Here is a 144,179-nt window from a genome sequence, read left to right as displayed (position 1 = left end):
TAACAGCTTTCTTCTTTAGGGTCTGGTCATTCTTTGTTGGTCACAAGTTGACTGTCATAAAAAGGGCCCACTTCTGACGCCCAGGGCAGGATGGTCTGGTCTGTTCCCTCATCTCTGGTTTCCTGATGCCTCAGCATTTCTGGGATTTCTGTGAGCCTGATCATGTAGCCCCCTCCCTGTCTCTCCTTACCTAGCGCCGCCTGCCCCTAACCCACTGAGTTCTAAGGCTACATCAGAAGAAGCCTTGCACTAGTGCTGGACTCTGTTGAACAGCATGCCCTGGGAGAAGGCACTGCCACTTCTAGAAGTTCTGCTACCTTGGGGTGCCTGGGTGGCTCAGCCTGTTAGAAGTCTGGCTCTGGATTTTGACTCAGGTTGTGATCTCAGGGTCTTGAGCTCAAGCCCCCTGTGGGGCACCTAGCTCAGCATGGAGTCTGCTTGAGATTCTCTCTCTCCCTCCTCTGTACCGCCCCCCACTCACTCTTTCAGTAAATAAATAAATAAATTTTTTATTTTATTAGTTTATTTTTATAATAATTTTATTATTATTATTTATTTTATTTTATTTTAAAATTTTTAAAAAGGGGACACCTGGGTGGCTCAGTAGTTGAGCTTCTGCCTTTGGCTCAGGGCATGATCCCAGTGTTCTGGGATCGAGTTCTGCATCGGGCTCCCTGCATGGAGCCTGTTTCTCCCTCTGCCCTGTATCTCTGCCTCTCTCTCTCTGCCTCTTGTGAATAAATAAATTAAATATAAAAAAAAAGAAGTTCTATTCCCTTCAGATCACTCTGCTGTGAGGAAGCCCAAGCTAGCCAGCTGCATAGGCTTTGGGGAGAGAGAGGTGCCCAGCCAGCCCCATCCAGCCACCCTGGCCTCAGCACACAACACGTGGCTAAAGAATTTTCTTGGAAGATCAGGCAATTGTCTTCAGGTGACTAGCCCAGCCAACATCTGTTTGCGACTATGTGAGAGACCCCAAGCCACTAAGTTTTGGGGTGGTTGGTCACAGTAATAGATACCCAGAACAGAAAACACTCTCAAAGGGTAGCCCTTTCTAGGGTCCATAGTGCAGATTCACCGAAGCTGCCCAGCATAGGTGTGTTCTGCTTAGAAAAACTCCAACATGAGAAATTGTGTTTAAAAGAAATAAATTAAGGCCTTGTAAAAGCATTGTCTTATTACAAGACCAGCTTCCGAGGCACTTGTAAGCATTCATTAAGAGGGTAATAGCTACTTATCAGGAGCCTATGAGCAGAAAAACAGAAAGAGAAATGTCGGAAATAACTACCTTTTAAAGATAAATAGGTGCCAAGGTAAAGTATCTTAAAACTTATAGTATAAGTAAATGAGAAAATTATACAATGACCAAAATTGAATTCACACACAACCTTTCAGGAACCCATCCAGATGTTAGATATCATTAAGTATACTTGTATTTCAAAAGTCAATCTCACAACTACAGAAATCCAGCTCACTTCAATTTCTGGTCTGTGTTAGCCCGTATTACCCAGCCTAGAAATATAACCAGGGAAAAATGGAACTGAACACAGAATTTTCCAGATTGGTGGTCTATACAGCCACAATCCACCAGACGGTTGGCAAACTTGCACTTCATCGACCACCTCAGAAGAGGAGCTTCCACTATTTACTCAAGGTTTAATGATTCAATCGTTCAATGAGAAGGTCCATTCACCCACGAAACGATCAAAAGGTGTTGGGAGTAGAATAAAGTTATACACTTTTAGATATTATGGAAGATAGTTGTCGAGTTAGAAAACATTTACCTTTTCTGTTAGTAAACTAATGTGTGAAGACCAAACTGTTTGCCCAACTTCGTATCGGTCAGCAGAATCAGAATGCTATGTGGTGAGTCCATTGTAGAAAAGCCAGTATCATTCCATTCCAGACCCAAGAAAGGACTCCCTACCCCACCGGGAGGGCTTGGCGGTATGTGGGCAGGAGAGCAGCGAGCCCCTCTAGCAGAACCCAGTTCCAAGGAGCGCGCCTCGAGAATAAATCAGATGGTGTTAGTATTCTGATAAGGAGGTGGGCTGCAAGGTTGGTCTGTCCTACGGCTGGGAAAGAATAAGATAAAGTATTTCTTTGATGTTTTTATTTAAGGCTTCTGCTCAATAGTTCAGTGAGAAGATCCATTAACCCCTAAAACCATCAAAATGTGTCAGGAGTAGGAAAAATTCACATGGTTGTTAGATATTATTGAAGATTTAGGGGATATTTATGCTCCTTTTTTAATTGGCATTTTCCCATCATCAAAGAAGGGGTTGAACGAGCCCTCCAGGCAGTCAGGGCATGAACGAAGAGATATAGGTGAGTAAAATCTGAGGAGTGGGATTTTTCTTCCTTGTTTACATGTCCTTTAAAAAAATAATATTCCCTGGTGAACATCTCTTGGAGATAAAGGAAACCTCTTTCCGACAAAAAGTTCCTCTACTTTGAAAATACTGGCCATGCTTAGATTTTTGAGAACTGATCTGTAAGATCATCTAGGTAAAGGGATTGACTCAGTGGGAAGAAAACGTAAGTGCTTGGCTCAACCCTCAACTCTAAGCAGGATGTGTGGGGAGAAGAGACCCCTGGCTTCTCTGGAAGGCTGAGCAGGAGAGGAAGGGAAAGCGGGTCAGTTACGAATGCTTTGGGGATTTTAAGAAATGTGAGACACTTGAGTCATGAGCATTTCAGAAATGAGACAGATGCGATAAAACAACTGTTGGAGGACAAATGATGGAACTGTGGCCACTGAGGAGACAGAGCTTAGAAGCCCACAGAGAAGATTTGGAAAGAAAACTATAGTCCGAGCAAATGAGGGGAGCCGTGTGATGGGAATCATGGAGGCTTTCAGCTGCTCTTCTGTGAACAGTGACTCCAATACAATGAGGAAAATGAAGCAGAATCCATACAAAATAAGAATCAGCTAGCCAACCCCAACAGAAAGAGATTTCATAGTGCATTTCATTTCAATTTTTTTGTTCTGATTTGTTTTTTTTTAGCACAAGACCAGAAGAAGGCTTTCATTAATAAAATATTTCTAACGGAGTGCCTGGGTGGCTCAGTCGGTTGGGCATCTGCCTTTGGCTCAGGTTGTGATCTTGGGGTCATGGGATCGAGTGCCCGGGGGAATCACTGCTTGGCAGGGAGACTGCTTCTCCCGCTCCCTCTGCCCTTTCTGCTTGTGCATTCTCTTTCTCAAATAAATACATAAAATCATTATTTTATTTTTTTCAAAGATTTAATGTATTTATTTATATTAGAGAGAGAGGGAGAACAGGAACAAGAGAGGGAGAACCAGACTCCCTGCTGAGCAGGGAACCCAATGAGGGGCTCAATCCTAGGACCCCAAGATCATGACCTGAGCCGAAGTCAGATGCTCAAACACTGAGTAACTCTGGTGCCCCTAAATTATATCTTAACAAAATAAAATTAAAAAGAATATTTCTGATAGTTTCCTTCTCTCAACCAATGAAGAGAGAGAAGCCACCACCAATATCAAAAAACACTTTGGGACAACACTTTTGCACAGCTGTGGCCAACTGATGGCTCCCTGACTTTTATAGGTGCTGGTAGGGGTGTTGATGGTAATCATGTGTGCGTGTGTGTGTGTGTGTGTGTGGTAGGATATGCATGGTGTGTTGAGGGTTCTGACACCAGCTAAGATTCTGATCACCAATTATTCCAATGTGTGTTCGGAGTGGGATGGTATTTCCACACTATGAACTCAATTCTCAGACAGCAGCTGAGTGGCTTAGAATTCAACTCAATTCTAACACTATTTACCTGGAAATACCTTCAGATCCAACAGGTAAAGGGCTCCGTCCTACAAGACTGCATTGCCCACCCATTAGATGCCAACCACAAGTCTGGGTTGTCATGGTGCAGTCCCAGCAGAGGGATGGATGAGCACCTGGCTCCAGGAGTTCAAACAGACCAAGTTCAGCCACTTGCTGCTGCCAAAATCAGAGAAACAATTGGTGGTGAAACCAGAAAGGGATTTATTTCAGTGAGGCCAACAGCAGCAAGACAGAAGACTAATATCTTAAAGACTATCTCTCAAGGGCTGAAAATTCGTCCAGGTTTATATAAGGAAAATGTGGGGCACCGGTCAGTGAGGATGTGCAGGTGGGCAGTCAAGGGCAGGTTGCTCCATGTCTTCGGGTCAGTCATGCAGGGTCTTGCTGGTTTGAGACAGTCCTTATTGCTCAAGGGGGTAGTTTCGGTTTCCATCAGAGGATGCTTTACCTACAGGGTCTTTTGCCTGAGCAAAGACATACTGGAATAAAAGTTAATCAATTAGAAAGTTTGAGGTCATGAAACTCACCATAAAAGACTCTTAACTCTAGGAAACTGAGGGTTGCTGGGGGGGAGTGAGGGAGATGGAGTGACTGGGTGACTGGCATTAAGGAGTACACATGATGGGATGAGCACCGGGTGGTATATGCAACTCTACCTCTGAAACTAACGATACACTATATGTTAATTAATTGAATTTAAATTTTAAAAATTTATAAAAAGAAAGTTTGACATCAAAAAGGAGATAACCGAAGTCCTCTTTCACCTGTGCTTCTGACCAACTGGCTACAGGTTGGGGGGTCCAATGGCTCCCCTCCTTAGGTTCAATCAGTTTGCTAGAGGTGTTCACAGAACTCAGAGAAACATTTTACTTCCCAGATTACCAGTTTATTATAAAAGGATATCATCCAGGAACAGCCTTTTATATTATCAAAGATGATACCTCGGGCACTCAGTTCCATTTCCTCTCTGAGCACCCCATTCTTTCCAAATCTCCTCGTGTTCACAAACCTGTAAGCTCTCTGAGCCCTGACTTTTTGGAGGTTTAGGAAGGCTTCATTACAGAGGCATGACTAAATCCCACAACCTCCAGCTGCCTCCCAGGCTGGAAGGGAGACCAGGGGGGTGAGACTAAGTGTTCCAACCCTCCAATCACATTTTGAATTCTCCTGGCCACCAGCGCCGCACCCCGCCCCCGCAACCCCCCCCCCACCCTCCCACCCCCGTCCTTAGGTGGGGGCCAAAAGTCACCTCATCAACAGAGCAAAAGACACTTTTGTCACTCTAATAACTTAGGAAACTGCAAGGGTTTTAGGGGCTCTATGTCAGAACCCAGAACAAAAACCAAATCTATGTTGTCTTATGTTAAATTACAATATCACATGTGTCCACGGGGCCTCTCTTGGTATTGTAACCTAATCCCCAGCCACCGCCTCCTGCTAATAACACAGGTGGCCTCCTGGAAGGGGTGGGTTTTCCGTCCCTGCACGGCTCAGGAGTAATGGGTATCAACATAGGTGCATGGTGCTGGGGAAGCCGATGAAAAAGACTGGAAAGGAAAGAGCCCAGAGGGGCCCCTCTGGGAACAAATCAAGCCCTCTGAGACAGGGAGGCAGAAGTCAAACAACCATGAAGGGTTTACAGGTTCTGGGACCTAAGGAGATACACATTTTGAGCTTAAAAACTTTCAGGGCATGGATGTCTGTGACATTTAGTTACATAAAAATTAAGATGAGTTTGCAAAATGAGTAGAGGGATGTAAAGGTGGGTAGATATCTGACCAAAAAATATGGTAAAATGTTATATAATGATAGAGCCAGGGCAATGGGGATATGTGTGTTTATCTTAAAGTCCTTTCCACTTTTCTGTTGGAAAGTGTTTATAATGAAATGTTGGGGGGAACACTTGACCAGGGGAGCATGATCTTAACTAAACCTGGGAATCAGAGTATCACCCCCTGTGGAGCTGTGTTTCAGCTGTGTTTCAATGCATCCATTCCACATTTACTCATTTCCTTGGGGCAAATTCTCAAGGTCCCACTGAATATACTCAACCTGCAACTGAGAAGAAAGAAATGGTACAATTAACCAGCATGACATTTCAACAAGACAGACTTTCACAGTAAAATATCTTTTTTAACTCTTGCTAGTATACTGCTTCCCAGAAAAACCTTCCCTTCCCTTTATATATAAGGTTATTTTATTATTATTATTATTATTAATTATTTTAGACAATAGCAGTTTCATACACAGTGGATGTTGGGAATATTTGTGGAAGTATTTGTTTCCTAGATGTTGGTTCCCACCTGAGATGATCACTGACCCACCACTCAGAAGGACCAGGACACTGAACAGCCACAGTCATTTTGTCTGAGACATAAGAGACCCCATGCGTGAAATGAAGAATTAGTGCCAGAAATACTGGGGCAAGCAGAGAAGCAAATTAGTATCAACGGAGATAAAATTCAGGATGCTAATTCAGAAGAATCTATTTACACGGTCTTGACACCCGTAGATGATAAGGGGTCAGAACACCTAGTTAGATAAGGAGGTTGGTTTTGTTTTCCACTTGCCAGCTTTGTGATCTTGGGTAATACCTTCATTGACTCTTCTTTGTCTTATCTATAGCATAGAGAGGAAAATGCCTAGTTTGCAGAGCTGTGATAAGGGTCAGATGATATCATGAATGGAACAGAGCCCAAGCATTGTGGGCACTAATTGCTTCCTGATGTTGACCAGAGTCAATCAATAATCCACACTGCACCTCTCTCTCTGGGTAGGGATTTCAGGGAACACCATCCAGGAGAGGCACATTCATAAAATTGGACACCAGGAAGGTAGCTCAGGAGAGAAGGGGAAAGGGGTACCTATGCAGAATGGGGAGCCCAGCCTGACAGAGAAAAAAAATGGAGTAGGGTTTGCAGTATGTCAAGTAAGAGGCACTAAAGGGGCATTTGTTTCCAGTAAAGACTAAGGAAACTCCTAGTAGACCAGCTCTCCCACAGATGACATTGATAAACTATAAATTCTGAACAAAATACAAAAAACAACCCAACAACAACAAAATGCAACTTACAGAGTGCCTAAAACTTAGAGTGACCAACCAGGCCAATATTCCCAGAGATATCCCAGGGTTAGCACTGGAAATTCCATATTCTGCGAAAACTCTCAGTTCTGGGCAAACCAGGATAGTTGGTTACCCTACTAAGAAAATCTGCAGTTTTGGGGCACCTAGGTGGCTCAGTGGTTGAGCATCTGCCTTCAGCTCAGATTGTGATCCCAGGGTCCTGAGATTGAGTCCCCCATCAGGTTCCCCTCAGGGAGACTGCCTCTCCCTCTGCCTGTGTCTCTGCTTCTCTCTGTGTGTCTCTTGTGAATAAATAACAAAATCTTTAAAAGAAAGAAAGAGAGAGAAAGAGAAGAAAGAAAGAAAAGAAAAGAAAGAAAGAAAGAAAGAAAGAAAGAAAGAAAGAAAGAAAGAAAGAAAGAAAGAAAGAAAGTCTGCAGTTTTTCTGAAGAGACAATAGACAGACTTTGGTTTGGGACAAACATAGCCACTGGACAGTGGCAGACGAAGGCAAGAAAGGAGAGTGCCAGGGAAAAGGAGAGTCATGTCTGTGTCTAACACTGCCCAAATCTCTCCTTGACTTCTTATCCATATATGCCAAGACCAGATCGAAGGCAGTCCAGCTAAGGACAGCAGAACTGAACTGAGATTTTAGCTGCTTCCCAAAAAACAGAGTTTGCAGTCTAAATTTAAACAAGATAATTGAAAAAATTAAATTAAATTAAAAAATTAAAAAATAAACAAGATAATTGCCTAGCTATACAACAATAAAATGGAGGAGCCTGGGTGGCTTAATCAGTTAAGTGTCTGGCTTCAGCTCAGGTCCTGATCTCAGGGCCCTGGGATTGAGCCCCATGTTGGGCTCCCACCCAGCAAGGAGTCTGCTTCTCCCTCTTCCTCTGCATCTCCCCCAACTTATGCTCCCTCTGTCTCTCTCAAATAAAACCTTTAAAAATAAATCAATAAAACCAACACTATTCAGAGGTCTGTAACAGAATCCAGAGTCTTCACAATACAATATGCCCTATATCCAAGATATAATCCAATATTATTCAACATACCAAAAGTTCAAGAACATTTGACCCATTTTCAAGATAAAAAAATCTACCTTGAGATAGCCAAGATATTGAAGTTAGCACATAAGGATTTTTTAAAAATATTTTTAGCACATAAGGATTTAAAAGCAGCTGTAATAACTATGCTCACAAACTAAAAGGAGAATATATTCACAATGAATGAAAAGATAGACAGTTTCAGAAAAGAAACAGACACTATATTAGAATTTCCTGAGAAGCAGAACCATTAGGATGTGTATGTGCACATTTACAGAGAGAGAGAGAAAGAGAGGGATTTATAGTAAGGAACTGGCTGATGAGATTATGGAAGTTAACAAGTTCAAAATCAGCAGGGTGAACAAGCAGGCTGGCGACCCAGGGTTGAACTGATGTTACAGGATAAAGTCCAAAGTCAGTCTGCCATAGATCTGAGAAGAGACCACATTGCAGATGAAATCTGAACATTATCTGTTGCAGAATTCTCTCTTGCTTGGGGGGAAGTCAGCCTTTTGTTCTCTTTAGGCTTTCAGTTAATTGGACGCCACCCACCCACATGACATAGAGCAATCTGATTTACTCAAAGCCCATTAATTCAAATGTAAATCTCAGCACAAAACACCTCCAGGGAAACATCAAGAATAACATTTGAACAAATATATGGGCACTCTGACCTAGTCAAGTTAACACATAACACTAGCCATAATAGGAATCAAGCTGAAATTCTTTTAAAAATTATGATATTCAGGGATCCCTGAGTGGCGCAGCGGTTTGGCGCCTGCCTTTGGCCCAGGGCGCGATCCTGGAGACCCGGGATCGAGTCCCACATCGGGCTCCCGGTGCATGGAGCCTGCTTCTCCCTCTGCCTGTGTCTCTGCCTCTCTCTCTCTCTGTGACTATCATAAATAAATTTAAAAAAAAAATTATGATATTCAAAACAAAAGAAGGGAAATGTACTACATGAAACAAAACTGAAATATTTGAAAGATACAAACAAACAAAAATCCATTGGATGGATTTAAAAGCAAAATGTAGATAACAGAGGAATATGTCCAGTGATCAATAGAAGTTAATCAGCAGCTCTTTTTTCAGTGTAACCATTCCACATTTATTCATTTTCTTGGGAGCAAGTTCTCAAGAAAAGAGAGAAAAGTGGTTGAAAAAAATGAATAGACACTCAGAGACCTATGGGACAATATTAAAAGGTTATCACATATATAATTAAAGTCCCAAAAGAAAAGAAAGAAAATGGGGCCAAGCACAATTTGAAGAAATAATGACTGAAAATTTGTGAAAAACATGAATTTCAGGTTCAAGAAAATCAAGGAAATTCACTCAGAATAAATATGAAAAAAATCCATGCATACGGACAATATAGTCAAATGCTTAAAACCAAGATAAGAAGAAAACCTTGAAAGTTGACTGAGAAAAATGACAAAGGGGGAAACGATTGTTCAAGTTATCACTGACTATTCATCAGAAACAATGAGAGGTCAGAAAACAATGGAACAATATATTTAAAGTGCCGGAAAAAAAACTCAACTCAGAATTCTGTATCTAATGAAATATCACTCAAGAACGACAGCAAAATATGTGTTCTCTCATCCTTTCTCTCAAATCAATCAATCTACCAATCAATCAATCAGCAGAATGAATATAAAACAAAGACATCTTGGATAAAAGAAGTCTAAGGGAAATCATTGCCAGTGGACATGTACTACAAGAAATTTTTAAAAGATTTTATTTATTTTAGAGAGATAGAGGCAGACAGAGAGCACAAATGGGGAGGAGCAGAGAGAGGGAGAAGTAGGCTCCCTGCCAAGCAGGGATCATGACCTGAGCTGAAGCCAGATGCTTCACCAACTGAGCCAACCAGGTGCCCCTATATAACTATAACTATAAGAAATTCTAATGTAAGTTCTTCAGGGAAAGGACAATTTTATCACATGGAAATTAAGGAAGGAATGAAAAAATTGGTTAATGTCTGGTTAAATATAAAAGATTACTTTCCATTTCTAGTGTCTCTGAAATACATATGACCATTTAAAGTGAAAATTATAACATTGCCTAAGCCTATTAAGCTAAAAAGCTAGAATAAGCCACTGGAAGTTGAAGGGCTGCACACAGAGGGAAACCTATGTGGTGTCTGTCATCAGGTTGCTCCAGACCAGGAAGGAGATAGAAGTTGCAAGTTTTATGGAGCCCAAGACCTGAACACCCAGAGAGGTAGCAGGTCTGTAATGGGAGAGCATCTGCACAGAATGGTTATGGAAGCCTTGAAGGCCTGAGTGTGAACTAGCCTCTGGTTTAGAAGTGTCAGCAAAGGTTCCTGTAGGCTGCACTTGAGGTGGTGTGGATTATTTGTCTTGCTGTTTCCTGAATAGCAGCCACCATTTACATTTGCAAACAGAGACAATTTTAGTTCTCTTTCTGATCGTCATGTCTTTTATTTCTTTTCTTTGCCTTATTGTAAGAGCTAAGACCTTGAATAGAATAGAAATGGAGAGACTGGATATCCTCTGTTCCTGATCTTAGAAGGGAAACATTGAATACTTTACCATTAAGTATATTAGCTCTAGGGTTTTTGTAGATACTCTTTATCAGGTAGAAAGATTTTCCTTCTCTCCTATTTGGCTGATAGATTTCTTTTTTCTTTGTTTTCTCACAAGCAAGTATTGAATTTTTTCCAAATACTTTTTTTGCATTTGTTGAAATAATTATGTGGTGTCTGTCTTCTATTCCATAAACATGATAAACTACACAGATTGATTTTTTAAAGACTTATTTATTTTAAGGGCACTTAGGGGGCTCAGTCAGTTAAACATCTGCCTTCAGCTCAGGTCGTGATCTCAGGGTCCTGAGATTGAGCCCCACATCACACTCCCTGCTCAGCGGGGAACCTGCTTATCTCTGTCCTGTTCCCCCTGCTTTGCTCTCTCTATCTCTGTCAAATAAATATATTAAAATCTTTTTTAAAAAAGATTTAGGGATGCCTGGGTGGCTCAGTGGTTTAGCACCTGCCTTCAGCCCAGGGTGTGATCCTGGAGACCCAGGATTGAGTCCCGCATTGGGCTCCCTGCATGGAGTCTGCTTCTCCCTCTGCCTATGTCTCTGCCTCTCTCTCTCTTTCTCTCTCTCTCTCTCTTTCTCTCTCCCTGTGTCTCTCACCAATAAATAAATAATCTTTAAAAAATAAAAAAATTTAAAAAGATTTATTTATTTGAGAGAAAGAGCAGGTGCAGGGAAGGACAGAGGGAGATAAAGAATCATAAGCAAGTTCCATTCCCAGCACAGAGGCTGACTTGGGGCTCGATTTCATGACCCTGAAATTATGACCTGAACTGAAATCAAGAGTTAGATGATTAACTGAGCCACCCAGGAGCCCCTACAAAGGTTGATTTTTATGAATGTTAGGCCAACTTTGCAATCCTGGGGTAAAAGTAATTGGTCATGATACTTATCATTTTTATATATTGCTGGATTTGATTAACTAATATTTTGTTGAGGACTCTTGTGTTTATAATCAAGAGAGATATTAGCCTCTAATTTTCTTCTCTTTCTTTCTTTTCTTTCTTTGTAATGTTTGGTCAAGTATTGACATTTGGGTTATGCTAGTCCCCCAACATGAGTTAGAAGTGTTTCCCCCTACTCTGTTTTTTAAAAACATTATTTTTTTCTTAAATATTTGATAGGATTCACTAGTGAAATAATATGAAATTGGAATTTCCTTCCTGAGGTTTTTGATAATAATTTAAATTTCTTTTTTAAAAAAAAGATTTTACTTATTTATTCATAAGAACACAGAGAGGGAGGCAGAGGCAGTAGCAGACTCCCTGCAAGGAGCCTGATGTAGGACTCAATCCCAGGACCTGGGCCAAAAGCAGATGCTCAATCACTGTGTCACCCAGGTGCCCCTAAATTTCTTTAATAGATATCGGGCTATTCAAATTCCCTGTTTCATCCTGTATCAGTTTTTATAAGTTATTTAGAGAGTTTGTCCAACTTCATTTAAACTGCTAGTAACTTGTCAGCTTAAAGTTCTTCATAATAATCTCTATTATTCCTGTAATATTAGTGAGATTCGTAGTGATATCCCCTTCCATTCCTGATGTTGGTGATTTGTATTTATCCACATTTTAATGTGTATCAATTCTTCATCTACTTTTATTACTAGATAACATTTCCTTGTATGGACATACTACATTTTATTCATCCACTCATTAGTTGATGGACATTTGAGTTAACATTTTTTGGCTCTTATGAATAATGAATCTATAAACATTTGTGTACAGTTTCCTGTGTGGATTAGCTTTGAAACCGGTGTACTACTCTGGTCCCAAGAGGCCCTTCCAGTCACCACCTGCTTTCAGTTGCTCATTGCTGTGTAATTAAGTCAGGAAATTCTCTTAATTCTGCTCCCTGAAAGGTAAGCAGATCATGTAGCCTGAGCTGGATTAAGCGAAGGGTGAAATCTTGAGACAACCGAACACCTGGACACTCAGGCAGCCTGACTTGGACTCACCGAGTTGCTGCAGAAGGTGCAGAAAAAGAAACAGCAGGTGCAGAATTTTATGACTTGGTTGAAAATCCTTGCTTAAGAATGCTTGTGCATAAATTTAAAAATAATCTTGAAAAGTATGAATAAAAAAAATCTTGTGCAATATGTAGTTTGTCAATTCATGTTAATGAATGCCCATATTATCAAGCACTATCATTTGCCTTTGAGATTAGCTGTGTTTCTATACACCCTCCTTCACCCCTGAAAATCCTTAGGAAAAGCTTGTTATATTCTGGAGGAAGCTTCACCCCCTGGAATCCACTTCTTCCCCTGCAATTTGTATGCAATCCCAAAAGACAAAATGGTAATTTATTTGTCTTTCACATTTTTATCATTTACCTTACCCAGAACCACTTCTTCTGAAACCCATAAAGGTTCCTAAATGTTAAATGGGAATTTGGCAAGTCCTTCATTTTTAAAGAAATTTTCTATTTTTTAGAAGATTGTATTTATTTAACAGAGAGAGAGAGCAAGCACAAGCAGGGGGAGCAGCAAGCAGAGGGAGAGGGAGAAGCAGGCTCCCCTCTGAGCAGGGAGCCCAAAGCAGAGCTCGATCCCAGGACCCTGAGATCATGACTTGAGCTGAAGGCAGATGCTTAACCGACTGAGCCACCCAGGTGCCCCCTTTTTTAAACTTTCATCTTAAAGGGCTTGCGTGGGAAATAATTGAAAGAACCTTGTATCTAATAATAGTCTAAGTCTTGAATTGACTTAATAAGTAAAGAAAGGAAGGAGCAGATGGAGGTTAACTATGTGTGAATTTATAGATGTTTTGGTGTCTGGGGCCCATGTAAATAATATATTACCTCACTGTAAATATTAACTCTGCTAGAGTCTAGGTCTTTAAACAGAAATTACCAGGAACTCCAGGGAATGAAGAGATGCTCTGCTCTTAATGATCTTTTGAACACCAGTTCCAGGTACTTAGGACCCTGCAGGGAATTCCTGGAATCAGTAGTCTTTAATATGCTGGTTTCCAGTGTTGGAGAGTTCGTAAAAGAAAAAAGAAAAAAGATCTTCTCCATATAAAATAAAAACTAAAACTAAAACACTCTAGAAATTCTTCTTAAAGAACAGTTCCAGAAATTGCTACTCGCCTGCAGAATCCAAGCTTTTAAACGTCCAGTAGGTGATTTTTTAAGTAATAAAAGTGGAAACTTTCATTAAGATTATTAGTAGAGGGAAGGCTTGTGTGGGGACACACGATTCACACGTGTCCTTCCAATGTATATGGGGATTCAGACTTTCTTATCACTACAGACCTCTCCAGAATGACCACAGCAAAAGCTGTGGCAGACACTTGGGCAGACACTTAACCGACTAAGCTACCCAGGCACCTCACAAATAAGCTATTTTTTTTTTGTAAGCATATTTGTCAGCTTCTATTTTTCAAAAAACTGACAACTGCCTGTCTAATTATTCCTTTAGGTATAAATGTACTCTCATAAAGAAGGATTTGAAAGCTGGGCAATCACTTAAAAGATAACCAGTTGCAATAGCTCCATATCCTAGCAGATCCACTGGGCAGATAATGTTATGGTTTCATTCATATTTTTGATGAGTCGAAGGAAAAAAAAAGAACCAAGGCTCTTTGTTGGCAAAGACTGAGCTACTGAACGGTGGCCTGAGACCATGGCTCAAAATGACTCAGTACTTCCAGCAACAGAATTAAAAGATAACGTCTAAAGGAAAAGCTTGTATGAGGACGTTCACTGATAAGGTATATGCCAAATGCCAAAGAGAGCAGAGAAGTTGCCTTTTGGTTGATTTGAGGGTTGTTGTTTTGTTTTTTGTTTTCTTTTTTTTTGAAAATCCGGAAGCTGACTGGTCATATTTCATTCCTCAGAGAAACCGTTCCTGCATTTCACCGCGAAAGGCATGCAGAAACCATGTTGTCCCAGCAAACCTGGGCTCTGGATCCTGCACACCTGCTCTGCGGCCACCAAGGCAATTCCCGGAAGGTTTTCTGAGAGAGGCCTTTAGAAAGATAGATTCTTTGAACTGGGTGCCCTCCAAAAAGCCCACTTTTCCTCAGGGGCTGGAAACACACAAATCTGGTTTCTCAGGAGGCTGAAAGTGTGGTTCGTTCAGTTAATCACTCATCGATTGTTACTAATCCCCTCCAATTAAGTGCAGACCCGGTGGGAGCAGTGGCAAGTCAGCCTGTGAGTAAACACTGTCCCTGCATTTAACCCACGAGTGGAGGGGGCACACGGGGCAAGTCCTACATTAGAATATTGAGTTTCGGGGCACCCGGATGGCTCAGTGGTTGAGTGTCTGCCTTGGGCTCAGGTCATGACCCTGGAGTCCTGGGATCGAGTCTTGCATCAGGGTCCCCGCAAGGAGCCTGCTTCTCATGTGGTTTATGTATACAATGGAATATTACTCAGCTATTAGAAATGACAAATACCCACCATTTGCTTCAACGTGGATGGAACTGGAGGGTATTATGCTGAGTGAAGTAAGTCAGTCGGAGAAGGACAAACATTATATGTTCTCATTCATTTGGGGAATATAAATAATAGTGAAAGGGAATATAAGGGACGGGAGAAGAAATGTGTGGGAAATATCAGAAAGGGAGACAGAACGTAAAGACTGCTAACTCTGGGAAACGAACTAGGGGTGGTGGAAGGGGAGGAGGGCGGGGGGTGGGAGTGAATGGGTGACGGGCACTGGGGGTTATTCTGTATGTTAGTAAATTGAACACCAATAAAAAATAAATTAAAAAAAAAAGGAGCCTGCTTCTCCCTCTGCCTGTGTCTCTGCCTCTTTCTGTGGGTATCTCATGAATAAATAAATAAAATATTTTTAAAAATTAAAAAAATAATAATATTGGGGTTCACCGTCTGGTGGGGGCTGCTGGAGGTCACGTCTCTTGGCTCCTCTTCCTTTGCTCGCACAAGCCCCGGGCGCTGTCCAGCCCGCTTGGGTCCTGCCCGCCCGCACCCCGCAGCGTGGCTGGGCGGCCGTGGAGAAGCTCTTGGGGCCAGCGGCCCCCCAGCCGCACAGCCCCCCTGGCTCCTAGCTTCTGAGAAGGCCTGCCGTGGTCAGCACAGGGTCCGAGGAGCATCTCCCTCGTGTCCCCACGCTGCCTCGGCGACAACAGCTCCACCTCCGTAGGAAGCTGTGGCCGGAGAGAAGGAACCATCTGGAAGCCAGTCATGAGCCTCTGCGTGTGTTGGGCCCCTTTGTGGGGCGCCAGGCACACCTTATTCTTTAGCTCACCCAGCAGGTGAGGTCGGTATTAACACTTCCAATTAGTAAATGAGAAAACCGATACTCCGAGTTTGTGAAAATTTCCCAAGGTCTCACAACTTGCACAAAGTCACCGAGCCAGGACTCAGAGCCAATTTAAAGGAAGTGATCATAAAAACCTAAGTCTAGAGGGGCCTGGGAGCCGTGAGTTAAAAACATGACACGTTTTCCTTTTTCTACAAATATGCGAGCCAACTTCCTATTATTTCACACACCTTAGAGGACCTTCCCAGGAGGACACCTAGAGGAGCCTCTGATCTAAGGGATCAGTGAAAAGGGGCGGTCGTCTGGGGTAGGTACCCTCATCCCACTCTGAGGTGGCCTGCTTGCCTCCACGAGACATTTCCTAGGAATTCACATGTTGCATGCATTCGCCTATGAATGGGTGTGCCTAGGGCATCACACAGAACAGTAGTGTCACCTTTAGGGTTGTGTGGGCTGTCTTTGAATCTTTTCCCCCAAAGTGACCTCTAGCAAAGTCATTAAAATCAATGTAGATATCCTGTCTTGGGTCCTTGTCACTCCAGCTCCAGGAAAGAAGAAGGGCCAAAATTTACTGATCCAAATCCTGGTCACCTGGGAAGGAAGAAGAAAATATAGCTTTCTTTTGTTATCTAACACTCCTGGCTAATTAAAAAGGAATTGCCATTTGGACTGGGGGGGTTGGAGAATAAATGGAAGGGGAGGGGAATGTGTTTTAGGAGCACCTTGTACTTAAAACACAATCCTCCACTCCCTCTACTTTTTCTTTAGAACAAAATGGATTTAATCTTGCCGGATATTTGAGGAAAGTCAGGCCAGGCAGGTCTGAGCCATTTGCAAATGTTATTGTCTCTTGCAGAAAAGTTGAACAAAATGAGAGCATAATCTGCAAATCTGCAAATGAACCCAGGTCACCCAGCTATTCAGCAGAAAGGCAGCTTTGCATAGGTATACCCGTGACTGCCCATGACAATCAGAGTTTATTTTTTGTTTTAAAACTCGCAGTGGCATTAATTCTCTATAAAGCTTTAGCCCTGCCTTGGACTTTTTTCTCATGCTTCTGGATAGAAGTCACGGAGCATGATGTTATGCCCAACACACCACAGTGATCATCCTGGGAAATAAAACTCTTACAATTTACCCATTGGCAAGGAATTAGAACCGCTGGTCTGACTTATAAAGAATGATGGACATTTGGATCCTGGCTGTCCCTTACAGATTTGATCTTGCCTGCACTCAGCAAGATAGCGATCACATTTTCAGGTGAAACCAGGGCTTTGGGGGGTGGGGGCCTGGGAAGCAGCACACTGCATGGACTCAAACCCTACCCCAGCCCTCTGCTCTTTCCAAGTAACTCCCAGATTCCCATATCTCGTGTCTACGCCTCCCCTCATGGCCTCGAGCCTCTCTGGATGCCTCATTTTTTTCACCTGGCCTGACCTGGCCTGGTTCCTGTCTCCTACTTTGGCATATTTATGAGATTTTTCCGTATCTTCAAAGTCTAGCTCTGCTGCCAATAGCCTGGCTCTCTGGCTAAAGCCCAAGAAAGTCTCTCACCCACCCACACAACTGCTCGGTGACCTGAATGCACCCGAGTTTTAGGTGCCAGACATGGAAGGACAAGTAATTAATTGTAAGACTGTATTAATCAGTCTCTCCAAATGCAACAGAGGCAAAAGGCCAAAGGTATTTAGCTCTTTTTGGTTGTTTGCATCTAAATTAAAGTATTCACCACTTTCATCAATAGTAATTAATATTTCCTGAGTGTTTATCAGTAGCATGGCATTGTATTAAGTCTGCCCCGGGCTTTTCACAACATAGAGGATGTGAAATCTGTGGTCTCAATGAGTATATAATAGTGAGCAAGACATGGCAATTAACTAGCAACTACTTATGGAGTGCCCGTGTAGGCTCAGCCTTTTGCTGGACGCTTGTATAACACAATCCAGTAGTCACAGGAGAGACCCTTGACTGGTTGGAGGCTGTCTCCCAAGAGCCCTGAGTTTGGCTTTTGGAGGACTCAGAGGAGGTTGGGGAGTTTGTTTCCTCACCTCCAGCCCCAGGTAAGGTGTGTTATCGTGGCACTACCAATTTTCTGTGGTTTACTAACCAGGGGTCATGCATCCCCATCCCGGCCCCAGGGAGTGTTTGAAAATGTATAGGAACATTCTTTATTTGCTTTGGGTTATTACAAATTAGCATTTAATGTACAGAGGCCGGGGATGCTACTATCCTGCAGTGTGCCAACCACTTCAGTCCTTCCAACCCAAACCTTCCCCAAGCAAAATGCCGATGGAACCCCTCTTGCACGCTGATAGAACAAAAGCTGTGAAAATGCACAGAAGACCGAGGAGTCCTCACCCTATTTCCTTCCCACATGCTTTGGGAAACCCTTGGCAGGGGGATGGCATGGGGAGGGGGCAAGGGCTACATTATCCAAATGCTCCGGAGGCCTGAGAGCCTCTGGCATTTGAGATTAAGCCTCAGAGGTCTGTTCTGCTAACGAGTCCAAAGGAGCTTGTCTTTCCTGGATGTGGCTGAGTCACCTTTCCGGGGAGATGTTAAATGAGAGTCTAAGTTTAGGATATTATTTGGTCCCTGTTTTTAACTTAACAGCTATATCACAATTGTCTTTCAAGATAATTTTTCTTAATAACTGAGACCAATTTAGGAAAGAGGAACATGCAGCATCAAAGGGACGGTCGCAGGCACCTGAGTGGCTCAGTGGTTGAGCATCTGCCTTCAGCTCGGGGTGTGATCCCAAGTCCTCAGATCGAGTCCCACATTGGGCTCCCCACATGGAGCCTGCTTCTCCCTCTGCCTATGTCTCTGCCTCTCACTCTGTGTCTCCAATAAATAAATAAATAAAATCTTTTTAAAAAGGGGGGGACAGTTGCACAACCTGCAGGGATGTGAAAGTTTCATCAGACACCCATCACTGCCCAAGCTCTGGGCACTACCGAGATCCCCTGAGTTCCAGCCAAACTATCTGCAGACTTGCAGCAAGAGGCCAACAAGGAGCAGCCTGAAAGCATAGAAAGAAATGGCCAACCAAGCGGCAGGGAACCCAGGGCCCCGCATGGAAGGAAAGAATGACACGAAGCTGAAGTGGAATGTGCATGAGTCTGGCTGAATCTACAAGACATGGTGCGGTGTGCAAGGAAAGATGTCCAAGTTCAAATCCATTTGGAGCAATGCCCTGCAGGACCAGACACATGACTTTGGAGAGTGACATCTGGCTCTGGAGAAAGCTGAGGGCGTCTTCAGTTGGATGAGCCATTGTGATTCACTTGCAAGAAGGGTTTCTTGGATGATTAGGGCACAATTTCAAAAGGAAAATGTAAAAGTCGGTGAAGAATAGATTGGGAACATTCATGTCGGTGTCTGGGCAGGGGAAACCAATAATGTTGAATTCTAGGTACACTGTGGTCTGCCAGGAAGAGATATGAAGGCTTGGGGAAACCTCGCATGACCTTGGAGCCTCCTAGGTAGGCTGGTGACATTGGCAGAAGGCCTTAAGGTCCAAGTTCTACCATTTCCTCCTATGTGACCCTGGACAACTTATTTCACCTCCCTGAACCCTCATCCTTAAACTCTGGGTTTGTTGTGAAAATTAGGAATAATGTATCATAAGCTCAATGCCCAGCTCCTCATAGGTGGTCAACAGACAATAGGTTTTATTGTTATTTGACCTTTTTCTAAGAACATCCCATAACAGCTTCTTCCTACCTAAACTAAGATTTAACTCCAAAGAGTTCCTACCAAATAGGCGTTTTTGACATATATTTCTTTCAAGGCAATTATAGAATCATTTGACTATAGAATATTTGATATGATCATCAAAAACATTATAGTAAGATGCTTTGCCATAACAACTTCCGTTAGAATTCATGGTGAGAAGTGACAGCAAACCCCCTTCAAATTGGCTTAAGATGAAACATGGATTCCCCTCCCCCCAATCTAAACTGAAAAATGCAGGGATGGATCTACATAGCTTTAGGTTTGGCCCAATCTGTGGCTCAAATTATATTACCAAGGCTTGGTTTCTCTCTTTCTCTTTTGATCTATTAAATAGAAATTCCCCTCATGGTAGCAACATGGTTCCATCATGGAAAGGATCTCTGGAGAGATGCTCAGTTCCAATCCTGACAGTTTCTGTATAAGGCTTGAGACACAATCTGCTTGGACTGTAGTCACACGTCCATCCCCAGTCACCGTGGCTCAGGGGATCCAGTGCTCTGACTGGCCAGGTCTGGTCATGTGTGGCACCCTGGTCTGCAGGATGAGACCTACCTGAAGGGCATGAAGGGAGCAGGGGGATGGACAGTTCTCCAAAAGTTGAAAAGCAGGATGATTGGATGTTGGGCTGAAAAACAAATCCACTCTTAGGTTCTTCATACATTGCTAGACCACAGCTGGTTTTCCTTGGTTGTTGGAATACAGTACTAACTGGGCCATGGATGGACATTTACCAGCCAGGTGAGTCATACTGGTAAACTTGGTTGAGACTTTCTCAAAGAGGGACCCGTGATCCACTGCAATCTGCATATCCTGGATGCTTGCTAAGAAATTAGGTCCTTGGTTTCCACTCCAGACTACTTCAATAGAACTCTGGAGTTGGGCTCCCAAATCAGCCCATTTTTATTTTGTTTTAGTTTTTAAAGATTTTATTTTTAAGTAATCTCTACACCCAACATGGGGCTCAAATTTACAACCCAGAGATCAAGAGCCGCACATTCCACTGATGGAGCCAGCCAGGTGCCCCCACCCCCGCCCCGCCCCACCAGATCAGTGTTTTATTTTATTTTTTTTTTAAGATTTTTTTTTTTATTCATGATATACAGAGAGAGAGAGAGAGACAGAGAGACAGAGAGAGAGAGGCAGACGGAGAAGCAGGCTCCATGCAGGAAGCCCGACGTGGGACTTGATCCCAGGTCTCCAGAATCACATCCTGGGCCAAAGGCAGGCGCTAAACTGCTGAGCCACCCAGGGATCCCCCAGATCAGTGTTTTAAAATAAGGTCTCAGAAGGTTCTAATGGAACAGAGAAGTTTGAGAACAACTGAAATGTAAATCCTGGGCCATATCAATGGGAAGAGCCCGGGAGAAACATTGCTGGATCAGCCCTTGTATTGACTGCAACAAACCTTGACACACCTCCTAGATGGTAATGCCTTACTAATTAACATAAAGGAGCCCCACACAGGTTTTTGGATTTCAACATGTTGATGAGCTATCCTTTGGCCAGGGTACCACATAGAACTGCTCTCTTTACTGATGGGAAATTGAAGCATAATGGCTGGTAAATTAGTGGGATGACATACTACCTCTAGGGTGATGTCTTAATTTGCCCAGACTCCCCAATCCCCACTATTCCAGCACTTTTTTTTTTCTCTACAAATAGCATTGAACTACACACAAAAAATCCCACAGAGCAAGAAAATACCCAAACAGGAAGCAGGTTCCCTGCATCTTTAACTCCGAGTTTATTTATTTTTCATTCTGGCTAAGAACTTGCATTTTGTTGACTGAACACCAGTTTCCGAGGTCAGGGAACCTCCCCTTCTTGAGGATCTAAATAATGCCAGAAATCCAATGAAAATACCACCAAGCACATTTACAGGACATGCCTCTTCCCACAGGGAGACAAATAGAGCAGAGTAAACAACATCAAACCCAATGCCTGCTTTAAATCCCTATCTAGAGAAATGTGGGTCCAACTGGATTTGACGTCTCTAAATAAAAATGGGATCTGACTGAGCCCCTGAAACTCCCACCTCAGTGTATATGCAGGATCCTAGCTATTCTTCTTTCAACATTCAACAGTGTTTTTATGGCCTTTTTATAGCATTCCTTTTGGCAAGTCTGCAGTAGCATTTCACAGGGAAAATAACTGCCAGACAAAGGCCGGATGAAGCAACTTTATTGCCACTTCTGTTTTCTAAGGGATCCTTCTAGACACACAGCCCAAGACAGCATCCGTCATGGTTGTGGCTGTGATATTAAGGATTCATATCTTTGGCAAGTAATTAGTATAACTGCCTGAATTTTTTTCTGCAGTGCTGTTTCCTCAACAGTAGCCTTCTCTTTCCTGTATTTGCTCAATGTTGTTTCTCCCCAGGTGTATTTCCTCACATTTATCTAAATTAAATCTCTTCTCATTTACCTCATTTCCTCACTAAGATTGCCATATCACAATTCCATCTTTTTTCCTTCTCTCTTCCTTCCTCCCTTCCTTCCTTCCTTCCTTTGTCCTTTTCTCTGTCTTTTCTAGTTGAGTGGCGCCATATTGTTTTCCTCCCTCTTATTAGTAAATAAATCAGAATAAAAGTCTTGGCCAAAATAGATCACTGAGATACTTGAGTTTATGCCCTCCCTGTCTGAGAGTGAGCCTTTAATAATGGTTTAGCAGTGTTAATCGGACTAGCAAAAATCATTTTGCTCTTATCATGGGGAATAGCAGCAATGGTTGTGCATTTGGCCATATCAGAGTGGGATTAGTTTCATCTCTTAGACCCTTATCTGGTGCATCGATCTTTTCCCTTTCTGATGGATTTGTTTTTTCCTTTTATAATGATGAATGAAAGAGTAAGCTAGTTTGTATTTTCTTTTCTATTTGAAATAGGCATTGATATAAAGGTGCTTGTATGCACACGCATATTTTCCACATGCCCACACCGGAGTGTTGTCAAATCATTAGTTCCCCAGGCTACATGAAGACGGCTGCTGTGGAGAGCAGCACTCTGTGGTTTGCACTAGATTACGAGTCAAGACTCCTGCCTTCTGTCGCTGGCATAGGACACTTAGTTTCTATGTCTTGGTCTGTTTGTGTCTGTTCTTTGCATCTCTCCATTTGTAAAATGGAGAACAACCAACAAGATGTAGGAAGTATGGGAACTTGCTCATATCCAAAGATATCTATATGAGACTGCGATTAAAAATAAATAAGTAAAGCTTCAAAAGTTAAAGTACTAAAGTATCATAACAAGAAGAGATCATATATAATGGAGCTGCAGGACTTAAAGTAGAGAATACAGGATTTGGGTAGTTAGCTTTCAACCAGAGTTATCCTTGAAGTATGACTGGGTGGGTTCTCAAGTCACTCAAGGGTTGATGCCTGAGTGTGGTGTGGATGTGTGGGTGTAGGTAGCACTATTGCCAACACCTTCTAGTTTTACCTCAAGCCACATTGCACTGATGCATAGTACTTGTGAAAAGTCACTGAGTTCTTAGAGATAGTCCCAGAATCAAGTAATTTTGGGCCACACTGAGCATACAAGTCAGTTTTTTAATCATTCATTTCAGAGAAACTAATGGGACACTGGTTTTCAAAATACAAAGTGACTTCTGCAAGATTGCACAGTTAAGTCACTTCTGGCTCCAGAGCCCAATCCAGGGGGCAAATTCATGTGATGGTAAAGGCCACGGGTTTTGGGGTCTGATAGGTTGGCCTCTACAACCATCAGAAAGCAAGCAACACATTTGCCATCATTTTTAGTCTTTTGGGAAACCCAAGAAAATTGATTAAAAAGAGCTAGCTCTTACTAGTCTTGTTTCAAATGAATGTTATAAAATGTCACAGGGCACCTGGGTGGCTCAGTCAATTAAACGTCTGCCTTTGGCTCAGGTCATGATCCCAGGTCCTGGATCAGTCCCATGCTGGGCTCCCTGCTCCCCAGGGAGTCTGCTTCTCCCTCTCCGTGTGCCCTTCCTGTCTTCTCATGTGCGCTTGTGCATACATGTGTTCTCTTTCATATAAATAAATAAAATATTTTTTAATAAAAGAATATTATAAGATGTCAGTTAACCCTAAATTAATTTTTAGGTTGAATTCTATAGTTAGAACATATACTATCAACTGATACAATTTTAAAAAGGACTAGTGACGGCAGACGTATTAAAAGATATTAAAATATATGTTTATATATGGAACATACTCACACTCACATATGTACACAAATGATCATTTAAAGGTGTTTTACTTGCTCAGGAGTTGACAAACAAGTGGGAAGGACGGTAGATCATCCAATACGTTGTGCTAAGAAAACACTGAAGACCCATTTGGTTCTCTCCATGGGGTTCAGTGTGCCGTGGCTGCAAACAGCAGCCTCCTTGGTAGTGTATACAGCCTGTTGATTGTGTGGGTTGCCCTAAGGGATCTTGAAGACAGCTCTTTCCAGTGGATTTTGAGGTCTACCTCATGTTATCTCCAATCTAGGCTGCAGACGGGTGTGTGGGGTGCCTTTGGAAAGCCCCAGGGTAGAGTAACCAGGGTCCTCATTGGCCAAGCCATCATGTCCATCCGTACCAAACTGCAGAACAAGGAGCATATGATTGAGGCCGTACACAGGGCCAAGTTCAAGTTCCCTGGCCTCCAGAAGATGCACATCTCTAAGAAGTGGGGCTTCACGGAGTTTTACGCAGATGAATTTGAAGACATTATGGCTGAAAGGCAGCTCATCCTAGATGGCTGTGCGGTCACATACATCCCTAATTGTGGCCTCTTAGACAAATGGAAGGCTCTGCACTCATGAGAACCTCGGCACTGCCCCCTTCCTATTCATGCCCACCAGCAAATCCTACTTCCTGTCTGTCAAAAAAGAAAAGACCCATTTGGAAAGAAATTATTTATGGTCACTGTTTCCACCACAGGAGAGAACAAGCTGCAGGTGAATTAAAGTAGTAAATGTTATTTAAAAAAAAAAATCACAATGAGAAAACTAGGGGAAAAAATAACCAGATATTTAGAGGACATATGGCTGAGAAAGGATTTTATAAACATTTTTATTTTAGTTTAGTTTTTTTAAGATTTATTTATTTAACAGAGAGACAAGAAGCACAAGCAAGGAGAGAGGCAGAGGAAGAGGGAGAAGCAGACTCCCCACTGAGCAGGGAGCTTGACATGGGACTCGATCCTAGGACCCTGGGACCATGACCTGAGCTGTAGGCAGACGCTTAACCCACTGAGCCACCCAGGTGCCCCAGGATTTTATAAACATTTTTAATGGAAAAACTATGGAGAAGAAAAAAATCATTGCATATGACTACATAAACATGTAAAATGTAGGCACGCAAGGATGAATTGAAGACACGCTACAGTGAACTAGGAAATGACAGACAAGGAGTTATTGTTCCTTTATTCAGTCATTCGGCAAATATTTATTGAGACTTACTATGCATAAGTGTTTCCTATGTGCTGGGTGTACCAGCAATGAACCCCAGGCAGCGGAAGGGACAAAGGAAAAAGGCAGACAATTCATGTAAGACAAAAATTGAACACCTAAGATGTTGTTCCTACCCAAGGCTGTCTTAAATTCTACAAGCAGGACCTGTGTCAAGTATCGAGTACCACTCGGCTCTCATGGCTGTGGGTCAGACCTTTGCCAATAGCTGGCATCTCCCTCCGCACATCTTCAGCCATGCTTTGCTATTCCAGCCACCCATTCAGGATTCTAGGCTCTGGAGCCAGTATCTGGTTTGGGATCCTGGCCCCTCCACTTAAGATGTCCTCGGGAAAGTTACTTAACCTCTCTGGGTCTCAGTTTCCTTCATTTACAGAGTACAGATCAAAGTAGTACCTACCTCAGTGTTAGGGTGAAGATCAAATGAGCTGAAGTCAGACGCATGTCAAGTGCCTAGAACAGCGCCTGGTGCAGAGAAAGCACTCAATAAATAGCAATTTTTATGTCCTTCTAAAGGACACCCAAAGGAGGACTCTAGTGATGGACAATCATGTGGGACTGGAGGCAAAATCCATTCCCCACAGGCAAGTGGCAGCAGTATCTATGTTCAGCGCCTCCCAGGAGCCAGGTTTTGCAGTAGGTGCCCTCACCCCAGTGGCAAGACTCCCACCATGACACAGCTCCATGGACTTAACTTCATTTTTCGTGTTCAGATGCACTGTATGCAACACCTTCCTGCTGTCTTTTCATGAACTAATTCTTGATGGCTCACCAAGTTCTAGTAAAGCTCCATTTTGCCTGTCTCTGGAACCAATGGGAAGCAATGAAAAAGATTTGACAAAAGTCCTCCAAAATATTGAATGAAAATAAGAAATCTGGGGCACCTAGGTGGCTCAGTTGGTTTGGCCATTTGCCTTTGGCTTGAGTCATAATCCCAGGGTCCTTGGATTGAGCCCCACATCTGGCTCCCTGCTCAGTGGGGAGCCTGCTTCTTCCTCTTCCTCCCCCACTCCCCCTGCTTGTGCTCTCTGTCAAATAAATACATAAAATATTTTTTTAAAAAATAAATAAATAGGGACACTTGGGTGGCTCAGCGATTGAGCCTCTGCCTTTGGCTCAGGTTGTGATCCCGGGGTCCTGGGACCGAATCCCACATCCGGCTCCTCGCATTGAGTCTGCTTCTCCCTCTGCCTGTGTCTCTGCCTCTTTCTGTGTCTCTCATGAATAAATAAATAAAATCTTTAAAATAAATAAGTAGGAAAAAAATTTTTGTTAGTGTTCTTCCTCCTGTCTTGTAGAAAACTACCCCTAACACTGACATGTTGATTTTTCTGACCTGTCCTCTTCAAACATCTCCCCTTATAAAAGCCCAATCCTCAGGTAGTATTTCACCATAACTCAGCCCGGTCTTGGAAGTGGCGGTAGAGAGCAAACCTACTGGTCTCCAAGGTAAAGGGGGGATTTAAGATTCATGTTCCAAATGGCTGGTGTGAAATTTGACGGTCTCTTAGATCCTTGGCTTGAGAGCAAGGCCATGAATAACTAAGACGTTTGAAATGTCTTTATTATATCTACTCTTTTATAAAGCACCTTAGGAAGGACAAAGTAGTACGTGGAGAATTTTGACTCTAGTATAACTCTGATTTTATCCTAGTTCACAAAACCAAGACACATTTCAATATGACAATAAAAATGTAGCTCTTGGCTATAAATATAGATTTTTTTTTTCAAAAACATGGAATATGCCCCAATTTTTGTTTCCAAGTTCGGAAACTCCTTCTCCTAACTCCAGCCCTCCAGAGTCGCAAGTAGAAATACTATAATTCAATAAAAATTCATGCTCAAAGATATTAACAGTTCTAAAACAGGGGAGACATAATAGGCATATAGCATGCATACATGAAATTAATAGACATGTAAGCTTTGAGAAGGACTTCCTATTTCAGATTTCATTTTAATTGTAGCAGAGCCTGGTTTCACCTTTATTTTTCCTTAACCCATGTCCTCTGCTATAGTCCACACTTAAAGGAAGCATTTACATAAGGGCATTTTTGCCTAGTGAAAAGTAGCTAGAGAACTACTGGCTAAATAAAATATCCTTGTGATAACCTACAGGCCAGTTACATAAATGAATGAACAGAATATATTAGACAACAGGACCAGGAGAACCTATAAACTGGAGATAAGCTGCCCTATCTAACAGGGCCTGCCAAGTGATACCATTCAGGATGACGGGGCCACGGTCCCCAAATCTTCCAATTTTCCAACACAAGTCAGAAACCCGGATTTTTATGAGAAATCTGCAAATTGTTAAATTTTGAGAACTACAAAAATCAACATAAAACACTGTATAGCCAACAACAACAAAAAACCCACATCTGTAGGGTGGAACTGCTTCAGAGGGTTCAGTCAGCGAACTCTGCAATTAATCAGGTATTTGATTTTGCTTTGTTCTGGTTTTAGTTATTTTGAGGTGAAAGAACCAAGTCAGTAACAGGATAGCTCAAAGCAGATTTTGCGGATGAGAACGGTCATTAGAAATTAATTTGGGAGGGACGCCTGGGAGGCTCAGCGGCATTTGAGCCACTGACTTGTCTGCCTTTGGCTCAGGGCGTGATCCCGGGGTCCTGGGATCGAGTCCTGCCTCGGGCTCCCCACAGGGAGCCTGCTTCTCCCCCTGCCTATGTCCCTGCCTCTCTCTGTGTGTCTCTCATGATTAAATAAATACAATTTTTTTAAAAAAATAGAAATTAACAGAGAGTATATGATTTTCTGGTGTTTTATGAATCTGGCTTATTGCAGGAGGCAGGCTAGCACAGTACTTGAATAAGAGTTTTCTGCAATCCCATATCCCAGACCCATAAGACAGTGGGGTTTCAAAGGACAAGTGATAGCCTGTAAATCAATATCGAAGTCGATTTTAGCACCCAGTTACCTGAGTCATAGGTTAGATTTGTTCTGAGTAAATTGCTTTAGATTAAATTATCTAACCCGTCCCACTTCCTTCCTGTTTCTCTTTCCACTGTCTGTGTCCCAGCTTTCTTCCAGATGAGTCCATTCTCTCCTCCTGGCCTAGGTTCATTCTATCTAAGGTTCAGGCCATTCTCAATTTCTCAATTTTAGGCTAATATAAATATTCAGTTGTGAAATGCTTTATTCCATTTTCTGTATTTACAACATTATCCTTAGGTGAATATTAAAATTAGTATTAAGGAAACAATGCCCCACCCCACCCCCACCCCCCGCCATTTTCAAACCCAGCAGGGCCTTCCTTTTGTCACAAAACCCCCCACCCCGGCCCACTTCAGTCTTTGTCTGAAGACAATGATAGTCCTAGTTTGCAAGAGCTGAGACCCTTGGAAATTGTTCTCAGGCCACATGGGCTTGGGGGGCTGACCCAGGAATGGGCTTCTGGCCTTCATCCCCATCTACTCTCCCTAAATTTGTTCCTCTTGCCATGTTGAAGAGCTAAACAAGTTCACTCTTATAAGTAAGGAGCCTGCCCTTGAAACGAACAAACCAAACAGCTGGTGAACTTCTGTGGATTCAGCACTTCCAACGTGAATCCTCAAGAAATTTGGTTTTCTCACCAGCGGATATCTAGGAATACGGTGGGTGAGGAAAGGAAGGTTTAAGATATAAGAGGTGAGGGCACCTGCGTGGCTCAGTGGTTGGGTATCTGCCTTTGGCTCTGTGGTGATCCCGGGGTCCTGGGATCGAGTTCCACATGGGGTCCCCCACAGGGAGTCTGCTTCTCCTTCTGCCTGTGTCTCTGCCTCTCTCTCTGTGTCTCTCGAGTAAATAAAATCTTTAAATAAATTTTAAAAAGATTTTAAAAATGAAAGAAAGAAAAGAAAAATATTCTGAAGGTTTAGAGACATGGTCTGAGAATTAGTGATTAATTAATGGTAGACTCATTCAGGGGGAAAAAAAAGGAATCCCAGGTCAGGTACTGTGTTTGGTTCTGAAAATGCAAAGATATGTAAGTTACTACTAACATACCTTATTAAAATAATAAACAAGAGGGATGCCTTGGTGACTCAGAGGTTGAGTGTCTGCCTTTGGCTCAGCGCGTGCTCCTGGATTCCCAGGATCGAGTCCAGCATTGGGCTTCCTGCATGGAGTCTGCTTCTCCTCCCTCTGCCTGTGTCTCTGCCTCTCTGTGTGTGTGTCTCATGAATGAATAAATAAAATCTTTTTTAAAAAATAAAATAAAATAAATAAGAGGTGAGCTCTTCCTTCATGGATCTCCGTGCGGAGAAAACAGAGCAGACATGTAACTCTGCAATTGCCAAGAGGCTTACAGTAGTCGGACAGGAGGAGGTACAGCCTTCAGAGGAAGTGCAGAGAAGCATGAGTGAAGCTCTGAGGCCTTAAGAGGTTTTAAAGAAAGTTTAGCTACTGGAGCAGGGTTTTGAAAAAAGAGTGGACCATGGGCAGCCCCAGTGGCTCAGTGGTTTAATGCCGCCTTCAGCCTAGGGCGTGATCCTGGAGACCCTGGATCGAGTCCCACATCAGCTCCCTGCATGGATCCCGCTTCTCTCTCTGCCTGTGTCTCTGCCACTCTCTCTCTCTCTCTCTCTCTCTCTCTCTCTCTGTCTCTCATAAATAAATAAATAAAATCTTAAAAAAAAAAAAAAAAAAGAGTGGACTAGCTGGGGAAGGATGCTCTGCGCATCATGGGGAAGACAGGTCCTGTTTCCCTGACCATGGAGACTCTTTCCAGCCCTCCCAGGTAGGCCCCTGGGCTGATCGGCTGCTGGGATGATGAAGGTGCTCGGGGCCAAGCAGCCAGACCAGGACCGCTGGTGATGAAGAGTGGGAGCAGGGGAAGCAGGCAGGTTGGCAAAGACGAGAGAGGAGGGCACCGGGGCAGGTGCCAAGGCTGTGGAGGAAGCTGAGCCTGGGTTCCTCCAGGGGCTGGAGCTGAGCTGCTGGGTTGGCAGCGGTGTGAGCCAGCGGGGGATGAGCAGCGAGGGTAAGCAGGGTGTCGTCCCCCCCCCCACCCCACCCCCCCACCCCCGGCAGAGCCTTCCAGCCAGGCTGGCTTCCAGCAGGGTGCCCTTTACCATCCAGCCCGGCAGGGGAAGAGGGGAGAGGGGAAGAGGCAGGGCCAGCCGGCCACGGAGAAGGTAAAGAAGATGAAGTGCTGGCTGTGAAGTCCAGCAAAGTCCAGGACAAAAACTGGCCCAAGGGGGCAGAGCTGTGGGGCCGAAGGGGGAAAGGCTGAGATCTGCGAGCTTACAAACCCAGAGTGGGGCTTCTGGCCCCCGGCTGGCCCGGTGCCCACCCCCCTCGCAGGCGATGCCAGCCGCCAGGCGGGGGGCGGGAGGGGCTCCCTCTGGGGGCTCCCCCCCGCCCAGGTCCCCCGAGCAGCCCACCCCAGAGGCTGTGCACCCGGCCCCGTGCCCTCCAGCGGCCGTTCCCCAGCCCGCCCTTGGGGGATCGCTGGCTTCCACCCCGCCCAGGCCGGGACGTCGCTGTCCTTAAGCCTCGATTTGTTCATTATTTAAAAGCACCGTGTGTGTGTGTCTGCGTGTGTGTGTGTGCGTGTGTGTGTGCGTGTGTGTGTGTGTAATTTCCTTTATTAAAAAAGCGCACCGTCCCTACTGGGACGACAAAGCTGCAAGAGGCCGCAAGGAGCCCAGAGGTTTCATTCCGGGAATCAGCCCGCAAACTGGAGATTCCAGGGGCAACAGAGACTCCTAGCGACCGGCCTGAGCTGCGGCCTCCCGCCGCCTTCTGGAAGCCCTGCCCCCCCCCCCGGCCCCCCCCCGCCCCCCCTCGGGCCCCGCTCCCCCTCCTCCCCGCCCCCCGCGCCGGGCCGAGCTCGAGGCGGCTTCTCGGGCCCTGGGGCAGCCCCCTGGCGCTGGGACGATGCTGGGCGGGGGGGCGGGGGTGCAGACTGAGGCCCGTCATCTTGAAGGTCCTTAAAAGATAGACAGGCATATTTAAGGTTCCCTAAGTATATGTTCTGTGGCACACGCAGGCCTAAATTCTGTATTGCCACAATTACTCCTTCCCCCACAGCTCCGGGCGGGGGGTTTGTTGTTACCCCCAGTTTACAGATGAGAAAGTGGATGCACAGAGAGTGAGAGAACCTGCCCAAGCTCACACAGCGGCTGACGCCAGGGCCCCGCCCCTAGCCTGGCCAGCCCCGCCCACAGCCCGGCTAGCCCCGCCCCTAGCCCGGCCGGCCCCGCCCACAGCCCGGCTAGCCCCGCCCCTAGCCCGGCCGGCCCCGCCCACTCTGCTCCCTTGGGAGGCCTGCAGACCGAGCTGGGGTCCCCAGCTGCCTGAGGTCCCCGGCAGGCCTTCCACCAGAGCTCCCAGCTGGATCAGACTTTTTTTTTTTTTTTTTTAAGATTTTGTTTATTTACTTGAGAGAGAGCACAAGCGGGGAGGAGGGGCAGAGGGAGAGGGAGAAGCAGACTCCTCGCGGAGCAGGGAGCTGGAGGGGAGATTCGATTCCAGGACCCTGGGATCACGATCTGAGGTGAAGGCAGACGCTCAACCCACTGAGCACCCAGGCGCCCGGATCAGACTTTAAATGAGACCAGTGGAATCAGAAACGTGTGTCACAAAAACAGGAGTGCATCCCTTTAGAGAAATGGAGAAGAGAAGGCTGTTTCTAAGCCTGATACAAAACCCAGGAAGCATCTGGGGGAGAGCATTTGACAGGCCCAAATACATAAGATGTTTAAAAGTCTGTTTGGCTATAAAACAACATAGAACTGAAAATCTTGGGAAAATATTCATGTTGCTTGTTAGGAATGAATGGCTACGTTTACAACTATTCCAAAAATTCCTCGTGTCAGAAGATGTCAACAGACACTTCACAGGGAAAAAAGAAACCCTAAAAATGCACGATAAGCAAACAAAAAAGATGTTCAACTTCACTTATCTCTGTTTAAAGGTAAATTTTTCACCTGTGAAGTTTGCAACCATGAGCTCACATCAGTATCTCCATTTTCAAGTCTACACTTCAGGCTTCTGTTCTTGCTTTCAGTAGTTCGTGCTGCTAAGTGCAAAACCAGCCTCTTGGCACCCTGGCTGTATTTACTCGTTTAACCGATTCCCTTTCCTGTATCAAATCTCCCACTGCCCACCCCCCATTCCACCACTGCTTGGTCTCATTCCTTGGGGGCTGGCCATGCCTCCACTGTCCCCTGCAGGGATGTCTCTTTACCCCAGGTGGGTGCTAACACCCTGCCCTCTCCTCCCTCTGCACACACGTGGACACCTTACCTCCCCCAGCTTGGCCTCTGCATTCCTTACCGGGCATAACCCTGTGAGGATGTCCAGCCTCCTTGGCCCCACCTTAACTCAGATATTGTTTGAAAACAAATAGATAAACATCTACTTGTGTGAAATGATTGGCTCAAAGGCTATAGATCTTTGAATAAAATTGCTTTCCTAAAGGGTAGTGCCAACTTATAACACCGTAAGAATCACATTCGAGTGCTATTTATCCGCACCTTTGCTAGTATCGGGTATTACCCATTTTTCCAGTTTATTTTTTTCTATTTATTTTTCTTAAGATTTTATTTATTTATTAATGAGAGACACGGAGAGAGAAGCAGAGACATAGGCAGAGGGAGAAGCAGGCTCCCTGAAGGGAGCCCGATGTGGGACTCTGATGTGGGACTCGATCCCAGGACCCAGGGATCACGACCTGAGCCGAAGGCAGATGCTTAATCACTGAGTCACCCAGGTGCCCCCCATTTTTCCAGTTTCTTTTCCCTTTGGTTCCCTCCCATAACTAATGTGCCAAAGACAGAACTAGAATCCTGTAACTGTTTATGGAGCCATGTCACCTAGCTGCCTCAGTCAGCTAGGTCTGTGCCTAAACACTCTAAGACAGATGGGGTTGGATCTGATTGGTTGGTGCACTGTGTACTACACCATCAGTATAGATACCACATTTCTTTTCTGTCTTTTTTTTTTTTTTTAGAAGTATAGCCATTCTTTTATGATAGTCACAGAGAGAGAGAGAGAGAGGCAGGGACACAGGCAGAGGGAGAAGCAGGCTCCATGCTGGGAGCCTGACGTGAGACTTGATCCCGGGTCTCCAGGATCACACCCTGGGCCGAAGGCAGCACTAAACCTCTGGGCCACTGGGGCTGCCCGATACCACATTTCTTAAATGAGCTCCTGCTCCCCTCATTCAAGAAAATAGGAAGATGCAGCAGCACAAAATCCTGCTGGATTTTGCAGGAGTTTACAAAGATGTATAAATTAGTCTCTGCCTTCATGAGCTTGTTTTTTTTTTTTTTTTTTTAAGTTCTTATTATTTTTCTTAGTGATCTCTACACCCAATTTGGGGTTCGTACTCATGACTTTGAGATCAAGAGTCAGCTGCTCTACCCACTGAACCAGCCCAGTGCCCCAAAGAGCTTCTGTTTTTGAGAAGGCCAATTACTCAGATGGTATCATGAATGCAGCGTTCATGTAACGAGTGACCACCTCTCTGGGGCTCACACTCCTCTGGACGGTGGTATACCCACTCTTCCAGCACCAATATCCTGGGTGACTTCATAATCGCACCCTGTGGTTCACGGTGATCCCTTCCCCCCACCCAACCCCAGCACCAGCCCTGCGCTCCGGGCAGAACGGATCCTGTCCTCCAGGTGCACACATGCAGCCCCTCCGGAGGGTAGGTCTCATCCTCGCTCCCAGGCCTCAGGCAGCCGCCAGACATCTACAATCTCATTCAATCCTCACAATTTACAGTAAGATCATTATTTTAATCTCCACTTTTTAGCTACTGAAATATTTAGAATTCAGATGTTTAGATACCAAGACTTAAAGAGGGTCTTGCCAAAGTCCTAAGTAATGAGAACAAAAGGCGAACCTCAGTCTATGGGACCCTAATGTGTGTACCCTTCGTTGCCATAAGCAACCTCGTCCCACTGCCTCCTTTCTTTTTCTTTTTTTTTTTTTAAGATTTTATTTATTTATTCATGGGAGACACACACAGAGAGAGGCAGAGACAAAGGTAGAGGGAGAAGCAGGCTCCATGCAGGGAGCCCGATGTGGGACTCAATCCCAGGACCCCGGGATCACGCCTTGAGCTAAAAGCAGATGCTCAACCACTGAGCCACCCGGGTGCCCCCTGCCTCCTTTCTTATCTATCCCTGCTCGTCTTCCCTTGGCCACCCCCCTGGCCTTCCTCTTTGATGATCTAAATCCTCTCCCTCCATCAGGGTGCAGCTGAGAGCCCCGTGGAGCCCCCAGTCCACCCAGCCTGAGATGTCTGAGGAAGCAGAACCACAGCCTCGGCTCTGACTTCCAATGACTCTCCTGTCCCTTTGGGTGGAAATTCTTTTACCATAAACGTCCACCTTATTCACGTGCTTTATAAGCCACTCTGAGCTCTTGGTCTGAGGGAGACAGCGGGGGTGCGTGTACATGTGGAAGGGAAATTAATTCAATGCTTGCGAAAGGAAGGAGGCTGCATGAGGGAAATGCGCCTAGTTTGGTGTAAAAAGGCCACGACAGTTGTTGGCACAGGGCCACTGTCACCCTGCCAGCCTCCGAGCCACCGTACTTGGTATCCTTATGTCCTTCAACACCTTCATCATCGGAAGGAGCCACTCCACTGACTTGCTATCATCCTCCGCCTTGCAGATGGCTTGTCACACATGTCGCTCAAGCTCACGAGCTCACAGCTGTGTGGGTCTCCAGTGAGACGGCCGTTACTCTTATAGCTCGTGGCAGCATCCACGAGGTAAATCAGTGGCTTCGGTGGCACAGATGTCTACCTTGGCTGGCACCACATCTCACGTCCTTGTCTCCAACCTCAAAGGAAAATGCCTGGACTGGCTGGGCCTTTAATTTCTACCACTTTTGAAGCTCAATGGAAGACAAGAATAAGAAGCTGAAATTCATTCCACTAATAAAAATCAATGTGCAACATCAGGAATAATAGCAGGATGGGACGCCTGGGTGGCTCAGGGGTTGAGTGTCTGCCTTCGGCCCAGGGTGTGATCCTGGGGTCCCAGGATCGAGTCCCACATCGGGCTCCCTGCATGGAGCCTGCTTCTCCCTCTGCCTGTGTCTCCACCTCTCTCTCTCTCTCTCTCTCTCTCTCTCTCTCTCTCTCTCTCTCTGTGTGTGTGGTGTGTGTGTGTGTGTGTCTATCATGAATAAATAAGTAAATAAATCTTTAAAAAGAAATAAATAAAAATAAAAATAAGAAATAGCAGGAATTGGGGAGCTTGCGGAGCAGGCCGCAAGCTTGGGGCCTCGCAGAAGCACTGACTCCCTGGCTCCGGCACTCTTCCCCTCACTCAGAGAATCCCTCTTGCGTGCAAATGGAGTGCCAGGAGCTCCACCATCTGGTCTTCCTACCCTTCTCTCCGCCCTCCTGCACGAGGCAGGGCTCCAACTATGGACAGCCTCGCTTTCACCCGCAAGTTTGGCCATGGCTGAAGGCATTAGTTCTGATGTTGGCGTGAAGAAAGAAGGGTGGGTGGGAGGCCCTAGTCAGAACTTTCTGGGTTCAACTCTGCTGACCGTCCCCACTTGGCCCTACCCTAAATGGACGGAGGCAGAGCGTAACAAGGAGGACGTGAGAATACGGATAAAGGCAGTGGCCTAGGTGTGCAATTTAAAAACATGGGCCCCAAGTCTTTGCTACTCCTGTCAACAGGCGGGGACTCTTGAACTGGAGCCCTGCAACTGTGTAACCAGTTGAATACAGTGGATGCAAAATACTGCTCTGCTGGGTTCCTAACTCTGGCCCTAAGAAAACGGCCATAGGCACCTCCTGGCTCTTGGGAACCCCAGCACCGGACTGCGAGAATGCCCAGGCAGATCCCGGAGAGGCCCATGGGGACAGAGGCCAAGTACTCTGGCCCTCAACGCGGCCTTACAGCCATTCCGATCCCCAGCTGTGCGAGGAAGCCTCTTGTCCCCAGGTCCCCCGGCCACTCCCCATCCCCAGGGAGTTGTCCCAGCTGACCCCCAGATGGAGCAGAAATGCGCCTTCTCCTATCCTGATCTTGTCAAAGCCGCAGACCCCATCGGCCACCTCGTTAAGCCTCGGATGGCCACTGGTCAGGCCATCCCGGTGTGGGCCTGTGAGATTGGGTCCAGACACTGGTCACTGCTAGCAGGGCGCCGACTGGCTTTCCCATGCATCCCAACCTCTCTCCCTCTATCCCCTATGTGTCCTTTGACCCTGGGAACCTGCCCTATGCTCAGGATCCTGGCCAACTTCACTCTAACTCAGTAAAAACCCACGGAGACCAAGGGACCCAGTCACCTTGCTTCCCAGACTCAAGTCCATACCCCCTGCTGCCCTGGGGCCCTTGGCACCTCCATGCACAGTGCTTTATGGAAAATGGATGCCACTGTGGGGCCAAAAGGGGCGTGGGCTCAACGAGGGGCAGGCCCACGAGCTGACTCAAGGGAAGCAAGTCGCAGGAGTAGAGACAGGACCAGGTTCCAGATTGGGATGGTAGGTACCCGATTTAACAGAAAAAAGGTGAAAGCATCTCCTGGATTTGGGATTATGGGCAAAGCCAGTTTTAGTGGAGCTGAAGGGACAGAAATTAACTCAGGGTGGATCCCAGGAAGTAAGGGGGAACAAGTTGATGCAGTATCACAGGCAAGTCCAGCCCCACGTTTGTTGAGAAGAGGAGGGAAAACCTGGGCAACAAGGGGGCACCTGGGGGGCTCAGGCGGTTAGGCGTCTGCAGCTCGGGCCTGACGACGGGTTCTGGGATCGAGTCCTGCATCAGGCCCCCTGCAGGGAGCCTGCTTCTCCCTCTGCCTGTGTCTCTGCCTCTCTCACAAATAAATAAATAAAATCTTTAAATTAAAAAAGAAGAAAAAGATGGAGATTGCAAAGCGAGGTTATTCAGGAGAGCAGGGGAGGGCAGGGGAAGGCCATCCTGGCGCCCCGCACTAGTGCAGAAGCCAGGCCACCCAGGAAGGAAGCGTGGGCCCGAGTCTCGGTGGGAGGCGGGAGGGCCCAGCAGGCAAGGGCGACACCGAGGTGCACACCCTAATGCCTTTGACCCCTGCATTTTATTTTATTTTATTTTATTTTATTTTATTTTATTTTTTATTTATTTGTTTTTTTTTACCCCTGCATTAAAGTAGCATTTTCCGGGTGGCTCAGCGGTTTAGCGCCGCCTTTGACTCAGGGTGTGACCCCGGGGTTCCAGGATCGAGTCCTGCATGGGAGTCCTCCTTGCATGGGACCTGCTTCTCCCTCTGCCTAGGTCTCTCTTGAATAAGTAAAAAAAATTTTTTTTTAAAAAAGCATCTTCCAAATACAGCCAACCCGTCTGAATACGCTTCCACCCCCTGTTTACATGGGGGGGCTGTGCGCAGCGCAGGTGGCCCCACCGCGCTCCGCTCCGAGGCCGCCGCCGGGAGCTCGGCCGCCAGCGCGGCCCCTGGGCGCCCCCCCGCGGGCGCAGGCGGAACGGCAGGCGGGCGCCCCCGCGGCTCCGGCCGAAAACCCGCTTTGTCTCCGGGAGGCGCTTCTCGGGCCAAAGCAAACCGCCCCGCGGGGCCGCGGCCGCGGGAGCCCGCCTGGGAGACAGAGCCCCGACCTCTCCGCGGCCCCTCCGCGGTGGAGGCCGGGCCCTCGGGCTTCGCTGCGCCGGTGCGGGGGCGCCTCGCAGACCTCACCTGCGCCCCACGCGGGCCGGGCCGGGCCGGGGCTCCCCGGGACTTCCCCGGGCCTCAGGCTCCAGAGGGGATCCACTCCTAACGACTCTCGCGATCGATTTAGGACTGAGGAGGGAGGGAGGGAGGGAGGGTAGGGAGGGAGGGAGGGAGGGAGGGGAGGATGATGAGGGAGGAAGGGGGGGGAGAGAGGGAGGAAGGAGGGGGAAGGGAGGTCAGGGAGGAGGGAGGGAGGGGGAGGGATGGATGGCGGGCGGGAGGGAGGGGTGAGGGAGGAGGGAGGAATAGGGGGAGAGAGGGAGGAAGGAGGGGAGGGAGGTGGAGGGAGGAGGGAGGGAGGGAGGGAGGCTTGAGGGAGGAGGAGGGATGGAGGAGGGAGTAAGTGGGGGAGAGAGGGGGAGGGAGGGAGGGAGGCGAAGGAAGGGAAGGAGGAAGGACAGGAAGGAGGAAGGAACGGAGAGGGGGCGTGGGACGTTTTGGTCGGGCGGTTTTAGGGCCGTCCTTCTGACTTTGCCTTTCTTTCGCGTCCTAAGGCACAGCCCTCACTCCTCCTCCTTTTTCGTCTTATTCTTTCTGTCTTTCTTTCTTTCTTCTTTCTTCTTTCTTTTCTTTCTTCTTTCTTTCTTTCTTTCTTTCTTTCTTTCTCTTTATTTTTCTTTCTTTCTTCTTTCTCTCTCTGTCTTTTAAGTCTCTCAATACCACTTGAGCCGGAATTTCTCTTCCCCTCCCGGGGGAGAGCAGGTGACCCTGGAGACGTGTGATGGGTGACAGGCCCCCAGTGCCCACCTGTAGGGGAAAAGCTTCCCTGCTCACCAAGCAACTTTGCCATCCTGCCCGGTGACCAAATGGATCTACACAGTGGGTGCTGTTAGATTAATTCAATTTCTCGCAAACCAATTCAAAGTAAAGGTTCAGCCAAATTTAAAAATGAAATAGCCACAGCAATTATGATGCAAAGTAGAGGGGGTTTAGGGGGCGGCGAGCGCTACCCTTCCCCCCCAGTAGGAGTGCTTCTGAGCACCAAGCAACAAGCACCGCCTTAAGAGCTGCTAGGAACTGAGCGACTTACCCCTTGAGGGCTGCACATCCTCTGCAAAATGGTGCCTCCTTTGTAGGATTATTGCGAGTTTTGAACGAGGTAAGAGATATTAAATGTTTTATGAATTTTATTCTGAAACATGAGTATTAAAAAAATGCCACATGCTGAAGTCCATCAACCTGCCTAAGTGGTGAGAAACTCAATCTCAGTCATGTTTGGGGTCTCCTTCTCCTCTCCAGGGTCACCCAGGAATGGCTGGCATAGCTGTGGTGTCCAGAAAACCAGGTTTGGGCCTCCCACCTAAGTCCATCACAGTCACTGCCAACGTTCACTGATGCCCAAGCCAGCCTGGTCCCTAAGGACTGTCAGCCCCTGAGTGTGGGCTCTGGCCTGTTCACGGGGCTCCTCTAAAGGGTTAGAAATATGCCCTTTGGCATTAGGATTATTTTTAATTAAAGGTAATTGAGGGACGTCTGGGTGGCTCAGCGGTTGAGCGTCTTCCTTCGGCTCAGGGCGTAAATATCCCCTTCTCTTGTCCCAGGATGACAGCAACCCTTACCACAGCAGGTGAGGCCAACACCAAGATCATCTGCTTAAACAAACCTTATCTTCCATGATTTTCTGCCACGATTTATTAGCCCTCAGAAGCCCAGATCCCCTTCCTCGTCTGGTCGCCTGTCTACAACTTCTGTCCTTGTGCTAACATGGAATCTAAGTCCCCACATCTAACCAGTTCTTTGAGGCTTTTTCCTCTTTCCTGTGAAGCCCTGTGCATGTAACATTTAAAATATATATTTTTAATTTCACATCTTTTCTCCTGTTAACCGCCCTTCATCCGCTTAATTCACAGGCCTCCGTTGCAAAGTCTAAGAGGGTAGAGAAAAACCTTTTTCTCTCCCCTACCCCTGAGTTCTTTCCTCTTCTGCTGGGGGCCTTGTGCAGGGTGATGGGTCAGTGCCCACCTGTAGGACTCGCAGAAACCAGCCTTGAGGGAACCTCTGCAACCTCTGGTCACACTGGCACCTTCACCTCTTCCTCTGCAAAGACCTCAAACTCTGTCCTATGCCCTCAAAAAATATCACCTACAATCTCCAACAGGAAGCAAATTGACCTTTAGTAAAAACAATTTAAAAAATTTAAAAATTGAAAAAAAATTTTTTTTAGAAAGAAAGCAAAAAAGCCAAAATTACAAGATTTCTTCTCCTCCGGGGCCTGGCAGTGTCTGGTTAAGCTACTTGGAAGAGTAAAGAGGTAGACCAGATAGTCGTGGGCAGCTAAGTGAAGTTTATTGAGCGAGAGTCGAGTGAGGAGAGGGGATCCGAGAGGGGTGCCACCGGACTTTCTTTTATTATTGTTATTATTATTATTAAAATTTTTTTATTTAAATTCAATTAATTAAGATATAGTGTATTGTTAGTTTCAGAGGTAGAGGTCCGTGATTCATCCGCTGCATATAACCCCCAGTGCTCATCCCATCACCCAGTGACCCCACCTCCCCTCCAACAGCCCTCAGTTTATTTCCTATGATTGAGAGTGTCTAAGTCTAGGGCTTTTTATGGGCTTGTCGGCCAGCTGTTTTAATCTGATTAACCCTCATGCCTGTCATCCAATCAGGTTTTTGCCGTCTCTCTATCACACGGGAAAGGGTAGAGGGCTCCTTCTGGGGTGGTATAAAATCCCTTTAAGGGTGGTTTCCTCTTAGGCCAGGGTGGGAGGTGGGGGGTGGTGTCCCTTGTCCCTGCCTGCCTTCCTTCCAACTATCCTTCATCGAAACATGGTGGCAAAGGGGAAAAAAATCAAGAACAGCAATGTGAAAAACACAAATTAACCTCTCCGTCCTTCATCCTGTAAGAGCAGCACACGCACAAGGTGAACCTTCAGTGAGTGGCAGTAAGTGTCACTGATGCCAGAGGCTGGCTTTGGGACACCCTCGTCGCTGCCAGGTCTGTGAGTGCTTTGGTGGGGCCCATTCACCTGTCTGTGCCCCGCCTCGGGCCCACCTCTTCCCTGGGGCTTTGAAGGGAGCCATCCTTTGGGTTCTCACCATGACCCAACAGGTTGGGGACGGAGGGGGCAAAAGCGGTGGCAGACATTCAGTGGACACCTTCGGAAAACAGCTCTCCAGAGAGGTCATCTCGTGTGCAAATCCGAAAATGCGGATGTCCCAGGGGGCCTGTGTCACAGAACAGCTCCGTGCCAGCCTGAGGCGGTGGCAGTGGCGGGAACTCAGAGACCGTGCCACTTTCTGCCCTCAGACTGGCCATCTGTCCATCTCTTCCGACCTCTAGCCACTGGCTGGATGGGGGGCGGGGAGGTGGAATCAGTCCTCTGGACCTCTCTGCCCCCCTCTCTGCCACCTGCCCCTCGGCCACCTCCCAGCGGCCCAGCTCCAGCAGGAGGGTAAAGGGGACAGAACAAAGTGACTGGGAAAGAGCTGCCACCTAGTGACACGGTGTGTTACGTGTCGCGCTATCCTGCCAGTCCCTGGGCTGGTAGGACCATCCCTTTGTACAGATGGGGAGACTGAGGCCACGTGCTGCGTGCCAGCGCTATGCCCAAGTTCACACAGCTAAGAAGGCTCGGAACTTGACTGCGCTCTTCTGTCCCCAGAGCCTGGTCTCTGTGAAGCCTGGTGACTCCTCAGCCCAGACGGTTTGCACCCCACCTCCCCGGAGGCCACAGATCCCCAGCCTGGCAGCAGGGCATGGACAGAACAGGGCTGATCATTTAATTTCCTTTGAAGAGTGTCCCCAGCCCAAAAGGAGAGCAGCGGGCTGCAGAGGCTTGCAGGAGTAGCCGGGGTCTGGGGGGCTCAGGGGGTTGAGCATCTGCCTTCAGCTCAGATCACGATCCTGGAATCCAGGGGATTGAGCCCCACATCTGGCTCCCTGCTCAGCGGGGAACCTGCTTCTCCAGCTTCTTTTGCAGCTTCCCTGGCTTGTGCTCTCTGGCTCTCTCTCTCTCTCTCTCTCTCTGTTAAATAAATAAATAAAATCTTAAAAAAAAAAAAGAAAGGAGACAGTAGCCCTAAGAATGTGCTAAGGAGGGGTGAGGGCAGGTCAGCTGGCAGAGAGAATGTATCTGCACCTCCAGGCAGCGGGGCGGCCCAGGAGAGGACAGAGGGCCTCTCAGCCAGGTAGCCAATCTGGCTGCAGTAGGTTGGGCTCAACAGTAGAAATGCAAGCAGCAAAATAACTAACTAACCAAATGCAAACGGCACTAAGATTCTTCGTGGCTTTTTTAAAGGATTTTGTACATTCTCGTTCTTCAGGAGAAAATCCTCTATGAGGACCAGTGCACCCATTGAATCTACCAAAAAAAAAAAAAAGAAGAAGAAGAACGTGCTAAGTATCTTAGGTCACAGTTGAGAGGCCCCAAGATGACTAGGAAAAGATCTGGCATTGACAGGTGGCATCTAGAAATTTCACAAGGCTTCTCAGCCTCCATGAATCTCTCAAATATTAATCTAACCTGCTGAGTAAATGGGTAATAAAATTCTCTTTGTATTAAGGAAGTGGTAAAGTTAATAGGCTGTAAGCCAGAATAATTCTTGGGTGGTTTTATTGCGGAGCATGCTAGCACCTTTAATTGTGAAGGGCTGAGTTTCTTTGCCACCACTCGGGACTAGAGCAGCATTGTTGCTGACTCATGCGGCATTCCCAGCATTGAGGTACAACTTGGCCCAAAGTAGTTGTTCAATAAATCTTATTGTAAAAAGCCTAAAACTAGGGCATCTGGATGACTCAGTCAGTAAGCATCTAACTTTGGCTCAGGTCATGACCTCAGGGTCCTGGGATCAAGCCTGCTCCTTCTCCCTCTCTTCACCATTCCTGCTGTCTCTTGCTATCTCTGTCTCTGTCTCTCTCTCAAATAAATAAATAAATAAAAGCTTTTAAAAAATCTTAAAACTTGGCCAACACAGCACGAAATGAAAACAAAGAGTTTACATTTAAATCTAATCAAAATCATCTAGACTCTGATGAATATTTCCTTAACATCTTAACATCCATGGGCCTGGAATAGGTCTAGAAATTTCTTCCTTGGTGACCTAAAGCAGACATCCAGGAAAGCCTTCCCAAGATGGTTAAGTGTGAGAGATTTCCTGATCTCTTGGGTGATCCAGCTATTACTTGACCTCAGTGCCCAGAACTATAACAAATTCTGAATTCTGTACATTGGTTATGAAAGAAAAAAAAAAGCAAATTTTACCACCAAGAATGCCAACCTCAGTCAAAGGTCTCTCTAGGGATATCTTTCACAAATGCATACTGCTCAGCACCCACACTTCAGGAATCCAAGGTACCAGCTCATCTGGACTCTCGGTTTAGGGTGATGCCTACCATGGCCACCCCCAGACAACCACTCTTGATCATCATCACTACAAAAAGCAGGCTTTCCTCAGGTTTCCATCACTTCCTGCCATAATCAGGCTGAGGAAGACGTCCAGGAGAGACTGATCCCTTTCCTGTGAGACCGCTGGAGAGATCTTTATGTTGTTACCACACCACAAATAAATCCTGATGCCTTCTGCATTGATCCCATTCACCATTTTGTTTCTGTTCTTCTGTCTTAATTCAGGACCCTCTGACCACATCTTGCTTTCATGCGACTCTGATTTAGTAAAATAGAGACAGTTGTGATTTTGGGGTCTGCTCAGTGCACTCAGGGGAGCCTCAGTAGAGCAGCTCCCATGTGTACACACTCACAGGGACAGGGACCAGGGACTCCAGAACATCAGGGGGCATAGGTCATCATGAGGGGCTGTGACAGGTGGATGGGCCAGGGAAGTCCAGTGCCCCATCACTCTGTGACTCAGCCACTTTCTCTAGATGGGTTTCTTCTGTGGGGCTTCTCATTCTCTTGCTCTGGGAGGCCTCTCCACTCTTCCCTCTGCGTGTTCTATTTCCATGCCAAGATTTCTGGCTACTTTGGAACTTCATCCCAACTTGTGGTCCATCATGACCTGCATGTGGTTGACCCCAATGGCCAGTTCTCGGACCTCACTGTCCCTGGCCCACCGTCTGCATTAGATCCAGTTCTTTATCTCTCTTCCTTGAGAAGCATTCTTCCCTTGCCTTCCTGGGTTGCCACATTTCCCTGCTTTTTTTTTCTATGCTTCTGCCCTCTTTCTCAGTTTCTTTTGCTATTAGCATCTCTAAGCTTCAGAGGAAGTGGAATCTCAGAGAAGCAGGTCATTCTTCATTAAGATCCAGGGAAGGTGCCTCTGGACAGCTTGCTGACATTGAATTTGTAGGTCTAATCACGAAACTGTGGGACCACCTGTCAAAAAGCAATTATTTCTATGTCAGTTATTATTCCAGCCACATGATAACCGGATTTTAAATCTTCATCTGGTCATTTAAAACCATGTCAGAATGGCATTTAATTCATAAACCCTGAGGTGAAATTCAGAAGGAAAAACCTTTATGTCATTTAGTTAAAATGTCCATATATTGAAATGAACATTATCTATATTATAAATATATATTGTATATAAACATAAATAGTATGTAAGTATATATTATATAACCATATAATATATATAAATGGGTATTATAAACAAATAGATATTTTATATAAACATATTATATATAGATATTACTTAAGTATGGAATATATAAAGATATATATAACAGATGTAAGTTTAATTTGTGTATATTATTGTTAATATGTTTAATTTATATACAATATACATGATACATATGTATTATATATAAATATAGGTTATCTGGAGGGTCCTACGCTTTCTTCCATTCCTTTTCATCATCCCACAGCACATGATATCTAGTCCAGCTGGCAGGTACAGGTGCACCTCTAAAATAGGAAGAGGTTTTTATGACTTTCCAGGCCTACTCAAAACGGAGCCACAGACTACAGCAGCCTATCACCCTGCTGGTGATAAAACCTTCCAAATGAAACCTCTTCTGGAAAGATAAAGAAAACTAGATCCACAGTCCAATCTCCTTGAGTCTTACAGCCGCCTCTGTCTTCTTCTTCTTTCTTCTTTCTTCTTTCTTCTTTCTTCCTTCTTCTTCTTTTTTCTTTAAAGACCAGCTGTGGGGATCCCTGGGTGGCGCAGCGGTTTAGCGCCTGCCTCTGGCTCAGGGCGCGATCCTGGAGACCCGGGATCGAATCCCACGTCGGGCTCCTGGTGCATGGAGCCTGCTTCTCCCTCTGCCTATGTCTCTGCCTCTCTCTCTCTCTCTCTCTCTCTGTGACTATCATAAATAATAAATAAAAATTAAAATTAAAAATTAAAAAAAAATAAAGACCAGCTGTGCACATCATTTTAAAGCTGATGGTGAAAGCGCACTTGTGCAATACAACCTTCTCTTCCTACACACAGACCCACAGATGCTGCTGCCTCTGACTCATAGGACTGGGGGGCCCGGTCTTCACGGCCCCTCCATGCTCCTCTACGTTCCAGAGCTTAGCACTTGAAAGAGACGGCTCAGGGAGTCGGCCTGGACTTCTCCTGGAGGGTTCTGCAAAATTCTGACAAGTGAGCTGTGAGGTCAGTGGAGGTTACCCTCCAAGCCAGCTGAGGAAGTAGAGACACAATCTGTTCCATTACAGCAAACATCTGGAAACAGGATGATCCATCTGCCAGTCCTGACGACCACCCCCAAGCAGTATTTCTAATTGCTCCTTTTCTGTGCTGTTTTTGCACAAACTCACTAAGGCCAGCTCAAGTGGGTATTGCTAATAAATAATCCATGCTTTATGATTGCTTCAGCTTATAGAAAAAGAAGGTGAAAACTGGTCCAAAAGCACCCTATGCACCTCGATTCTGCAGTGCACCCCACATGCCCTCTCTGGCTAGAGTTCTAAGGGCAGGCAGCAAGTGGGGAGCTTCTTTTGTCCTTGATCTTGAGAGGGAATGGGCCTGACGGGCTCTGGGGAGAAAGAGCCAGGAAGGACAGACAGAGAGCTGAGCTCCAGGGAAGGCTTCCCAAGGAGAAAGAAGATCACGATGGTTCACCCTTTATCCAGGACAAAAGGAGAAGCAATGCTGCCTTGAATGGCAGTGACAAGTCAACTCCAACTCCAAGTCACTGGAGTTTGTATTCTCTCCATGCCTTTTCCCACTAGAAGACAAAATTTTGTGATAGAAATTATATCAATTTTATCCCTGGATAAAATGCCTAGAGAAGGTTCTCTTGGCCACCCAGGGACCAAGCCCCACAGAGAAGCCCACACTTCCTTCTGACTCTTCACTAGACTCGCATTTCTCAAAATGTGATAAATGTACCACCTAAAAGCCTGCTTTGAAATTCAAAATCCAGAGCTCACATCCAGATTTTCTGAATCAGAATCTCTCAGAGTAGGGTCCAGGATGGAGTATACGGAGACATTTTCTCATGTGATCTTTTTATGCATACTCAAGTTTGAAAACCACACATTAATGCCTCTGTGACATCCCTTCTCGGCTCTGAAGTGCTTGATCTAGATTATATTCTTGGTCCCATCACTGTCTGTTGACTGAGCCTCCAACTTCCCCTCTAGAAGATAGAGAAAACCCTTATCTGCTGCAAGGTATTTGTCTAACATTCTACGAAGGCCTGAGATCAGAGGGGCCAGATAAACACAGCACTATTACTCATCCACTATTCACCTGCAAAAGGCCCCCTCAGCGTTTTCTTCAGCACCGCACAGAAACAGGTCAAGGTAGAAAGGACCTGGAAGCCATAGAGAGTGTCTCCCTCTCCCTCCTCATAGACGGGCAGGTTAAAATGATCGGTTTCAAAGAGTTTCAGGTACCCTTTCCCCCCTCTTGGCGATATTCTAAATCAAATCTGCAGACTGCCCTCATCTTCCAAGGTAGGTGGAGTCATTCAGATCTCCAAAGGTGGGGATCCCTGGATGGCTCAGCGGTTTAGTGCTTGCCTTCGGCCCAGGGCATGGTCCTGGAGTCTCGGGATCAAGTCCCACATCGGGCTCCCTGCATGGAGCCTGCTTCTCCCTCTGCCTCTCTCTCTCTCTCTCTCTCTCTCTCTCTCTCTCATAAATAAATAAATAAAATCTATAAAAAAAAAATCTCCAAAGGTCTCCGAGCCAGGATGTGAGGCCGGTTTCCATTCCACAGCCACTTGGGCCGCCTGCAAGCGAGCTTCCCCAGTGTGACTGAGTGTTTGCTCTTACAGAGCCTTAGTTTCATGAATACTCAACAACCCCATGAGCTGGGCTTTATTGTTTTTATTCTAGAGGCAAGACTGATGAGACCCAGAGAGCTTAAGGAGCTGGCCGAAGGTGGCACAGCTGGTGAGAGGCAGCTGTCATTTCACAGAATCCGGCCTGTGCTCTGAGCCGCAGTGGGGAGCACTCACCATGGAGGAGCCTGTGGTGCAGCTGTTCCCCACGGGGAGGCCCTGCCTGCTGTGCTCCACAGACACTGGTGAATACCTAATGCCTACCTGGGCGCGGTTGCCTTCCCCTGAACTTGGGCAGACCTCCCTCATTGTCGGCCTGACGCCAGACTGGATCTCCTGAAGCCATCTGCCCTGGACGCCCACTGCTCTGCCTCACGATCCGATGGCATGTTGGCTGTAATGGAAGCCCGTCCCCTTCCCTCCCAACTGCTTGCCTACTGTGCGCTATGGAATGAATGTGTCACCCCAACATTCATCTGTTGAAACCTAATAGCTAGTGGGATGGTATTTGGCGTTGGGGCCTTGGGGCATGATTAGGTCATGAGTGTGGAGCCCTCACGAATGGGATTAGTGCCCTTCATAAAAGAGACCCCAGAGGGACGTATGGCTGGCTCAGTCCGTAGAGCATGCCACCCTTGATCTCAGAGTTGTAAGTTTGAGCCCCACACTGGGGGTAGAGATTACTTACAAATAAAACCTTTAAAAAAGAGAAAGAGAGAGAGAGAGAGAGAGAGCCCTCCTGCCTCCACTGTATGAGTCACAGCTGGAAGACAGCCATCCATGAACCAGGAGGAGGGTCCTCACCAGACACTGAATCTGCCAGAGCCTGGCCCTTGGACTTCCCAGCCTTCAGAACTGTGAGAAACAGATGTTTGTCGCTTAAGCCCCCAACAGACTAAGTCACTGTGTGCCATTTGCTAGTCAGACTGGCTCCACATATTCTCTTTGCCCCCAGTCTGCTGGACTGACTTTCCCTGTGGCCCCAGTAAGAGAAGATTCACTGTTTTCCTGGGGTCTGACCTGCCTCCATCTCCACGGAGGGCGGGACCTAGCCCTCTCCACCCTCCTTGGCTGTGGCTGCCATTGCATATCTAGGCACACTCAGAGATGTGTGACGAGAGACTGGATTCTCAGCACTTACTCAGAGACACCCTCCCTCACGGGATCTCCAAGCTTCCATGATGCCTTGTTCTTCTCCGCCTGGTGATCTCATTGTTACAAGTCATAAAAAAGCACTAATTTGACAATGTCAAAGGTATAGAGAGGAACCTTCAGCAGACTAGACTTCAACAGATTTACAGAAGGTATAATTATAATTCTAGAGGGTATGACGCAGCGTGGGGGGAGCTGCCATCTGGCGATGTCATGGCCCAGGGGACAGTGGCCCAGGCCTGGCACGACTTGAAGAAGCTCCAGGTGGGGACGCCTGGGTGGCTCCGTGGGTTAAGCATCTGCCTTCAGGTCAGGTCATGAACCCAGGGTCCTAGGATAGAGCCCAACATTGGGCTCCCTGCTCAGTGGGGAGTCTGCTTCTCCCTCTCCCTCGGCCCCTCCCCTCAGCTCGTGCACTCTCTCTTGTGCTCTCTCTCTCTCAAATAGGTAAGTAAAATCTTAAAAAAAAAAAAGAAGAGGAAGAAGCTCCATATGTGCAGAGTTCAGGTGTGACAAGAGAAAGAAGGGGGTAGACTAATGAAATGAAAAATATACCTACATATTTTTTTCTTACAAAAAGTAACATATGCTCCTTGTAAAATTTGATTAATATTGAAATGCCTAAAGTAAAATGAACGGTCCTTTGCCTCCCATCCTCCAGGAGCTGGAATGCGTCCTCTTACCTCCTTGATGTGATTACTGTTAACGAGTTTTGTGTATCTTTTCATGAATTTTCCTTTATTTTTTTGAAACATATGCAAACACACATGCCTTTATCGATTTTTAAAGTGAGATCACACTATACATGTGTTTTTAAGTGTAGGTTTTGGCATTGTGCAGGTATGGGGAGGCTAACAGATGAGAAACTCACCATTGAAAAGATAGTTGCAGGGCTCCTGGGTGGTTGAGAGTCTGACTCTTGATTTCGACTCAGGTCATGATCTCGAGGCCTTAGGATCAAGCCCCACATTGGGCTCAGCTCATGAGTCTGCTCGTCCCTCTGCTCCTCCCCCTGCTCTCTCTCAAATAAATAAATAAAATCTTAAGAAAAAATAAAGAAAGAAAAGAAAAGCTAGTTTGTTTCTCCCAGTTCACACACAGGGGAGGATGCTGCACCACCCAGGGCTACACAAGGAAGGCAGAAGGAGGAAAGGAAAGGAATGGGAAGGAGCCTTTATGGTGGTTTTTGTGGGAAGACATGGGCAGGCAAGATAAGCAGGCTAGGCTAGGCTGGTTTGTTGTGTGTGGTTTTTTTTTTTTTAAGATTTCATTTATTTATTCATGAGAGACACAGAGAGGCAGAGACATAGGCAGAGGGAGAAGCAGGTGCCCTGGGGAGAGCCTGATGCAGGACTTGAACCTGGGGTCCCAGGATCACCACCTGAGCCAAAGGCAGAGGCTCAACCACTGAGCCACCCAGACGTCCTGTAGAATTGGCTAGTTTGAATTAGAGATGTAGCGACTGGCCCTAGATGCCTGGTCCCTGGCCTTGGGGCCAAAAGGACAGGGAGCTAGTGGCTCATTTGTGAGCTCCATCAAGGAGGCAGTGGGCAGTAGAGGCTCTGGACTAGTTGGTTTGCATATGGAAGGTGGAATTGCTAGGAATTAGCTAGCCCTGGGAGGAGCAGTGTCTCCAGGATCAGCAAGACCTCAGATGCCAGAACCACAAAAGCAGAACGTTAGAAAATATAGTTAACACAACATACCTCTAATTTTTAAAACCAAATGATATATTGGGAACAGGAACACACATACAATAGCTTTTCATTTTTAATAGCTCCATAGTATCCCATACTTTGCATGTTCCTTCACTAGAACACAAATTATAAAGTGACAGTTTTGTCTCTTTTATCCACTGCTATGAGCCCAGTGACTAGAATTGTGTCAGACATAGGGTAGATGTCAAAGAGTTAAAAATAGACCTGCCCTACGACCCAGCAATTGCACTGCTGGGGATTTACCCCAAAGATACAGATGCAGTGAAACGCCGGGACACCTGCACCCTGATGTTCATAGCAGCTGTGTCCACAATAGCCAAACTGTGGAAGGAGCCTTGGTGTCCATCAAAAGATGAATGGATAAAGAAGATGTGGCATATGTATACAATGGAATATTACTCAGCCATTAGAAATGACAAATACCCACTATTTGCTTCAATGTGGAGGGACCTGGAGGGTATTATGCTGAGTGAAATAAGTCAATCGGAAAAGGACAAACATTATATGGTCTCATTCATTTGGGGAATATAAAAATTAGTGAAAGGGAATAAAGGGGAAGGAGAGAAAATGAGTGTAAATGTCAGTGAGGGTGACAAAACATGAGAGACACCTAACTCTGGGAAATGGACAAGGGGTAGTGGAAGGGGAAGTGGGCGAGGGGTTGGGGTAACTGGGTGATGGGCACTGAGGGGGGCACTTGGTGGGATGAGCACTGGGTGTTATGCTATATGTTGGCAAATTGAACTCCAATAAAAAAATTTATTTTATTTTATTTTTTATTTTATTTTTTTTATTTATGATAGTCGCACAGAGAGAGAGAGAGGCAGAGACACAGGCAGAGGGAGAAGCAGGCTCCATGCACCAGGAGCCCGACGTGGGATTCGATCCCGGGTCTCCAGGATCGCACCCTGGGCCAAAGGCAGGCGCTAAACCGCTGCGCCACCCAGGGATCCCCCCAAAAAAATTTTTAAAAAGACATAGGGTAGATGTTCAAAAATATCTGGTGAGCGAATGAATAAACAAGTGGACCATAAAATACATTCAACCATTGCCTTATCAACAGATTATTTCTTAGTATTCTAAACAACACTTCAGTAATTACCCTTGTAGATATACCTCTATGCATTTGAATTAGTGAGGATTGAGCTTGGAGAGTAAAATAAAACCTCAAATATTGTGAGTGAACCAAGATGGATATTTAAATTTCTCTCTTATGTTCAAGAAGCCTGGCAGTGGTCCGGTCGAGGCTGGTGTGATCCTCCTGGAGCCCTGGGCCCAGTCTCCTCCTAAACTTGCTGGCTCTGACCTCATTCCCAGGATACCTCAATGTCCATGCTTGTTACCAGAACTCTAGGCAGCAGTCAGCATTCCGGAGAGAAGAAAAAAAGCAGAGCCCCAGAAGTTTTACTCCTGCCTTTGAGCAAACCTCCTAGAAGTTGCTGCTTCTGCATATACACTATCGCCCAGAACTGGAGTGCATGGCCGCAGCTCACGACAAGGACGATGGGAAATGTAGCCATTATTCCTGGGGCCATGTGCCCAGCTCAAGCTCTGAAACTGAGGAAGACAGGATGGTAGGATATTAGGAAACAATTACCTTTTATTTCTGTCAGATACTTTTCCGGAAATAAAATTGTTGTATTGGAAGGTATACGCATTCAAACATTTTTAATAAATACTGACAAATACTTTCTGGAAAGGTTTTGAATTTAATTTCTTCAGTGGTGTATGAGAGAATCCACTTCCCTACTCACTACCATGGATATGGGAAAAACTTTTAAAGAGTGATGACCTGATGAGCAGAAGAACCCACCACTGGTGTGTTCAGTTGTATTTACATGACTACCATCATGCTTTAGCCTCTTTGTATATATTTGCTGGACATTTTCCATTTCTTTTCCATGAACTGCCTGTCCATATCCATTGCTCATATTACTTCTGGGAAGAATTTTTAAAATATTTTTACAAAAATGGAATCATGCTATGCATTTGATTTTGGAACTTGATTTTTTCCAAAGACATCCTTCCCTACTAATACATAAATAACTATCTCATTCTCTCTTTTTTAAGATTTTACTTATTTATTTGAGAAAGAGAGAGAAAGCGTGAGTAGGAGGAGGGGGAAAAGAGGGGAAGAGGGAGAAGCAGGCTCCTCGCTGAGAAGGGAACCCCATGTGGGGCTGAATCCCAGGACCCGGCTCTAGCCCAGGACCCTGGGATCATGACCTGAGCGGAAGGCAGACATTTAACTGACTGAACCACTAGGGCGCCCCTTACTACCTCATTCTTTTCAATAGTATAGATTAACAAAATTATATGACCATACTCTTACTGCTAACTCTAATTTCCACCAATAGCAAAAAAAGAAAGAGAGAGAGAGAGAGAGGAAGGAAGGAAGGAACGAACGAACGAACGAACGAAGAAAGGAAATGCTGCCATGACATCATCATACATACATCCTTGCACACATAAGTGTTGACAGATATGTCTGCGAAGCTATACCCCAGAGTTTCTCAGAACCTTATTCATAATTTACTGAGTCTAGATTAAAACCCAGTTTTAAAATCCTGATTATATAGAGTATATATAAATCAGTAAAGTTGGTATATATAATCATTAATCCTTTGGTTGCAAGTGACAGAAATCCAACCCAAACTGGCTCACTGAAACTGAGCCCATAATCCCAAATTTAGGAGATGCTTTCTTTATTCCTTGTATTAGATACTATAGATTCATCCCTTTCCATCAAAGCCTTCCCTTGTGCATACTGTCATGGCAACCCCAAGATGACTGTCTCAAGGAAATCTAAAAGGTAGCCTATGTCTATTGAAGAAGAGGAAGCCAGAGGCAACTGTGGTCAAAGCCTTCTTATCCCTTGTTGGGCTTTGATGGTGAGAGTGAAGGTTCCCCTTGGGTTTCCATGAGGAGCAAAAGAGTTAAGATGCCTCTGTCTTGGAAGACTTTCTGCACCAGCATGCTGGGAGAAGGGACTCTCAGATCCTAAGACAAACGGGAGTTTGCACTAGAAGAAGTAGCTCTCTCAGCCCCCAGAAACAGGCTTGAGGCTTTATTGACTCCTCAGGGGGGCTCAGGACCAGGTCAGTAGACTTGAGAGCCATCCCCTAAGAATATATAGCTCTTCCCCACTGCCTGTCTTCCCAAGCTGCATCTAGAATTGTGAGAAAACCCGGGAGAGCTGGCATGAGCATATGCTTCAGAGGGAGGTTTCCGTTGGTGTGCTTCCCTGTGCACTCCTGCTCTGCGCTCCCCCACCCCACCCCCTTACGCTGTTTGGGTCCTGGCACTCCTGCCAGGCGGGAATTCACACATCTTCAAAGGAGGCACGAAAGTGGAGTGTTAAGCAGATTGAAGCTAATAAAGAACCAAAGCCTGGAGCAATCAGCAACTTCCCTCAGATTCCTGAGAGCCAGGCAAGCACAAAGGAGGGATGAAAGTCTCTTGCTAACCCGGAGGGAAACTGAAACATCCAAGAGTGGATTCTTACAGACAGTAATGTGACAGGGTTCATAGAAAAATTATATTAACATCTGAAGTTATTGAAGCTTGTTCTCAGCTGGGTTGGGAGAGATATCACCGCACCCGGAAGAAAAAAAAAATGGCCTAACGTGGTAAAAGCTAAGGTAATATCATACATATTATTCTGAAATAAAATAAATAGAATAATACGCTTTATTTTTCTAGAGTGCTTTCATTGTTTGAAGATCTTAATACCAGAGCACTCGGCCTACATTCTCTTATTGCTCTACCATGTTTCCTTTCTACAAATTTCCCTTAATATCTTCAAAACCTACTTCTCGCTGACAGAAACAGTCAAGAATGCCTCGGTAAGAATGAAGTTAGGTTGCTAAATGTAGAAGTCCCCCATAGGGAAGAGACGGAGGACACAACAGACTTCCCAGGCAACACTTCACTCTCCCCACTGCGCTCATAGGGGCTCCATTTTGGAACCTCCAGACAGTGGGGTTCTCGGCGTCAGACTGCTCAGGCAGGCCCAGGAAAAGGAACCGATTACACATCAGGGGACTGTGGTCTCCTCAAAAGGACGCCCTACTCTGGTTACCAAGGCTCCCTGCACTGTGGTGTGCCCGGGTTTGTAATCCATTTTCTCCTTGTCTTTTCCGGCACCACGAATCCCCCCCAACGAGGTTAGCTGTAAATCCACTTGTACCAGGTAGTGGTGGTTTCTCTGCATCTGACTCGGGGAATCCAAGGGGCTAGATGCTAACCTCCTCTCTTCTTGACACCAGGGTGGGTAAAAGGAATGCTGGCCTGGAAATCAAGTGTCAGGCACTGCTCAAGGGCCTCTCTCACCCTCAGTTTCCTAACGGGTCCTAAATTTCTTAAAAATGAGAAAACAGCCTCAATGATCCATCCCTAAGGAGACTGCTCCAGTAATAGAATTCCTTGAATTTCTGATGTCGTAGGAGAATTGAAGTTATTTAGAATGGAAGTAATTCTCTCTCTTATTGTTTCTTTTTTTAAAAACTAAGCTCTTTGTCCAATGTGGGGCTCAAACTCACAAGCAGTGAAATCAGGAGTCACATGTTCTACCAACTGAGCCAGACAGGTGCCCCTCCAACGTTTTGTCAAATGGGTGTATTACGTCCCCTCTCTCGGAACCAGTGGCTAGAACATTATGCTCTCTGACTTTCAAGACAACCAAAAGAGACACTAGGTCCAGAGTCCAATGACCCAGAGTCACTGAGGCAGTGACAAGGCCCACTTTGGGAAGCAGGGTCCCAGCACTTCAAGCTCCTCTTGTGATTGCAAGCTGAAGCCTTCTACTAGTGTCTGATTCCACTTATGTGTTTAGTGAAAAGTGCAATCAGATTTTACCCCATAACAATGAGCAGATTCTTGGCCACGGGGGTAAAGCAACTCTGTTCTTTTCCCTTCCTATTTACTGGTTTTAGTTTCGTGTGGCAGCGATAAAAGGCGCATTCCGATCCTCTTAAGCTTTAGCTTGGAAAAATAAATAAATGTGAATAAAAATTCTCCCCTCTCCTCACTCTGTCAAAGCCCTGTGGAATCAATTTTACGACACCAAGCCCCACTGAAATCAATGGGGGTAAGCTCCTGAATTCATTTCCATGGGACTTGGCATTGTAAAAATAATTGGATTGCACTGCAGACGAACACTCCTTTCAGGAAATAGAGAAAATGTGCCTCTGCTAGTAGGTGGGGGTGAAAACTCGTCTAAGTGCTGCTAGGTTTCACCCTGTGTTTTCGGCATTGTCTTGTCAAGAGGAGCTATTATCAAGTCCCAAATGAGCCTGGCAGTACTACCCTCAATGAGGTGTTTAAAACTGCCTTCCCTAGTGAGAATGAAAACACTTCTTTTGTTCCCATCTTTAAAATTAACTGCATAGTATTACCACTATCAATGAGGTGTTTAACATCAAAATTGCCTTCCCTGGTGAGAAGAAAAACACTTACTTTGTTTCCTTCCTTAAAATTAATTGAGGTTTTTAAAAACTCATCCTTATTCAACCAACAGTTGCGTAGAAAGGGAAGGAGAGAAGATGGGATTTTAAAATGTTGCCTTTGGTAGACCATCAACGGTTTTCAGTGCGTTCTTTCTGTTTAGATCACTGGCAGCAATCCTTTCTGCCCTTCTGCTTTATTATTTCCCAGAAGATTTATAACACCAGTCATCGGTGTGACTGTTGGTAGGGATTAATTGATAGGTACTTGCTAAAATTAATCCACCCAGATATTCCTGATTAGCTTGCAAATTTTCCACAACTCTACTCATCCTTTGGTGTTAAATCGCTTCTGAAAAAATAAAATATCTCTAGTATTAAAATCTGAGCGGGCTTTGGTAGATATGGCTAAAGATGCTCCCTTTCCCCATGTTTCCCTGGAATTCCAGAAGTGGTGCTAACTTTTATAACCCTCTGGCTAGTATTTGAGTTGTGGGGTGTCCTGTGGCCACTGCCTTTTGCAAGATGCAGCAGAATGTTGAAGGCAAAGAGGCAAAGTCCTGACTTTTACAGAAGTCCAGGAAGGGAATAATAGCTATAAGGGAAGAAGAATATTAAAGAACCAGGCTCTGATCCAGATAAGAAATTCTATACGGGAAAGGAGACCTTGAAGGGAAAGGGTTGGAACCAACAGAATGACTACTGGTCTCCACAGCCTGTCCCGCCACTCCCTAGGCTCACCTGCGGAGGAAGGAGCAGAAGGAGCAGATGATGAACAACTCAGTAGGCTTGGGGGGTCCTTGAGCAAAGTGACCCATGTTTCAAGGACCCAGGGATGCTGGAAGACATTCAGAGCACCCCTCCACCCAGCATGCATGGATGAGTGGACTAGAATGTTCCCCCATTGTGTCTGGGCCAGTGGACCTGAGACAGCCTCACAGAGAAAACATGGTACCCTATGCCATGGGATGTTCCCCATGCCTGAGACAGGTGTGAGGAGCATCTCACAGGAGTGAGAAGGATGAAGTAGTGGCCTATATAGACCCACAAGGACAAAAGCTGATAAAAAAGATGAATGTTTTAGAGGGTGCCTGGGAACTCCTCCCCTTGACTCCCTCACCCTGAGCTTCAGTGCCTCCATGCTGTGTAAGCTCCCTGGAATGGACACTCAAAAGCTTGAATGGACTGAAATTTAGTCTCCATTACTTGGTGAAATGGGACCTTAAAATGCAAAATGAATTCAATCATAGAAAAATACATTTGTCACCTTGAGTTTGTGGACTGAGATTTGTACCTGCCTGAATTCGGTTCATTTGCAAATATGTTATTTGTATAAATTTTTAAAAATTATTACAACTGTGTAATGACCAAATAAAACTTGAAACATGTTTCTAAAGAGCATTTATTGAGTGTAAACTCTGTACCAGGTCTGACCTATTTTCCTTCTTTTTTTTTTTATGGTTTTATTTATTATTCATGAGAGACACACAGAGAGAGGCAGACACACAGAGGGAGAAGCAGGTTCCTTGCAAGGAGCCTGATGTGGGACTTGATCCTGAGACTCCAGGATCACACCCTGGACTGAAGGCAGGCGCTCAACAGCTGAGCCACCCAGGCATCCCTGACCTATTCTCTTTATATACACGATCTCATTTATATTCCTTAGAATTCATAGGTGCAAGTATCTCCTTTTTGTGTTTAGAGAAACAAAGATTTAGAGAAGTTAAAAAAAATTTTTTTAAGTAAACCCTACACACAACATGGGGCTTAAACTCACAACTCTAAGATCAAGTAAGTGTCACATGCTCTACCCACTGAGCCAGCCCGGTGCCCCAAGAGAAGTTAAATACTTTGCCCAAGGCCACACGTGATAAATAATGGAGACAGAATTCAAACCCAGGAATACCTGGCTTTTAAATCAATATTCTTTTTTTTAAGATCTTATTTTTAAGTAATCTCTATACCCAATGTGGGGCTTGAACTCACAACACTGTAATCAAGAGTAGCTTGCTTGGGGTGCCTGGGTGGCTCAGTCAGTTCAGCATCTGCTTTGGGCGGGGGTCACGATCCTAGGATCCTGAGATGGAGTCCCCTGTTGGGCTCCTTGCTCAGCAGGGAGACTGCTTCTCCCTCTCCCTCTGCTCCCTGGATCATGTTCTCTCTCTCTCTCTTGCTCTCTCTCTCACTCTCAAATAAAAAAATCTTAAAAAAAAAAAAAAAAAGAGTCGCTTGTCTACAGACTGAGCCAATATTTTTAACCACTAAGTTAAGCTACACACTGGCCCTTTGCTTGGCTTCCTCTATCTCTCCAGGAACGTTCCTTTCTACCCTGCTATTTGTAGCTTCAAGGCAATCACACATTGACGTACTGGAGCCCTGGGTACAAAGCAGCACAAAGTTCATATCCTTCCTGCTCCTAGTTACCAAATTGCTCAATAACTATGTGATTTATTGCTGTCATAATCTAAGTGCCCTGATTTAACAAGTTTTAGCTCACTTTTGCAACTACTACACCTTGCGAGTTCACCAAAATTGCTGATTAATTAAATTTCACCAAGGAGCAAAATGTGACAGACCGAAGTCCTAGACCAGAAGTCAATATACTGCCTATGTTCCTTGGTTTCTCATTCTTGCTCTTCCATTAACCAATTGTTTGATGATCTTGAGCAATCACTTAACCATTCTGACTCCCAGTTTCTTCATCTACAAAATAAACACAATCTTAAAGTTCCCTTCCAGCTCTAACCTTCTATGATTCTGAAGAACCAAGATCAAGTTTATTATTTTATGAGAACTTGAACTGTACTTCTCCAAATATGATCTGTTCTCTATCTGTATCTTGGTTCTATATTTAAATTTCCTACATTTTGGCATAAGGCACAGGTAAAGAGTTTCATTTCACAGAGATGGGAAATTACATATAATAATATCTCATCTTGTTAGCATTAAGAGAAAGAAGACGACTAAAGCTGTAGTGATTACTAAAAATAATAATAACAATAATAATAATAAATACAAACATTTTTAAAATAAATAAAATAGCCATCAGTGGCTGCCAGCATTCCAGATGGTTTCAATAATCCCTACCTCCTCGTATTTATACCCTCTTCCCACTTGGTACTAGCATTGGTCTGTGTGACAAATAGAATACAGCAGAATTATGTCACTTCCAAGACTAGATTATACAAGAGTGTAGCTTGAGTCCCAGGATCTCTTGCTCTCTTTAGACCACTTGTTCGAGGAGAAAACTAGCTGCCATGTCAAGCAGCCCTATGAAGAGGAACTAAGGCCTGCCAACAGCCCAGTGTGTGAGCTTGAAAGCTGATCCTCCCACAGCCCAGTCTTCAGATGACCAAAATCCTGGTCAACACCTTGACTGCTACCTCAGAGGAGACCTGAGGTTAGAACACCTGGCTAAGCTGCTCCTAGATGACACTATAGACACCCACATGCTATTTTCAGGTGCTAAATTTTGGAGTAATCTGTTACACAGCAATAGATAATTACTTCACTATCCTGAGAAGGAAATCAGGAGGTTTAACTTTGGTCTCCATCCTACATGCATGTAGAAACAATTTCTCTGTCTATAAGAAAGCCACACATTATTCATTCAGTCACTCAACAATTATTAAATGTCAGATATGCACAGGGTATTTCCAAGCAACATCAGGAAAGTTTGTTTTCAGGAAGACCCTATATAATAACTCTATAAAGGAACATAAGAATTGCTGTAAAAAGATTTTATCACTTAGGCTAAGATGTGGAGGAAAGAAGTCATCCTGATAACAAGAGCTCACACGGGACTATTGTCTTGTGTCCTGTGAGATTGCTTACGACCATCCGTTCTGTAAAATATTTTCTGGTATTTGGTGATCCCTCTTATATGGCTATTATCTCTATTTCCTTGAGTGTAAATTCTTTGACTTCTTTAGTTTATTTTTCCTTGCATGATACCGATCCTACTCAAGTGTTTTATTATTCTCAGGGTGACCACGTGACTCAGACCTACACAATTGGAATATTTCATACCCCTGGCTAGAGTGTTTATTTAAGGAATAAATGGATTCCCAAAAGAACCTCCAGACATTGGCAGGAACTATCAAGAAAGAGTTCTCATGTTGCTGAGCTAGAGAGGATGTAGATGCTGTGGGCTACCGGAACCATCTTACCTCTATGCAGGGAGAGCTTGCCCAAGATTGAGGCTGACACAGAGAAAGCGATGAAGAGGAATAGGCTTCCCGATTATGTTATTTGAGTACCTGGATCCCATGGTTTATTCCCTAGTCTGTCAAAAATACAGGCAATAAATCCCCTTTGTGTTTAAGCAGAAGCCATTTTAAATCATAATTTGTTTTGTCACTTGCAATGAAAATTAATCAAACTAGAATTTGCGAGCCTAAAGAGAAAGTCCCTAATTCTCCACTTCTCCACATCAGTAGATGCCCAAGGGGTCTTTCTAAAACTGAGGTAATTGCTTTGCCATTGAAAAAAGTAGTAAAATCATATCATCTCCTTCATTTACATATTGATTTGGGAAGCTAACCCCCATGAAAGATGTAACTTCATAATCTTATTTAATTCTCAAAGAAGCAAACAAATTCATTGACATTTATTAATGTTAGGGATTACTGTGAACACAAATGTCACAAATCATGCAGGGAAATAGGAACACTTCAGAATTTTCCACCTTTTGTGAAATTACCACTAGCGACTGCATTTTCTCTGAAAGCCAGACTTTGTGAATGCCCAATTATCTACCTTATGGTCTCTCTTCCAGAATTTTCTTTTTTAAGATTATTTATTTACTTGAGAGAGAGAGAGAAAGAGCACAGGCATGAGTGAGGAGGAGAGGGAGAAGCAGACTCCCCACCGAGCAGGGAGTCCAATGCGGGGGCTACATCCTGTGATCCCAGGACCCTGTGATCATGACCTGAGCCAAAGGCCAGGTCTCAGCCACCCAGGTGCCCAATTTTTCCAGGATTTTCTTACATGATATGGATATCTACAGCTGATTGTCTAAAATTAGGAGACTAAGAAATTAAAGATTAAGTATAATATTTAAATGTATGACAGGTGGCCAACAGAAGAATAATAAAAATAGAACAACAATTGGGAAAAGGAAGGGATAGTATAAGTGATAGGATTTATCACCTTTCACATTCAGAGGAATAAATACTTCTTAAAGTTGAAAAATCAAGAAATAGAAACATTAGCACATAACCTAGTTACAAAAATAACCGCCCAAAGAAGCAAAGATAAAAGAGGACATAAATTTGTAAATAAATGCTGTTATTTTAACAGTGGGACTAGGGATGAGAAGGGGGAGAGATTTTTACTTTCCTTTTATGCCTTTTATTTCCCTTTAACTCTTTCATTTCTGTGAGCATGCATACTTTCTAATTTTTAAAAAATTGGCCAGAACTTAAAAGGATCTGTTCATCTAGGCAGCTTGCTCCCTATCTAGAATGTCCATTTCCAGCATCTTCCACTACATGGGCTCCATCTCAGCTTCTCACCTCCAAACTTACAAGCCCACTTTTTTCCCTTGAAAACCGGGGAGGTGTCTCTCCTTCTACCTGAGGTTAATCTACCTGTGTGTAGGATCCCTCTCCCATCCCTTCAGAAATTGTTACCCCTTTTTCCTTCAAACTCTTGCTCTACTGGCTCCTCCCAGTCACAGATGCAGCTGCTCAAGCCTCTCCCACCTTATTCAAACCTGTATGGATGCCATGACCCTGTCCGGCTTCCCCTCTCTTCTCTCCTTCAAACACCAAGTCAAATATCTCCTTTTCCTCCTCCTGAGCTCCAGTGTTGTGTCTCTATCACTCCACCAAAACTACTTGTGTTAAGCTCACCAGTGGTTCCAACCTCAGTCCATTAACAGCAGTATCCTTCTTCCTTGATTTCTCCCCCAGCTACTAATGTAGGGGACCACTGTCTTCTTAAAACATTCTCTTCTTCGGACACCTGGATGGCTCAATGGTTGAGCATCTGCCTTTCGCCCAAGTCGTGATTCCGGGGTCCTGGGATCGAGTCCTGCATCCAGCTCCCCATGGGGAGCCTGCTTCTCCTGCCCATGTCTCTGACTCTCTCTCTGTGTCTCTCATGAATAAACAAAATCTCTATAGAGGCCAGCCCAAGGTGGCTCAGGGCACTAAATGGGCAGGCTTCTCCCAAAGGTCCAGACAGAGCCAACACTTCCCCCTCACCTTCTCCTCCACTCACATTGATTTTTCTAAATTCTCTTCTTGCCTTTTTTCTCAGAATTTCTTCCACAGCCCCCAAAAAAGAATGTGTCTCCATTGGGTGAGAACGATTTTTCCTTTTTTTAATATTTATATTTTTTAAAAGAATTTGAGAGAGAGCTAGAGAGAATGAGTAGGGGGAGGGGCAGAAGGAGGAGCAGGCTCCCCACTGAGCAGGGAGCCTGATGTGGGGGCCCCAGCCCAGGACCCGGGGATCATGACCTGAAGCCAAAGGCAGATGCTTCACCAGCTGAGCCACCCACGTGTCTTTTTTTTTTTTTTAATATATACCATTCTTTTTTTTTTTTTAAGATTTTTAAAATTTATTCATGAGAGACACAGAGAGAGAGAGAGAGAGAGAGACTCAGGCAGAGGAAGACGCAGGCTCCATCCATGCAGGGAGCTGGATCCCAGGACCCCAGGATCAGGACCTGAGCCCAAGGCAGGGGCTCAACCACTGAGCCACCAAGTGTCCCTTTATGCCATTCTTCTTAACTTTGTGGACCATGGTCTATGCCCTGAATCTCTCTATATATGTAAAGTCAACTTTTTTAAGAATGAAAAATACATTTATCTTTTCTTTCTGGCAAGCACCTGGTTCTTGAAAAGTACTCCAGCTTTCAGACCATATTGCTTTTATTGTAATTCTAAAAAATCATTTTGGAATCCGGGCACTATTTGTTCTCAAGGCAATGAAACCTCATAGGTAGAAGGCTACATGGCAAGAAGGAAATGAGAAAATCCTTCGCTTAAAATGCACACATATGATGGAGGTATGTCATCACCGATTCTTTTACTCACCCTTTTCCCCCCACGGCCAAAGACTTCATGAAAGCAAAACCCATAAAATGTCTTGTCTTTTAAATTGTCAGAGTTCCGCAGCCTTTCACCCCTCTTCAAGACTCAGAAATTTTCAATGAAAAGGGGGAAAGAGGGACGCCTGGGCGGCTCAGTGGTTTGGCGCCTGCCTTCGGCCCAGGGTGTGACCCTGGACACCCGGGATCGAGTCCCGCATCGGGATCCCTGCGTGGAGCCTGCTTCTCCCTCCGCCTGTGTCTCTGCCTCTCTCTCTGTGACTATCATAAATAAATAAAAATCTTTAAAAAAAGAAAAGGAGGAAAGAAGAACCAAATGAGAAGCAACATCCTAAGCTTCAAAACTCCTTTGTGCCCGCCTTTTTACCAAGTTTCACTAGGTGCTAACCGGAGAGTGGGCTGTGTTATTTTCACATGATAGATGGTGATCACTCCTGCATGTATATAAATTACGTTAAAGAAAAAAAAATCTTAATCGAGTTTAAGTGGCTTTTTTTTTTTTTTTTTTGGCTTGATCATCCGGATTCGAGCCATTTTCGAACCAAAGTCCACAAACACTGAACGCAAGGAAAATTTCCTTTGTGCCTCGTAATTTGGGATGATTGCACCGCCCCTTACTAAAAGGGATTCATCCCGAAAGCACGTGTCCCTGAGACTGGACGCGTGGCGCTAAGCAAGCCTCCAGGAAGGTCAAGCGTGGACCTCACGCAGCGGAAACGAACGCAAGGAGGGAGAAGACGCTGCAAAAGCCTCCAGGAATGTTGTTGAGCGTGGACATCATGCAATGCAAACGAACGCAAGAGGGAAGAAAACGCTGCAAAACGCTCCAGGAAGGTCAAGCGTGGACGTCACGCAGCGGAAACGGACGCAAGGGGGGAGAAGACGGGGCACGCGGAGAGGCTCGGGGCCGCCCGGGCCGCGGGGCCGGCGCGCGGGAGCCCACTTGCCCAGACGCCGCCCCCCTCCTGCTATTTACACGCAAACCCTTGCACATTCGTAAAACGCCGCGGCGTCCGGGGCCGCCTCCGAAGGCCTCGCCCGTCTACACCCGGGACGGCGCTCGGACGGGATCGAAGAGACGGGGGGCGGGCTCTCGTGCGTTCGGGCCCCGCTCCGTACGCGCGCCGGGGCCGGCGGGGCGCGGGAGGGAGGGAGGCGGCGGGAGCGCGGCGGCGTCACAAAGCCGAAGCCGGGGCGCCCCGGGCAGAGGCGGGAGCGGGAGGCGGGAGCGGGAGGCGCGAGCGCTCGCCTCCCCCTGCGCTCGCCCGCCCCGCCCCCTCCCCTCCCCTCCCTACCCCCCGCCCGGCCGGGGCGCCGCAAAGCGTCCTGGGAGAGCCGGCCCGCGCCGGAAGGACGCGCGGGCGCTCGGCGGCGGCGAGGTTATAAAAGGGAAGGAGCCGGCGGCGGGCGGAAGTGGGCGGTTCGGCGGCCGCGGGCGCTGTTGTGTGGCGTTCGGGCGTCGCGAGGGGCGTTCTCCGGAGGGCCGCGGTGCAGGCCGCGCTGACAGGGCCGCTCGCCGCCCGCGCGCACCCGCCTCTCTTCCCGGCGCAGCGTCTGCTCGCGGCCTCCGCGCCCCGCAGGCCCAACATGGCGCAGGAGGTGTCGGAGTACCTGAGCCAGAACCCGCGGGCGGCCGCCTGGGTGGAGGCGCTGCGCTGCGACGGCGAGACTGACAAACACTGGCGCCACCGCCGGGAGTTCCTGCTCCGCAACGCCGGGGGCCTGGCCCCGACCGGGCCTGACGCGGAGGCAGCTGCCGACGCCGAGAGCGGGAGCCGCCATCGGCAGCTGCAGCAGCTCGTCTCCTTCTCCATGGCCTGGGCGAACCACGTCTTTCTCGGGTGCCGGTGAGTGAGGAAGCGCCCCTGCCCGGCCCTCCCGGTTGTGTCAGCCGCCGCCAGGCCTCAGCGGCGAGGGGAAGGCGGGAAGCGCGGGAAGCCGCGGGACGGGCCGCCCTCTGAGGCCGAGCGGGGCGCCTCAGCCAGAAGCCGCGGCGGCAACAGCCGGCCCCGCGCTGGGCGGGGGGTGGGGGGCGGGGGGCGGGGGGGAGGCCGCTGGGGGCTCGGCCGGCCGCGCGCTCGGGGAGCACCCCGCCCCCCTGCCCCTGGGGCGTGGGTTTCTGGGGTTGCAGGAAACCGAAAGTTCCTGGCGGCTCGTACACTTTTCTTGATCACAACCAGGAAATGCAGTTCCTGTGGCCTGTTTCTGTTTGTTTGTTTGTTTTTGCACACCCAGAGTGGTAGCTTGGGGAAAAAACACTTTTTAAAAGCGTCTTTTTGTTTTTTTTGTTTTTTGTTTTGTTTTTCCTCCTTCAGGTACCCACAAAAAGTTATGGATAAAATACTTAGTATGGCTGAAGGCATCAAAGTGACAGATGCTCCAATCCATACAACAAGAGACGAACTGGTTGCCAAGGTGAAGAAAAGAGGGATATCGAGTAGCAATGGTTAGCAGATCATAGATGTGAACATACATAGGAGTTTAGAACATAAGTTTGATATAATTAGGAATTGTATAATTAATTTTTTTTAACAAGCTAGAATGTATACGATGTTATTAATCAAGTTGGAATGTTAAAGCCTCAATTGTGTGTGTGTGTGTGTGTGTGTGTGTGTTTCAGGCACTGGTTTTGATAGTTAACTTTGACCGCGTTAGATTTCAAGTGTCGAATGTCTATGCCGTTGATTTTGTTTAATATCAGAAATTAAATTCTATTATTCAACACTGTTGTAAGAAATTAATGAAGTTATTCCGCATTTTCTTTCTTAAAGAAATTACTAGTCCTGATTTTTTTTTTTTTTTTTTTTTTGGACTTCTGTCTTTCTTTTGACAAGTATCTGTCTTGTAAATTTTCAGGTGATGCATACGAGCTAGACTTAGTCACATATCTGTTTTCCTTCTTTTTAGAAGGGGTAGAAGAGCCAGCGAAGAAACGACTCCTAGAAGGAAGAAACAATTCTGCAGTTGAGCAAGAGCATGCAAAACTTTCTGCCAAAACAGAACGTGCATCAGCTCAGCAGGAAAACAGCTCAACATGTACGGGGTCATCTGTGAAGCCAGAAAGTGGGAACGCCACTCGAAGCTCTGGCACCTCGAGTCAGAATAGCTCTACAGGTGATGGAGATCGATCTCTTTCCAGCCAAAATAGTAGCAGCATTTCCTCTCAGGTAACAGCGGCAGGGTCTGGAAAAGCTTTGGAATCAGAAGCTCCAGATAAACATGGTTCAGCCTCCATTGTTTCTTCGTTGTTGAAATCCAGTGTGAATAGTCACATGACCCAATCTACTGATTCCAGACAACAAAGTGGATCACCTAAAAAGAGTGCTTTGGAAGGTTCTTCAGTCTCAGCTTCTCAAAGTATCTCGGAGATTGAGGTGCCCTTGTTGGGCTCCTCTGGAAGCTCAGAAGGAGAGCTGCCACTGTTGTCTTCCAAGCCTAGTTCAGAGACAGCTTCAGGTGGGTTAACTTCCAAAACTAGTTCAGAGGCAAGTGTTTCTTCATCTGTTTCTAAAAATACTTCCTCATCAGGCACATCCCTACTAACTCCCAAGAGCAGCACATCGACAAGTACATCTCTGCTGACTTCCAAAAGCACTTCGCAGGTAGCTGCATCACTGTTAGCTTCCAAGAGCAGCTCCCAGACCAGCGGATCTCTGGTTTCCAAAAGCACTTCCTTAGCAAGTGTGTCCCAGCTGGCTTCTAAGAGTAGTTCTCAGACTAGCACATCACAGTTGCCTTCTAAAAGTACTTCACAGTCAAGTGAGAGTTCTGTCAAATTTTCTTGTTGCAAGTTAACCAATGAAGATGTGAAACAGAAACAGCCGTTTTTCAACAGACTGTATAAGACGGTGGCGTGGAAGTTGGTAGCTGTTGGTGGCTTTAGTCCCAATGTGAATCATGGCGAGCTCCTAAACGCAGCTATTGAAGCTCTGAAGGCAACACTGGATGTGTTTTTTGTTCCGCTAAAAGAACTAGCAGATCTGCCTCAAAATAAAAGCTCTCAAGAAAGTATTGTTTGTGAGTTGAGGTGCAAGTCTGTGTATTTGGGCACTGGCTGTGGAAAAAGCAAAGAAAATGCAAAAGCTGTTGCATCAAGAGAAGCACTGAAGTTATTTCTCAAGAAGAAAGTAGTGGTAAAGATATGTAAAAGGAAATACAGAGGCAGTGAAATAGAAGATCTGGTCCTGCTTGATGAAGAGTCAAGGCCGGTAAACTTACCGCCAGCATTAAAACATCCTCAAGAATTATTATAATTCGTCCAGAATACCACTGCATATAATGTCTGGTATTTGAAGAGAAAAACTGGCTTACTTTTGTATAATATGAAACACAGGCTTTCACAAATTTTGTATTGCTTTTTTCCAGTTTTGCAGAAAATTTACATTCTAGTTCTCTTCACACAGTAGAAGTTGTAAATAATTTATGATTGACAGTACATATTCAAAAGTATGCATTAACAGCATACCATTATGCTGTTTTATTTGCTGAAGAAAATACTGTCTTCTATTTTTAATGATCCATTAGGTACGATGTGTAGTTCTGTAGAATCTTAAAACTTTTGTACTTTGAATTTGGTGAAAATGTATTAAGTTGTCTACCATGCTTTTTTTTTTCCCTAGCTGAATAAACCTTCACATCAAAGAAAAGGGGACCATAGTATTTGAATGTCTGAAAGTCTGTGAAGCTTAAGGTTTTAAGAATGTTGCCCATAATGTTGTCTGTTAAAGAATAAAAGAAAAAATAGTTGCCTCAGACTATTTTTATGAGAAGTTGTAAGCATTTTTTAGATATAAAGCAGTATAAAGTACTTAAGGTAATTTTATTCTGAAGTTGTTTAAAATTCACCATGATTTTGACCGCTGCAGATTCTTTAAGTGGGTTAATTTATGTTTGAGGTAAAATACAATTTACACTTTTTTCTTAAAGACATAAATGTGGGTTTCTATATTAAGCATATTTTGTGACTACTATTAACAGATTGATTTGTTTAGATATTAAATGCTTTAAGCTATTTTACCTTTTCAAGAAGTCGTGTTTTTCTTCTCCCGCTCTAAGTCAGAATGAGTTCCTGCAAATGGGCTTCCCACTACTCGTCAGTAGGAATTACAATCAGGTAATTTTTCAGAGCTGATACACAACTTTGTATGGATAGAGAGGTTATAGTCTGTAAATCTAGAACTAGATGGTTTTTTAATTTACAAGTCTAGAAGAACACTGGGAACGGCCACGCACAGCTCTTAGGAGCTTGTTCAGTTGAATTACGTTTGTTAGTAATGAAATGGAATCTGGTGTCTTTTAGGTGATTCTGTTTATTTTGTATATTCTGTTTAATTTTTCTTAAGACTCGCCCAAAATGTTATCTTTATGGCCTTCTGTCTAGCTGCTGCACCTTGAGCAGTAGTGGCAATAATGTTGAGAGAAAAATCAAAGAAATGCCCTAGTTGTATTGGGATAGGAAAATTGAGCATAAGTAACACAATTTTCAGAAGTTACTTCAATTTTACATTCTAGAAATAGACAAGGATGCTTACATACTTGAAATGATCACTTTTCATTTTACCAGATAATCTTCAGTGATTTCGTTTTGAGGATGTGAAATTAGATCCCAAAGTCTACATTCTGTAAGTGGGCTGCCTTTAGATGCGAGAAGCAATAAGATGAATGTCATGAAAGCACTTCTGATTACTTTCCTCAGTCTTGGAATGTGTATTTCGTGGGACAATTGCCAGAAAAGCGAGCCAAATATTACAAAGGACAAATAAATTTCTGTAATGTATCTAATTATGTGGTTTGGCAATTTTCTAAATCGGCTTATTTCAAGTTAGTATAAACATTACTGAAAATATTTTAAATTGTAGTAACTTTTTGATAGGTAGAACTGGAGGAAGTTGCTTAGTGTAAAAATGTTTATAAACAATTATTTGCTATATAGCCTTTGAAAAGCTTATAAAACACTGAATAAAAATGTAAAGCCTCCCTGATAGAAATGCGTATTTTACAATAGTTCAAGATAGTATAGTGCAGAAGAAAACAAGGTTTGGGTAGCAATCTGTTATTCTTGAGATCGAATCTTGGCTCCTTATGGGAATTAAAACCTTTAAACTTCATCCGTAAAATAGGACTAATAGGACTAACGCCCTATACAAAGAGCTGTGAGGATTAAAGGAGATACGTTTAAACTGTCGGGTACAGTGCAATATACCATAGTTCGTTAATTGCTTATGTATGCTCATTGCCTCACAACTTTAGGAGTAGCTATTATTCGGCCCATTTTTCAATTGAAACAAAGTAATTTGGTGAAGGAATGAATACAAGCCCATATCTGATTGCAGAGCACTAGCTCTTGCTTTGTTGTCTTATCTTTCTCATTTCTCTAAATGCTAAAATTTCTGAAAATCCCCCAGACAGTAGTTTTCTACCAGTTTTATTAAGTGACAAAACATCTTCCCAAAACCTCATTTCCTTGGAGTGAGTCCTATCAGGAGCTCTTCTCCTTAATGAATCCTTCTACTTGGTATTTGCATGTCTTGAATATTCTCACCTAGAGAATTAACCCTTACAGAGTGCAACTGAATTTTTTTTAAAGATTTAATTTATTAGGGAGCCGGGGGAGCGGTGGCCGATTGGGGCATGGGGAGAGAAGCAGGCTCCCTGCAGACCCTGATGTGGGGCTTAATCTCAGGACCCTGGGATGACCTGAGTTTAACCAACTGAGCCACCCAAGTGCCCCTGAAATTAGTTTTTAAAGAAAGCTCTGTAGGGGTGCCTGGGGCTCAGATGGTTAAGATTTGCCTTCATGTTGCCTTCTGCTCAGGTCCTAATACCCGGGTCCTGGGATTGGGTGCCCTGAGAAAGGAACCTGCTTCTGGAGTCTGCTTCTCCCTCTCCTGACCTCCCTACCACCACCACCACCCCGTTCCTCCCCCACTGCTCATGCTCTTGCTCACTTTGCACAGAGTAAATAATCAAGATAGGAAATAACTGAATTTCATTTTTTAATCATTGAGGTGAGATGATGTCTTAAAACTGATTTTTCTTGGTGGTGCTAAAAATCAGGATTTTCTTTTAATGGTAAACTTAATTGACTTTGAAGCATGGTGTTATGAATTTTTATCCTAAACTTTAGGATTTTGGGGGCCTGACACTGCTCCCATTGGCTAGGGTAATTGTCATAAGGATATCTGTAATTCTAAGGCCTTTTATATGTATTCTATACATACACACATGTATACACATGTATATAAAATACATAGAAAAAGCCTCCAATTTATGTGTGAAAGGACCATTGTTTTTCTTACCAAGTGCAGCTTTCTTGGGTACACACTTCTGCTAGCTGCTAGCTGTTAGCTGTTTAGATCCTAGTAACAGCAGTGAGAAGGTAACCAAAGCCAGCTTCAACTGGGAACCAGGTCAGTTCTACAATTGTGTCACTGTAGTTTAAGAGGAATTTGGAGTATTTTTCCTCAAAGATTGTGCTAAAGTCTATATTGACTCACTTCACTGGCAAATCTCGGTATCAATTTCGGCCATGACTTTTGAAAAATCCTTAATATAGCTGGTGAATAGAAATGCTCTTTGTAGCTTTTTTACCATTTCAACAAAAATAGAAAGTTGCAGGGGTCGTCAAGCCACTGATTTTCCCACTACTCTACATGAAAGATATTGGTAGAATTTCATGTTTCCCTGGCTTTCTTGGACGCACCTTGGTTGTTAACCAGCTGCAACCATTCCTTTTTACTTTGCTTCCCTTCTTACCAGCTTTAATACCTCTCTACTTTTCTGTTTCTCAAAAGAAAAAAAAATTGAATTATTACCTGTAAATGAATATTAATCTTTAAAGTTTTCTTTATCTGTTCCTTTCCAAAAAGCAAAAAAACCAAAAGCAAAAAAACAAAACAAGAAAGTAGTGGACAAAGTCCCAAACTAAATTGGCTAATTTGGAAAGGGAAAAAAATGTAATGCTGAAAAGGAAGGGTTACATACAGGATGTTCTTAAAAAACTAGAGATTTCATATGCCAGAACTGTAACAGGAAGCAATCACATACCTTTTGTGATTTTTGGAATTTTTATGAGTAGAATCTGAATCCACGTTAGCAGTCATTAGGAAGCAACCGAACTAATCACAACATAAGTGGTAAATACACCAAACTGTTACATAGAAGAGGAATGTATAAAACTTGAAAAGGAATGTAAAGTAACATGCCAAAATGCTAAGAACCACCTAGTGTTTTCCTTACAATTTGTCATGTACATCAGTTTACCACGGCTTAGACATACCGAAATGATAAAACCCTAGTTCTGAACATGTAATCAGTGGTTTTCAAACTTTCCTTTGGCCATATATCCTCAAAGAAAAATAGGAGCCCTGAGTGTATAAAACAGGAGCAGAACTACTTTAGGGACGCCTGGGTCATCGGGCTCCCCATAGGAAGCCTGCTTCTCCCTCTGCCTATGTCTCTGCCTCTTGATGTGTGTGTCTCATAAATAAATAAATTTTTTTAAAAATAACTAGTTCAAGAAGGGTGGCACCCCTGAATTCCTTCAGCACCTCTATGGACCATGAACAGAAGGGGGCTTAACAACTGTAAGGCTCAGTGTAGGTAGCTTACTTCTGCAACAGGTATTAGAAAGTCACCAGTTTACTGCAAAACGGAATTACTCTGTTTTTAAGTAGTATACCATATAGGATTTGTAATTAGTAGGGACTCCAGTAAGCCTTAAAGGACCATCACATAAATTAACATTTTAATAAAACTAAAAATAGCTACCATCTCTTTTTTATTGTGAAATATAATTGTGGAAGTGCACAAAATCCAATAATTATTAGTTGAATGTCCATACCTAGTTTACAAAATAAAACTATCAGTACTGCAAGAACTCCCGTGTGAGTAGCTACCATTTATTTGGGCCTTCGATGTGTTAATTTGCCTGTCTTTTTTCTTTTTTTTTTTTTTTTAAAGTAAGCTTTATGTCCAGCATGGGACTTGAACTCACAACCCTAAGATCAAGAGTCACATGCTCTACTGACTGAGCTAGCCACGTACCCCTACTGAGGCCTTATTTAAGCCTTCCTGAACCCTATGAGGAGGTTGGTATTGTTGATCTTTACAAATGAGACAACTGATGAGCATTTTGAATTGTTTCTCTCAAATCACAGAACTAGTGTTATGTTGAAGCAGGGACTCAAATTCAGGGTTCTCACTGAAGACTAAGCTATGACTTGGTTCTAATCTAGGGCGGTCATTGTGAACGCCAATGAAACATGCGGTACCATGATCTTTGTTTCCTATGTTCCAGAAAGTACTAAGTGTAATCACACTTTGAGGAAAATTTGAGAAACTTTGACTATTTAGGAAGCTTCTAAAGAAGTAAACTTAATTATTTTTTTAAAAGATTTACTTATTCACAAGAGACCGGGAGAGGCAGAGACATAGGCAAAGGAAGAGGGAGAAGCAGGCTCCCCACGGGGATCCCCATGTGGGACTAGATCCCAGGATCCCGGGTTCACAACCACTGAGCCACCCAGGCATCCCTAAAGAAGTAAACTTTAAAGGAAACTGCTCAACTATGTATCTGAAATAATTATTGTAAAATATTTTCTAGCCATTCTATTTGTAGACTTCAAAGGACAATTCACAGAGGCAATGGTATAATCAATGATGTAATCAATGGTTGAAACGAATTATGAATCCTGTCTCATTACCCTTCACCATTTGTATATCATTAAGGGTTTTTTTTGTTGTTTGTTTGTTTTTTGTTTTTTGTTTTTGTATACCAGCTAAAGAAAATTGGTTTTCATGAAATAAGAACTAACAGAGGTCCAGGAAGGCATTTCTAGTTTATCTTACCTGTGTGCACTGACAGTGGGCCACGTTCAACGAGGGAGTTCCCAAATAGTAACCTGTAGTTGTGAAACCAATATGGGATGAAGTATGTACACCTTCTGTCCTTGTCTTTCATCTCGAAATCTTCAATGCAATCAAGAGAAATATGATATAGGTAAAATAAGGACACATTTTGAAAATACTTGTCCTCACCCCCACACACACACCATAATTCACATTCTTTAGCAGTCATTCTACTATTATAACTCCTACAGGGCAGGAAAGGATTATATGACTTTAGGGAAGTCCATACCAGGGGTAGCAAGGTAGATTTTGAGGCAAAGAAGGGTAAAGAAGGGAAACAGGCATGAGACACATGGGTCCTGATCTCTAGTCTATAGCATGACCTTCAGGGGTCAGTAATGCAGCAGTGGGAGTAATGACAGTTTTCATTTACTGAGCCTGCCTTGTTATCCTGACTGTAATCAAAGAACATGTCACTCCTTAGTGAGGTCCAAGAGATCCAAACAAAGAGAAGTACTGAAGGCATCAGGATCTTAAGGCCAGAGCCACAGAGTCATACAACACCAGGGGGCATCATTCACATGGAATGCAGCGGATGTCATTTAATCCAAGGAATGATGTCCCTTGGAGTTGTGGAACAAGGTGGCCCTTTTTGGAATCCCCTGAGATTGCTATATGAGTAAACTTATTTTAAAAATCTTACTTTAGGGTCACCTGGGTGGCTCAGTCACTTAAGCATCCGCCTTTGGCTCAGGTCATGATCCCGGGGTGCTGGGATCGAGCCCCATATTGGGCTCCCTGCTCTGTGGGGAGTCTGCTTCCCCCTCCCTCTGCTCTTGGCATGCAGGTGCTTGCTCTCTCTCTCCCCCACTCTCAAATAAATAAAATCTTTAAAACAAAACAAAACAAAACAAAAAAACCAAACTGTTCTTGGGACTAGTGTATGTTAAAGGTATTTGACCATGCCAGGGGCACTATTTATACATACTTGGTCATGAGTTACTTTGCCCAACACATTCTTGTCTAGCAAGAATTATTCTAAGACAACAGTATAAAATCACATCATATCAGGTGATGCAAGGTTACTTGGGTTATTTATTTTTTTTATTGGAGTTCAATTTGCCAACATATAGCATATCACCCAGTGCTCATCCTGTCAAGTGCCCCCTTCAGTGCCCGTCACCCAGTCCCCCAACCCCCAGCCCACCTCCCTTTCCACTACCTACTTGAGTTATTTTAAGGATTTTTTTTCTCCATTCACAAAGCTTGGGGGCAAGTTAGGAACCAGGAAGATGAAGAATTATGTCAGTTCAGATATGGAATAACAGAGAATGTGCTGTGTTCTCTCCCACAGACACATAATGTCCCTTAATTATCAGGTTTGCTTCTGCACATTCAATGTAAACCTACCACCCATCTCTGTTTCCCTTCGATCTATTTCTTTGCTCCATTAATTCTCTCCTGATTGTTAACTTGGCTGAGGTGAGCTAACATAAATCAGAGATTTTTAAGAGTTTCACTTTCTAAAATCATGGAAGTTAGTACATCCTTCAGAAGTTGGACATCCCATAAATTTCAGTGATGTTGGGTCTGGGAGAAAAGTGAAAGGGAAAATTGCTGACCCCTTTTGATCTCTGTCGGTATAAAGCAAGAGGGGAAAGAGTGGATCATAGAAAATAAGATCAGCTCAAGCAACTTTGTTCCCATCAAATGGACCTATGAATTTTGTGTAGACTTTGGTGCTTCTTTAGAATTTAAAATTCTATCCCATGTAAGGAAATCCATGCCATCATATATCAAAGCAAAGCTTTTCCACTGAGTCTTGACTTATAACAGGAAAACCAAAATAACATTAACAACATATTGATTTTCTACGCCTGCTATAAAAAATTACCAAAACTGTAGTGGCTTAAACTATACAAATCTATAGATTAGAAGTCCAATGTAGGTCTCCAGGGCTCAAATTAAGTTGTTGGCAGCTCCATGTCCCCTTTTGGGAGCTCGGAGGAAGAGTCGGTTTGCCTTTTTCAGTTTCCAGGGGCCGCTTATATTCCTTGCTCTTTAGCCTCTTCCTCTATCTACAGGCTAGAAATAGTGGGTCAAGTCCTCAAATAGCATCACCTTGACCCTGCTTCTGCTATCACATCCTTTTTCCTACCCCTGACATCTCCATCTACTCTCAGAGGGACCTCTGTGATTACATCAGGTTCACATAGATAAATCACCCTATTTTAAGATCATTTGATTAGTTGATCATCTGATCAACTTTATTGATTCCATTTGCAATCTTCATTCGCCTTTGCCATGTAATGTAACATATTCACAAGCTTCAGAGCTTAAGACATAGTAGGACATGATATCCTGGAGGTCTATCATTCTGCCTACCATATAGAGATTCAAATTCACCACCAGCACCACCACCATTTATCTTATGAATGTTGGCTTTTTAACTTCATAAATGACAAGTGTTTACTGCTTTCCTGCTGAGCAGATGCAGAATGGAAAGTGGTGCAGCTTAAAAATGAGTCCCACAGTGCAGCTCAATAAATTGATGTAATTAAAATGGATATTTGTATTTTAAACAATGATCACAAGTCGTTTCTCTGCCATTTAATCCTCGAAGTCTAATAAGGGAACCTCTTTCTACTCCCAGTATCCTTAAGAATGACTTCCTCTTAAGTGTCAGATAAAAGGCGTACAATAATAGCTATAATGGCAAACAAATTGTTGGCAGTTTTTCAAGACTTCTTTGGGGGCTAGTAGAATTATATCTTTGACATAATGAGGCTGGTGGGTGTGGTAAGAGCTATAAAATAAGTGCTCCGTGCCTAATTTCATTTACTTAGTGCCTAACTGATCTCACTAATGTTAAATGTCAAGTCATTGCTGAGCAAGATACATCTTAATTTTTTTAAGATTTATTTATTTATTTCAGAGAGGGAGAAAAAGAGCAGGGAGATGGGCAGAGAGAGAGAGAGGAAGATAAGTGGACTCCCCACTAAGTGACGAGTCCAATGTGGGGCTCGATTCCAGGACTCTGGGATCATGACCTGAGCTAAAATCAAGAGTCAGACACTTAACCAACTGAGCCACCCAGGTGCCCTACATTTTTTTTTCTTTTTTAATATTTTATTTCTAAGTAATCTCTACATCCAATGTGAGCCTCGAACTCACAACCCTGAGATCAAGAGTCGCAAACTTCACTGACTCCAGCCAGGTGCCCCAAATACATCTTAAATTTATAACTCTCAAGTAGAGCTGAACAAATAGCCAAATGGCATATATAGATATTAAAACACATGATTGAACATTCTCTATAGTCATAATGGTTAAATACATCCTAGGCATTTGAAAAACCACGTTGGCTAACTTCAAATACCTAATATTTCATTGCGAGTATTCTAAAGAGGTAAAGGAAAAATGTTCATGAGGAACATGGCAGCACATGTTTTGCTCCAGATAATATGTATACTTCTAAAATCAGAGTTAACTGATTTTTTTAGCAGCAAATTTACAAAACAGAAATTTTGTATGCTTCAAAGAAAGAGTGTCTTTATTTGGAAAGAATATCTGTATTTCATTATTTTACCATCTTCAAGGCATTTTTAAGCTGCCTCTTTTGGAATTGCCTTTGGTTCCAGAAGCATATTCTTCAGAATTGCCCCATTTATTTAGTGGTAGGTAATATTTCTATTTTGTGGATTGATTTTATTTTTACTTTTACTTGAGTTTAGGGTACAAAATGCACTTATCAGATGAGGTCTCAAATTAACTCATTAGTTTTGATAATTCACTACTCCCCACTTAAGGGCTCTTGTGTCAACTGGCTTAACCCAAAAGTTGTCCAATCTTACCATTTCTTGCCATTCAGTTAGGGTTCTTTTGTTTCAAGCTACAGAAATTAATTCTAAAATGGCAAAACAAAAATTATTGAAAGATTACTCATTGAAATGAAAGACAAATTAAACTACCAGATCTCAAGAATGTAGGCAGCAGATGCCTATAAGAGACTCATTTTAGACCTAAAGACACCTGTTGATTGAAAGTGAGGGGATGGAGAAATATCTATCATGCAAATGGATGTCAAAAGAAAGCCAGAGTAGTTAATACTTATTTCAGACAAAATACTCTTTTTTTTTAAGGTTTTATTTATTTATTCATGAGAGACACAGAGAGAGGCAGAGACACAGGTTCCATGCAGGGAACCCGATGTGAGACTCAGTCCCAGGACTCCAGGATCACACCCTGAGCCAAAGGTAGATGCTCAACCACTGAGCCATGCAGGAGTTCCTGGACAAAATAGACTCTAAAACAAAAACTAGCAAGAGACAGAGAAGGACACTACATAATAATAAAGAGGACAATCCAACAAGAAGATATAATGATTGTAAATATTTATCACCCAATATGGGAACACCCAAATACATAATAACAGTTAATAACATAAAATAACTAATCAATAGGGAACTTTCACACCCCACTTATAACAATGTACAAATCATCTTAACAGAACATTAGCCAGGAAACAATGACTTTGAATGACAAACTGGAATAGATGGGTTTATTTATTTATTTATTTAGTTTTAAATATTTTATTTATTTATTCATGAGAGACACAGAGAGAGAGGCAGAGACATAGGCAGAGGGAGAAGCAGGCTCCCTGCAGGAAGCTCAATGTGGGACTTGATCCCAGGACTCCAGGATAACGCCCTGAGCCAAAGGCAGGCGCTTAACTGCTGAGCCACCCAGATGTCCCCAGATGGGTTTAACATATATTCAGAACATTCCATCCTAAAACAACAGAATACATTCTTTTCAAGTACATATGGAACATTCTCCGGAATAGATCACATATAAGGCCACAAAACAAGTCTCGACAAATTCAAAAACATCAAAGTCATACCACGCATCTTTTTAGATCACAATGCTATGAAACTAGAAGTCAGCCACAAGAAAAAATCTGGAAAGACCACAAACACATGAATATTAAATACCATGCTACTACATAATGAATGGGTCAACCAGGAAGTAAAAGAAAAAATAAAAACGTACACTGAAACAAATGAAAATGAAAACAACAAAACAAAGTCAGTTCTAAGAGGGCAGTATATAGCAATACAAGGCTTCCTCACAAAGCAAGGAAAATCTCAAACAACCTAACCTTACACATAAAGGAGCTAGAAAAAGAACAACAAACAAAACCTAAAACCAGCAAAAGGAAGGAAATAATGAACATTAGAGCAGATATAAATGATATACAAGCTAAAAAAAAACAACAACAATAGAACAAATCAATGAAACCAGGACTTGGTTCTTTGAAAAAAATCACTAAAATTGATAAACCTGTAGCCAGGTTTATCAAGACAAAAGAGGACTCAAATAAAATTTCAAATGAGAGAGGAGAAATAATTACCAACACCACAGAAATACAATCATAAGAGAATATTAGGGAGGCGCTGGCTGGCTCAGTCAGTGGAGTGTGCAACTCTCGACCTCAAGGATGTATGTTTGAGCCCCATGCTGGGTGTACAGATTTCTTAAAAATAAAGTCTTTTTAAAAAGTTATGAAAAACTATATGCCAACAAATGGGACAACCTAGAAGAAATGGATTAAATTCCTAGAGACATAAAAACTACCAAAACTGAAACAGGAAGAAATAGAAAATCTGAACAGACCAATAGCAAGCAAAGAAATTGAGCCAGTAATAAAAAAACTCCCAACAAACAAAAGTCTCGGACCAGATGGCTTCACAGGCGAATTCTACCAAACATTTAAAGAATTAATACTGATTCTTCCGAAACAATTCCAAAAAATAGAAACTGAAGGAAAATTTCCAAATTCATTCTATGAAATCAGCATTACCCGGATACCAAAACCAGATAAACACACCACTAAAAAAGAGAACCATAGGCAAGAATCCCTGATGAATATGGATGCGAAAATTCTCAACAAAATACTAGGAAACTGAATTCAATGATACGTTACAAAAATCAACCACCATAGTTAAACGAAACTTATTCCTGGGATGCAAGTGTGGTTCAACAGTCACAAATCAGTGTGATACATCACATCAAGAGAAAGGATAAGAGTCATATGATCATTTCAATAGATACAGAAAAAATACAACATCCATTCATGATAAAAACCCTCAACAAAGTAGGTTTAGAGGGAACATACCTAAACCTAATAAAGGCCATATTTGAAAAACCCACAGCTAACATCCTTAATGGGGGAAAACTGAAAACTTTTCCCCTAAGATCAGGAACAAGACAAGGATGTCCACTCTTACTACTTCTATTCAACATAGTACTGGAGTCCTAGCCACAACAGTTACAACAAAAGGAAATAAAAGACAAATTGGTAAGGAAGAAATAAAAACTTCCATTGTTTGCAGATGAAATGAAACTATATGTAGAAAACCCGAAAGACTCCAACAAAAAGCTGCTAAAACCGATAAACAAATTTAGTAAAGCCACAGAATACAAAATCAATGTACAGCAATTTGCTGCATTTCTATACACCAATAATGAAAATGAATAATGAAGTAGCAAGAAGAAAAATTAACAATCCCATTTACAATTGTACCCCCCAAAATAAGATATCTCAGAATAAACCTAACCAAGGAGGTAAAAGACCTGTACTCTGAAAACTATAAAATGCCAATGAACAAAAATGAAGATGATGCAGAGAAATGAAAAGACGTTCTATACTCATGGATTGGAAGAACAAATATTGGGGGGGGGTTGTTGTTTTAAGATTTTATTTATTTATTCATGAGAGACACAGAGAGAGGAAGAGACATAGGCAGAGGGAAGAAGCAGGCTCCTTGTGAAGAGCCTAATGTGGGACTCCATCCCAGGACTCTGGGATCACATGGAGTGATCATGAGCCAAAGGCAGATGCTCAAGCACTGAGCTACCCAGGTGTCCTGGAAGAACAAATATTTTAAATGTCTATACTATCCAAAGCAATCAGTCTGTACATTTAATGCAATCCTTATCAGGATACCAACAGAATTTTTCACAGAATGAAAATTAACAATCCTAAAATTTTTATGGAACCACAAAAGGGCTCAAATAGCTAAAGCAATCTTGAAAAAGAAAAGCAAAGCTGGAGACATCACAATTCTGGACTTCGAGTTATATTACAAAGCTGTAGTAATCAAAATAGTATGGTACTGGCACAAAAACACATAGGTCAATAGAACACAATAGAAAATCCAGAAATAAACGCACAATTATGTGGTCAATTAATCTCAAAACAGGAAAGAATATGCAACGGGGAAAAAATGGTGTCTTCAACAAATGGTGTTGGGAAAACTGGACAGCTATATGCAAAAGAATGAGACTGGACCACTTTCTTACCATACACAAAAATAAACTCAAAATGGATTAAAGATATAAATGTGAGACCTAAGATCATTAAAATCCTAGAAGAGAACATAGGCAGTAACTTCTTTGACGTCGGCCATAACAACTTCATTCTAGATATGTCTCCCGAGGCAAGGGAAATAAAAGCAAAAATAAACTATTGGGACTTTGTCAACATAAAAAGCTTCTGCACAGTGAAGGAAACAATCAGCAAAACTAAAAAGCAATTTTTGGAATAAGAGAAGATATTTGCAAATGACATATCTGATAAAGGGTTAGAATCTAAAATAAATAATGAATTTATAGAACTTAATACCCCCAAACCCCAAAAATCCAATTAAAAAATGGACAGAAGACATGAACAGACATTTCTCCAAAGAAGTGACACAGATGGCTAACAGACACATGAAAAGATGGTCGTCATCACTTATCATCAGGGAAATGCAAATCAAAACTATAATGAGATACCACCTTGCATCTGTCAGAACGGCCAAAATCAATAGCACAAGAAACAACAGGTGTTGGAGTGGATGTGGAGATAAAGGAAGCCTCCTGCACCACTGGTAGGAATGCAAACTGGTGCAGCCACTGTGGAAAATAGCATGAAGCTTCATCAAAAAGCTAAAAATAGGGGATCCCTGGGTGGCTCAGCGGTTAGCGCCTGCCTTCGGCCCAGGGCGTGATCCTGGAGACCTGGGATCAAGTCCCACATCCGGTTCCCTGTGTGGAGCCTGCCTGTCCCTCTGCCTCTCTCTCTATCTCTCTGTGTGTCTCTCATGAATAAATAAATATTTTTTTTTTAAAAAAGCAAAAAATAGAGGGGTGCCAAGGTGGCTCAGTTGGTTGAAGGTCTGTCTCTTGGTTTTAGCTCAGGCCACGATCTTGGGGTTGTGGGATCAAGCCCTCCATCAGGCTCTGCACTCAGCAGCGAGTCTGCTTGGAGATTCTTTCCCTCTACCCCTCCCCTCACTCATGTGCTCTCTCTCTCTCTCTCTTTCTAGGATAAATAAATGTTTTTTTAAAAAGGGGTGCCTGGGTGGCTCAGTAGTTGAGCATCTGCCTTTGGCTCAGGTCATGATCCTGGAGTCCCAGGATCAAGTCCCACATCAGGCTCCCTGCATGGAGCCTGCTTCTCCCTCTGCCTATGTCTCTGCCTCTCTCTGTGTGTCTCTTGTGAATAAATAAATAAAATCTTTTAAAAAAGTTAATAGAACTATCTTATGATACAGCAATTGCACTACTGGGTTTATCAAAAAAATATAAGAACACTAATTCAAAGGGATACATGCACCCCTATATAGCAGCATTATTTATCATAGCCAAGATTTGGAAGCAGCCAAGTGGTCCATCAGTAGAAGAATGGATAAAGAAGATGTGGTATATATGTATGTGTATATATATATACACACACACAATGGAATATTATTCAGCCATTTGCAATGACATGGATGGAGCCAGAGAGTATTATGCTATGTGAAATAAGTCTGTCAGAGAAAGACAAAATATCATATGATTTCACTAATATGTGGAATTTAAGAAACAAAACAAATAAGCAAAGGGAAGAAAAGGAGAGAGACATATCAAGAAATAGTTTTTTTGGGTGCCTGGCTGTTTCAGTCTGTAAAATAGGTGAATCTTGATCTCAGCGTCATGAGTTTGACTTCCACATTGAGTGTGGAGCCGAGAAGAGGAGAGGAGAGGAGAGGAGAGGAGAGGAGAGGAGAGGAGAGGAGAGGAGAGAGAAGAGAAGAGAAGAGAAGAGAAGAGAAGAGAAGAGAAGAGAAGAGAAGAGAAGAGAAGAGAAGAGAAGAGAAGAGAAGAGGGAAGGTCTCTTAATGAAAGAGAACAAACTGATGGTTAGCAGAGGGGAGGTGGGTTGGGGGATGAGCACTAGCTGGTGTGTGGAAGTGCTGAATCACTATATTGTATACCCCTTAAACTAATATAACACTGTATGTTTACTAACTAGAATTTAAATAAAAACGTTTATTTACTTATTTATTTATTTTTAAATATTTTATTTATTTATTCATGAGAGACACACACACACAAACAGAGAGACAGAGAAAGAGAGAGGCAGAGACACAGGCAGAGGGAGAAGCAGGCTCCATGCAGGGAGCCTGATGTGGGACTCGATGCCAGATCTCCAGAATCAGGCCCTGGGCTGAAGGTGGCGCTAAACTGCTGAGCCACCTGGGCTGCCCTAAAATAAAAACTTAAAAACCACTATGCCGAAAATAAAAATCTAAGTAGCAGAGACAGACAACTTCTCTCTCTCTTTTTAAAAGTAGACTCTACCCCTGGGGGTGGGGGGAGGGGCTTGAACTCACAACAATGAGATTGAGAGTCACATGCTCTATTAACTGAGCCAGCCAGGTGCCCCAGAGACAATTTCATCAAGGTACTGTCATCAAAACAATCCAGTTCCAACCATTCTATGTTCTGTAATTTAACTCAAGCTTCGGGTTCTCAGGAAAGAAAATCCAAATTGCTAAACTTAGGTTACATGTCTGTCTCATGGGGTGCAGGTGGAGGTGCATGAATAATTTACTGACCAATATTAACAGCAGTTTTGGCTCCATGAAGGTCCAGACCTAGATACCACTTGGATAAATCAGAACTTACTTTTTTAAAGGATATAGAATGAAGTCAGCACAGTCGGGATACTCTGCAGAAAGATCAACAATATTCTCCAAAGACAAAGAGAAGTTGAAACTTCTGGACCCAGACCCTCAAAAGATAATGTGGTGAGTTGGCAAGGGTCACATCAGACCTTCTGAGAGCTCAGTTGCACCCCTCAGGCCCACATTTCAGAGGCTAGAAGTCTGAGAGACAGCCTGTCTAATATGTTGAAGGCTGTTGGATCCACACCAAATGCACCCCATGGTAGAGTTAGGTTCTGTGCACTGTGATTTCTAGGGTTCAATATATAGTGCTTTTAGGTCTGGAAAAACTTCACCTCTTGCTCTTAGCTTTTGCAAGATAGCATGGCTTGAGCCAAGAACATACTCAAATTCAATGCTGTAGGAGCAGAACAAAGTCCGTGATAGCTCCTGGACCAGCTAAAGGGGCAATCCTGAGCCAGGCCCTTGAAAGACATCCCCTTGAGACCACAGGGCTGGGCGTGGGTGCAGGCAGGGGTGGTGCAGTGGTGGTGGCAGGAGATGACTGTTCCTTCAAGTTCTCTCTGCCTCAGGGATCATTCTCCAGAGGGATGTTTTAATTATAAAAAGGGAAAGATGTGCTCGCCAAAACAGAGGTCCTGTAGAGTGACTTATATGAATGATTAGTTGTCGGGATCTCCAACGCGTGCCTCCCGTGCCCCACTCCCTAAGGAGCTAGTCGTTAAACCTACCAAGCTACCCAGGTCCTGGAGCACACGCTGTCCCCATTCTCAAAGTCTTTTTTCTCTGAAAGTACCTCAAGCAATCATACCCTCGAAAGAAAAGTAGGCAAGGGATTTGCCTCAGAAACTCCCCCCTAAAACTGATCAGAATGGGGTGGCGCAGGTGCTTTCCCACAATGGATTCACCTCAGTCTGGTTACTGTGGTTTCCTTTCTCCTGGATTTCAAACTACTGTCACATACAGGGGAAGCAGCTCTCTGCTGCTACCCTAATTTTTTGGTTATCACTGGCTTCACGAAGAAGCTGTTCTCACCAAGATGATCTCCAATGTTTTATTCCATTCCAACAGCTAAGAGGTGGCAACCACAGACACAGCACATGCTCTTAAATCTGATATAATCTGTAAAAGGAATAAATTATTCAATCTTCTCTGTTTTATCAGTAAAAAGTACTCGTGGTGGATCTCACAACCAAAGGATAGCACACTAATAGCAAGTGCTGCTTCCTCTGGAGAGGACAGAGCCAGCCCCATAGGACTGTACTTTCAGACAAACTCCATGCAGAGAGAGTCTGATACCAGTCTAGTTCTTTAGTGTTTTCCACCTTCCATGAGAAAGTCTTTGTATTGAACACAATGCCCTGTCTTCAGGAACTGTTGAGAATACTTAGCAGGCAATTCTGGAACGTTAACGAGGCACATGACACACTGCACATCCTAACTAAGCACAAAGTGACTGCTGCTTTTTAGCACTATCCTAACATCAGGCATACTCACCCATGTCATCCAAAATACTTAACCTTCCTCAAAGGGGATTTTTTGGTCAATTTTATTATGTTTTTTAATAAACATAGTTGAATTTAAATTCATCTTGGCAACATATAGTACAACACTGAGTGTTCATCACATTACGTGCCCTCCTTAATGCCCATCACCCAGTTACCCCATCCCCCCACCCACCTTCTCTTCTGCAACCCTTTGTTTCCCAGAGTCGAGTCTCTCCTGGTTTGTTTTCCTCTCTAATTTTTCCTCACTCAGCTCCCTGCCCCATTACCCTATTGTCTGCTGTACTACTTCTTATATTCCTCATATGAGTGAAACCATATGATAATTGTCTTTCTCTGATTGACTTATTTCACTCAGCATAGTATCCTTCAGTTTCATACACATTGATGTAAATGGTAGATATTCATCCATCTATCCATTCATCTGTCGAAGGCCATCTTGTCTACCTCCACAGTTTGGCTATTGTGGACATTGCTGCCTTGAGCATTGGGGTGCAGATGTCCCATCATTTCACTCTATCTATATCTTTGGGGTAAATACCTTAGCAATTGCTGGGTCATAGGGTAGCTCTATTTTCAACTTCTTGAGGAACCTCTACACTGTTTTTCAGAGTGGCTGCACCAGTTTGCATTCCCAAGAGTGGAAGAGGGTTTCCCTTTTTTCACATCCTTGACAACATTTATTGCTGCCTGACTTGTTAATTTTAGCCATTCTGACTGGTGTGAGGTGGTATCTCATTGTAGTTTTGATCTGTATTTCCAGAGGGGATTTTCATACCTAAAACCTAGCAGCTTGAGGAGCCCTGAGGTAGACAGCAGGCATATTTGACCCTGTGAGTAATATTATGAGCCCACAAATGTCAGTCTAAGACTCTTCTGCAAATAAGTTAAGAAATCTGGTAGCATAAATAATACTGTTTTGTATTTTAAAATGAAAACACTGTAAAGCAATGAAAAAAAGGACTCCACAATTTGTTAATTGGGAAAGAATTCACAAAGAAGAGGCTATAGAAAAGTATGGCCCAATGGTAGCACAGATGGAATGAGAATAAAGCCTTCCAAGGTAAAAATGTAAATGAAATTGGCACTTAAATTAATGTGTATAATTTGGGAATAAATATGAGTTATATATCATGTGTTTATAAGGTTCTGTTATAATCCAGACCAGTTTCCAGAGTCTGAAGTTGGTGGTGTTAAAGTTGGCAAGTTGCTCTTATTTTCCAGGAAATAATCCAAAAGCATAAGAGAAAATGAGCAAAAAATAAAAATGTGTGTGTGGTGTGTGTGTGTGTGAGAGAGAGAGAGAGAGAGAAATTAGGAGACAGCAGAAATGCCAGATCACAAAATAGAAGAGGGACTCTGAAAAGCAGTAAGGATCAATGAGCTAAGAGCATGGAAGCATATAGAGAGAAAATGCAATCAAAGGGTCATAAAGCCAGCAAACTATACTATCATCATGAAGCACAAAACTTAAATCCTTTGTTTGCAACAGTGGGAATAGGATACATGCACTGATGGGGTAAGTTCTCATGGGGGAAGCAGTCTGTCTCTGTAGCAACAGGAGAAAAGATTTGGTATTTGAAAAAAAAACTCTCCCAAACCTACAGACAAAACTGTAGGTTGTAAGAGTGGGGGAGGAACCCAAATCATGTTCCTCCCCAACCCAAATCATGTTCCTGATCTGGGTTCCTCCCCAATATAACGTCCTAAAAATAGCTGGTCCAGGAATAATTTGTTTCAGAGATGAGTAAGCAAAAAAAAAAAGAAACTGTACAGGAACTATGAAAGCATACTTCAAGGAAAGAAAAAAAGTAAATAGGTGTTGAGGAGAAACAAATTAAAAAAAAACTAGTAGTCAACAACCACAAAAGAAAAATATTTCCATAGAATTGCTGAAAATTGGGACCATTGTATTACTTCATGAATTCAAAACAACAACTTTGAAAAGGCAATTAGTCCTTTGAAGCAGGAGCTCAAAGCAGAGATGCAATAACGCAGGGGAGAAAGAATGAGGAATAGGACTATGTAAGACATAAACTGGCAAAATTCAGGGAACAAGTAAGTAGAAGAAAGAAGTAGAGTCATCATAAGAATGAAAGCAACCATTGCTTTCATGGAAGGAAATGGAAACAGTATTAGAAAGGGTTAGAGAGAGAAAAGGACATATGGGAAGAACAGAGAAAGGAGATTCACTGTAAGCAAACTGCAACGTCTGAAAAGGAAAGTTCAAATGGTTGAACAGGACGAATAATAACATTTCCAGAAAATATTTTTGAAATAAAATAAAGCTGGACTCAACATGTCAAAGAGCACAACATTCCAGGAAAACTAGATCCATAATACTAAGTATTTAGATATATCCTATTATTACTGACTTGAAAGGTTTAAAAAAGAATCCTCTGGGTGTCCAAGTAAAAAGATTAAGTCATTTATAAGCAAAATCTCAGAGTGGCCTCAGACTTCTTCATAGCAACAGTCAGCACTAGAAGATATTAAGAAGGAAATGTGACCTTGGGGTGCCAGGGTGGCCCAGTAAGGTAAGCATCCAATTGTTGATTTTGGCTCAGGTCATGATCTCAGAGAGGTGAGATCAAGCCCTGCATTGGGCTCTGCACTGGGCATGGAGCCTGCTTAAGATGCTTTCTCTTCTTCTGCCTCTCTACCCCCATTCTCTCTCCTTCTCTAAAAAATAAAATAAAATAAAATAAAATAAAATAAAATAAGAAGGAAATAGATTCTGATATAAAAGAAAAATACATTCAAGAACTCAAGGAATGTTGTCTCTATGAGCCCTTCATAAATAATATACGAGCGGAAAATTTAACCAGCAAGAGATAACTGGGAAATCTAGGACATAAATGTTGGCAGTGATTATTGACTTTGTTTAACAGTATAACAGAGATTAAAGCAAACTTGAAGATTAAAGTGACAGAAAAGAAAGTAAATATTATATTTTGTGATAATATAGAAATGATAAAATTAATAAAATTTTGGGCAGAAGCTGAGTAAGAAGGTAGGTAGTAATAAGTAGGCAAATTTCTTCATCCTTAATGGATGGGATCACAGGTCACCATTTAAGGTTGGCGAATCAAATAATAGTGTTCTTTTTTTCAAGTAGTGAGAAAGATACTCACTGAAATTTGGGAATTGTATGCATATTCAATAATCAACTAAATTTGGGAATAGTATATAAAATAGTGTGATGGTTAATTTTATCCAGTCAACTTGCCTGGGCCATGGGGCTCAGATATTTGGTTAAATATTGTTCTGGATGGGCAATCAGGGGGGTCAGTCGGTTGAACATCCAACTCTTGATTTCAGCTCATCAGGTTATGATCTCAAGATTGTGAGATCAAGCCCTGAGTTGGGCTCTGTCCTGCGCATGGAGCCTGCTTAAGATTCTCTCCCTCTCCTTCTACCCCTCCATACTCTGCCTCCCTCTCTAAAACAAAAAACAAGCAACAACAACAACAACAACAACAACAAAAAACACTGTCCTGGTTGTCTCTGTGAGGGTGTTTCTGGATAAGAATAATATCTGCATTGGTATACTGAGAAAACAGATGGTTCTCCCCACTGGGGGTGGGCTTCATCTAATCTATTGAAAGCCTGAATAGAACAAAAAGGTAGAAGAAGATAGAATTTGCTGTTTTTGCCTGACTATATTGGAGCTAGGACATCAATTTTATGCCTTCAGAATCAGACTTTGATTAGAGCTTATACCACTGGCTCTCCTTGCTCTCAGATCTTCAGACTAATGACTAGAATGTACCTCTGGCTCTCCTGGCTCTCCAGCTTGCTGACTGTAGATTTGGGACTTCTCAGCCTCCAAAGCCATATGAGCCAATTCCTTTCAACAAATTTCTTTGTATGTGTGTATATACATACACACACATATTACCTTTTTAAAGAAAACAGTTTTCAGACTGAAATCACAAAGCAAAATATAAGTCTATGTGGCATTTAGGAGACATGACTAAAACAAAATTATGCAGAACGTTTGAAAATAAAGGGATAAGCAAAAATATATCAATAAAAGTAAAAAAAAAAAAACATTAAATGAGGTACCGTGTAGAAGTGCTTACATTGCTTTGCACATAGAAAGTACTATTAAAATGATGACACAGGATGCCAGGGTAGCTCAGTTAGTTAAGCATCTGTCTTCGGCTCAGGTCATGAGCCAGGTTCCTGAGCAAGGAAGCCCTTGCTCAGCGGGGGTGGGGAGGAAGGGGGAGTCTGCTTCTCCGTCTTCCTTTGCCCCTCCCCCTTGCTTGTGTTCTCTTTCTCTCAAATAAATACGTAAAATCTTTTAAAAAAATGATAACAAAAAATAAACTACCCAAGAAAGCTGGGGTTGAGATGTTATCAGACAAGAATGCAGGTGAGACCAGGAATAGCCTGCTCAAAAGGAAAGATATATTTTAAACCTTATCTGGTGACCTATTCTCAAACTAAAAGACAGGAAAATGAAAAATCTTTCTCTAAGACAGGAATTCAGATAAATATACCATGCATTAATTCAACTTGGAATAGTGTTAGCTGTTGTTTGCCTTGAATAGAAACAACTTGGTTAATGTCACCCATCCATATATCCATGCATGTATACTAACTACTCTGGTATAGAGCTATGGCTTCAGCTACATTCAAAATTTTCTTCTTTTTATCCTAAAAATAACTCTTTCATCAGTAACTCTTTGATGGTTTTTGCCAGAGACAACGAAATATGAACTCTGTCTTAATTTTTTTCTTCTACTGCATACAGGAAGAGTTCCTGGTCTATTAGCAATTCTAGAGCATTCCTATATCTGTATCCAGGCTGATCACAGCCTCTGGCTTCCCTGCTAGATTGCTGTGCTCTAATACAAGTCTGTAAGGCAACGCCAACACCCTCCACACATAAGAAAGCCCCTGCAAAAACCAAGTACAATAACTGCTTCAGTCTTTTTCAAATGTTGGAGCTTTCCTCTGTCTTTGGACAGAAGGCCAACAACAGACAGAAAGGAACACAGTCTTGTATATATCCAAAGTGGTTTTGAATTCATTTCAGTCCACACTTAAATGTCTTCTACTATCACAAAGCAATGCAGGGAATGAATAAAAACAAACTTTGAAAGAAACTGGAGTCTCTAAGATTGATATTGGGGTATTCTGATTGATTCAAGGCCTGTTAGTTCATATCCTATGGGTCTCAATTCATAAGGCACTTCCTGAGAGAGGCCTTCCTTGGCCACCATCATAAAGTAGTTTCCACCAACTGCATTGTCTTTGGATGGTTTCTCAACTGGAATGCCAGGAAGCCCCAGGTTCTATAGGATGTAGCTAGGGGTTCTACAAGACCCTGTGACCAAAACAAAACATTTGTTTGAACTTTGCATGCCATGCAACGTTAGCACTTATAATGCTCAATTGTCCTATTAATTTCATTGGAAGGCAGGGCACAGTGGAACAATTCTCATTTCGTTGAGTCCATTCTCTGTTTTGGACACCAGATAAGGGAGTCTGTTGATAATTTGATAATCAGTAGGCACTACTGCAGCAGGGCAGTAGGGTGAGGGGAAGACGGTAGGCTGCTGACACCAATCAGCTTCTCAGTCTCCCCTTGTATGCCACTAAGTGATGGGAGTGAATAAGCCTACTGGTGAGATGTTTCTTCTAAAGAAGGAATTTTTGATGGCCAACAGACACATGAAAAATGCTCAACATGACTTGGCATCAGGGAAACACAAATCAAAACCACAATGAGATACCACCTCACACAGGTCAGAATGGCTAAAATTAACAAGTCAGGAAACGACAGATGTTGGCAAGGATGCAGAGAAAGGGGAACCCTCATACACTGTTGGTGGGAATGTAAGCTGTTATAGCCACTCTGGAGGTTCCTCAAGAAGTTTAAAAAAGAGCTACCCTATGAACTAGGAATTGCGCTACTAGGTATTTACCCCAAAAGTACAAGTGTAGTGATCCGAAGGGCCACCTGCACCTGAATGTTTATAGCAGCAATGCCCACAATAGCCCAACTATGGAAGGAGCCCAGATGTCCATCAACAGAGGAATGGATAAAGCAGATGTGGTGTATATACAATGGAATATTACTCAGCCATCAAAAAGATGAAATCTTGCCATTTGCAATGTTGCGGATGGAACTGGAGGGTATTATGCTAAGTGAAATAAGTCAATTAGAGAAAGACAATTATCATATGATCTCACTCATATGTGGAATTTGGGAGACAAAACAGGATCATAGGGGAAGGGAGGAAAAAAAAACAGTCTCTTAATCATAGGAAACAAACTGAGGGTCACTGGATGGGAGAGGGGTGGGGGGAGGCAGTAACTGGGTGGTGGGACATTAAGGAGGGCATATGATGTGGTGAGCACTGGATCTGACCTCTACCTCTGAAACTAACAATATATTATTTGTTAATTAATTGAATTTAAATAAAAATACAATTAAAGATAAAGAAGGAATCTTTTGATGCGCAGTGACTCAGCTGCCCAGCCCTGCTGCTTTGGTGATGTAGATTGTGCAGGGTGGAAGTGAATTATTAATTTTTTTTTTGCTTGTGATTATCTAGGTTTTTTTTTATTATGCCCTCTGTTTTGTATCTGTTAACTTTTTTTAAAAGATTTTAATTATTTATTCATGAGAGACACAGAGAGAGAAGTAGAGACAGAGACAGAGGGAGAAGCAGACTCCCTGCAGGGAGCCCAAAGCGGACCTCAATCCCAGGACCCCGGGATCATGCCTTGAGTCAAAGGCAGATGCTCAACCACTGAGCCACCCAGGTACCCTGTATTTGTTTGCTTTTTGTGTTACAGCCCAATGTAGCAATTTTTTTTTAGCAAAATACATGGGACTGAAGAACATTCTAGGTTTACACTGAAGACAGTTCTGAATAAGGCTTATTACAACTTTCTGGGTCATTTCACCACACACTAGTAAAATGGAGAATACACAAAAAAGTAACAGTGAAAGTTACTTATCAGTGGACTTTAGGTAGGCTGGCAACCCAAGTTGGCCTCTCTGTGTGTTGTCAAACAACCTAAAAACCTAGCAGTGGCTCCAAACAAATGGAATAGTACTTAACTACACATCACAGCTCTTTGAAAGGTCCTGGCAATGTCACAACTTGCTTCTTTCTTTACAGACAGGTGCTGAGGTAATAAATGTACGGAGATGAAATGCCAAAGGTTCGGAATGACTTTACAAAAAATCGTAAACTGCATTTAAACAAACCCCAGTTCACTTGAGGATGTTCTCAACACTGAAAACCTGGACAGAGGCACATAAATCTGGTACATAGAGAAATCCGGTGGCTTGACAGAAGGAGAGTTCTCGATCTGGTTGTTTGAGCTAAAAGGTGACTTGCAAGGAATTCCTTTGAGAAAACAGTAAGACAGATTTCTGAGTGCTTTGAAGACAGAGATTGTCAGCACTCTATCACATGAACTAGTTGAACATGTATCTACCAAGGCCTGGAGAAAATGTTTGACTTCAAGCTGTAAGATTCTTGGATTTAAAAAGAAACTGAGTTTTTGGGAAAATCACACTGATCAGGAAAACCTTTAAATGTTTCCATGCTGTTTGGCCTTAAAAAATATTTCTGCTAGGGACGCCTAGGTGGCTCAATGGTTGAGCATCTGCCTTCTGCTCAGGTCATGATCCTGGCGTCCTGGGTTTGAATCCTACCTCGGCGGGGGGGTGTCCCTGCTCAGCAGGGAGCCTGCTTCTCCCTCTGCCTGTGTCTCTGCCCCTCCCTCTGTGTCTCTCATGAATAAATAAAATCTTTAAAAAATATATTCTGAAACTAAAAGTAAGGACTAAAATTTGCTTCTTTAAAGGAATCCTCTGCTTATTTTTGTTTGTACAAATACTTGATGCTGGGGTGAATTTGAAATATGTCCCCATGGATTTCATTTTCATTTGGAATGGGACCATTTCTGTCCTTGTTCTTGATGCTTGTTAAAGTTTTAAAATGGGGAAGGATTACTCTTGCACATAGCCATATTATATAACACATACTATACTTTATTACCCTCTCACATGGTAGAGGTTTTTAATAAGAGTTGTAGACCAACTTAGATGAGGTGAAAAAAAAATCGAGTATGAAATTTAAAAGACGAAAAAATGTGTTTATTCTGCTCACAATACTGTTATCCTGTAATATCCTTAACATCTCCTGTGAGGGAGGAAAACCATAAGTCAATCATAGAAGCTCAGGACCAGCCAGTAGCATTGCCTGGGAAGGTTCAGGTTTAGGTGAAATGTCCAAAGACAAGATGCTTGAGCCACCAGGGGGCAGCATGAGGGCACTGATTTCTTAGGAAATAAAAAGAAGGAAAAGGGAAATAAACATCTCATTCAACAAATATGTATTCAACATCCTATGTGCCAAACACCTACGCAGTTTACACTTACTGACAGATGGAATGGTGCTAACAGGTATCAAAAGCAAAGTTACTTACTTCCAATTTTACCTATAGTTTAGGGCAATAACATTCTCTCTGTCAAATGCCCTGTTGGGCCTTTTTAAAATATTGTGTTTTTCTCTTCTCACGTGAGGCCCATCCTTCTGTTATGAGTCTTTTGAGTGGATGATTGTACAGGTAAGGCTATGATCATTTCTAAGTGGAATAAAGAGATTGTCACTTTGGCCACTCCTTTCTTTTCCTTTTTTTTTTTTTTTTTTTTTTTTTTTGGGAGAGAGCACTTGCAGTGATGGGAGGGTGGGGGTCAAGGGGAGGGCAGAGAGAGAAAGAGAGAATCCCATCCTGAGAAGGTTCCACACCTAGTGTGAGCCTGATGTGGGGCTCCATCTCACAACTCTGATATCATGACCTGCACTCAAATCGAGAGTTGGAGCCCAACTGACTGAGCCACCCAGGCACCCCTTGGCCACTCCTTTCTTAAAATTATAGGCATCATTATAGACTTTTCTCCTATCAATGCCACCATAGAAATTTATTTATATATTTTTCCCTCTAGGCCTGCAAAGCCTGCATTATTTATCATAGGGTCCTTCATGGGAAACGTTTGCCAGCCCTTGATCTGACCCATCGTTATCTCTTCCTTGTACAGACTCAAAAGATTCCAGATGATGCACAATCTGGCTTCATTCTACTTCTTCAATGACCATGGCCTCTTTTCTCTTCTTCAAACTCATCAAATTCTTCTCCTCTTCAGAACTTTCATACTTGTTGTAGCCTTTCCCTAAGATGACTTTATAGGTTCATTCTCATCCTTTAGGTCTTATCTCAAATATCACTAATTAGAGTGAGGATTCCTTATCCTCAGTTGTTCTTGATCACAAAATCACTCTCTTTATTTCTTTCATAATTATCTCAATTATTTATCCTTTGCTTAGTCATTGGGTCTTTCCTTCACCAGAATGGAAGCTTTATGAGACCTGTCATCTTACTGTCTTGTTCATCAGTGACTGGCATGTAATAGGCACTCATTTTTTTTTTTTGGCACTCATTTTTTTTATTGTGGTAAATAAAGTACACATAACAGAAAATTTACTGTTTTTTTAAAAATATTTTCCCCTTTTTAAAAAATATTTTATTTATCTATTCACGAGAGACACAAAGAGAGAGAGGAAGAGACATAGGCAGAGAGAGAAGCAGGCTCCATGCAGGGAGTCCGATGTGGGATTCGATCCTGGATCCCGGGATCACGCCCTGAGCCAAAGGCAGACGCTCAACTGCTGAGCCACTCAGGCATCCCATAAATTTACTGTTTTGAAGTGTACAATTCGGTGGCATTAAGTATATTCACATTGTTGCACAACTATCACTACCATTCATCTCCAGAACTTTGTCATCTCCATTGCTTCCACCACCAGCCCCTGGCAACCCCCATTCTACTTTCTGTCTCTATCAATTTGAGTACTCTAGGTAGCACCTATAAGTGGAATCATATGATATGTGTCCTTTTTATTTATTTATTTTTTTTGATATGTGTCCTTTTTATAACTGACTTCTTTCACTTACCATAATGTCTTCAAGGTTTTTCCATATTGTAGCAGGTGTCAGACTTTCCTTCCTTTTTTAAGACCAAATAATATTCCTTTGTATGATATACCATATTTTGTTGATCCATTCATCCATTAATGAACACCTAGGAAATTTTTAATTAAAAAAATAATCTTGAGGTGCCTGGGTAGCTCAGTGGTTGAGCATCTGCCTTCGGCTCAGGTTGTGATCCTGGGGTCCTGGGATTGAGTCCCATGTCGGCCTCCCCAGAGGGGAGGCCTGCTTTTCCCTCTGCCTATGTCTCTGCCTCTCTTTCTGTGTCTCTCATGAATAAATAAATAAAATATTTTAAAAAAAGAATCTTATCAGTAAGAAAGCATTCCCTGGGTCTCTTAAATTAAGTTTAACTGACCTTCACAATTACAGTTAATGTACAGTTTAGTCTATGCTTAGTTTTATATCTAAAACTCCCACTAGCAAAACTAAGAATAATCAGCCACAAACTCCTGATATTTTTTTTATAAGACCAACATTAGAAAGCACTGCAGCAAGCAGCTTTTTTTTTCTTTCCATTTTTTATTATGGAATGTATCACACATACATAAAAGTAAACAAAATAATCTAATAAATTCCCATATAATCATCACTCAGCTTAACAATTACCAGCTCATTGCCAACTGTATTTTGTCATAACTTCATCTACTAATCTATTTCCTATATCATCATGAGGTAAATAATTTTGTCTATAAATATTTCAATTGTTTCCCTAAAAGATAAGTAAAGGATTTTGATTTCTTAACATTTTATTAGAAAGATATTTTTCTGCTTTGTTTATAGTGGTATCAGATACATATCTGTAACTTTGTTATATAATTTGATGGAAAGCACTCCTTAATAAAACACATTTTAAATTGAATATTTTAAAAGGATGTATAAATGTCTGATTATTTCAAGAATGCAAACCCTGAAGGAAAATATTTGCCAACATTTAGCCACAAACAAAAATAAAAAATGTTGGGCTAAAAGGTGACTATACTTCTTCAAGTAACTGGCACCCAGGAAAGGAAACCAGATACTAAGTCAATGGTTCTCTTCTTTAGTGAGTAAAAGAATCATGGGGAGCTTGTTCAAAAAGAAGATTCTAGGGCCCTACTTCTGTAGATTTCTGATTTAGGACTGGGCTGAGATCTAGAAACGTGTATTTCTAATAATTACTGGAGATAATTCTGATGAAGGGCATCCAAGATGGCCTAAGAACCCTATTTCTAACTTTAGGACTCATTTGCCTCCACAGCTTTGCCATTTAACATTGGTGCCTTTTTGTATTCCCTTCAGCGAAGTTTTTCAGGTACTGACCAAATAAATGTACCATAATCTAGCATTTCTCCTCCTTTTAATTCTCTACTTGAATGATATACATTTTCTCCACAGGTTTATACATGATCATATATGGTTCTATTGTCTCACTTGTGAGCATGATTTGTGTTCATGGGCTTTGGAAATTTGATTTCTCTATTGGTTTCCAGAACAACGATCTTGGTAAATCAGGATGACATTGACCTGAGCAACTTACTACATGAATAAGAACATATTATCTGTTTTGGTAATATTCATAAGTTCTTTTAATCAGACTATGTTTATTGTTATAGTAGAAACGCATGCAACTTGGCTCAATTTTCTTAATTTAAAAACTGTACCTAAATCAGCAATGCTTTTTATTACTTAACAGCAATCTTCTTAGAAAATCATTTCATAAATGAGTGGGAAATATCAGAAAGGGAGACAGAACATGAGAGACTCCTAACTCTGGGAAACGAACTAGGGGTGGTGGAAGGGGAGGTGGGCAGGGGGTGGGGGTGACTGGGTGATGGGCACTGAGGGGGGCACTTGATGGGACGAGCACTGGGTGTTATTCTGTATGTTGGCAAATTGAACACCAATAAAAAATAAATTTATAAAAAAAAAGAAAATGATTTCATGCTACCTAATTAAAATTTCAATTTCACAGTGTTGGAGCCAAGGCCAATGGAAAAACTGAAAGAATAAGTGGCCTAAACATGAGAAAAATGTAATAGAGAAAATTAAAGAATAAAGAGAAGCTTAATTTCAGTTATTTACATAATCACTGGCAGTGGTAAATTGAAGAGGATCAGAATGTGCCACCCTAAAATATGCCACTTTGACATAAGGATTATTTTGAACTGATGACAATGGATAAACAGTGGACACAAAACAAACCCTTTACTCTCCCACTTTCTGCCTAAAAGCCCGGCATAAATTTTCCTTTGTGAAGGTGTCTTCTTCTCTTGTACCAGAAAGGGAAAAATCTTTATCACAGGAGAAGGAGATGAGTCCGCATAAACAAAACCATACTAAACAACCCTATCTTCCTGTAGTTTCCCTATAGATTTACCTCCCCACAGTTTACCAAACCTCTTTTACTTTGTTTTGTCACTTCTCTACAATTCATTACGTTGGCTTAAGGTTGTATATAAGCCCCCCTGAGTCTAACTACTTCTTTGGATCCTCATTTTATGTGAAGCCCACAATGCACATTAAAAAAAAATTGAAATATAAAACATTTCTCCTGTGAATGTTTTTAAATCTAATTCGCATGCTCCAGACATGAGCCTAAGAGTGTAGAGGAAAGTTTTTCCTCCCCTACATAATTATTTAAGAACTTAATCCACTAGCATTTGTTCACAGTTTTCCTTTAACTATGAAGGAATAGTGGTATAGTAGAAAGAACTCTGAAGTCAGACTAACCTGGATTGAAATCTTGAGTCTACCATTTAATGTATGACCTCGGGCAAGTTATTTAAATACTGTACCTCGGGGCGCCTGGGTGGCTCAGCTCCTTAAGTTTAAGCAACTGCCTTTGGCTCAGATCATGATCCTAGGGTCCTCAGATTGAGCCCTGCATCTGGCCCCCTGCTTGGTGGGGAGACTGCTTCTCCCCCTTCCTCTGCTGCTCGCCCTGCTTGTACTCTCTCTCTCTCTCTGCCAAATAAAAAATAAATAAATAAATAAATAAATAAATAAATAAATAAATAAATAAATCTTTCAATGCTGTACTTCAATTTCTACATCTATAAAACAAAGATAAGGGCCAACCTAATGTAATTGCTGTAAGAGTTAAATAAGATGAAATACACGAAATAATTTGCACAAAGTAGAACTTTGGTAACATTTAGTTCCTCTAAATTTTGATGCATATCTCTGTTGTTAAAGTAAAGATCATTGGGAAGAGATAAGAGTTTAGGAAGCAGGATGGATAGAATATGAATCTTGAGTTTTTCTCTCTTTTTCTAGGTGGGGCTGCCATTAAAATACCTAGATGTCCCACTGTGTTAGCTGGCAGTCTCGGTTCAAAGAACTTTGTAACTGAAAGAGGGATTTGAGAAAAATTCAAGATCCCAAAGCACAGAAGAAAAGCACCTACCACTGTGGGTATTGCTGAATGATTCAGAAGATGGAAGGAAGGAAGGGAAAGAGATTATCGACATGTAGCAAGAGCTTTTATGCAATAGTCCTGCTTAAAGGGGCCTCTATTAAGAAAATAATTTGAAATACATAAAATTAATTAAGCACATAGATGATTATCTCAATCTGATGAGACAGGAAAAGCTTAAAACAACCTGAATGAGCAAAAATTATAAAGTACTTATAGTATTTTCACATGATAAAACATTACTTAGTCAATATAAACCATGCAAAGCAGTATATACATTATCAGCTCAAGTATGTAAAAAAAAAAGTACACAAAAAAAAAAAAGAAAAAAAAAAAGTACACAGATGAAAAAAAACTAGACAGATAAACAAGACCATTTTAAAAGTACTTAACTTTGAGTTAGATTGTAAATCTGGGATTTCAATTTTCTTTTTTTTCTTTCTTTTTTTTTTTTTTTTTTTTTTGGATTTCAATTTTCTTTTCAGTGCTGCCTAGTTTTAAAATTTCTACCTTTAACCAATGTCATTTTTATAACTCCACCTCTCTTAAAAAAACAAAAACCCACCACCACCACAAAAATTGTTCAAAACCCTTATGAATGGAAAAATACCTGTAGGGATGGCATTCTTTGATCTTGATTAAAAGGAGGTCTAATCACTTCAGGTTTCAGGTTTGTAGGTGGCAAGATGGAGATTTCTGTATGTCACGTAGAGCCTGAGATCCGTGTTTTATCCAGTGTGAGAGAGCCTCCTCTGACCCCATGTGGAGAAGGCCTGCAAAAGAGAGTCAACGCCCCATCAATAGTAGATTTAGATGAACTGGAGCCAAAAAGCCCTCAACTGAAGACTCCATATTCTGTATCTCAAAGTATGGAAGGGAGAATCCTGGCTTTGACTTTGGGGGTTAGTTACCAATACTCTACATTACTGTAAAAGACCTTGATATGACTATTATAGAACATTTGATTTTGAACACGACTGTGTTCATATGTTTGATCATAAGTGATTTAAGTCTGATAACTACATCAGATGACTTCTCATTCCCTGAACCTGGCAAGAATTTAAAACTGTTTCATTCTATAGCAGGTGATTTTGTCCTTCAGAGATCACTGCTAGGAATATGTGACTGTATTTCCCATGACTCAGGAAATGTATTTTCCTCCTGTTCATATTTCCACCTTTCTTAGGGTCTTCCATGGTCCACTCCACAAGGACTTCTTTTCTGGAGTTCCATTGCTTGTCTTGGTCAAGATGTTATTTATTTTATTTTATTTTTTTGGTAATCTCCACATCCAACATGGGGCTTGAACTCACAACCTGGAGATCAAGAGTCAGACTCTTCTGACTGAGCCAGCCAGGTGCCCCGATTAGGATTTTAAATAACTGCAGGCTCTATGGTCCTCCTCTGATCCACAGGAAATATTAAAATACCTGTAGGCCAGACAAACTCAAGAGTGGCAGGCTGATCCCAAAGTATCAACAACTCCTCTTCATTCCTGCCTTCTTAAGGAACTAGCTATCTCTTCTTTGTCTTTTAGATTTTTCTAGGTGAGAATCAGTAAATCCCTCTCTCTTGACCTTAAGTATTCCCTGCCCTCTCTCTCTGAATGACTCCACAGCATAGCCATTTCTAAAGTAATCTTCACAAATCTTTTGACCCCTTTAGATCTTAAACTATGCTGAAATTTTGGCATGGTGGTCTGTTTATAATAAAACATATAAGGAATTCTTCCCTCTGCTGAAATTTTCACAGAAGAGTTCCATTTAAATATTCTATTATGGGGATGTCTGGGTGGCTCAGTCAGTTAAGTGTCTGCCTTTGGCTCAGGTCATGATCTCCAGGTCCTGGGATGGAGCCCACACATTGGGCTTCCTGCTCAGCAGGGAGTCTGCTTCTCTCTCCCTCTCCCTTTGTCAGTCCCCACTACTCATTGTCTTTCTCAAACAAATAAAATATTTTAAAAAAAACATTCCATCCATTATGTATATACCTGTATTGCATAGAAAATTTTGGGGAACCCTGGTGAGAAATTGGCTTTCTCTGGGAAGAGATGCTGGGAGGAAGGGTCAGGAAGCTATAATTCTATTCACTGTATATCCCTTTTTACTATTTCGATTTATTACACACATGTATCTTTTTGTTAATATTCAATTTTTTAAAAATTTAGAAATAAAGAGGAGGCAAGAAATCCTGCATATATGAATATTACTATCATGTTCATGGGGACAACTTATCATTGTAAAATTGTTCAGTCCCCCAAAATTAATCTATAAATTTATTGCAATTCCAAGCAAATAGGTGTCACTTAAAGAAAATGATAATCATAAAAGTCTAAATTGATACAACAAAATAGAAGGAGTATTTGTAGTAAAAGATTCTTTTAATTTATGTCAGGATAATGGGAGGACTTTTATTAGAAACCAGAATACGTATCTCCACTATCGAGTGGTTATTTGACCTCAGACTAGTATCTAGCCTAATATTCAATCTCTTTAAGCCTATTCCATCCCTGTGAAATACTGTCTACTTTAGTGTCGGCGTGAAAAATATGCCTGAAAACACTTTGTGAAATATAGAATGTTATAAACAAATATCTAAGGATTTACTAAAACTATTTTTTGATGTAACATAGCAGCTTCCCTAATAATTTTTTAAATGGGTTTATAATAACTGAATTTATACATAATTAAAAGGGAAATATGTTATACACAGAAAAATCTATTTCTGGGCCAATTACTTTCAGGCAATTACTTTCAGGGGATAGAATAAATATATATTAGAAGATTCTGAAGATTTTAAAAATAGGAATGATAGTTGGCTATGAGCAGCCCCTATCTGCCCTTTAGAATAAATTCATTACTTCTTTCAGAGAGAAATGTTCAGTTTCAAAATAAATGTTATTTATAACAATACAAAGTAGCTCAAATTTAGAAAAATTTTATTTATCTTTAAGAGATTTTATTTATTTATTTGAGAGAGAGAGAGAATGGGGGGAGTGACAGAGGCAGAGAATCTCCAGCAGACTCCTTGCTGAGCACAAGCCCTACATAAGGCTTGATCTCAACACCCTGAGATCATGACCTGAGTGGAAACCAAGAGTTGGATGCTTAACCAACTGAGCCACCCAGGTGCCCCCTCAAATTTAGAAAAAGTTTAAATGTAGTCAGCCAAAGAGGAATGGAAATCTAAACTTGTAAATAAAAATATGATTCAACAAAAGGAAGGACATTCAAATTCACCATAAAATTTTTTAACTCCATTCTTGTAGTTTTTGGTCAGTTAGGTGTTAGGCGGTTGATGGGACTGCTCAGATCTTGTCTTTACTGATTCTTTTTTCCTTCCTTCCTTCCTTCCTTCCTTCCTTCCTTCCTTCCTTCCTTCCTTCCTTCCTTCCTTCCTTCCTCCCTTCCTACCTTCTTTCCCTTTCCTTTTCTTTCCTGTTCTATAAGTTCCAGAGGAAGAGATGTTAAAATTACCAACTATGATTATGAAATTGTCTATTTCTCCCCTTAATTTGGTCCATTTTTGCTTCGTGTATTTTGAAGCTCTGTTATTGAGTGCATATACACTTAAAATTCTTTGTGATGTATTGACCATTTTATGATTATCAATTTATCTCTGATGATTCTTTGTCTGGAAATCTACTTTATATGATATATAGGCACTCCAGCCCTCTTATGTTTATGCTTATACTTTGTGTATATCTTTTTCTATCCACTTAATTTTAACCCATCTGTGCTTTTATATTTAAATTGCATCAGTGGCAGGCAGCATATAATTGAGTCTTACTTTTTTTTTTTTTTTTAGAGGTGGAGGGAGTGGCAGGAGGAGAGGGAGAAAATCTTTTTTTTATATAAATTTATTTTTTATTGGTGTTCAATTTGCCAACATATAGAACAACACCCAGTGCTCATCCCATCAAGTGCCCCCCTCAGTGCCCATCACCCAGTCACCCCCAGAGAGAGAGAATCTTAAGCAGGCTCCACACGCATTGCGGAGCCCAACCCAGGGCTCAATATCACGACTTTTGAGATCATGACCTGAGTTGACAAGAGTCAGGTGCTTAACTGACTGAGCCACCCAGGCACTGGAGTCTTACTTTTTAATGCATCCTGATCACCCTTGCCCTTGAGTGTTTAGCCCACTTACATTTTTTCTAAGATTTTATTTATTTGGGAGAGGGAAAGAAGGAGAGAGAGGGCACAAGTGTGGGGAGGGGCAGAAGGAGAGGGAGAAGCAGTCTCACCGCTGAGCAGGAAGCCCGAGGTGGGGCTTGATCCCAGGACCTCAAGATCATGACCTGAGTCGAAGGCAGACACTGAACCGACTGAGTCACACAGGTTCCCCTAGCCCATTTACTTTTAATGTAATTATTGATATGGGTGATATGAAGGTCTATGATTTTATTATTATTTTATCTGTTCCATCTGGGTTTTGTTTTTGTTTTTTGCTCCCATGTTATTCCTTTCTTGATTTCTTTGGTATTAATTGAATAATTTTTAGAATTCCATTTTAATTTTAGCAAAACCTCTGAGAGTTTTTTTTAATGGTTGCCCTAGGGATTGAAATACACATCCTTAACTTTTCAGTATTTTTAAAGTTAATATTGAATCTCTTCACCTAAAATACAAGAACTTTGCATCCCACCCATACCTTTACTTGCCCTATGTATAACATCTACATATATTATAAACCCTATTATATAGTTACACTTTTTGTTTTAAACCTATATATTTTGGGCAGCCCGGATGGCTCAGCGGCTTAGCACCACCTTCAGCCCAGGGCGTGATCTGGAGACCTGAGATGGAGTCCCACGTCGGGCTCCCTGCATGGAGCCTGCTTCTCCTTCTGCCTGTGTTTCTGCCTCTCTCTCTCTTTGTGTCTCTCATGAATAAATAAATAAAATCTTAAAAAAAAGAAACCCTATATATTTTAAAGAAATCATGACCAAAAAATCTTTTTATATTTACTTTTCTGGTGCTCTTCATTCCTTCTCTGAACATTCAGGTTTCTGTCTAGTATTATTTCCTTTATGTCTAAAGAACTTTATTTAACATTCTTTATAGTACAGGCCTGCTGGTGACAAATTCTCTTAGTTTTCTTTTAAATAAAAACATCTTTAATTTGCCTTCATTCTTGAAGGATATTTTAATTTCATCTTGAAAAATATTTTGAGAGACAGAATTCTGAGTTGACGTTTTTCTTTTTCTTTTAGCACTTATTTAAAAAAGCCATTTTTCTTGATTCTGATGAGAAGTCAGTAGTAGTTCAAATCTTTGTTTTCATTTAATCTTTTCTCTGGCTACTTTCAAAATTTTCTCTTTGCTTTTGCTTTTTTAGCAGTTTGCTGTGCCTAGATGCGATTTTCATTATGGTCTGCTTGTGCTTCAGTGAGCTGCTTGAATCTGGTGGTAGTTTATGTCTTTCACCAAATTTCGGACAATTTTAGCCACATTCCTTCAAAAAGATTTTATGGCCCATTCTCTCTCTCTTTTCCTTCTGTAACTCTATATATTAGATCTTGAAGGTCCCTGAGGTACTATTCATTATTTATTTTACAGTATTTTTTCCTTTCAGATCTTCAGATTGAATACTTTCTATGGATTTACCTTCAAATTCACAGGTGCTTTATAATTTCACTCTGATCTTAAGGTTATCAAGTGAAAATTTTAGTTCAGATATACCATTTCAGTTATAGAATTACCTTTTGGTTCTTCTTGAATTTTTTTCCTCTTCTGAGATTTCCCATATTTCCATTAATTTTGAGTATATTTTCTCTTAAGTCCTTGAAGCATAGTTCTAACAGCTGCTTTAAAATCCCTACCTCTAATTCCAACATCTGGTTCATCTTGGAGCTGATATCTATGTGTCGACTTTTGGGTCACATTTTCTTATCTCTCCATATGTCTAGTAATCTTAGATATTATCCTGGACATGGTGAATGATGTACTTTAGAGATGCTTGGTTCTGTTATGTTTCTCTAAAGAGCAGTATTTTTTTTTTTTTTTTTGGTTTGTTTGTTTCAGCAGGTAGTTAACCTGGCTAAACTCAAACTCTGATGCAGTGCAGTTCTTTTAGCCTGATCTTGATCTGGGCTGCTTGGAGTCTACCCTGCACATGTGTCGCTTAAGAGTTAGCTAGAGATTTGAGAAGTTTCTGCAGACTTTAAGACTCCCTCTCTCTGGCTCTCTCCTTTCTGGGATGTCTCTCTTCCACTTTCCAATACTTTTTATTTGCCTCTTCATCTCATTGGTTAGGGAGGGAATAATTCCCATCCTATGTGCTATGACACCCAGGACTGGACAGATAAGATCAACAGCAGTTTACTAGTCGCATGTACTCACAGTCTGAGTGGAGGATACCAAACCCTGTGGAGGGCCATGTGGAAGTTATACTCTAGAGTTAAGTAACCAGGCACTGTGGGTGGAAAGTTTTTAATATCAAGGAGATGAAGTAGGCCCTGGTTCCCATGGAAGGATGTGATTGGTTTGTTTGAATAATTCCAAAAGTTTGCAGGGATAAGGAGGAAATATATGTGGTCCCCCAAGACAAGGAGGGTTATTTGGCTATCGGACCTTATCCACAGGAGCAGAGGGGGAAGGGACCTTGGACTTAGGCCATTCAAGACACTCTTGATCTTACCAGATGTCAAGACAGTATATGATATTAATTTTAGGCCTTATACCATATTCTGGTTGTCCTGGACTCCATTCTCTGGTTCATCAGGCCAATCTATCTAAGTTTTAGGCCATCCTACATGACTGGATGCTTCAGGCTAAAAGACATAAAAATAGGAAACTCCTGATGTGCCATTCCATTCTTCCAAGTGTTGACTTCCTTTGGGAGTTTGCCTTCTTTTGCTTGCTCCCCAGTGCCTTTTTTTTCTTTTAATATACGTGATCTGATAGGAGCTGTTTGGCCATTACCAGAAGCAGAGCTCTCAAAGTTAATTTTTTTTAAAGATTTTATTTATTTATTCATGAGAGACACACACAGAGAGAGGCAGAGACATAGGCCAAGGGAGAAGCAGGCTCCCTTCAAGGAGCCAGATACAGGACTCGATCCTGGATCCTGGGATCACGCTCTGGGCCAAAGGGAGACACTCAACCGCTGAGCCACCCAGGTGTCCCTCAAAGTTCATTCTTAATCTTTGGATGTAAGCAGTTTAAGTAAATAGCTGAAGAAACTATGAGATATTGTTTATTGATTAAAATGGGAATTGGTGTGGAGTTCTCAGAATGATATTCATTGCTGAAATAATTGAACTCAATCACTACATAAAATACTTACATTTTAATTTAGTACAAATTTTGATTCCACCCAAATAATTCAAACTTAAGTTCGACTCACTACTTATCAGCTAAAACCCAGAAAAAGTTCTTTCTTTTACATTTTTTATTTACTGCTGACGTATACATGGGGGAAAAAACAAAAGCTACTACTACTTGACAAGATGGTCCCATATTTATTCTTTTTTTTTTTTTTTCATATTTATTCTTAAATATACACCATATTTAAATCTTGGCTGACTCTTACCAATTTTAATCTTTTAATTTGCCTTGCTTCTATATTTACTTCTAATTTGCTTTTATTTATACTTATGCTTATAAGCATTTTCCCAACACTCTATCTTTGTCCTATATCCCTATAGAGACTATAAATGTCTTCTGGACATGAGCCAAAGACTTGATTTATTTAAATCTACACATGCAGATACATACTTACATCTGTTAATTTTTCCCCCCAGTAAATCCTACTAAGACTTGGATGGACAAATTGGGTTTTAAGTTTCTTCAGCACTTTGTATATCTAGTACTCCCAGAAGGGCTCACAAGACTCAATGAAGAGCATTTTATACAGATGACTAAAATTTATTACAGCAAATGGTAGACAGCAAAGGCAATGGGAAAAAGATCCATTGGTGGAGTCCAGAGAAATTCAGCATAGACTTCCAAAGTCCTTTGTCTGAAGCTCTACAGGAATTCTCTTTCTCTCTCTAGCAGCAAACTATAGGCATCTGTGGAATGCCTCTGCCAATGGAAACCCATTTGAGTTTCAGGGTCTAAGGCTTTTATGGAGGTCTATTAATATACGTATATTCTGCTATGCAATCAGCCATGGCAACTGAAACTTGGGACCCCAACAATGAAACCAAGTGCACACGTTTGTGCAAAGAAATTGCTCCAAGTGTATGTAACAAAATAATCATCATTAACATGAAAACACTCCAAGGGCCAAATTCACAGGGTTGGCCAAGAATCAATCATGGTTCCCTTGGAGACATGCAAGGAATAAGTAAATACCTGCCACATTAACTTTTTCCTCACAAAGGTCTTTTTTTTTGTTTGTTTTTTAAGGGTCTTTATATATATATATCCTTGCTATCATCTATTTCAATTCCTGGCTTACTAATAGAAATCATACAAAGCTAAGTCCTGGCATGTGGAATCATTTTTAAGACAACTGTATCTCTGGGACACTGGGGTGGCTCAGTGGTTGAGCATCTGCCTTTAGCTCAGGGTGCGATCCTGGGATCCTGGGATAGAGTCCCGCATTGGGCTCCCCGCAGGGAGCCTGCTTCTCCCTCTGCCTGTGTCTCTGCTTCTGTGTCTCTTTCATGAATAAATAAATAAAATCTTCAAAAAAAAAAAAAAAAAAAGACAACATATCTAAATCATTTCCTCTGGTCTCTCTACTCTTCCCAACACATTCCCAGACTCCAATTTCAAGAGCTGGCTGTTCTTTACAAACAAGTAAGCTACTTACAGGAAGCAATAACTTACGTTTTTTGACAGAGGAGGCCTAAGATCGATAGAGCCCAAAGATGTAAAAACTACAGTTATATCCTTGTATGGTTTAAATCTTTCTGCCACAAACCTGCTTTGCCTCCTGGAGGCAAATAGAAATATTTCATATAGCATTGCCTTGATCTGCTTATGGCCCAAGCAAAAATTCTAGATCACTTCTCTCCCATCCCCTAAATACAGTCACTAAAATCAGATGGTATTACCTCCTAGAAGTTTCCTGAATCTGTCTCGTGCTTTCCATATGACTGCATTTCCCTGTTAGTTGCTCCTTTCTTGCTCCCCCTTTCCTCTCCCTATAGGCCATTATTCATTACAGCAGTGCTGTCACTCTGATTCTTTTCTAGAAAGCAACATGTCATATGCTGAAGAATAGCTTTCTATTCTTATTCTATATAAGAGACCATCTCTTATATAAGGTATTGTAACCACTTAGGCCACTATGCTCAATTGTTTCCCTGTGTGTTATATATCTACTAATATCTATTTTATTAGAAAAAAATTAATTTCCATCCCAAATTGAAAGATATATCCAGTGGGATGGACTCAATTTCTTGGGAGTTCTTTGAAGCATGCAACAGAGCAAATAATAGCTGCTTCGTGTACATCATCCTCTCTTTGCTTTATGACATGTGGACTCTTCTCTCAATCTTTTCCCTTTCTCATCTGCTATGTTCAGATTCTTCTTGACTAGATACTTTTGTTAAATTTCAATCCTATAGAGAAGACCACAGCTCAATAAAAGTCCTTCAGGGAAGGACTCCTTTTGGATAGACATATTTCATAGGTCCTGCTTGAGATTGCAGGCAGAAGTAATAGATGGCATTAATATATAATATCGACCTAAATATGAATTTTCAAACATTCAATTCATTAAAATGATTAAAAAATTTAGTCTACCTTAACATAAAGTCCTCAAATGAGATCACACAAAGATTTCAAAAGCTCTTATGAAGTTGAGGGCTACATTGAATGAGAAAAAGGTTACATGGAACTTCTCTTAAACTGCTAAAAAAAAAAAAACCTTCACAAAAAAATGTGTTTCTGATGCAAAAACTGCTAAATTAATTCCTCCAGGGGGAAGTCTTCAAAAGTTTCAAATTTGCCAATTGCTTTTCTTGGTTTTAATTTACATAATAATATATAATGCAATAATAATACTGGTATGCCAAGTGCAGACAATATTAGCAAAAGTAGTAGAAACATTTTCACAAAGGTGAACTAAATCTAAGGGGGCCTGGGTGGCTCAGTCGATTAAGCATCCGACTCTTTTTTTTTGGCTCAGGTCATGATCTCAGGGTCTTGAGACTGAGTCCTTGTGTTGGGCTACACACTGGTCATGGAGCCTACTTAAGATTCTCTCTCTCCCTCTCCCTGTGTCCCTCTGCCCCCAAAAAAGTGAACGTAAATATTTAGATTATATGCTCCTTTCCTAGTAGGTAGTGTACATATGCATTTCGTTATTCCAGAATGTATAGCTTTTTTCTTATATTTAAAATAAAGTTTAGATTTTATTAAAGTAATACCTGTATCAAAAAATTTAAATGCACAGCATAATGCATAAACTTGTCCGAATTATGATGTTGTACACCTAAAACTAATGTAACATTGTGTCAATTATACTCAAATAAAAAATTTTAAATTAAAGTACAAAATAGTGTTTGTGAAAACTAAGTGTCCTTCCAACTCTAGATCCCCAGGCCCTAAGTTAGAGGCAACTAATATCAGTAAATATTGCTGGACTGTTCTTCCAGAGATATTTTACCTGAATATAAAAAGGTAGAGATGTTCTAAGATGTTATCATATAAGGAAGTCGCTAGGCTCTTTTGAAGTTATTTTTGAATCAGCATGCCAATTTTCAAAGATAAAGTTAGAGATACTATTAGCCCAACCCTGTATTACAACTGTCTTTTCATTACACATAAAAGTATCACAACTAGTTTCCATAGTTATAATTTATGTATCATGGTCCCTAAATTTTAATTTTAATGTACTACTACCATTAATGGCTTAAATAATCATTCCTTTCTCTGATTCTACTTTCCCATCATAGAAAGCTATTTAGCCTCTATTATATTCTATACAAATTTCCCCCTGCTTTTATGTCTTTGATTTTTTTTCATCCTTCTAATTCTAGTACTTACTTTTGCCAGATACCAGAAGAAAACATTTCTACTGTCACTTTCGGGGATTTCTTCAAAGTCTTCTCCCTGAAGATGACATTTCTGTGACCAAAGGATATCATGCTAAAGTATCTGGAATGTACACCACAGTTAAAACAAGCAAAAGAAACTAAACCTAGGCTGCAATTAGATGGACACACAACATATGTTTTCTCAAGGAGAACAAAACACTTGAGGGCATTCTACTAAATAAAAGAAAAACAGATAAATTATTTGTATTAAATAAATATTTTCAAAACTTGCATCTCTTATTTTATAAATGGCTAGTTTAAAATTACTTACAGCAAGTAAGTAAGATTTAAGCACAGTTTTCCAGAAACACATAGGGTGAGATATATGGGTTTGTATATGGAAGAGTATAGAGTGGGATGATCAGTAAAATAGATAAAGGTGATTAAGAGGTACAAAATTCCAGTTATAAGATAAATAACTCACAGAAATGAAAAGTACAGCATAGAGAATATGGTAAAAAAAAATGCTGTGATAACGTTGAGTGATAGATGATGACTATTGTGGTGCGCAGTGAGTAATGTATAGGATTGTTGAATCAATGTTGTACATCTGAAACCGGTAATATTGTATACTAATTATACTTCACTAAAAAATCAAACAAAATGCCTACCCCCAAAAGACACTAAAAAAAAAAGTCAGAGAACCTCAATTTATGGAAGTAAAACTGGATAAGCAATTTTTAAAAATTTGTCACCCTCAGAAGAGAAACCAATATTTACCAAAATGGTGCATTAAATTAATCATGCCAAGAGTGATTAATGGAACAGTAGCTCCAATAAAGCCTCATTAAATAATGAATTAGGAATAGGTCACAGGGATGAGGAGTTCAACATAGGGAACATGGTCAATAATAATTTAATAACTTTATATGGTAACAGATAGTGACTATACTTATCATGGTAAGGATTGCCTAATACTACTGTGGAAGCACTATGTTGTACACCTAAAACTATATAACATTGTATGCATACTTCAATTAAGAAAGAGACACACGAGAAAAAAAAAAGAGACACACGGAAAAAAACAATGAAAAAAATATTTAAATTAATAAAGCTAGAAACCTGTTCAATAAAATATATTCCATCTTCTTAAAAAATCAATGAGAGTTATTTATTTTTTATGAATTTTTTTAAAAAGATTTTATTTGAGAGAGAGAGAAAACAAGCAGAAGGGAGGCACACAGGGAGAGGGAGACGCAGACTCCCAGCTGAGCACAGAGCTCAGACCCAGCTTGATCCCAGGACCCTGAGATTATGACCTGAGCTGAAGGCAGATGCTTAACTGACTGAGCCACCCAGGCGTCCCTATTTTGTTTTTTAAAGATTTATTTATTTATTTATTTACTTATGTATTTGAGAGAGAGCAAAAGAGCACAAAGGGGAGGGTGTGGGGGAGGGAGAGGGAGAAGCATATTCCCCTCTGAGCAGGAAGCCTGATGAGGGGGCGCATCCCAGGACCCAGAGATCATGAACTGAGCGGAAGGCAGATGGTTCACTGATTGAGCCATCCAGGTACCCCGAGTTAGGATAATGTAAAAGGAAAAAAATATTTAGCAAAAGGCTCCTGGCTAGTAGTATTAATATTATTTATAAAAGATCATATTATTTCAGCTAGAACTGAAGGCATAAGGCATCTTTGTTGTCAATAATAGTCTAAAGAAAACATGGTTTCTAGTACTTTTGATTTTGTGATTATATTGAATATTATTGTTCAAGAAATTCTAAGTTCCCTTTAAAGGTAATTTTGTTAAATTTGCTGCAAGCCTTTTCAGGAAAAGTAATTTTATAATATCCTAAGTTCTTAATTTTTCACCCAATGGGTACTTTTGTCCTGTGTAATGATTATTGCCAGCCAGATAATAAAACAAAGAAATGTTTGTTTTACTCTTAAATTTCTAGGTGTACCCTTATTTCATAAATTGCAATGTAATCCTGGGCAAATTAATTAACTTCCCTGGGTTTCCAAACCATCATCTGTAAAAAAAAAAAAAATGTTGGTAGAGAGGTGGTCTATTAATAGGGACCCCTGAGCCCTTCCCCATCCCTACAGCCATGATGGTTATGATAAATTACTATCAGTGGTAGAGGTTTACCCAGCTTTTCAGTGAGGCTGCCTGTTACCTATTCTCTCTTCCTTTGGGGGAAATCATTGATCTGAGATTACTTTAAGCTAAAAAAAGTCTTTGAGTCTAGGCTGATCATGAGATTAAAAAATAACTGTCTGCAATACCTGTAATCTTGAAGTGCAATTTTTAATTTTCTGTTCCTGTATCTTTTATTTATTGAGCACTGTGCAGGGCTCCTGAATAAAATCATCATTTTGTGACGTTCTTAGTTTAAATATATATATATAGAAATATATGTGCGTGTATATATATATATAGGATGTACATAGGTACATATATAAAAATACATATTATATGCACACACACATATATTAGTATTCATCTAGGCTACCACAGCTTTCAAGTTTTTTCTTTCTTCTTCTTTTTTTTTAAAGTAGGCTCTAAGCCCAACATGGGGCTTGAGATGAAGAGTTGCTTGTTCTACCGACTGAGCCAACCAGGTGCTCCACTACCACAACTTCAAAACATTCCTGCCCTACTGCTTTTCTTTATCCATTTCATGAAATTAATAAGAAAATCTCTATGACAGATTAAGAGTAGCATCTGACAGGCATTGCGCCAAGCTTTAATCTCAAGATTTCAAAGAAGGTAAGACGTCAAACCTTCAGTTTACACATGATTTAGCTACTCCAAGATTCTCAGCTACTGTTGGGTTTACTGATTACCTGCAAAACCACTGTAAGATAAGATAATCAAAAAAAGATAACTCACTAAGACAAACTGGTATCATCAAGATATGCATTGGCATCTCTTATCACACTTATGGATCACAGTACACACTATTACACATTTGTGTAGACTGAACAATTTATACCTATAGATATCAACTATTTAATTTTGGACAAAATTTTAAGTTTCACAGCCAAAATTAGACAAGAATTTCAATTTTGAACATACAGTATAAATCTCTCTTCCCTAAAATTTAAACCCCTTCCCGTTTTTAGGAAACATAATTGCATAATTCAAACTCCTTCAATACTGTGACCTAGTTCCTCCTCTTGATGTTATAAACAGCTCATGTAACTATGGTAACCACCTAGGGAAAACTCAATGTTTTTCTGGTCAGCAATATGCAAAGTATACCATATGTGTTATTTTTTCTGAGATAACCAAAGTAGATAATGTGTGTTTGCTTTTTTTTTTCTTGGCTATGGGAATGATAGTTCATGATACTGAATTTTTTCTTTACTACAGTTCCAGTCATTCACAATCCCTTCATTTTTTTGCTGTGATCATCTTGCTGACAGTAGTCCTTCTAAATGCTGAACAATACTATAACCCATAGTGGGACTGACTGTATGCACTCAATTATAAATCTGTGCTGTCTACCTCATAAGCCAAATGTACAGACCAACCTTGCTCCTGTTTCTAATGTTCCACCTCAAGAATCTGGTATTTTAACTTCATCCTTTATTCCTAGCCAAAGTATTTCCTTAAAGCAAAGAAGCAAACTGTAATTATATCTTGAGGGTATACTTAGACTCTGAGAAAAGCTATCTCCAGTATTTTTTTTAAGATTTTATTTATTTATTCATGAGAGACATAGAGAGAGAAAGAGAAGCAGAGATACAGGCAGAAGGAGAAGCAGGCTCCATGCCGGGAGCCTGATGTGGGATTCGATCCCAGAACTCCAGGATCACACCCTGGGCCAAAGGCAGGCGCTAAACCTCTGAGCCACCTAGGGATCCCTGCTATCTCCAGTTTGTAGTGATTTTTATGTATCCTCCTTCTAGCTCTATTTTCTGTTTTTTAAAATACAATTAGTCTGGACTACTAATGCAATAAAGCAATTAAAAATACTTTAAAACTGACCTCAATGGAAATAAACTGTTTCTTCATTTTAGTTACCTATTGTACTAATGAGCTGATTTGAAATTTTCGGTATTTTCAGTACAACTTAAAATGTTTCCCTGGATCTTCCAGAACAAATTATAATCTAATAAAAACTCTTAGATTTGTAATGATTTACTTACGTGCATTAGGTACAATTAGATTTCTACTGTGGGCTATCAATTGGTGATCTTTTAACATAAGAGTTTTTGTTAAAGTGCTTTTCTTGAATTTCCCTAGACTTTTTTTTTTTTTAAGATTTTATTTATTTATTTGACAGAAAAAGAGCACACAAGTAGGCAGAGCAGTAGGCAGAGGGAGAGGGAGAAGCTACCTCCCTGCTGAGCAGAGCTGAATATGGGACTTAATCCTAGGACCAAATTTCCTTACACTTTTAATAATGCTTTAACTATCCAAATACCCTCCTTAGAAAAACATTGCTATTTGCTTCACTGAATTAAATAGAGAATTAACTGCCTCTTACTGGTTTAGAAAAGATCTAACTAACCAAATGCAAGGTGTGGAATTTGTTTGGAATCTGTTAAATCAAGTGTAAAAAGATACTGATGAGACAACAGAGATATCTGGAAACTTTATTCATCTGGGTATTAAACGATAGATAACCTTTTTGATGGGATAATGGAATTGTGGGTATGTTTCTAAAAAAAAAAATAATTTCTTATCCCTCTATACTTAACTTATTTTCAGATAAAATACAACAACCCAGCAAGGGAAAGAAAGTGTGGAAGGCCATAAGTGAAATAATGTCGGCCATATACTGATATATATTCAAGCTGGATGAATAGTGTGTTAGCATTATTGTATTATTACCTTTACTCTTGAGCATGTTTGAAAATTTCCATAATTAAAAAGTTTTACAAAACATTAAGAAGTAGAAAGAAGAAAAGCATTTCAAGTTTAATTGGCCTGACATAAGCAAGAACTAAATCTTCTCAGGAGGTATCTTTAGGAATCCTTCAGAACTATCTGCTGGTTTGAAGCTGTTTGGAGCTGTTGCCCTACCCTCTCACAACATAAATAAGGGCTATAAGACAGGTTTAGAAGCATAAACATTTACCACCAGAGGTCTCTTAAAAGAACCTGACTTTGAAATTACAGGTAATCCCAGACACTTCTACTAATTTTGGGCTTACTTATCTTTTTAAGGGCTACTTTATGGTAGAAAATATTTTGAAAAGCATATAAGATGTTTTTTGCTTTATCAGAGGATTTACTATAACCAATTAATTCCTACATCGTAGGGAATTGGGGACTTTAAAATTTTACCTTTAGCTCAGCAAGGCAACCCAATGTGAAAAGCCACCAAATGCCCAGTTAAGTGTTCACTGAGAAGAAAAGAACATGATAAATAACCAAAGGTCAAGAGTTGCATTTGGGGTGCACCTGGGGGCTTCAGTGGTTGAGCCTTTAGCTCAGGTCATAATCCCAGGGTCATGGGATCAAGTCCCACATCGGGCTCCCCATAAAGAGCCTACTTCTTTCTCCTGCCTATGACTGCCTCTCTCCCTCTCTCATGAATAAATAAATCTTTAAAAAAAAAAAAAAGTTGAATTTGGGGGAATATGGTGATTTTTTTTTTCCATAAAGTACTCTTCCCATGCAGTGTGCTTACATAAACATGGCAGGAATACATCTTTCATTAACTTTTATAAATCAGTGAAATTCCTGGGTGGCTCAGTGGTTTAGCACCTGCCTTTGGCCCAGGGTGCGATCCTGGAGTCCCAGGATGCAGTCTCATGTCAGGCTCCCTGCATGGAGCCTGCTTCTCCTCTGTGTCTCTCATGAATAAATAAATAAAATCTTTTAAAAAAAATAAAGGAGGAACATTAAAAAAAAAACTTTTATAAATCAATATCCCAAAACAAAGCACATCCAAAATAATTCTCTCTCACACACACAAATTACAGTGTTCTTTATGGGCACAGACCAACACAAGCTGAAAAAAAAAAATCACTATTTGGATTTTTTTGCTTCCCTTCAGCCTGTTCAACAGAGTTATGAAAGGTGAAAATAATGTATAGAAGATCTTCATGATCATACCCAGCCCCCTTTCCTCTCTTCTTGCTCTGGGTTCCTGGACGAGGTAGTCTTAAGTATTCTGCGTCTCCGCCTCTCTTACTGCTAGGTTCTAACCACGTGTCCTATCTGTCTGCCTGCAGGTTACTTCTCAGGCTGAATAAAATCCATGGGTACATTCAGTGCCTAACCTGAATCAGTAAAAAGAAAAAAAGGGGGGTGGGGGGCATCTTGCATTATTCTGGGCCTCCAATAAAGAGTACCCGAATCAAACCCATGAGTAAACAAACAAAACAAAACAGTAGGGTTCAGGTAAAAAACCAGTAAAATGCAATTTTTAACATGACTGGCTCTTGACATTAACCTGGCTGTTGACTCTGAAAGAGCTCAAGACCGAGCGCAATGAAATCCTAGACGGTTCTCAGAAACACACCGCACGGTACCGCCTGGGTTAATGTAATATTCGAGTAGTCGAGGACCACAAGAGGGCCACAGGAGAACGCCAGGCCGTCTCCCAGCCCCGTGCAGGGTTTTCTGTTGTTCCCAAGCGGCCGAGTTTTCTGGAGGGCTGTTTTGCCCTGTTTTGCCTTGAAATGCAAAATTTCCTGCAGGTCGGAGCCTGCACTTCTCTTTGCACGTCGAGGGGCACTCGTACAAACAGGGGTTTTCAAAAGTGCTCTGCAGAGGACCCCTGCGGACGCACCGGACACGGCGGGGCGGGGGTGGGGGGGGATCCGGGGGGGCAGCCCCCTGACGTCTCCCGTCTGACCCGAAGGCACCTGCCGCTGGAATTCTCCGCGTGCTCGTCCTCCTTAGGGCCGCTTCGTCTCCCCGAGTCCCACGTTATCCCGTCCTGAGAGTCCCTGTGGCACAACCTCGGCCCCTCCGCTTGGCCGCCGCGTCCAACACTGCGCGGAACCTGAGCCCTGAAAGTCGACCGCACGGAGGAGGACCAGGGCTTCTCTGCTCGCCTCCCCGCTTCCCGCCCCCGAGCCCCTGCGGTTCTCGGCCTCGGGGCAAGGACTGATGGAGGCGGGGGGCGGGGCCACGTGAGGCTCCCCGGTTCCGACACCCCGAGGAGGGGGAAATCCTTTTCTAAAGGTTGTGTGTTGGACAAGACAGGTTTCTGGGGGGTGGGGGGTGGGGGAGCGGGAGGGGGCAGATGCGGGCGACACGGCGGAGTCCCGGGGGGCCGGGCCGCGGACGCATCCTGCAGAGGAGCCGCGGCAGACCCCCCCCACCCCCGCCCCGGCCCCGGCCCGGGGGCAGGGCGGCAGCGCGCTGAAGCCAGGAGGGAGATTTAAACGGCGAGGACAGGAAGAAGCGGCTGGGGCCCGCCGGGAGCGCCGCCTACCTCGCCCTCTGCCCCCGCCGCGGCGTCCCTGAGCGCGAAGGCCGCCGCCGTCGCGGGAGGGGAGGAGGAGGAGGAGGAGGAGGACGCCCGGCCCGCGGGCCGCGTCGAGGCGGCGGCCTGGCGGGAACACGGCCGCCGAGCATGCCGGGAGCCGCGCCCGCTGCACGCTGGGTAGCGTAGTTCCCGCCGGCCTTCCTGCAGCTCGTAGCGAGAAGCGGCCGGACGCCCGCTGCTCTTTTAAAGCCCCGCGACTTGCCGCGCCGCGCCAGGGCGCTCCCCCCCACCCCCAGAAGGAAAATGTCGGTAACAGCGGGCCGAGGGACTCGCACCGAGAGTCCCCTTCCCCGTGGGAACGACGGAAGAAGGAGCCAGCCGCCTTCCCTCCCCGGTCCCATTCAGACACGGAGCGAAGAGGCGGGCTTGACAGCGCTGCCCCTTTAAGAGGGGGCGGGGCGCAGCCTGCCGTTTGGCCGTCCTCCGCACCCTCCCCCCGCGGCCGAGAGCCGACAGACCAATCGCCCGGGCGGCGGAGGGAAGGCGGGAGAATGCGAACCCTCCGGTAGGGCGGTAGGGGCGGGCCCCCGGCCTTATTAGGAGCGAGTCCTGCGCAGGCGCAGACGCGGCCGCAGGCGGAGGGGCGGGGGCAGCCCAGTGAGAGACTCTCCGACAGGCACGGAGGGCGACTGCGAGGAGAGGGGGGCGGCGAGGGGCTTGTCATGGGGACCCGGGCCACGGGACGGCATTGCTAGCGCCGGGGCCTCCGCGGGGGGCGGCGGTGTCCACGCCCGGGACCGCGGCGCCAGCTCCGCCGGGGGATCCCCGCTGCTCTAGTCCTGGGGAGGGAGGGGAAAGAGGAGGGAGCCCCGCTCTCGCCCCGCCCCTGGGCTTGTTCCCGCGGGGGCGGGGAGTGAGGCTGCTTTTGGGGGGAGTGGAGATCGGGGGACTCGGCTGTGCCCTCCCGAGCGGCTGCCGGCGTCCCCGCGGCGCCGGGCTGCCGAGCCGAGGAGCCGCGGCGGCCGTGGCTGGTGCATGTGTGGCTGCTGGATGCGGAGGCGGCGGCGGCGGCGGCGGCGAGGAGCAGCAGCGGCGGCGGCAGGATGTTAGGGCAGCAGCAGCAGCAACTCTACTCGTCGGCCGCGCTCCTGACCGGGGAGCGGAGCCGGCTGCTCACCTGCTACGTGCAGGACTACCTCGAGTGCGTGGAGTCGCTGCCCCACGACATGCAGAGGAACGTGTCTGTGCTCCGAGAGCTGGACAACAAATATCAAGGTAGGGGGCCGCGCGGCTGCGAGTGCGGGTCCTCCCGCCGGCCTGCGGGCGCCGTCGCTCCGAGCCTGCCCTGCCCGGGGAAGTGCCACTTTCCATTTCTCCAGTGACAGGCCCCCCCCCCCCCCCGAGCGCACGGAGGGGCTCGGCGGAGGGGGACGGAGGAGCGGGTCTGGAGGCTGGGCTCGCGGCCCCCCCTCCCCCCGCCGCGGTCGGCGAGGACTTCTGTGGGGTATCGCGGGTGGGGGTGGGGGCCGCTCGTCAGCCCCCGCTGCAGACCCAGCGGCTGCAGCTGGTGTGCGGAGGAATCAGCCATTTTAAGCAGCATTTGTTCCGGCGCTTGCCTGCCCCGTGCCGCAGACCCTCCGGCCCCGGCGAGGGAGCGTGCAGCGGGCGGGGGGTGGAGGGAGTGAGCGGCCGGCCGCAGCCGGGCTCCCGCTGGTCTCCGGGGCCTGGCTTTCCCCACCCCCGCCCCTCCGGCCCCCACCCCGGGAGCAGATGCATTGGAACGTGCGGGGGGGGGCGGGGGAGCAGCAAGAGAGGGCCGCGAAGGCGGACTCGGGGAGGTCCCTCCCTCGGCGCTCCGGCTCCGGGCTCGGGCACCGAGTACGTTCCCTTCTCTCGCCCCGGGGAAAGTTCCGGGCCGCGGCCCTTCCCCGGCGCCTACAGCCAAATGGTTAAAAGGGGAGGGGTCCCGGCGGGGGAAGGCAGAGGGGTGTGTGTGTGGCGGGGAGGGCCTCCCGGCCCTGGGGGCGGGGCCTGGGGCGTGACGTAGGGCGTGGGCGGGGCGCGGGCGGGCGCGCTGCCGCCCGCCTCGAAAATGGCAGGTCGCGGGAAGGCTTGGGCGGAGCTGGCCGGCGGGGCGCTGTCGGAACCTTGCGGACCTTAGCTCCTAACCGGCAGGGTCAGTGCTGAGGTTTGGGACGTGTTTGTCGTGGTTTTTCGACCCTTTCTGAACCAACTCAGGACGAAGAAACGCTCAGCTACCGGGATCATCGCGGACCCTGGTCCCGCGTAGGTTCCGGGGCTTGCGTCACTTCCGGGCCCCAGGCGGAAGTGGGTGGTTGACTGGGCAACCGCCTGGCGTCCCTCAACCCGCGGGTCCCTCCTTCGGCAAGTTTGAGTGATGAGGCAAAAACGACCCTGCGTGGTCAGACCCGGGAACCCAAGGCAGGGAGTCAGGCTTTCCGACAGAGCGCACCATTTGTCATCCAGTATTGGTGGACCTTTCGTCTGCCACTAGGAGGGGAGAAATTTATATGGGGAACTGTTTTGCGTTTAATGACCCTGATGGGGGACTAGACCTTGGACGTGATGTGGAGACAGCCGTACGGACTTGAATAAGATGACTTGGGACCCCGTCCTCTGTTTTCTAGACCGGTCACTAATGTTACGATTTAGTTTCAAAGGAACCCACTTCTGGGGTGACGTTTGCTGGCCTGCAGCGTGTTAGAATATTTAGGTGTCTCTGTGCTTCCGAATCTATACTTTATTTCTGCCTTCTTAACCCACACGATAGGCTTGCTGATAGGACCGGTCTCCGTGAGGGGGAAGAGAATGAAAGAGTGGTTACTTACCGTGGATCATCGCTGTGCCAGGTCCAGAACATTATCTCACAGTAATCCTATGAAGTAAACATTTTACAGACAAGTTAAAATTCACGAGGAATTGAAGTGACTTGTTCACTTAAGTAGGTGGGGAAGTAGGATGCCTACTTCTCGCGCACATCCTTGTTTTTGTACCATTATTAATTTTCTATTAAAACCTACTTGATAAAAGCCCCCCCCCCCCCCCAGGTATTTTCTGCAGACATGGAGCACAGACGTGAATTGTAGCCTAAGAAGATACATGTGTGCTTGAGAATCGTCGATTGAACATTTTTTGTTTTTCACATAGTAACTCCGTGAAGTTTGTAAAGACTGCATATTTTTACATTTCCTTAAGGACACCTATTTACAAGAGTTCAGCCATTTTCATTTGAATTGGGAGGGAAAATTGGTTACAGGGAAATCTGCCATCCTGACCATCTAGAATTGTCCTGAGTGGCTTTGGTAACATGAGAAACACTATTAAGCTCTAAAAGATCGAGAGATTATAAATGTTTTTGGCTCCATTAAGATTGGTGACTTTCAAGATTAATATAAAAACAAGGATCTAGTTTTCAGTCTGTGCCCATGCTTACGAAGCTCCACTTGCACAGTTTTATGTTGATTAGCTTTATGTGCTTGTGTGCTCCGGGATCCAACTTCATATGGTTTTTATTTCTTTGCTAGTTCTTATGTATTTTTTGTTTTTGCGTTTGATACTTACCGCAATATTTAGTGATATAAAATATAGGAAGTCAAAAAAGTTTCTCTCCTACCTATTTGAGACAGTTTCAGAAATTACTGAAGAATCTTTAAAAGTAACCTTAAAAACTTAGAAATAGGGAAATGAAGACAACAGTTTCACAATTGAAAAAAAGTATTTGTTATGGGATATGGTTATTAGAGAACTTCAATATTTGTTCCGGTATTCTTGTTTGTAATTTCTTGGGTAAATAACCATTGAACTAAAAATTAATACTTAATTTCAAGTGCCTTCCGTGGAGCTTAGTAGAAAGTGCTTAAACAGCAGAGCCAGGTGTACATACCTGGCAGAGTTCAAAGTCTAGGGTTGTTACCTCTTGACCTTCATTTTCTTCACATACAGAAATTATACATACCTTCCTCATTGAGCTTGCTTTGGAGATTAAATGAGAAAAGCCTTAACACATAAAAGGGGCTTAGTCGGTCTTAGTTTCCTCTCTTCTTTCATTACGTAATTAAGGTGTCCTAGAAATGTGAATTTTTCTCATGTACAGTATCAGTGTGCCTGTATGACATCATTAGCTTCTAACTCCTGATAGGTACAGAATATTTAAATAAGGCTTAAGGTTTACCTTTATTTTTTAATCCTCAAGTTTTATGTCTGAGGGGAAAATACATAATTATTTTTCCAGGAGAAAAGTGATATTCTTAGGAAAGCCACCTACATACGTAGCTGGGCAAATGGGCTAGATCTGACCTTTGTTTTAAAATATGCTATGCAGGTATGAGTACCCTCAAATGTGTGGTAGCACTTTGTCATGTATCCCATGGATAACTTAAGCAGTTATCCATCAAGTGTGAGTACTTATAATTTCTAGGGAGGAGTTAATTCATAAGAGTTGTATTGACTACTTGCTTTGTGTTAACCATTCTTGCAGACAGCCCTAGTGTATGCACTTGTCTAACATTTCTGTTGTTATCATTGATAATATTGGAAGGTAAAACAATGGTATATCATGTGCTGGTAGTACTATTAGAATATAAAACCGTGATATGCCACGTGGTGTGGTAAATTAATTTTTGTTCCCCCACCTTTAGTAAGACAACCATTCTAGATAGCTTTATATCTCGTAAGGACAAGAAATAGAACAGATTTGAATAAAAAACAATCTTATGTAAATTTTTGGTGACATCTGGAACTATATTTTTAGACTTTTTATACTTTATAGTGACTCAGACATTTTTAATTGATTTAAATTGTGTGCCACACGCTATACAATACCAAAATCAGCAGTTCAAAAAGCTTAAAACCAACTGCTGAGTTATCTACAAAAGCAGAGTGATCCAGTGCTGACTTTACTATAATTTTGTTAGTAGCTTAGTCAGTTGATGCCAGAATCTGAACCTAAACCTACTCTGGAAATAGTTTGGTTTTCAGAATCTCCCATATGATAAAATAAAAGAGCCATTAAAACTAATATGGTGGGAAAAGTTAACTTGTGTCTGCTTTGTTTAAGAGTGTCCAGGGGTATGATATGAAAGTAAAGGTGTAATGTCTCTCTGGAGTCCTGTAAACACAGTTCGACAGTAATCTGTAGCCTAGTTTTAGAACCTAAGTTTAACAGTTGAAGACTGGCATGTAAATTATTAGTGTCGTTTTGAGGTTCAAATGAAATACAGGTGACTTTAATACTAGGTAGACTGTAAAGTGGCATACAGTGTTCTTGCCCATGTAAAATAGTTTGAGTACTAATTAGTGCACACATTTCTTCTTATCCTTTTTTTTTTTTTTTTTTTAAAGTAAGCTCAGCGCCTATTATGAGGCTTGAACTCATGACCCTGAGATCAAGAGTCCTATACACTCTACCAACTGAGCCAGACAGGCACTGTTCTTATCCTTTTAAATATAGATTAATGAGTATTAGAAAGCTGTTTAAATAAATAAAATTTAAAAAGAAAGCTTTGTATTCTTACTAGTTTATTTCTAAATATGCTTTCATATTGGATAACATACGGTTTTTCTGTGGGAATTAATGTTTTTTAATGTATACCTGCCAAGAGGAGTGTGGTTTTATGATTTGAGTTCATTCAACTTTACCAATTCTGTGAAAGATAGCTAACTTAAAAATATTATATGTGCTAATGCACAAATGTTCTGATTTTCTCTTACATTTTTAGAAACATTAAAGGAAATTGATGATGTCTATGAAAAATATAAGAAAGAAGATGATTCAAACCAGAAAAAACGCCTACAGCAGCATCTCCAGAGAGCATTAATCAATAGTCAAGAATTGGGAGATGAAAAAATTCAGATTGTCACGCAGATGCTCGAATTGGTGGAAAATCGGGCAAGGCAAATGGAGTTGCATTCACAGTGTTTTCAAGATCCTGCTGAAGGTGAACGGGCCTCAGATAAGGGAAAGATGGATTCCAGCCAACCAGAAAGATCTTCGAGAAGACCCCGCAGACAGCGAACCAGTGAAAGCCGTGATTTATGTCACATGACGAATGGGATTGAAGACTGTGATGATCAGCCACCTAAGGAAAAGAAATCCAAGTCAGCCAAGAAAAAGAAACGCTCCAAGGCCAAGCAGGAAAGGGAAGCATCACCTGTTGAGTTTGCAATAGATCCCAATGAACCTACATACTGTTTGTGTAACCAAGTGTCTTATGGGGAAATGATCGGATGTGACAATGAACAGTGTCCAATTGAATGGTTTCACTTTTCGTGTGTTTCGCTTACCTATAAACCAAAGGGGAAGTGGTATTGCCCAAAGTGCAGGGGAGATAATGAGAAAACAATGGACAAAAGTACTGACAAGGCAAAAAAGGATAGAAGATCGAGGTAGTAAATGCCATCCACGTTTTAAAAGGTTATTTGTCTTTTATATAATTCTTTCAGAATTTGCTTTCAGAAAATGTTTTAGGGTAAATGCATAAGACTATGCAATAATTTTTAATCATTAGTATTAATGGTGTATTAAAAGTTGTTGTACTTTGTCTGTGACCTTAATTTTCTGCACTGAATTACCAAATATTTTAAACCAGGTAGTCTTTAGATCACCTGATGAAAGGAGCAGGGAATAGGGAGAGGGTGGTGTGAACATTATAAAACCTTCACAAACCATGCCTATTTCATTTTCATTTAAAACTACAAAGCTGTTTTTTGGGTAAACACCAAAGTTTTGCTAGCATTTTAGTTCTCTGGGCTTTAAAAAATTTAGATACAGTTGGAGTTCTCTGTAAGCATTCAAATTATCTTGGGTAATTTAAAATATGAACACTACATTCGGAGCTTCTTTCTCCCTAGCCCCATTTATACATACACTTGTTCATCTCTAGTCTTCCAAGAATCTCAGGAGCTAGAGATAAGAATAATTTGGGATTCCATGTGGAATAATGTGCTCTTATTAGAGTATTTGCTGCTGTATTTTCCTTAGTAGCATTTTGATACACTGTCAGTAGCCCATTTGTAAATGCCTTGCTGCTGCATCATAGACCCATTTAACCTAGTGCTTAATAAGGGAGTTGTGTTTTGTTTTGTTTTAATTGGGACAGCTAAGCATAGTTAGGATACCAAAAATGGTGCCATTGGCTTATATTGGAAAATTTGGGGTTATGCAGTATCATGGTTCAAGGTTGAGCAATTTTAAAAAATGCATCTTATTTAATAACATTTTCCATGTGACCCACTTCTGCGATGCCTAGCCACAGGCCCGCCAGTGGGAAAAAGGGCGCACACTGGTCTTTAAAATATTGCCTTTACATCAAACAGGAGTTGAAATAGTTTTGCTAGTGGCTATAGTTGATTTCTGTCCCAATCAGTGATTATATATTATTTTAAGTAATAGTGTATTCACTTTAACTTTCTGGTATTGGTGCTGTTTGATGTTTTCACGTTTAATGAACTAATTTCATTATAACAATGCAATTAATAATGTATTTGTAAATTGAATTTTCCGAGATTCTGATATTTTAAGGGTAAGCATATTGATGGATATACGAACATATATTCGGAGAATTTTTTGGTTTGGGGGAGGGGGCAGCAGATTGACTAGTTCTTTAAATCTATGTGTAACATACTTTTTATTCCTCATTTCTTCCTAATCTGATGATCTTGATTCTTTTTGATTAACATGTGAAAAATTCTGTCTGCTTGTTTGGAAAAAAAAAAAAAAAAAGTTTTTTTTTTCTCTTCCAGCTCTCCTGTGTGACTTTTAGGCATGTTATTTCACCTCATCTAGGTGTCAGGTTATTCATCTGTAATATGAGGTTGGCTTAACTATGTCCAAGGTTCTTTTGAAATCTATAGTATTTGCACTATAGTGAGGATTTTAATAATCAAATGACTTGTTTTTCTCTTTTGTTAATTTTGTCCGTCATTCTGAGATATGAAGACGGTTTAAAGGTGATATTTGAGACAGGTAAATGCACAACAGTTGATTAACTTCTGTCTTAAGGATATTTTGCTTGATGACTGGAACCAGTTGGTTATATTGCTTCTTGAGCGAGAAATATTAGACAGCATGATGAAGAATTTATTTTATTGTAACATAGTTGAGTTGTAAAAAAAAAAAATTCTTTTCTCTCTTGAGAATACAGCATTTTGTCTTAGTGATTACATCCTTATTACTAGGATGAGCTCTTTACCTGACACCATTAAAAATATCCATATGTGCAAAGTCTCCAAAAGCTTTCAGATGTGACTGTGTAGAAGTCAACACTTTTTCATACATTAAATTTCTCTCAGCATATGAAGGAAAAAACTCCACTTCATAATAAAAGTACCCAAATTTGGATTAGGCTTGATAGGAAAACAGACATGGAAAATCCTGGAAGATGCGCTCTCCTTAAGACCTAATGTTTGAGATAGTTTTATTTTTATGAATTGTTTGTTTTCGATATCACTTGGGAATGTCTTAAGTTTGCATAACATTTTGACTAGGATTTCTCTTTTTAAGTATTCTAGATTTCATATGCTGGCTCATACCATGGTTATCAACTCATGCTATAAACCAGTAGAATTACCTCAAAAGCTTCAAGAAATACAGATTCGTGTGTCCCACGCCAAGCAATTGTGATCTAATTCATCTGGAATGTGGCTGAAGCATTAGAATTGTTAAATCCCCAGGTGATTCTAATATACAGAGAAGTTTTAGAACTGCCATATTATGAAGATTTGAACCTATTGAAAACTGTAGGTGGCTTCTCTACATCTAGATTTATATGACTCTGAAGCACATATAAGGTCTATATATCTATAAGGTCTATATAAGACCTATATATAAGGTCAGATATAAGCACGTATCTGATAGATACACAGGAGGTTGTCCCTTGCCCCCAATGGTCTGCTAACACTGAAGACTCAACACTTGAGTGCTTCTTCTATGCTGGGCACTGTTTCTAAGCAGTGGTGATTTAAAAAGTCCTTGCTCATAGGCCAGACATTTTGGTGGGAAGCCAGATAGATGTGACGGTAGGTGACTGTAGGAGGGGAGTAAAGCCCCCGTAACACAATCGTTGGGAAGAGAGGTGAGTCTTAATTAATGGTGATTAAAGTTCTGGAGAGAAGTGACTTTTGAGCTGAGACTAGAGGGAAATAAGGAAGTTTAAGGGAGGGAAGAGTAAAACCAGCTTGTCAGTTTGACTAGAGCACTTGACACAGTGTGGAAAGTACTAGAAAACTGGACTCTTGAAAGCCATAGTGGGAAGTTTGGGAAGGGCTTATACTGGAGAGTTCATAAGTGAGTTTATATTGAAGAATTCTTTGAAGATCACTCCGATCATGCTACATGTAATGTGTATCATAGGGAGCCTTGATGAAAATAGGGAGTGTCAAGAGATTCTTTTTCAGAAGTCTTTGCACCAGGGACGCCAGGGTGGGTCAGTGGTTGAGCATCTGGCTTCAGCTCAGGTCGTGATCCCAGAATTCTGGGATCAAGTCCCACATCAGGCTCCCTTCAAGGAGCCTGCTTCTCCCTCTGCCTGTCTCTGCCTCTCTCTGTCTCATGAATAAATAAAATATTAAAAAAAAAAAAAAGTCCTTGCACCAGAAATACTGATAGCTTAGACCAGGATGATAGGACTCTGCATCTTCAACAACTGCCAACAGGAGGATTTTGGCCCAGCAATTAGAAAGCAAAGAGAACGACTCCGGTTTTTTTGCTTGAGGGGGAAAATTAAGATTTCTGTTTGCATTTGGGTTTGAATTTCTCCTAAAATCCAGCATGGGATTGCGGGAGGGGCGGGGAGCTAAACATTTGGGAGTTAGCCTATGAATAGAGTTTAAAGCCTTGTGACTGAAATCACTTGTAAACAGATGAGTGCCTCTGAAATTTTAATGTGGCTGAGAGTCCTGTTTTTGTTAAAAGCAGATTCGGAATTAGTAGGTCTGGTGTGGGGCCCGAGAAACTGCATTTCTAACAGGTTCCTCAGTGGGGCTGCTGCTGCTGCTGGCCGGGAACCCACAGCTTGAGTAGCAGCCACGTAGGTCCAGAAGAGGGCGGGGTGGGCCGTGGGGCACTAAAACATTTGGAAGGGGAGCCAGCAGAGGAGACTTCAGATCTCTCCGTGACGGAAAGCAGAGAAATGTGACACAGCAGGATGAAAGTGACATGTTTCAAGAGAGGAATGGTCACTCATTCAAGTGCTGCTCAAATAGGATGACCATGAGTCACTAGGTTGGGAGAATTGCGGAGTTAACAGGCTGTGAGTTGGGGGATGAGGAGCTGCTTGGAGTGGGTTGGGAGCAGAAGGGAACAGAAGTAGAATCAGCAGTTGCGGACAAAAGTTTTTTTTTTTTTTTAAAGATTTTATTCATTTCAGAGAGCACGAGCAGAGGAGGGGCGGAGGGAGAGGGAGAAGCAGTCCCCCACAGGGCTCGATCCCAGGACCCTGGGATCAAGACCTGAGCCAAAGCAGAAGGCAGACAGACGCTTAACTGACTGACCCCCGCCCCCACCCCAGGTGCCCCAGGGCAACTCAAGTTTTGATGTAAAGGGAAGCAAGGGTGTAGCTGAGGGTGTGGGTGAGCTAAGGGAGGATTTTAACTCAAGGAGACAATATAGCATCGTATGCCAATTGGAATATTCCATTAGAAGGGGACAGACACGTGCTGTCAGGAGATGGGGGTTATTGCAGGAGAGAAATCTGAATAGGCGGGAGGGGATGAGTGAGAACCAGCACCCGTGAGGGGTTCATCTCAGCCACGGGGACGGTTCTAGCTCCTGCGTCAAAAAGGAAGACGGGGTTACAATTCTTTTATATTAAAATATTTCTCATACACCTATTACTTTACAAGGTGCTGCTTTCAGTCCTCGGGAATAAAACAGGGATGAGGACAAAACAAAAATCATAACGTGGTGGTGCTTAGGTTCTGGAAGCATCCAGGAGTGAATGCAGATAGCTGGCTGGGTTTGGTATGGGGGGAAAATGAGATCATTCCCTTCTAACAGCTGCCACTTTGCCCGCGCGGGGCTGAGCCGGGGAAGGGACAGGGATGCTGGAAATCTGCAGAGCGAGCCAGGCCCCTGGGAGCCCTGGGGAGGACGGGGAGTGGACCGGCAAGGCCAGGCAGAGCTGCAGGTCCCCGGGAGCCTTTTGGCATAACTTCAAATGAACTGGTAACTCATTCTGTTGCCGGGATGCAGGCAGGAAAAAAGAGAACGGCCAAAATAACAAAATTTCTAAATATCCCTATAGCGAGCTAGAAAAATTGCGGCTCCCCTGTCCTTTTTATATGCCCAGTAGGTGGCTTCCTTGGCGGGATCGGTCCTCGGGCCCCCCCCACCCCCAAAAATATAGAGAGAGGAGCCCATCTTCAAGGAGCAGTGAGGGTAGAAATAAGCCTGACCTACCCTCAGCCTTTCCTCCATCAGGTGCTTATAGTTTGATGTCATTGAAAATCTGTTTTAACTAAGGTGTAAGGTACCTGGAAATTACCCTCACTGTGTTGCCTAAACTGTACGTCAATCAGAGAGACCAGAGGCCCTGTATCTCCGTGAATGTGAGGGCAGTGCGTGCCCTGAGGATTCCAGGGATGTGGATTTCTCCGGGTCTCAGCTGGCTCACTTGTCCTCCTCCTGGGCCTGCAGTTCGCTCAGCTGCGAAACCAGTGATTTAAGACACGGTTATGCTATAAACGTGGTTAACATTATTCACATCCCTTAACATCATTAGCAAGGAGTTCTCCTGTTCACAAACTTACTAACTGGGGAGTTTATAAAATAACAGTGTTTAGTTTGCGTATGTGCTAACTGGACTTTAAAACAGACACTAAAAAAAAAAAATTAAAAAGAAAATAAAACAGACACTAGGATGATCTTGATGGATCTTCGCCATCTCCACACCCCATTCTAATTTTATATCTAAAAGTATTACTCAAAACGTTTTCTTTACAACGCCTCGCTTTTTGATGTCAATTTATTTTTAAACGGTAACTGGACTTTAACGCAGGGTTTTCGACACTTCAGACACTAGAAGGATCTTGTTGGGTTTTTTGCCAGGTCCACATCCCATTCTAATTTTATATTTAAAAGGATTCCTTACTCAGAACGTTTCTTTACAATGACTCACTTTTTGATGTCAATTTTATTTTTAAAAGGAAGCATGTCACTTCGCTAAGTGGGAAATTATTATCACTTTGACTGGATTACCTTAGAATATAATGAAAACACAGCAATGTTATTAAATTCTAGCTATGGAGTATTGCTGTGACAACAGCCCCCAATCTACTCTCGTTTTTTAAAAAGTGTGATTAATAAATACTATTAGGTAAGGGCAAAAAGACATAAAAACACTAAAACAAGTTTTTCTGCATGAGTGTAACCAAACGGATTTAAAGAGAATTTTGAGGACTACCTTACCATCTGGCCCTGGGACACACTTCAAGCAACAGAAGATTTAACTACTGCAGTTTCTCGACTTTGAATATAAAACAGAAACACTCCCATGTCTAAGGCATCTATCTACCTACATGCGTGCAGATGGACTGTGCCTCGTAATCAAGGTCTCTGTAAACCTTCCCTCAGGTACTGACCAGCATTACCCACATCAGTATTAGATTAACCAACATTATCCTGACTCCACTAAGTTTCTGGACTCGTCAGTTTTTAAATCTCAGGATTTAAAAAAAAATAAATAAATAAAATAACCAAGCCCTGCAGCTCCAGCAACACCACTCAGCGAGCAGAGAGATGTCCCAGGCAGCCTTGTCTATAGTCGCTTTTGGGAGGCCTGGCATTCCAGCCTTGAAAAAAAAACCTTACAATTTTCCAGATAATTTCCTTAGTTGCACTGGCTAATGGATTCTCGATTCGGCGATCTTCATTGTAAAAGAACCCCCCCCCCCAAATTCCAATTTACTTATGAATTAGGTGACACCAACATGTCCTAACACTGAAAGATGGAGGTTTTGGGTGTTGCAGTGTGTTTTGGGATGGGGGAGGGTAGTCTTGGGCCCAAACACGCTCAAGTCATCTTTCACATTTTTCATGGTATTAGATAAAAATGGTCCTGCCTTCTTAAATATGTCCTTCAATCCTTTTTTGACTTGGTGTATGACATAAACGAAGATTTGATGTCTTCATCCTTTGACTCAGCACCGGGTTTACCTCCGAGGATATCCTTCAATCTTGCCCCAGTGTGGAGGCCTGTTAGCACTGCACTTGCCTCAGCCTAGTTTTAAAAATAAATGTGGCTGCTTTTAATGAGTTTCGTCCTTCCTGGGATCCCTTGGTGGCGCAGCGGTTTAGCGCCTGCCTTTGGCCCAGGGCGCGATCCTGGAGACCCGGGATCGAGTCCCACGTCGGGCTCCCGGTGCATGGAGCCTGCTTCTCCCTCGGCCTATGTCTCTGCCTCTCTCTCTGTGACTATCATAAATAAATCAAAAAAATTAAAAAAAAAAATAAGTTTCGTCCTTCCTTGCTTCTAAACCCGCCTGCCTAGCACTGGAAAAGCATTTGGTCAAATTTGTGTCTAGCTTAAAAATAAATACATTCTAAGAGAGGATCTAGTGCTTGAGCTTTAATGCATGGTTTTGGTTTTTTAAATATGTGGATTCTGCCCCCTTCATCCCGCCCCTGGTTTTGACTGTGTTCAGATGGCAGTGTTTAGCAAAACACTGCCAAATCTCCTTGCTTTGAACAGCAAAATTGAATTACTTTGACCAGAGTCCTTAATTTATTTATATAGTACATTAATCTTAGAAACTTCCCACATAGAAACAAAGGTGTTAGGCCAACCAGCTCTGGTTTGCTCTCCAAAGATTCAGGTTTTAGACCAGTGATATGGGATCATGCCGGCAATAGGAAGGGAAAGTTTGAATACAGAAAGAAGAATCTGCTGTTACACTTGCCAGGGATGGATAGGACTGCCAAGCCTTTAAGACAGACTTTTACTGCTACTTTTGTGCCTTCCTGAGACATGGTAAATCCCTCAGCTGTCAAAAATATCCCCCTATGGTCTTTAGAGTGTGTTTTGTTTTTTGGCTATAAATTTGCATTTCTCACCAACCTGAAAAAAAAATCAATTAAGAAAAGGGATTATAAACTATAGCAAAATAGCGACAGAGAAGTTACTACAAAAGGTTCATAGTAGCTTTGGCTTTGAATTTATGATGCTTGGGTATTACACTGAAAATTTTCTACATCTACATCAGTTTTATGTTACTTTGGAATGATTCTGGCTAAATTTGAGGTGTAATTCAGTAAAACTGACAATCTAGAACTTTTCTGATTGCACAGTGGAACATAAACTTTAGTAGAGAAAGGCATAAAAAGGATGTCAATGATTTTTTCTATTAAAATCCATCTGAAATTAGATTTCTCTTTCCATTGTAGATCCAGTGCTTAATTATCTGAGATTGAGAGATTTAAAAACTTTTGTAGATCACTTTCATGTTATTCGAAAATCTGAAAACAAGACTTTGATCCTTGTAAGCTAATAAGAGTGAGTTTAGGATCTTGGTAAAGCATTTTTGTAAAGAAGTACTTTATGTGTCAGAGAGTTTGTAGCACCTACTTAAATAACAAGTGGTTAACTCAGAGTGAGTTACAAAATAGTAGCTAAGGGTACTAATTTATGTAAGGGGTTAAAGTAGACAAATTGCTTTTTTTTTTCTTTTTTCTTTTTTTTTTTTTGTTTGTTCTGTTTTTAAAAAGATTTTGTTTATCCATGAGAGACACACAGAGGCAGAGGGAAAAGCAGGCTCCCTTCAGGGAGCCCCATGCAGTACTCGATCCCAGGATCGAGTACTGCAGGATCATGACCTGAGCCAAAGGCTGACGCTCAACCACTGAGCCACCCAGGCATCCCTTGTTATTGTTTTTTTTGCCAGATACCTGAATCTTTGTTTCACTTGTTTTGCTGCACTGAAGGCCATCCTTCTGAGGGAGCAAGAATGCAAATATTCTGCTATGAAAGAGAATATACACAATCATTGGTAAATGATTCCCAGACATGAACTGTGTGTCATTTATTTTCTTGCCATATTTTTCCATTTTCCCATTGACCTGCCTTATCTTGACTTTTGATATTAATATAACAATTCAAGGATAATTTGGGTAGGCTGAAAAAATGATTCACAGCAGCCTATACCACATAGAAGTAGAAGAGCATTCCTGGTAACCAGCCAACATCTCTGTTTTGTGGTGACATTATATCCCAAACCAGAGTTTCCTAAATTGTTCTGTGGATCCTGGAATGCTCTTCTCTGCCCCAAAAAGCTGGGGTATTTGGCATGTTATACCTCTACTCTTAGAGATTCAAAAGGTACGTGATGGAAGTTCTGAGAACTCTTGCCACATTTCCCCTGTAATACCTATTCATACCCTGAGGAAGTAGATGTTCTTTCAATCTTTTTGAGACTATTGCCCTAAACTATACCATGAAAAGATCATATTCAAATATTTCTGGTGATCATACTGTATTGTGAGTCACACCCAGCTCCTCTTTCCTGTATCCACAATACTCTTGATACCATTTGTACCACTGTTCTAAGGCATCAAAGACAGGGATTTGTTCCTTCTTTCTGTTTGCTAGGCAGTACTAAGCCTTCCTAGGGCAGCCCGGGTGGCTCAGCGGTTTAGCGCTGCCTTCAGCCCAGGGCATGACCCTGGAGACCCAGGATCGAGTCCCACATCGGGTTCCCAGCATGGAGCCTTCTTCTGTCTCTGCCTCTCAATCTCTCTCATGAATAAATAAATAAAAGCCTTTTTATTTTTTATTTTATTTTTTTTAATAAAAGCCTTTTTAAAAAGGCCTTCCTAAATGAATCTGATACAACAAATAACAATATCGTTCAAGTAAGAGTTGTCTGTCAAATATAACGGGGTTATGTAGCCTATTATATTAGCTCAACCTTAACAGTATTGTGTTCAGTTTCTTGATTGGTACACTTGGCCTAGATTTCTTAGGTACAAAGGAGCTGTAGCCTTTATGTTTGATCAGAGAAGTTCTAGAAGAGACCACTGTTAATAATCTTAAACCCATTTCTGGGAAAAGCATGGACTACCAAGAACAAGTAATAATAAAGATCTGAACCCAAACCATGTTTTATTATTACCAGATGAGTCAATGATGTGAGAACTGACCCCTGGGGAACAATTTTGTGCTCCCAGTGGGCTCCGACATTTATTAGGATTTAGCGTCATGATACTCCTTTGTCTCTAGAACCTATGAAGATCAAATAAACTGTTGTCCTTGGAGATTTTTATTGTTATTTCAAAGTAATATAAATTTGTTTCTGCAAAATGCATTTACTGAAAGGCAGAATTTCTTAACTGTTGTCATGGTCAAAAATTTCTGTGAAAGGGTAGGGAAATACTTTCTGCAGATCGAACTAAAATCTGAATTGTGTATGAGGCACAAGGCCTCTGGAGAAAAGGGGTAGCCAATTGCCCAAGATTTACAACTCCAGGCAGTAACTGGCGGAGTTCCAGATTTATCATCCCTAACACAGTTCAGTTGAAAGAGTAAGAAATCTCTTTATTTGTTTCACCTTGTTATTAGTTGGGGTCTTCGGAAAGATCAATAGTCATAAAGAATAAGATAAGTAAATTATTCCTGGAACCAGAAGATTAAGCTAAACCAGTAATCGATATGCTGACCTCTATATACTGAGAAGCAACAGGCCCCCTGTCAGTCTCTAGAAATGTGTTTGGTAAAGCTATTTTGAGAATTGTTTGTTGATTCAGAAGAGAATAAAGTATCAAGTCCAAGTGAGGGTGATGGCAAAGGAAACATTTCCCTTCTCCCTTTTCACAATCATGCTCATTTTACAAAAACAAAACCAAAAAAGGGGGAAAAAAAAAGGAAAAGAAGGAAAGAAAGAAAGAAAAAGAAAGGAAGAAAAAGAAAAGAAGAAAGAAAGAAAGAAAGAAAGAAAGAAAGAAAGAAAGAAAGAAAGAAAGAAAGACTCTGTAACTACACCCATCGTGCTGTGAAGCACCACCTCAAATTTTTCCAAACAGCTGGGGTGACTTATAGTCTAAAAACAGTGAAAAAGCACCAACTTTTTATTCCTGTTGTTTTATGATATTCTTGAACACCGTGCTAGGTTAGAGTGCAATTCATTTAGTTGCCTCAAATCTTTAAAATTTCTGGGGCAACATGGGACATTTTTGAAACACTGATATCGGGAAACCTCCTTTTCTCAAAGCACCATAAAAGTCACTCTCAAATCTTTGAAATGTTTTTTTTAAAAAGGTTTTATTTATTTATTTATTTATTTATTTATTTATTTATTTATTTATTTATTCATGAGAGACAGAGAGAGATTGAGAGGCAGAGACATAGGCAGAAGGAGAAGCAGGCTCCATGCAAGGAGCCCGATGCGGGACTCGATCCTGGGACTCCAGGATCACACCCTGAGCCCAAGGCAGGCGCCAAACCGCTGAGCTCAAATCTTTGACATGTTTAACAGAATTTTACTGTTAGTTATCACTTTTCTAACATTTTAATCCATTATGAACTAGTCATTGTAATACTGACAATTCAAAAAAAAAGTTTTTAACTTAGAGGCATATTTTGGTTGGAGAGAAGTATAATAGGGTAATCAAACCATTCTTAAGAATAAAAAACACATCATTAGGATACTATTTTGTGTGGGAAGTGGAATGGATATATAATTTCAGGGGAAAACCAATGTTAAACCTCTTACTTGTTGGTACCTTCAAGTGTATAGTATTTATATTTATATTCCATTGAATATACTTGAGCAATATAATGGTTTTATTTTAAAATGCTGGTATAGGGGCAACCTGGCTGGCTTTGTCAGTAGACCTGGCAACTCCTTTTTTTTTTTTTTTTTTTTTTTGAGCTGGTGATTCTTGACCTTGAGGTCATGATTTCCAGACCCGCACTGGGTGTAGAGCTTACAGAAAATAATAAATAAATAAATAAAATGCTGGTGTAGATAATATGCCAGAATTTATATTTTTTGCACTCACATAAGCTTACGATGAAACATTTTAGAGGTCAAGTTGTATGTATGAGAGGATACACAGTTTTTCAAAAAAATTTAGTAGATGTGAAAGCAAGGGCAGAAATCATTGACAGAGACAATCTGTCCAGTACATTGGCCTTGACCCTCTCACCTCAAATGATTTATCTCACCTGAGCCTTAGCTTTGCAATTACCAGACTCCTCACCTACTACCAAAAAAGCAGTTCTTGATTTTCAGCATCCCATCTGCTGACAACCCACCTTCTATCGTCTAGCTCACCCCCATCTCTACTCTGACTTGAGCCTCTCTTCAGCACCAGAACCTCCCAAATATCGCCACTAAACCTGGCTTGCTCACCTTTCAGGTTGGCTTTGGCCGCTTTACCTGACTCAGACTCCGTGGCCTAGCATGCTCATCAGCATGATCAGCATGCTCATCACCCCTACTCCACTCTGCTTCTCTACCCTCACTTGGCTTCTGCAGCCTGGTGGCCGGAAGGAGGCTAGATCAGTCCCCAACGCTGCCAACCGCTCTGTCCTTCAATTCGACAAAACCCAGGCAGGCCCCAGAGCCTCTTGACAGGCCTTCTCCTCCATCTCCCAGTTCACTTCTCACTCTCTGGGACCCACGTTCTACTCTTGCTGCTCTGCACACGTGCAGGACCTTCCTCCCTCCCTCCCTCTACACTCACAAGTTGACTAATTCACTTCTTATTTCACTAGAGACAATAAGACTACAAGGTGGTTTTTTTTTTTTTTAAGATTTTATTTATTTGAGAGACAGAGACAGAGAGCATGAGCAGGGGAGAGGCAGAGGGAGAAGCAGACCCCCCACCTGGGGGCTGGACATGGGGCTCCATCTTGGGACTCTGGGAGGATCATGACCTGAGCAGAAGCAGACACTTAACTGACTGAGCCACCCCGGCACCCCTAGAAACAAGGTTAATCAGTGCCCTCCACCCACTACTTCTACCCAAACTCTTGGCTTGCCCGCCTTCCACCTCCTTCTGAGAGATGTGCGTTGGGGTAGCTCCACCTGTGCACAGTGACTTGGCTCCCATGGTCACTCCTTCTGGCCGTAATGACCCATGTGTCTCCACACCCCCCACCCCTGCACTGGGCTTCCTACTGGCATGTGATATAATATTTCCAATCTTAAAAACAAGAAGGAAAGAAACAGTGACAGTCAACAGCCCCACATCTTCTGCCAACTAATGTCCCATTTTCTTCAGTCACCTTTACCTTCGTGCAGAAACTCCTGGAAGGGGTTGTCTTTCCTTGTCTCTCCTCCCTTCCATTCTCTTCGGAATGGCCTTGACTCCCTCACATTGTCAACTTCAGTTGTTAGTTCTCTGTCCTTCCTTATCTATTCCTTCCAGCGTTTGACACAAATGATCACTCTTTCTTAAAACATTTTGTCTTTTTTTTTTTTTTCACTCGGCCTCCAGGGTACGAAGTGCACTTGCTCTAGAACCTCCTCCATCACAGATTGTTCCTGCTCATTGTGTTTTTGCTGAATAGGCTCCTTCTTCCTGTCTTCAGACGCTGGAGTGTCCCGGGCTGAGGCTTCAGGAGGACACCGATCTTCATTCGTCACCTAATCTCATCCTGTCTGGTGGCTTTAAACTCCTTTCATACGCTGATGGTTCCCAAATGTGTAGCAGCAACCCAACCCAACCCTCATCTGGGCTCACATACCCCACTGCCCTCCCAGCACTAGTAGAGGTAAACTAAACACCATCACTCCTGATCTCCTGATTTCTGTCCTCCCTCCCCATCCACCCACCAGCCACCAACATCTTCTTTCCCTATCTTTCTCTTTGCAGTAAAGGGCAGTTCCATCTTTCAATTGCTCGGGGCCAAAAATCTTGGAGTCATCCTTGATTCCTTTTGTTCTCTCACACTCTCAGCAAATCTGTCTGCAAATTCTGTCGGTTGACCTTCAAAAGATATTAAGTGGTTTGCTGCTCTGCTGATCTTGACCTCATCTAGACCGGCGTCAATCACTTCTGCCAGAAACGTTGTAATGACTTCCCAACCAGTCTTCCTGTTTCCACCTTTGTCCGGATGTGTATTTTCAACAAAGCAGCTAAAGAGATTCAGCAAATCAGGCTCTCCTCTGCTAAACGTCCTTCAGTGGCTTCCCAACTTAGAGTAAAATCCAGAATCTTCAGAATGGCCTAAAAGGCTGCGTTTAATCGGGCTCTGAGTGTTGACTTCTTCTAGCACTCTCCTTTAGCTCAGTCTACTCCAGCTGCATCAGATTGGCCACCTTGCTGTGCCCTGAACATATCTATCATTTCAGCCACAGGGCCTTTGCATTTACTCTTCCCTCTGCCTGCAGTGGTCTGCTCCCAGATTTCCATTTCATTTGCTTCCTCTATCACTCCACAAATACCTATTTTATGCTGTAGAATGCCCTGTGTTCCTCTACCAAAACCCTATCCAACTCCGTCTAGGTTAGAAAAGAGACTACACTCTATGATATTCTAACTAAACAATGATTATCTATCCCAGCAGTGTCTCCAAAAGAATAAAAACATTTTTAAAAAATAATAAATAAAAAATAGAGAAAGAATGATTACCTGACCTTAATCTTCTCGTCAGAATTTTAATATTATGAATCGTGCTAATGTGATATTAATCCAAACAAACCTTGAATTTGTGGGAATTTGAGATTGCGTATAAAGAGAATTCAAATATAACCAAAAGAACAGCGATAAAAAGAGAAAGCGTTCCAATGACATATTATCTCCCCTTGAACCTTTAATTTTTCTTCAGAGCATGTGGTTATTTGACTGTGTTCTCCCACAAAAATGTAAGCTCCTTGGGAGCAGGAAACATGTTTTGTCCACAGCTATACTTTCAGAGCCTAGAACAGTGCAAACACACTATGCGTCCTCAATACATTTTTGAATGAATGCCATAGACTTTTGTTAATCTAGCCCAGCATCTTTGCTCTTTAAACATATCATCCCTTTTTGGTAGGCCTGTCTCCTCGGAATGAAGATGTGGAGTGGAACCAGTCCTTGTCCATATCACTGAGTAATCAGTGGATCTGGCAAGGATCTACTTGTCAGGGCGTTAAGGGAACATTTAGCTAGTGTGTCCTTTCTCTAAAATCTAAAACCAATGCATTTAGTTCATGTTTTGGGAGAAAACATGTTTGAGAGGAAAACACAAGCACGCTTTGGGTTCCAAAGCAAGAAGTAAAATATATTGAGTAGGGGAAATGAGAACTTAACTTTAATAATGTTTAATTCTTCAAAGAATAGCACATAGCACAAACCTGTTATAAAGACATTCAATGGACAGTCACCATCACAAAATACCAACTGTCCACTGGGCAGTGTGGTCCGAATGAAGGAAGACAGGGCTCACTGAAGTTTTCCTTGAACCTCAGAAACCTATGCGTTGGTGACCTCAGAAACAAATGTGTCGGATTCTGTAACCATCAAACCGTACACATAGGGCCTGCTGCTTATCCACTGGGAAAGATGAGGGTCAGCTTATTATCCTTGATTTCCTGTGTCAAAATGTAGAAAACCAGACCTCAAAACTGTATCACTTTAATCAGGGAGGACCTTCCCAGGTGCTGTCTCTGTCAGTATACAAATGTTTTCATTTTCAGTGTGATGTTCTCCACTGAAACAAGCTGAAAACAAAAGAGCAAAGGTGCAAGGTCACAGGTAGATTAGAAAAAAATGTTCAAAATGCTACATCCCAGGAAAATACCGATTGGCCACAGTCTTGTACGATCTGGGGAAAGAGAGGTATAGAAACAGCAATTATCTGGCAAGAATGCTTCAGTTAGGAACCCATGTCAGACATAGCTCATTTTTTCCTGGCATTCTTTACTGCTGAGCTTCAGTGACCTCAAAAAGTCTTCTCAATACACACCTTTAAGGAGCTACCATCAGTTGATTGCCCCTAGCACTGCAGATCAAACCTATTTGCATTGTGGCTCTAATGGAACTTTAGACATTCTTGACGGCCAGCATCCTGCTTTCTGATTGGAATTCTATGCAGATGATTTCGCAGAAGGTAAAAACAAATTAATCCTGACAACTCATCACAGAATGGGTTAAAGGGATCCATAAAGAGGACTTCCCTTTCTGTTTGCTGGATTCCCAAACTGAGTTTTTCCTCTTTCTTAGTTTGTAATAAAGTACGTCGAAATTCATGGGCTACACTGAGTTGGGAAAGCAGAGACCAGTGCTTCTAGATTAGATCCTGTGTTAAATCATATAAACACGGGCTCATCATCAATGAGCTATACAGGGTGAGATGTTCATGGCTTCCATGAGGTCATTACTCTATCCTCAGAATTGGGACTCTGAAGGCTTGTTGGTGCTGCTGGTGGTCGTGGTGATGGTGGTGGTGAGGCATTCTAAAGAAGGTGGCACCTTGCCTACTTGCTTTTCAAATACTCCACATTCTCCCTAACATCTGTGGTGCTTGACAGTATTGCCATTTCTCACTATTGTCTGATTTTGCCTTCAAAATCCTTTTCTTATCTACATTATTCCTTTTTTGACTCCTCAACCGGGAATGTCACCTGATGCTCAGTTGTGGCTTTCCGTTTCCCTCCACTCTCCCTTCTGAGATCTCAGTCTGAACGTTTCCACCCATCACCTTGCAGATCTACATCCCTGGCCCTAAGGCTGATGAGCAAGCCTTCTCAGTCTGATTGCACCAGCTCCATCCTCTCAGATGGCGCACTATCAGCTTGCAGTGATGCATCTCTGCTTTGACTAGCTAGCCCCAGGTCCCTCCTAATTTCCATGTCAGCTATCTTATCCCTGTGTCATTTTATCCACTTACCCTCTACTACAGATGCCTTGCTGCCAATGCCATGGAAGATACAAAAACAAAAACAAAAAAAAATTCTGAGCTTGAAGTTCTAGAAAGCCAATGGATTCTTTGCTCAAAGAAGGGGAGAAGCAATGTACCATGGAGAAGGCAGTCTCTCAACAAGCTCTCAAACAGAGATGCCTGCCTCTGTGTTGGTCACCCTGTCCTAAACAAATATATATATTACACAGTATGTTATGTTATATATTATATATTACAATGCATATATTATATATTATTTTCCTTCTTTTTAAAGTGTTGATTCTACTTTTCTATTTGAATATTCTTATTACATGATCTAATGTTTCAATACATTTGAGAGTCATTTGAAGCAATACCACATGATTAGCATGGCTTAATATTTTAACCTAGATGGATATGGAAAGAAGGGTTTTGATTGGGCCAAAGAAACTTAGGAAGATCTGAGCACACTATACAGATCTTTTGGGATTGCTCTGTAATGGTGGCAAAGCCTTAGAAGAGCTTAGAGGGTAAGATATTGGAAGGCGAGAAAAATAGGTGGGAATTTGGTGCATTCTCTCATCAGTCCCACCTGCCACAGGGAGGGTACATTCCCATGTCCTCTTTGCTGCATGATAGGGGACTGCCCTTGTGGGACAGCTGGAACTGGGTAATGTAATGAGTCCAATCCACTTAGCAAGATCACTTAGCTACAGTTGTAGGCATGTTCTCCATCAGCTTATTAATAATAAAGCTGGCATTTGGTCTGCATTGGCTGGTCTCCTGTTTCTTATTCCTCTATTAGTTCAAGGGTGTGTGGGAAAACAAGGAAAGGTATTATTTATTCACCTCCTAAGCCTTCCACACTTAGTTAATAATTAGTCCTCAATAAATAGTTGTTGAGCAATTATAGAACTTCCCCATTGTACAAATTGTCCTCATCCCACCTCGTTTGGCTTGGTCCAGCATAGGACCCATTTGAATTGGAATCTTAAAAGCCATGTGAGAAGCTATGGCCCTGGGTTAGTATCTTCGGTAGAGAGGAAAAGCCTATTGGTTTGTTTGCCAGATTTCTTGCACCTATCTTGTCCCAGGGTCGGGTGAGGTAACATTAGGATAGCTCTTTCCCTGAGGATCATACCTCTTTGTCCTCATGCACTTAGCGTATTTGACCTCATCTAGCTGGAAGTGACCCCAGGATGACTCCCATCCTTCCAGTAAGCACCTTTCAGAATGCAATTTCATTTTGGACAAGCCATTCCTAATCTTCTCATCTCTTCCAAGGAGAAACTAATAAACACTCAGGGACTTTGTATGGAGCAGTTACTGAAATTCTTCCTTTTTCTCTTTCAGCTCATTTTCCAGTTGCCTTTTTCTTTAGTTTTCCTGACTTGGAGTACAAAAAGCTGAAATGATCCAGGAGATAAAGGAGAGTGACATTTTAAAGAGGCCCATCCACTCCCAGGGGCCTGTCCAGACAGCCTGGAGTTTCCAGAACCAGGTGGATAGGAGGCCACAGGTGTTAATATGATCAGCTAACTGACTGTAACCAACTGCCCACCCAGCAATAGGAAGAATGACTCTCCAACACCTTTATCTCAAAAATCCTATGCATAGTTGCCAAGCCCTCACTCGAGGACCCTCAGAATAAAGGATTGACTTGATGGGAGTCCTCAGCTTATATTTCCCATCTCACTCTTACTTTGTTTTCTTCCTAAATTTGGAGTAATCCACTCATTGCCTCCTTCCAGTAACAGATGACAGATCTATTTCTTGGATTCTCTGTTCCCAAGGGACTTAAAATTTGCAAGAATGGAATTTTGGGGTCCCCATGTGGTCTTCACAGAAATAGTGACAGGAAGGCTCACTGCTCAGGGGTCATTAAATATGTCAGTTTGAAACGGTTTAGAATGCCTACCCACCTGATAAAGAGGATCACCATAAGAACAGTATATTTATTTACGTGGTGCCCAAGTATCACCCCGCACATTGTTAACTGCCTTCAAAGGGAGACATACCAGGTCGTTGGAAAGTTCTGGCTGTCAGCACCTTAACCAAACTGACATCGCTAATAGTGATACCGTTCACTGTTACGTGCCCTATAGCATGATGTAGTCTGAAATAACATCAACCACAAATATTTTTGTCAAAATGTTAAACCTAAATCAAATCAAATGTCTCTAGAGCTGACATCTAGAGGGGATAGAACAAGTTAAATTACAACATAAGGAAACAATCAGAAAAATCCAGAATATGAGATAATGGGCATAGACATCCAGAAAGTTAGAGTTTTAGGGGGAAAAAGGAGCAGGGGGCAGTAACTCTGGGAAAAAAGACACATACTCTTGATTTTCTTTTAAGATTTTATTATTCATGAGAGATGCAGAGAGAGACAGAGACAGAGGCAGGGGGAGAAACAGGTTCCCCATGGGGACCTTATGTGGGACTCAATTCCAGCACCCCAGGATCATGACCTGAGCCAAAGGCAAACACTCAACCACTGAGCCACCCAGGAGCCCCTGAACCTTGATTGGATCTTGGCTTGAACAAAAACAACTATGAAAGACATTCTTGGAATGGGGAAATTTGACCATAATTAATATGAGATGATATTATAAAATTATCATTTATTTCTTTAGATGTGATAGTGACATTTTGATGACATAGAAAATGTCAGATAATCCCCTTCAGCCAGGTCAAAGCCTTATTCTTTCCATTTAGGGTAAGGAATCTGCTCTTGGGCACCTGGCATCCTCGTTGACTGAAAACTCATCTACTGAGATCCTGTACGGGTTGCCCAGATGCTGACCCTGAGCCTGTCTAGAAACTGGGAATCCTTTGCAGTAGCACAAGGCTGATAAAAACCCTGTGCTAACAGAACCTATCCAATGAGGAAACCTAGCAATTACTGAGCTGAGGAACACTGGATGTCCTAATCCACAGAGGAGCTGTCAGGAACAGGGTGGAAGTGCCCTTCCTGCAGGCAGGTGTGCTTCTGCTCTGGTGCCAGGGACACCCCACATCAGAGGAGGAGGGCGGTAAGGAGAACTTTGCAGAAAGCTTGTGATTTGTGTTTCCCTCCTTGGGTTCTGCTCCAAATAGGCCACAACCACTGGAGACGGACTATAACCCTGGGGAAAGCAGGTTATCAGTAACGGGACAGAGCTAATTAGTCTGCTGTGTTCTGCTTACGGCATAATTCTGGTACCCACACTGCCCTCCTAAGATGCTTCCTTGGGTGGAAATTGATACAGTATTGGCACAGCACATAATGCAGCAAAGAGACGAGCGATTGCAGCAAGCAGCCCGCCCGGAGCAGGTGCACGGAGTCGTGCTCCCAAACCCTTTGTAGCCACTGCTTGCTTTGCTCACATCCCACTTCGCGTGTTGCTGCTGCTATTTTAGCTCTCTCAGCCCAATTCCACTTAAAAAATGGTTGGCCATTCTGAGTGCAGCTCCAGGCGAGTGACATTTACAGCTTGTGGTTTCTTCCCTCCACCCTGGGTTCCCTCCCATCCACCCCCCCCACCCCAACCCACCCCAGATTTTTTGGTGTGTGAACTGGACTGGTTTCTGGACAGGATTGCCAGGTGGCACGCTGCTAGAAGAAAGTGGTGCCGGGAGAGGGGAGCGGGGACAACAAACCTTATACGTCCCCTCTCTCAGGGTCTCCAGCTAAGCCTGAGGATTAAATCAAGGTAAGACGGAGTGACAGAGAAAAGTGTGCAGATTTCACATTGGCGTGGGAACCCCCGAGGAACCCCAAGGCCCAAGGGAGTAGTTGGGACCAAATGCCTCTCTGTTACATTGGACAAAGAGTAGCAAATGGTGGCACATTTGGGGACAGTACAATCTGCCACCCTTCAGTTGTGCATCAGTTGGTTCAGTTAAATCAGCCCTCACCAGGTGAGTCTTCTGTGTGGGCATCAGGTCTATACCGTGGGGAGCAGCCTAACAGGTCAGATGGACACACGCCTCCGTGGAGGAGTAATCAGGCCCGCCCTCTCTTCCGTCCCCCAACCCACCCACCTAGCTGTGCCCTCAGCCACACTGTCCTGCGTCCCGGGGCCTGAAGCCAACCTCTCCCGTCGGGCCCAGCCCCATCTCTTGCCTTGCTAACGACTTGCTTCAAGCGCCCCTCTCTCACGCCTGGCCCACCACTCTCTCTCTGCCCTACCATTCTTCTCTAAGAGCAGAATTCTTCAGAAATAACTGCACCCCCAGCCCCGATGCGTCAGACCCCTCTTTTCGACAACCTCCCACCCCAGCTCGTGTCCCATTGCTGGGCTGCTCATCTAGCCATGCACCTCGGAAGACATGGTTGTGGCCACCTCCACGTCCTCTCTGCTCCTTTATCATCTCACTGGGGACCAGCTTCCAACCTTTGGACCCCACAGGGGCCACTTTTGTCACTGTTTGGGGTGACCTCCAGGTTCCCAACTGCAGTGGTAGCAACTTTGCATTTATCTCATTTGGTTTCCCAGCAGGATTCAGTTCAGTTCACCACCGTCCCCCTTCTTGAAACAAATTCTCATATTTCTTGGCACAAGGCCCTTCTGGTTTTCCCTCCACCTTAGAGGATGCTACTTTTCATTCTTTTTGTTTGTTCTCTATTCTCCATTTGACCTTTTGATACCCTGGGCCCCCTTCTTGTGCTTAGCTACATATTCTTCTAGGTAACCCCTTCCAATCCTATGGCTTTCGACATCTCTACATGTTGATGGCTTCCAGATCTGCATCTCTAGCCCTGATGTCTCGTCAGAATTCCAAATTTGTATAACCCACTACCTAATGGGTGCATTGATTGATAGATTTATCATTTCTACTAAGGTCTCTTGATCATCTATATATGCCAGCTACTCTTCTAGGTGCAGAGACAATTAGCAACACACATATGTAAATCAGGTGGTATCTCAGAAGCTGGGAAGCACTTGGAGAAAAATAAAGTAGGGGAGATGGATAGTGAGTGTGAAGATAAAGGAGGGGACGTTGCAGTTTTAAGGAGGGTGGTTAGGGATGTCGCACTGAGGAGGTAATATCTGAGCAAAGACTTGATGCAGTGGAGGAGGGAGCCATGTGGGTATCTGGGGGAAATAACAATGGAGGCAGAAAGTACAGTAAGTATAAGCAACTGGGGTAGAAGTGTGCCTTTGTGTAGTCGAGAAACATCAAGGAGGTTAGTCCAGCCAAAGTAAAGTGAAGGGGGAGAGGGTAGTAGGAGAGAAAGTCAGAGAAGAAGTGGAGGGGTTAGAGTGGGAACAGATCCCAGACCCAATAGCTTGGTTAGCTCTAGTAAGGACCTTGGGGTTTATACTGGACTGAGATGAAAATCAAGTGGCAGTTTTGAGCAGAAGACTAACATAATCTGATTTACTTTTTTGAAGATCCCTTTGTTTGCTTTGTTGAGAAGAAATGCTAAGGGACTAAGGGAGAAGAACTGGAAGGCTATGTTAGCTCTTTTAATGGTGAATGGTGTCTTGGACCAGAGTGGCTGTGGTGAAGGTGCTAGAAAGCTTCAGATGATGGATATATTTTGAAGGTAGAGCCATAGGATTTGCTGACAGGTTGGATATGGAATGAGAAAGAAAGAGAGGAGTGAAGGATGATGCCAATATCTTTGGCCTGAGCTATGGGAAGGATGAAGTTGCTATTAATTAGGGTGGAGAGACAGTGGGTTGAACGCGTTTTCAGATACAGTCGCCAGATTTAACAAATGAAAATGCAAGATGTCTAGTTAAATTTGATGTCAGCTAAACAACAGATTCTTCTTTAGTTTAAGCATGTCCCATGCAATACTGCTTATACACTAAAAACTTCCTTGCTGTTCTTCTAACTTAACTGGGCGTCCCTTATTTTATCTGATGAATCTAGATTGGTGGGAATTTTGTGCTGTTGGTGAGAGATGTTGAGTAGGCGGCTGGACACATGGGCCTGGATTTCAGGGGCAGGTTCTGGCCTGGAGATTAAAATTTGGGAGGCATCAGCATATAGTAGCTGGAGGAATTCACTAAGGAAGTAAGCTTGGAGAGAGACAGGTCCAAAGATGGAACTTGCAATGAGAAGAGGTAGGGAAGAACCAGAGTCAAGGAGCAGGATGGAAATTAGCACAACTAGAAGGTGTCTAAAGGTGTAGGATGGCCCAAG

At 42.8% G+C, this 144,179-nt stretch overlaps 2 protein-coding genes, 1 long non-coding RNA gene and 1 other non-coding gene across 7 annotated transcripts; 3 read left to right on the top strand and 1 right to left on the bottom strand.

The window, feature by feature from the left end:
• Positions 1 to 23,756: 23,756 nt before the first annotated feature.
• On the top strand, positions 23,757 to 23,888 carry LOC119869667. The gene has a single exon (XR_005371759.1). It is a non-coding gene; the product is annotated as a small nucleolar RNA SNORA70 (small nucleolar RNA).
• Positions 23,889 to 41,497: 17,609 nt separating this feature from the next.
• Positions 41,498 to 115,002, bottom strand: LOC111090347. Its single transcript, XR_005371653.1, has 7 exons — positions 113,895 to 115,002; positions 107,828 to 107,893; positions 97,489 to 97,651; positions 71,956 to 72,075; positions 42,808 to 43,862; positions 41,787 to 41,891; positions 41,498 to 41,555 (listed from the first exon to the last, which is right to left on the bottom strand). It is a non-coding gene; the product is annotated as an uncharacterized LOC111090347 (long non-coding RNA).
• Positions 63,555 to 67,887, top strand: CDKN2AIP (CDKN2A interacting protein). 4 transcript variants are annotated; one of them, XM_038560442.1, is made up of 5 exons: positions 63,576 to 63,953; positions 64,422 to 64,552; positions 65,014 to 65,562; positions 67,162 to 67,219; positions 67,670 to 67,887. In XM_038560442.1, exons 1-5 carry the CDS (start codon positions 63,694 to 63,696, stop codon positions 67,671 to 67,673), a joined length of 1,002 nt encoding a protein of 333 aa, XP_038416370.1. In that variant the 5' UTR covers positions 63,576 to 63,693; the 3' UTR covers positions 67,674 to 67,887. The 4 variants fall into 4 exon arrangements, with proteins under 4 accessions (XP_038416372.1, XP_038416370.1, XP_038416371.1 ...); XM_038560443.1 differs by lacking the exon at positions 67,162 to 67,219 and having other exon boundaries at positions 63,578 to 63,953; XM_038560444.1 differs by lacking the exons at positions 67,162 to 67,219; positions 67,670 to 67,887 and having other exon boundaries at positions 63,555 to 63,953; positions 64,422 to 64,521; positions 65,014 to 65,157.
• A 1,207-nt stretch (positions 115,003 to 116,209) lies between the features above and the next one.
• Positions 116,210 to 123,463, top strand: ING2 (inhibitor of growth family member 2). Its single transcript, XM_038560445.1, has 2 exons — positions 116,210 to 116,493; positions 120,957 to 123,463. The coding sequence occupies exons 1-2, from the start codon at positions 116,322 to 116,324 to the stop codon at positions 121,625 to 121,627; spliced, it is 843 nt and encodes a 280-aa protein (XP_038416373.1). The 5' UTR covers positions 116,210 to 116,321; the 3' UTR covers positions 121,628 to 123,463.
• The last annotated feature ends 20,716 nt before the right edge of the window (positions 123,464 to 144,179 follow it).

Source organism: Canis lupus, chromosome 16 (assembly GCF_011100685.1).
Source record: "Canis lupus familiaris isolate Mischka breed German Shepherd chromosome 16, alternate assembly UU_Cfam_GSD_1.0, whole genome shotgun sequence".
Taxonomy (NCBI): Eukaryota; Metazoa; Chordata; class Mammalia; order Carnivora; family Canidae; genus Canis; species Canis lupus.
Note: the sequence above shows the minus strand (reverse complement) of the source record. Positions and strands in the feature narration are given on the sequence as shown.

Coding starts and splice junctions, on each gene's coding strand:
- CDKN2AIP (XM_038560441.1), top strand. CDS start 63,694: ATGGCGCAGGAGGTGTCGGAGTACCTGAGCCAGAACCCGCGGGCGGCC. Junction 63,954..64,421: donor CACGTCTTTCTCGGGTGCCG/GTGAGTGAGGAA, acceptor TTCCTCCTTCAG/GTACCCACAAAAAGTTATGG. Junction 64,553..65,013: donor AGGGATATCGAGTAGCAATG/GTTAGCAGATCA, acceptor CCTTCTTTTTAG/AAGGGGTAGAAGAGCCAGCG.
- ING2 (XM_038560445.1), top strand. CDS start 116,322: ATGTTAGGGCAGCAGCAGCAGCAACTCTACTCGTCGGCCGCGCTCCTG. Junction 116,494..120,956: donor GCTGGACAACAAATATCAAG/GTAGGGGGCCGC, acceptor TTACATTTTTAG/AAACATTAAAGGAAATTGAT.